The sequence below is a fragment of the Macrotis lagotis genome, chromosome 3 (genome assembly GCF_037893015.1).
Source record: "Macrotis lagotis isolate mMagLag1 chromosome 3, bilby.v1.9.chrom.fasta, whole genome shotgun sequence".
NCBI classification, from domain to species: Eukaryota; Metazoa; Chordata; class Mammalia; order Peramelemorphia; family Peramelidae; genus Macrotis; species Macrotis lagotis.
The window spans coordinates 79,752,536-79,896,714 of record NC_133660.1 but is presented as its reverse complement, the minus strand read 5'-3'; the positions used below and the strand labels follow the sequence as shown (position 1 = coordinate 79,896,714).

The 144,179-nt window shown below is 35.1% G+C and overlaps 1 protein-coding gene across 3 annotated transcripts; it reads left to right on the top strand.

Moving 5' to 3' along the window:
* The first annotated feature begins 34,564 nt into the window (after positions 1-34,564).
* On the top strand, positions 34,565-100,386 carry NEIL3 (nei like DNA glycosylase 3). Of its 3 annotated transcripts, none has more exons than XM_074228919.1 (10): positions 34,565-35,043; positions 59,961-60,088; positions 78,359-78,493; positions 79,475-79,703; positions 83,483-83,557; positions 84,066-84,232; positions 86,679-86,848; positions 89,322-89,787; positions 97,722-97,896; positions 99,201-100,386. In XM_074228919.1, exons 1-10 carry the CDS (start codon positions 34,903-34,905, stop codon positions 99,381-99,383), a joined length of 1,869 nt encoding a protein of 622 aa, XP_074085020.1. In that variant the 5' UTR covers positions 34,565-34,902; the 3' UTR covers positions 99,384-100,386. The 3 variants fall into 3 exon arrangements, with proteins under 3 accessions (XP_074085020.1, XP_074085021.1, XP_074085022.1); XM_074228920.1 differs by having other exon boundaries at positions 79,475-79,688; positions 99,201-100,384; XM_074228921.1 differs by lacking the exons at positions 34,565-35,043; positions 59,961-60,088 and adding an exon at positions 74,395-74,540 and having other exon boundaries at positions 99,201-100,384.
* Positions 100,387-144,179: the final 43,793 nt, after the last annotated feature.

Here is a 144,179-nt window from a genome sequence, read left to right as displayed (position 1 = left end):
ATCTTCATCCCACATTGATTACAGATTGAATACTTAAGACTTTTTCTATCCACCTTAAACTTAAGCTCCATCCTACCCAAAACCCTGCTGTCTACAATCCCACAAATGTTGCACCCAACAGACAAATACAGATTTTTCCAGACTTATTTCCCAGTCTCTTTTATCCAGTTTGCAAATAATCTCAGCTATATATTCATCTAATTTAAAATGTGAAAAACTCTCCCAGAAGAGAGGAAAAGGAACTTGAAATGTAGCTTAAATCTCTCAAAATAGTGAAGTGTTTAAAGGATTGTAGTCCCTAGAGGGGAACACTTTGGCATTTCTAGTCAGCTCTGTCTTTCCTGCCCACCTTATTACTTAGTCTACCTAGGAGTTAAATAGATAGATAGATAGATAGATAGATAGATAGATAGATAGATAGATAGATAGATAGATGATAGATAGATAGATAGATATAGATATTGAATTGAATTTAAATTAATATCAATACCCAAATTCTTCCATTCTCCATGACCCTCCACCATCCTTTCCCTAAAGCTCTCTTTGCAAATATTATTTTAGCAAAAATAAAGTCACCATTAATGGTAACCTTCAAACCTGAATTGAAGACCTAATTTTACTAGTGGCACTGTGACATTGGGCAAATCACTTCCCAAAATGGGTTGGAGTTTTCCCATCTATAATACAAGGACTTAGGACTTAGTTGCACATAAAAGGTTTTTCTCTCCTCCAGTTCTAATAATCTAAGATTATATGAATGGCACACCAAGTCTCTCTATCTTTGAGACTTCAAATAAAAGAAATTCTAATGGATAAAGCCTTCTATAGACGAAAAGAATGAAAGGGTTAAAGTCTCAAAAACAGAAAGTCTTAAATTGGGGCAGGGTATTGCCCTTAAAACAGAGCTTAAGAAACCCTTTTGTGTGTATTATTAATGTTTCTTATAGTTTGATAAAGCCTATATGCCCCTTCTCAGAATAATGTTTAAATTAATTACAAGAAATATTAAATTTCAGTTAGCAAAGTTCATATATCCTCCAAATTTTGTTATCCATGGACCCCAGGCTAAGAACCTCTGACTTAAAGAATTGTGCAAGAGAATGAGTTGGCATTCTTTTCCTTGTAAAACTTGTAACATGAGAAGCTACTTGAATTGCAGTAAGATATATTTAATCAATATAAAAAAAAACTTCCTAATTATAGTACAAAGTATCCCAACCTCTTTGAAGTAGTGTAGGATCATAGGATCAAAAGGCTGAAGGGACCTTAGCAGTTGTGTATTGGAAACCTAAACTAGGTGGATTTTCAATATATTTCACTCATTAGCCTCTTTAAATAACTTTCCCTTTTCCTCATCCTTCCTTGGCTATTGAATCTTAAGTTATGGCATATTTTCTCTGAACCTTTAAAATTTACTCTCTCCAAATCAAGATTGAAGAACAGACTGACTTTCCTCACTATCATAGATTCTCAAATGGAGTGCACACCGAGTGCCCACCTACTACCCCGTGTCTTCCACCTATCCCATTTCTACTTTGTCAACCAATGACTGCCAATTGATGTGTAACAGGACCAACATAATAATTCCTCACCTTGATTATTTTTACCTTATGAATTAAGAGATGATCCCTAGGGCAAAGCAAAGAAGTGTTAGCTGCAATGCTTTAGGCAGAAAAGACAATTTTAATAGCTATACAATTAATTGAACCCATCACTACTGAAGAATCATACTCTTATCCCTTCCTTTGGATCAGTTTCCCAAATTCTTCCTCCATTCTCTCTGTCTGACCTTGATGGCATTATCAGTTCTCTTTTCTGTCTTCACTGATGTTCACCCAAATAATTTTCACCATATCTCTGATTTAAATGACTCTGCAAAGTCACCAGGCTTACTCTTATCTCTGGAGTCTTTTGGTTCTAGTGGCAAGAAAAAAGATCAGGTAGAGATGGTCTGGATTGCAGACCTTGGCCTTTTTGAAGCTAAGGTCTTTTCCAAGTCTCAGCTTCATTGGACAACATTCATTCAGTGAATGGACTCTGTTACCTAGTCAAAAAAAAAATCAGCCTAAGAAGGGGAAGACCCTCAGAGCTTCTGGTTTAAAAAAATGCTATTTACACTTCACTCTGAGCCATCAGAGCCCAAACAATGTCCTAGAGAGGCTAGTAAGTAAGACCTCTCTTTCCTGAAGTGAAAAAAGGACAATTTGTGAGTAGTAGTAGATATCCTACTGGGGACCCAACTGGCCTGTTTAGTTCAGTTGGGCAATGCAATTCATCTCTCTCTTTCCTTCTCTCCATCCTCCTCTCCTTTTCTCCTCTCTCTCTGTGTCCACATAGGGAATCTATATTCTTACCTGGGGTGCTCTGCCCAAAGGAATATAAATTTTGATCACTGAAATCACTGAAAGATATTTTAGGTTTTAAGGCTAGATTTCTTAAACCCAAATCACTATGATTCAATGGCCAATAATAGAATCCAGTCCAAGTCATTATTTGGATTCTGATGCCTCGGAGTAAATGAAAATAACAATTATTTCTGTTTTAGACAGAAACCCTAAGGGTCTTCCAATTGCAGTTTGATTTTTGGTTTTTTGTTTTGCTTTATTTTTGTTTCAGCTTGTTTATTAGGTAAAAGGCTACTGTTGCCTTATTCCTTATCTAGTTTTAATCACTGAATAGGAGTATAATTCATATAAAGATGTTTTGGTGAGTCTTTTCATTGTTTTGACATCATAAACCAAAATTAACCCACAAGTACGCATACATATTTACATACACAAAATAGTTGGATACTTCATTTCCAAATCCTTTAATTTTTTACAGTTGAGGAAAAGGGCTCATAGAGATTAGATGGTTTGCCAAAATTCCCTCAACTACAAAGTGATAAAACTGCTCTAGGGATGGGGAAAGTGTGAGGGAATGAATTGTACACAAATAAGTAATATATACAATATAAACAAAATATATACAAGTATATGCAAGGCAAATTTTCAGGCAGTGAGGGATCTTTGCTTGGAAGTTTCCAGAAAGGTCTCTTGTAGGAGGTAGTACTTGAACTGAATTTAAAGGATCATAGACTTCTAAGAAATGAGTTAAAGATAGAGAGAATTCTAGGCTTAAGGTCTGAAGAAGGGAGATCAAAGGTGCTGTACAGAGATCAGCAAGTAAAGGAAAATGTGTGAGTGCTAGTACTAGATTCTGAAAGTATTTAAATACAATCAAACTTGTATTTTAGAAATTTTAATATATCATTGTAATAGTAGAAACATCAGACAGAAAAAATGTTATGCCAAATGTTATTTCCTTATGTGCTAGCCTTGCACATCCTGTGTCTATATGATTTCCATCCCATTGTTGGGTTGGTACCCCACTGTTGGGCCACCTCAAACCTATACACCACAGCTATCTTACTACAGGGGGAGATTGTGCTCTCAACTAGTATATTTTGATATTCAGATAAAGATACTTAATGTTGGCTCCAAAGTCAAAGGTTTTGCCATCAAAAAGAATGTAGATGAGATGTAAATCCATTGAAATAATAGGAATTAACCCTACTTCTCCCCCTAACTCCTCCCTTCTCCTTTTCCCAACACATAAACCACACCCTGCTCCTCTCTATAAATCTAGACCTTTCCACCTGCTAGCTGCTGCTTGACCCCTAGGATCAGCCCAGGTGCAACTGTTAACTTTTTTCTCTTTATGTTGTTTAGACCCTTCTGGCTGTATCTGATTAGTCCAACTGTAACACTCTTGTAACTGCCCTTACTTTGTCTTGTTAGTTACTTTGTTATATTTCCATTGCTCTTTAATCCCTTTATTTTGTTACTTTATTAGAATAAACCGTTTTTGTCCCTAAATATATCAGTTTTTTATGTGAATGCATTCCCACTTTTGAACCCTAGATTAGACCACCTTAAAACATTTTTGTCAATCAGCATCTGGGAAGAAAATAGATTTAAAAAAAAGAAGAGGAGGTAAGGAGGTAACAATTACAGACTATTGCAATGGTCAAGATAAGAGGTGATAAGGCCTGAAACAAATATTCTGGAGGGGGCTTCTGAGGCAGCTAATTAGATATGGAAATAGGAGTAAGAGTGAAAAGGCCAAGATGTCTAAGATTTATCCCCAAACTATTGGGGACTAATTTCCTCTCCTCTGGAAAATTAAAACTATGAATCCTAAATTCTAGGTCCACACTTGAAAAAGACTTTTACATTTTCCATTCATATGTAAATTTCCTATTAAAGTACAATAGCTTACATGGAGGAAGAGAGGGTACACCATACTAATCTGAAAAGTTGTATGTCCCAGTCTCCTTCATATCAATGAACAAATTGCCTTTATTTCTATTGCTTTATTCAGTGCCATTGGTACTTAATGCATGTTTATTTAAAGACTGTCTAATCAGGTTTGCAAGGGCCTTTAAGAATAGAAGCCTTCAGCCCTGCCAGGGCAGAGAAGGGTAAATACCTTTCTAACTTTGTTACTTCCAGCAAGAGGTATGCAAAAGAGTTTCCTCAAATTTAGACCCTTCCACTGGAAATTTGAGGAAATCTTCATTGATGTCCTCAAATCAATGCATCATCACTTTACATTGACTTTCTAGGTTAAATTAATGTGTTACCAACACTTTGTGCATTTGTATAGACATCTGAGATCTTGAGTTTGGAGGATCTGTCATTGGATTTTCTCACATGTGACTTTCAGAAAAAATATTTACAGGGGATCTTAACCTGTGATCACTTAACTTTAAGGGGAAAAAAGTTATAACTGCATTTCAATATACTTAGTTTCCTTTGGTGGCTTAAGTATTTTATTTCAGGCATTGAAAAATATGAGAAGGGGTCCATAGGCTTCACCAGACTGTCAAAGGGGGTCAATGCCACAAAAGAGGTTAAGAATCCCTGTAGGATAAGTTTGAGGGAGCTGTTACCTCATTGTAAAGTCTCCTCCTAGCTTCAGAGAGTAGATGAAAGATGAATTCCTGATTCAACTTGTTATCATGATGGGTTGAATTGTTAGAAATAAAGAAAAGGTGAGCTTATGTACAGGCAGGCATTATCTCCAAAAGCCTGGGGTTCTTAGTTCATCCCTGTTTAAGGGAGGAAGAGCTTTCAACTTTAACATAGGAAGATTTTGAGAAGATAATCATGCTCTGGTAGAATAAAGAATAGAGATGCTGAGGGGAGATGGAGGAAGCTAAAGCACCCTCAGGAAATGAATGTGCAGTTAGCACCACTCAGAAATAATAATGCATCAGGAGAATGTAGCTGATGAGAATGACTAAGGAAATTGTGAGAGCTCTCAAGTGTAAATGAGAAAGCATGTGTCACCCAAAGGGTCACACTACAAATTGCAAAAGGAACAAAAAAGAGTTAAGAACAAAGGCATACTGTGAGGAAAACTCTGATCTATGATGGGAGACTTACTTCAGAAGGGAACAAATGGAAAGAAAAGCTATAAATATAGAAGTGTAGAAGGGAGGAAAACAAGCTACAATAACCTAGACCTTGTGCAGATTCAGACTCAGGTTACAGGTATGTAGAACAGGTATGTAGATTTCATTAAATAAATGAGTGAAAAATAAGTTGGTTTTGTCATAAGAGGAAAAAGAAAATAACCTGGACAGACCCAGATCATCATTAGGATATTTTAAATGTTAAGGGAATGTGAAGATCTCCAGAATTTGGGGGTGGATATGCTATGAATTATGGGGCAATTTGTATGAGAATCCCAAAGTCTGGGATGTAAATAATCAGGTGTGCAAGGCAGTGAAACTATAAATAGAAAAGAATTCAGTTTTGACCTGTATTCTAGCAGGGAGATAGAACATGTTCAAAGATAAGTAAATGCAGTTTGTAAAGAATTGGACCTATCTTCTCATTGAGATAAGGAAACTTTGGGTATATAAATACCACAAACCAATGCAATTAGACATCTCCACTGAAATGTATCCTTTTGGAGGGTTTAATAGAGAGCCCTCTGAAGATTATAGGATAATGTTGAGAGATTATAGGATAGGTTGGGAGATCAAAGGTTCATAGATGGAGACAAAGGAAAACTTAGAGGTCAACTCCGTCATTTCCATTTATTTTTAAATTAATTTTTAAAAATATAATTTTTTAAGAGAAAGATTTTATTTATTTGTTTTATAATTTTCCCCTATTCTTGCTTCCCTCCCTGCAACCCCCACAGAAGGCAGTCTGTTAGTCAGTCTTTACATTGTTTCCATAGTATACATTAATCTAAATTGAATGCAATGAGAGAAAAATCATATCCTTAAGGAAGAAAAATAAACTATGAGAAATAGCATAATAAGAAAACAGTTTTTTTTTAAATTAAAGGTAATAGTCTTTGGTCTTTGTTCAAACTTCACAATTCTTTCTCTGGGTATAGATAGATGGTATTCTCCATCTCAGAAACCCCAAAATTGTGACTGATTGTTGCACTGTTGGAATGAGCAAGTCCATTAAGGTTGACCCACACCCCCATGTTGCTGTTAGGGTAGACAGTGTTCTTCTGGTTCTGCTCATCTTGCTCAGCATCAGTTCATGCAAATCCTTCCATGCTTCCCTGAATTCATACACTCCTGGTTTCTAATAGAACAATAGTTTTCCATGACATACATATTCCACAGTTTGTTAAGCCATTCCCCAATTAAAGGACATTCACTTAATTTCCAATTCTTTGCCACCACAAACAGGGTTGCTATGAGTATTTTTGTAAAAGTGTTATTTTTACCCTTTTTCATAATCTCTTCAGGGTATAGACCCAGTAGTGAATCAAAGGGTATGCACATTTTTGCTGCCCTTTGGGAGTAATTCCAAATTACTCTCCAGAAAGTTTGGAAGAGCTTACAACTCCACCAACAATGCATTAAGTGTACCAGATTTCCCACATCTATTCCAACATTGATCATTGTCCTTTCTGGTCATATTGGCCAGTCTGAGAGGTGTGAGGAAGTACCTCAGAGATGCTTTAATTTACATTTCTCTAATAAGTAATGATTTGGAGATTTCATATGGATTTCATATGACTGTAGATTACTTTGATTTCCTCATCTGTAAATCGTCTCTGCATATCTTTTGACCATTTGTCAATTGGGGAGTGGCTTGTTTTTTTTTGAAAATTTGACTCAGTTCTCTGTATATTTTAGAAATGAATCCTTTGTCAGAAATACTAGCTGTAAAAATTGTTTCCCAATTTACTGCATTTCTTTTGATCTTGGTTATAGTGGTTTTGTTTCTGCAAATCCTTTTTAATTTAATGTAATCAAAATTGTCTAGTTTATTTTTAATGGTGTTCTCCATCCCTTCCTTGGTCATAAATTGTGTCCCTTTCCATAGATCTTACAGGTATACTACTCCTTGATCTTTTCATTTGTTTATAATAGTTTTTTATGTCTAAATCCCATATCCATTTTGATCTTATCTTGGTATGGGGTGTGAGGTGTTGGTCTCATCCAAGTTTCTTCCATAGTAAATTCCAATTTTCCCAACAGTTTTTATCAAAGAGAAAGTTTTCATCCCAATAGCTGAACTCTTTGGGTTTATCAAACAACAGATTACTATAAACATTTCCTGAGATTGCACCTAGTCTATTCCACTGGTCCACCACTCTATTTCTTAGCCAGTACCAGTTTTGATGACAGATGCTTTATAATACAATTTTAGATCAGGTAGGGCTAAGCCACCTCCTTTTGTACTTTTTTTTTCATTAAATCCCTGAAAATTCTTGACGTTTTATTTCTCCATATGAATTTACTTACAATTTTTTCTAACTCATTAAAGTACTTTTTGAGATTTTGATTGATAGGGCACTAAACAAGAAATTTAGTTTTGGTAGAATTGTCATTTTATAATTGTTTCAAAAAAGTTTCTGAGTCTGCCTTGGCAGGTAGACTCCCAGGTATTTTCTATTGTCTGAAGTTACCTGGAATGGGATTTCTCTTTCTAGCTCTTTCTGCTGTATCTTGCTAGTCATATATAGATATGTTAAGGATTTATGAGGGTTTATTTTATATCCTGTGGCTTTGCTAAAGGTGCTAATTATTTTTTTAGATGATATTTTGGGATTCTCTAGGTATACCATCATGTCATCTGCTAAGAATGAGAGTTTTGCCTCTTCCTTCCAAATTCTAATTCCTTCAATTTCTTTTTCTCCTCATATTGCTGAAGCTAACATTTTTTAATACAATATTGAAAAGTAGTGGTGATAATGGGCATCCTTGTTTCACTCCATTCTTATTGGTAATGCCTCTAACCTATCCCCATTGCATATAATGCTTGTTGATGATTTCAGATAGATACTGCTCATTATTCTAAGGAACAATCCATTTATCCCTACACACTCTCTAGTGTTTTTAGTAGAAGTGGGTGCTGAAAGGGGCAGCTAGGTGGCATAGTATATAAAGCACTGGCCCTGGAGTCAAGAGTATCTGGGTTCAAATCCGGTCTCAGACACTTAATAATTACCTACCTGTGTGGCCTTGGGCAAGCCACTTAACCCCATTTGCCTTGCAAAAACCTAAAAAAAAATGAAGTAGGTACTGGATTTGTCAAATGCTTTTCCAGCATCTATTGATATAATCGTATGATTTCTGCTAGGTTTGTTATTGATATAATTTATTATACTAACAGTTTTCCTAATATTGAACTAATCTTGCATTCCTTGGATAAATCCTACTTGATCATAATGTATTATCCGAGTGATAACTTCTTGTAGTCATTTTGCTAAAATTTTATTTGAGATTTTTGCCTCTATATTCATCAAAGAGATAGGTTTATAATTTTCTTTCTCTGTTTTAACTCTTCTTGGTTTAGGTATCAGCACCATATTGGTGTCATAGAAAGAGTTAGGCAGAGTTCCATCTTCACCTATTTTTCCAAACAGTTTATATAGAAATGAAACCAATTGTTCCTCAAATATTTGATAGAATTCACTTGTGAATCCATCTGGACCTGCAGATATTTTTTTAGGGAGTTCAATAATGGCTTGTTGAATGTCTTTTTTTCTGAGATAGGGTTATTTAAGTACTTAATTTCCTCTTCATTTAATCTGGGCAACTTAGATTTTTGTAAATATTTGTCCATTTCACTGTGATTTTCAAATTCATTGCCATAGAGTTGGGCAAAATAATTCCAAATTATTACTTTAATTTGCTCCTCGTTGGTGGTGAGTTCACCTTTTTCATTTATGATACTAGCAATTTGGTTTTATTCTTTTTTTAAAAATCAAATTGATTAGAGGTTTATCAAATTAATTTTTTTCATAAAACAAATTGTTTTATTAGTTCAATAGTTTTCTTGCTTTCAATTTTATAATTTTTCCTTTAATTTTTAGAATTTATAATTTGGTATTTAATTGGGTGGGTTAATTTGTTCTTTATCTAGTTTTTTTAGTTGCATATTTAGTTCATTGATTTCTTCTTTCTCTAATTTATTCATGTAAGCATTTAAAGATATAATATATCCCTGGACATTTGCCTTGAGTGTGTCCTATAGGTTTTGGTATGTTGTATCATTATTTTCATTATCTATGATGAAATAATTCTTTCTATAATTTGTTGCTAGATCCACTCATTCTTTAAAATGAGGTTATTTAGTTTCCAATTAGTTCTGGGTCTATATCTCCCTGGCCCAATATTGCATATTATTTTTATTGCATTATGATCTGAGAAAGATGTATTCACTACTTCTGTCTTTCTGCAATTGATCATTAGGTGTTTATGGCCTAGTATATGGTCAATTTTTCTGTAAGTGCAATGTATTGCAGAAAAAAGGTATATATATTCCTTTCTATCCCCATTCAATTTCCTCCATAATTCTATAATATCTAGGGTTTTCTAGCAATCTATTTACCTCCTTAATTTTGTTCTTGTTTATTTTATGATTAGATTTATATTAATCTGAGAGCAGGAGTCTGAGATCTCCCATTAGTAGAGTTTTGCTGTCTGTGTCTTCCTGTAACTTCTTCAACTTCTCTAAGAATTTGGATGCTATACTATTGGATACATATAGGAGGATATAGTTTCCTCTCTTATCTCTTTTAATGAAATCTTTTTTTGCATCTCCTTTATCTGAGATAAGGATTGCTACCCCTGCTTTTTTCACTTCAGCTAAAGCAAAATTATTTTGTTCCAACCTCTTACCTTTACTCTATATGTATCTCTCTGCTTCAAATGAGTTTCTTGTAAGCATCATATTGTACGATTCTGGTTTTTAATCTACTCTGCTATTCACTTACATTTTAAGGGAGAGTTCATCCCATTCACATTCAAAGTTATAATTACTAAATCTTTATTGCCCTCCATGCTATCTTCCTTCTGTTTGTATTTCCCCCTTTTTTCCTTTATCCATATTCCCATCTTTTGTTTCTGAATACCACCACCTTCAGTGTACTTTCCCTCCTATATCAAGCCCCCTCCCCTTTCTTTCCCCTTTCCCTTCTTCCTTCTCTTTCTTCTGTTAGTTCCCCTTTTTCTCCCTCTTCCTATCCCCCTTTTAATACTTGAAAGGTAAGATAAGTTTCTTAACTGCCAAGTCTGATGAGACCATCTTCCTTTCTATTACAATAGGTCTTTTGTACCTCTTAATGTAATGAGATTTACCCCATTCAATCTCCTCAATCTTCCCCTCTCCTTACTGTGCACATTTTTAAGGAGGTGTTGTCTTTAATTCATTCTGAGTCACAGTAAAGTCATGAGTGTCCATCATTTCTGGCTAAGTATATTCTCTCTAACAGAGTTACAGTTCTCAAGAGTTATGAGAATCTTTCTCCCAGGTGGGGATAGAGCCAGTTTCATCTTTTTGGATATCAGTTTTTTCCTTTACCCTTTTTTAACCTTTTCATATGTCTCTTGAGCCTCCTCTTTGATGACCAAATTTTCTATTTAGCTCTGATCTTTTCATCAGGAAATATTGGAAGTATCCCATTTCTTTAAATGTCCATCTTTCCCCTGGAAGAGAAGACTCAGCTTTGCTAGATAGTAGATTCTTGGCTGCATGCCAAACTCCTTTGCTCTTCAGAATATCTCATTCCAGGCCCTTCAATCCCTTAATGTTGATGCAGCCAGGTCCTGCATAATCCTTACTGTGGTTCCTTGGTATTTAAATTGTTTCTTTCTGGCTGCTTGCAGGATTTTCTTTTATCTGATAGTTCTGGAATTTGGCCACAACATTCCTTAGTGTTTTCATTTTAGGATCTCTTTCAGGAGGGAATTGATGTATTTTTTCATTAACTATCTTGCCCTCTCATTCCATGATATCAGGGCAATTTTCCATCACTAAATCCTGTAATATTAAATACAGGCTGTTTTTCCTCTTCAATGTTTTCAGGAAGACCTATCATTCTTAGGTTGTCCCTTCTCAAGCTATTTTTGAGTTCAGTGGTTTTGCTGCTGAGGTATTTCATATTTGCTTCTATTTTTTTATCTTTTGGTTTTATTTAACAGCATCTGGTTGTCTCATGAAGTCATTGATTTCCACAGATTCTATTCTTTTTTTTAAGAGAAGAATTTTCTTCACTTCTCTATTGCAGCTCCTTTTCCAGTTGGTCAATTCTATTTTTGAATGAGTTTTCCATTTTCCCAAGTGTAGTTTTGAGAGAATAATTTGCTTTCTGCATTTGCCAATTGAGGATTTGAGAGAACTATTTTCTTTTTGTATTTGCCCAATTGAAGATCTGAGCGAGTTGTTCCCATTTTGTATTTGTCCAATTGTATTTTCCAAGGATTTGTTTTCTTGTTCCAGGTTAATTTTCTCTTGAGTTTCTTTTCCCAATTTTTCCAATTGATTTTTAAACTCCTTCCTGATTTTTTCAAGGAAGTCTTTCTGGGATGAAGACCAATTCATATTCTCCTCAGAAGTGCTAGATCTCTCTGGGTTAGAATCTATTTCTTCTAAGTATTTCTCCATGGGTCCCCCTTCTGCTAGTCTTTCTTTATTTTCCTAGGATCTTGTGTTGGGGGAGTGGCTGGTTCTCAGAGGTTTTCTTTCTGAGGACCCTAGAGGCATTGTTCACTTGGCTTAGTAATTCCAAGGGATGGTCAGTAGGGGGCATTGGTTGTTTTTTCTGGAGTGTTTGAGGACTTCAGCAGCAGGGTCTGAGTTGACCTTGAACAATGGTCTGTGCCCTGGGGGAGGGAGTTAATCTCCTTTTCAACTGAGTGAATTCTGCTGCCCACACCTGAGCCTGGGGGGAGGGAGGGTTATTTACCTTCTTGTGGGAAGAATGCTTCTCAAAAAGTATATAGCTCAAGGCCCTTGCCCAGCTTGTCATTTTCCAGGCATGCTCTGTAACTCTCTGTGTTGGATTTCACCCTTCTATTGACTGGGGCTCACTAGAGCTCCTTTTCCCAGGCCAAAGAGTCAGGGGCTTGAGGTTGTCCTAGGACCTGCCACTCACCAAAGCCTCTGCGGCTAAGGCCTGTCCTCTGGCTTCCCCCCCAGCTGCTGGCCCTGCCCTGACCCTCTGATCTCTGCTCCCAGTTCACCCACAGTACCCAGAGGCTGACTTTGTTGGTAGGTGTTCTTCTCTTAGCTTCTCTTTCTGGGTTTTGTTGATAAAATTTCTGTTATGATGTTTCTTCCATGTTATTTTTGAGGGGGAACCAGTACTCAGAACAGTGCCAATCTCACATTGTCCTTGTTTAAAAATCTGTGTGTGTGTGTGTGTGTGTGTGTGTGTGTGTGTGTGTGTGTATACCTGAGCCCATTTTACAGATGAAGAAACTGAGAACCAGGGAGTTTAAGTGACTTGCTAAAGGTTACACAGTATCAGAGAAAACATTTGATTTCATGTCTCCTCAGTCCAGAGCTAGAAATTTTCTGACATGACATATACAACACTCCCAAATACAGTCCAAACCAGATTAAAAACATAAATGGGAAATATTTAACAAAATAAATGAATACATATTTAAATATAGACAATGTTAATTTGAATATAGACAATGTTCTAAATCAAAATGCATCTGTAGGATCCTTATACATTTAATGGACCCTGTTTCTTTCTGGGTTTGGCATCACCATGTTATACCATTAAGTAAATTCTCCCAAGATCTATGGATAAAAAGTGTTAGAGATAGGACCTGAACCTAGCTCTTCCTGCCTTCAGAGTAGGGTCTCTCTCCCTCATGTTATGTTGCTTCTAAACAGGGTGTATATGTGTGTGTACACACACATGTATAAGCATATTTACACCTATGTTTGTATGTATACATATATGATATATATCTTTACATGTGTATCTACACATTATACATAGATTATATATAATATATCTAGGATGCATATACTATAGAGATTGGGATCATAATTTTATTGCCATATCAGAGAAGATGCTATAATGAAGCACAAATAAAAATTATTTTTGATGCATGTGACATTACTTGTATTGAATTTGACAGATACCTCTGTTTTCCCTTTATGTTCTAGAAAGACTGACAGATTCACATATTCATTCCTAAACATTAAATATCACGAATATCAGAGTTAGGTATAGTTGCTTATAGCAGTAAATAAATTGACTTCTCATAAGAGAGTTTAAGTTTAATTATTTTGACCTCAAGTAGGGGAATTGGGATTTCTACCTTCTATTTCTGATGACTCTGGCAAAGTAGAAGCTCAGCTTCTATAATAAAGAAAAGAACCAACTACTAATAGCCATGTTTAGAAGATTAATTAATAATGAAAACTTAGTGTTGAAGTTCATATTATTACCATTTCAACATACTCCTTCTGGGAATGCCTTTTTAATTTTGACACTGGATAGCTGCAAGAAGTGGGCAGATAAGGTGACAGTGTGAACTAAGACTTCAAAACAATCATTTGGTGGAAATGTTACAGTAAACATGGGCACTCAAAAATATGTAATCTGTGATGATTATGACAATAATGAACAAGATCAGGTCCTGCAATTAGTATCTAGAGCCATTAACTGAAAGACATGTGCTTATTAGAAAGGATGGGGCTATCTCCTTGAAACATGCAAATTTGTGAACTGATTACATACAGGTCAAGGATTTGTCTGGAAGAGCAAGGAACTATTGAAAAGATAAGAGGCTCATTTTGCAAACCAAGTATTTTTAAGTCTCTATTAAGGAATTTTCTTTTACATTTTGTACAAAGGTAGCAATCTATGAGCATGGAACATAGCAGATACTTTCAGATCAAGTTGATGTATTGATTACTTTTCCTAGTTATAGACATATTTTCTCTCTGTTTTTGTGTTTCTGTCTCTGTCTGTCTTTCCCTTTTTATACTTCCTTCCTTTTTTTTCTTTCTTTCCTAAAGACAGATAGATAGATTTACTGATGATTAAAATAGTAATGATAAAATCCTTAGAAGAATTCTAGAGGTATAAGAAACCTCAGTTAATCATCTTATCTAACCTCTTTCTTACATAATAAGAAAAGACTGACTGATGGGGTAGGGAAGGAGATATACTCAGAAATGAAAATGGTATTAAAAACTATATGATTTTAAAATTCCAAGTAACAGATAGAGATTCCCTTCAAAATTGCTTCCAGGAAGGTTTACATAAGAAAGATAATTTTTTTAACTGACCTACTGCAACTTTAGCTAAAATCCAGATTAAAAGATTGAGTGATGGAAGGAACCTTAGAGATAATCTAATACAACTGTGGAATCTGAGGTCCTGAGAAGTTAAATAACTTCATATAATAAATTTTATTTTCCTATAAAACCTGAAGCAAGATCCTCAGCTAAGAGGGTGGAAAGAGGACGAGCCATCAGAGATTTGTAGAGGACTGAAAAGGTTTGGAAGAGCTACTGTGGATTATGATTTAGTGAGTTGATAAGAAAAGTATAGAAGGCCTGTCCATCAGCAGTGAGTCCAGTTGAGTTTGTATAACATAAATTTGTAGTGACCCAGCCAGATTTTTCTTTACTTCTACTCAGCAAGCATGTGTATAGGAAAAGAAGATGGCAGACTGTAGGAGTCATCCAACACTGAGACTTGGCAAGGAGCAATGAGTAATATAAGGGGACATTATAGCATTGGAACTGGTTCACCAAGCATTCATGATAGGGAAACAAAAGGGAGATTACTCAGGAAAGAACTGATATGTAAAGGAATTGGAATGGAATGAAAGAAGGGTAGGGTTATAAGGTAAAGCAGAGGGAAAGATGGAAAGATTATGGTCAGATAAGGAGATTTCAGAATTCTTGAACATGGAAGTGGTGAATTTGTGGGTGTGAGCAAGATAAAGGGTATGACCAACTTTGTGTGTGACCAAAATGGGGTAGAGGAGTAGGTCATGAAAAGGGAATAGGTTAAGGGAATTTGAGGAAAAGTCAATAGGTATATTGAAATCCCCTAGTTTGAGAAGGAAAAGTTTGTGAGCTAGCCACTGAATTCATTAAGACCTAAAAGCCTGTAGACAACAGTTACAAGAATTTTAATTGGGTGGCAGATATGCATATCATGAATCTCAAAGAAAGAGAAATTATTGGATGATGGAGGTAGAGGGACAACTTGGTGGTAGTAATGGAAAGCCAGAAATATGCCTATTCTTCTACTCAAATTAGTAAACTGGAGAATGAGTGAAAGTACAGCCAGTATTGGAAAGGGACCAGGGAGGATATCTTCTGCAGGGAACCAGGTTCTAGTGAAAGTTAGAAGATGGAAAGAGTGAGAGAGGAAAAAGTATTTATGATGAAAGGAAGATTGTTGCCCAAGATCACATGGGCAGCAGATGTAGCATTTTACCTGGGCCCTCTATTATCCTGATCTCTTTCAACTATGTCATATGGCCTATCATGTCTCGGAGATGATCATTTACAAACAAGAAGAAAAGAGAGAAGGAAGGAAAGAAAAAAGGAAGGAAGAAAGTGAAGAAAGAATGAAAGAAGGGTGGGAGAGAGGGAAGAGTAATCACTGGACTATTTTTTTTCCAAAAAAATGATAATTAAGCTGGTTAAATAAAGTGAAAAACTTCCAGGATTAAAATAATCTATAAAAATTCATATGATATGGGATGGCTCTCTGGGAAGGGAAGGGGAGGAAATATAGGAGGAAATTTAATATATATGGAAACAAACTACCAATAAAATTATATTTTAAAGATTAAGCCAGTTTGGCTGGATAAATAAACAAACAGGCAGAAAGCTGATATACTGATGATTAATATGGTAATAATAGAATACTCAGAAGAATCCTAGAGTTATAAGGAATCTCAGATAAACATCTTGAATTGAAGACCAACATTCTCTGGTATATGGTCCTTCAGTCTACTGCTGAAAACCTCTAGCTGTATTATTTTAGACATGTTACTTAACTTTCAGAGTTTCATTTTCCTCATTTATAAATTGGGTCCTATGTACTAGTTACCTTACAGGGTGGTTGTGAGAAATGTGCTTTGTAAAGCACTATGTAAATATAAGTTATTAATACAGCACAGGTTCATTTTTATACTGCTCTAATTAGAAAGTTTTTTCCCTTCTATGAATTCTAAATCTTTATTCCTGTAATTACCCTCATGAACCCTATGATCCAACACCAATATTTTAGAAATGATAGATATGAAAAGTGGTTCTCTGCCTATAGAACAATGTTCTTTCCACTGCACTATGTTGGTTTCAAAGGTGGAAAGGGGCTGAAGGAATCCTGATTTCTTTTCCATATTTTAGAAAATCCTTCCCATCTCTAGGATAAATCATCTCAATTCTTTCAACTATTTTATTTCAGAGTTAGGGTTCCTACCCCATTAAACTAGCAGAAAGAGGTCAATAGGGAAAAAAGACTATAAAAAGACTACAAAGAAGAGAATAAGAGACCCCCAAGTATTCATATTGGTTACAAATAATAAAACTAGCTTTGTAACCATACAGCCTAATTTGTCTTTTCCCTTTGGATAGTATTCTAACAATAAATTCACCCTAGGCATATTGACTGCTTGAAGAATTTGTTATTTCAACTGTGAGAGCTTCTTCCATTCTGGTTGATGACAGTATGACTTAGTAGACAAATTCTAAGAGTTGCTTGAGGCACAGAAGGAATAAGTGATTTGCCCAGGTCAATCAGCTAGTTCATTTTGAGAGGCTGAATTTGGACCAAATTCCTCATTCAACCTTCTATTCACTCTGTCTATTCACTTCTTAATCTGGGATTCTTGATCTTTTTTTTTTAATAATTTGATTAATTAATTCAAAAACCAGTTTCCTTTGTAATCCTGTTTATTTTATCTTACACATTTAAAAACATTATTCTGAAAAAGATTTCATAGATTTTACCAGATTGCCAAGGGTCTATGACACACAAAAAGTCAGGCACTATGGCTATTAAAGAATTGTTTTCTATGATAGGACCAACATCTCCTAGAACCCTTCTGTATAGGTTGGGCAAATTTTTTTCTAGTCTCCTACCCCAAGGTTATATTATTTTTTTCCTTAAAAAGTATTGAAATCAGAGGCAGCTAGGTGGTGCAGTGGATACAGCACCGGCCCTGGAGTCAGGAGGACTTGAGTTCAAATCCAACCTCAGACACTTAACAATTACCTAGCTCTGTGACTTTTGGCAAGTCACTTAACCCCATTGTGATGCAAAAACTTAAAAAAAAGTATTGAAATCATACTGGATATTTACTGGCTCCTTAATTAGCCTAGGAACTACACTTGAATCATGTTAGTAACTCCCTGGTGGTTATAAGTAAGAAGGTCTTTTTAGAAGGAGTTCAAAGTTCCTTTTATTTATGTATGGTAGCCTACATAACAAAAAGGCAGGGAAGCTACTTACTTAAATCAAAGGTGTATTGTCACTGAGTATCTTTTCCATATTATGACCAAGGAAACCTCTTTTTGTTAACTGTTATACAGTCAAAAATCATCTCATTTCATTCTAAACTCAAATCTGAACCACCAGACAGAGCTGAGTCTGACCTGGCCTACCTTATATCCCACATGAATAAGATTCAATTCTTAAATAAATGAGTTTTATAACACATACAAAATAGCAGGGAGATTTTTCAAAAAGAGACAAATGATCCTTTTAACCAGATATATCTACAACCTTTCTAATTCAAGGAGGGCAGTACATTCAATATCCCTAAGTAAACATACTTAGGGACATTACAAACTATTAAAATGACACAACTGTTTGGATTACTTGTATTAGCAGATCTTATTGGTTGGACTGGGGGGGGATGGTTTTAGAAGGCTTACAAAGGATTTTCCCAGGATTACACAGTACAGGATGCAGTTTGCACTACCTAGCACATCCCTCACTTCTCAGCTTTGTCGGCCTTGCTTCTGTATTCATGCTCAATACTATAGTGTCCTCAGCTCCCCAGTAGCTTGTTGAGATGAATTTTATTGAATTGAAGGATGATAAAACTGCAATTGGGATTCTCAAGAGAATCTCCTATTCCCTTGTTGTATTTAAATGAAAAGATTTTCCTTACCTGAAAAAAAATATATAATATAATTCAATTGAATCCTTTCATAGACAATCTACTAGGTAGGTAGGTGATCTAGGTGGGAATTCACAAATGGAAGAGGCCCTGCTTTCACCATTCTTTCTAATAAGGGTAGAGGAGACAAAACATCTGAGCAAATACCCATAATTGGGTGTCATAATTTAGCAATCTCTATAAGAAAGGAGCCCATTTTATTTTGTATTTATTCTCAATGCACACTTATATGTGTATATGTTGTTTCTCCCAATAGAATGCAAATGCCTTGACCCTTGAGACAATGTCTGTCATACATTAGCTGCTTAATAAATACTTAATAATACTTAATAAATGCTTAATAAGGGAGCAGCTAGGTGAATAGAGAACCAGTCCTGGAGTCAGGAGGACTTGAGCTCAAATCTGACCTCAGATACTTGAAAAAAAATTACCTAGTTATGTGACCTTGGGCAACTTACTTAACCCTATTGCCTTACAAAAAAAATGCTTAAGAAATACTGATTAAATGATTGATGGAGGAAATGTCTAGGTTCAGATGAAATAGTACCTAGACTCAACTCTAGGGAGCCTATGGAAAAGAAATCAAAATATTTCTGAGTTATAGTAGTTTTAAGAACAATAAATGTTCAAATAAATTAATAGGTTGGAATAAATATAAGTAATTTAAAATAGTTAATAGGAAATTTAAAGATATTAGTCTAAATTCATAAACCATAGAGATTTTCAATAACAGGATTTGGACCTTTTTATGTTTTTTGTTGGTGGTGATAGTAGTGTTTTGTTTTGGTCCAGACCAGTGATTTCATGGGTTTAAGAAACTGCTGGTTCAGAAATTCTCTCCATAAACACAGGGAAATGAACTAATTTGCCAATATCTCAGTAGTCATAGAAAGCTGTCTGGGAGATCTGATAGGTTAACTAACTTGCCCATGGTCTCACAATTAATGTTTATCAAAGGTAGGATTTGAATACAGTGATTGCTGGATTGAAGCAACCTATCTACTATGCCAGTCTGCTCCATATAGGACCAAAAAAAAAAAAACAACCAACTCCTAGAAGGAAAATTATGAAAATCCCGAAAGAAGACTGAAAATTCTCATGAAGTCTCTATGTTTATTATCTATGTGCTAGGCAGATTAAAAGTAACCAAAATAAATTTAAAAAATTTTTAAATTTAAAATTTAAAAATTTTTTAAAAATTAACAAGCATCTCTTTTTTCCCTCTCATTTCTCTCTTCCTCATAAAAAGATGAAGAAGAAAGAAAGAAAGAAAGAAAGAAAGAAAGAAAAAGAAAGAAAGAAAGAAAGAAAAGGAGGAGGAGGAGGAGGAGGAGGAGGAGGAGGAAACAAAATCCTTGTAACAAATATTCATTGTCAGGCAAAACAAATTCCCTTATTGGTCACGTGAAACAATGTGTGTGTCTCAAACAATTTATAAAGTCGCAGAAAAGTGAAACTGTAGTTTGAAGTTAGTTTGATTCTCTATTCAAAAGGAATTTGCAACTAAGAAAGAACTTTAAAATTCTTTAAAATTGTCGGGCTGAGTAGTTCTGGTTTCCCCAGCCATCAGAACATTTGGAAGGAGACAGCCTGAGTTGGAACTCCTTGTAGTACTTACCTGAAAATGAAACATTAAATTCAGGCTGCATTGTGGAAAATTATTGACTGCCCTTCCTTAAAACAATTCAACTTCCTACCTAGTTTGAAAGGCATTTCTAAGGTGAGGTTTGGGCTAAATTATTTTCATATCTAAAACCTCTACAAATGTGTTTCTATAACTACCATGGCCTTCTCTATCTTGCTGACTGGACTGCTTAACCCTTCTATTTCAGGATTTTTGAATTTCTAGCATGCCAGGCTAATCTCTTTTGTAGGATAGGTCAACCTCAGGGGCAAGTTCCAACATGCACAGGCTCAAGAATTAATGTAAGCTATTTATAATCAAGTTGCCACATAAATGTCGACTAAAGAAAGCTCCTCTATCTAAAAGACACCATAATTCCAGACATAGGACTCTAGCTGCCCCCTTTGAAAGGCAATACATGAACAGAATACATTATTTCTCAACTATTCTGATCTAAATAAGTGTTCCTTAAAGGTGAGTACTTAGCACTGAAGGGTTTTTTAAAAAGTATTATCTCATGGCTTTCTTTATTTTCCCTTATTCTAATTCCTCATACACAAAATGACTAATATATAACATGTTAAACACAAATGTGCATGTACAATGTTTACTAGATTGTCCACCACTAAGGGGAGATGGGGGGGTGGGGGGAAGGGAGGATAGCAGACAAGTATACAACATAAAAATGCAAAACTCTCATATTATATAAATGGAAAAATAAAATAAAATATCAGTTAAAAAGTCAGTATTTTCCATTTATTTCCCAAATGACACAGTTACTGTAAATCCATTAAATAGACATATATCAGGGATATGTGGGTGTCAGTGAACAGAAAGCTCTCCAAGCTTTTAATGGCAGGAAATTCTGTGATTCCTTATACTTTTCACAACTAGGATATGGTTATGGAAGGAAAATTGAGTTGATCAGACCTAAATCTCTAGTTCCATTTCAACCTAGGTCAATAATTATTAGAACATTGTAAAGCTCTCGGAGAAACTCCATAAGACTTTTTCTAATGGTTTTCAAGATTATCTCACATTTCAGGAATCTGTTTTCTACCAGAAATTAGATACTTATCTAGATTGCATTTTAGTAATGAACTCCTTTTAACCTCCTTCTCCTTAAAGAATATGCCTTAACTCCATTTCCAGGATGCACCATGGATGATCACTGATTCATGATAAAGCCTCATATGATGACACAGAGATCTTACTGCGTCACTTCCTGTGGCTCCCTCATTCCAATGGAACAAAATGCATTTTTTGATTTGGTAATTAAAGCTTTTAATTATCTGGTTCCTGTTTACTTTTGGAGATGTACTTCAAATACATTGTATTATGTATTACTCCACCTAAGACATATCGACCTGTTTTCTGTTGCTTGACATCCCATTCCCCTATCTTTTTAACTTTGTACAGTATTTCCCAGGAGTGTATTTAAGTCAAGCCCTGCACTAGTGGTTGAATTTTCAGCATATGCAGTGAGACCTCAGAAATAGACAAATGCTGCAAAATAAAGGTTTAATGTTTTTGTTTTGTTGATTATCTAGTTTTAAGAAAATGATGGATAAAATGTTAATACAGATTAAATGTAAGAGTCTGTCATGGATATAAGTTTTGTTGTTGTTACTATTATTGTTGTTGTTTAAGGAGAGCTGGTTGTTAAATATTTACCCGCAAACCATTGCTATCCTCTATCTCTAGAATATACTCCCTCCTACCCTCTACCTCAAAGAATAAATCCCTGACTTCCTTCAAAATTCTCTTAAGGTGTCAAATACCACAGGAAGTCTACCCTGATCCATTTATGCCCTCAGTTACGAAAGTCCTCCCATGGGAAATTATTTTGTAATGTCTTTTGTATTTATTTTTTCTTTAAACATGTAAATAATAATAGTTGACATTTACTTAATGTTTACTATATGCTAGTCCCCATTCTAAGAACAATATAATTATCTCATTTCATCCTCACAACAATCTATTTTTATCCCTATTTTACAGGTGAGAAAACTGAGGAAAAAAAGAGTGACTTGTTCAAGGTCACACAACTTCAGGTTCTAATTCTTCATGATTCCATTTGGTGTTTTTTTTTTGGTAAAGATGCTGGACTGATGTTCATTTTACAGATTTAGGAAACTGAGGCAAACAGGACTCAGTGATTTGCTCAGTCATATGAGTGTCTGAGGCCAAGTTTGAACTCATGAAGATAAGTCTCTAGGTCTGGCACTCTATATGCTACACACAGCTAACAATTGGATTTGAACTCAGCTTTTCCTGTCCTTCCATCAGTACCACCTAAGCTTTTCCCATGCATTTGCTACTTCTCCCCTGATATATAAGTAAACTCCTTGAAGGCCAAAAGAATTTCATTTTTGTAAAAAAAAATTTGTATACCCATTCCCTAGTCTGAATGCTAATAGACAATTAGTAAAAGTTTGTTGAATTGAATATAGTAGTAGTTTGGTTAAGACATGTATCTGGTGATGTTTTTCTAAATAGTGACGACAGCCATTTTTTTCAGACTCAAAGTGACTACTGTATAAACTATCATTGAGCCTGCATTCCACTTAGAGATGAACTTGGTGATTAAGACATGAGATTTCTATTAGTTTTTGACAACCAAGGAGATTTACATGGACAGAGCTGACAAAGTCTTCTCTCTCAAGTCCAAATGTGATTGAAAAGACTCCTCTGTGAAGAGCAATCCTTACCTAACAGATTTTTATTAGGAATTTGACCTTTGGGTAATGACAAAACCTATTTCCACAGAGCCTGCCACTGTTGGAGTGTCATCATAATTCAGTAGAGTATTTTTGTTCAAACTTTGCTTACCTTTGATTGCTTCATCCTAGCAAAGTCCATCTGTTGCTGTCATTTCACAGCTGATGGTCCTTGGAGTGTAGTGTTGCTTCAAACCACGCTTCATTGAAATCAAAGATAACTTGGAACACCTACAGAGTGCATTTCAAACTAACAATGTGTTGGAAAGTGGGCAGGAATCAGAGGGGAAAACCTGCCCCTGCTTTGTATCTATAACATGTCTTGCTTTTCAGAGCTATTATGAAATACAGGCAAACTGATGTGGTAGCATCATAATTTTTATCATTTTGGTAAACTCCAAGGGCAAAATTTCTTTTATCAAATGCATTTTTATTGCAGAATGGGTTGCTGAGAGGTTAAGTGATTTGCCCAGATACACAGAGGCAGTAGGTGAAAGAGGTTGGACTTGAACCCAGGTTGTCCTAGCTCCAAGGTCAGTTCCATTCTCCCATCTACTTTCTACATCATACTATTTATTCAACTTCAGAAGAAAAGAGAAATTATGATGCATGGATAGATGGCTAAAAAGATGATTTCAGAGAAAAGGATAACAGTTTTAAGTGCAAAAATGATAGGTTTTTCTTTTTCTTTCTCTTCCTTTCCTCCCTCCCTCCCTTCCTCCCTTCTTCCACTTTCCCTTTTTTTAACAGGAGAGAGTACATCTATCAAGGAGAGGAATTAATTTATCATGATTAGGTTTTAATCTATCTTTCAATTTCTTCTTTCCCTCTTAAAGTTTTAGTGATATCTTTTCCTTGACTATCACAGTCATTTACAAAAATAACCCCTCTGACCTCCTCCCCAACAAAGAAAAAAACAAGTTAAACCAACCAACAATTAAGTTAAACCCCAACCCACACCCTCAACACATAATATTTGTATTTCTAGCTCCTGGTACAGTTCCAGAACATAGCAGATGTATAAGGAAATGGTGACTGATTATGAGCCATTTCAGATTGATCTTCAACAAAAGAAGGGAGTTGAATGGGAAGAATATTAACCTAAAGAAATTCAGATCTGATCAAGAAAGCTTTAAACTGAAAAAAATGGTGTAGTTGAGAAGGGAGAAAACTGTCCACAGTAATAGAGAAATTAGGAGGAGAGAGATCCATGTGGAAAAGGATAAGTTCAGTTTTGGACATGTGGAATTTAAAAAGTCTATGGGATATATAGTTCAAGATGTCCATTATGCAGTTGGAGATACAAGATTGGAAACTAGGAGAAAGATTAGGTGAGGAAAAGTAAATTTTAGAATTGTCATCAGAGAGATGGTAATTGAATTTATGTGAGCTAATGAGAGGCAACTAGTACAATAGAGTGCTGGAACTAGAGATTCAGGAAGACTCAGTTTCTTGCATTTAAATCTGGCCTTAGACACTTATAAGAAATGTGACCCTGGGGAAGTCACTGAACCTTGTTTGCTTTAACTTGCCATCTATAAAGTGAGCTAGAGAAGAAATCCTCATTCCATTCTAGTATTTTTGCCAAGGAAAACCCAAATAGGGTCACAAAGAGTTGACACAACTAAACAACAGCAAGAGCTCATGAGATCAGCAAGTGAAATAATACTGAAGAACAAGAGAAGAGGACCAAGAAAAGGGAAAACTGAGCAGAGAAAAATTCTGTCTGTATTCTCTGTGCTGAATCAGAAAGCAGAAAGCCTTGAAAGTCTTTGCCATATAATCCAGCTTTTTCTTAAAAGACAATAAAGTTATCCATAAGATTTGATTGTTCTGAAGCTTGAGCAGGTGATGTCCCTTCCTGGCTGCTCAACATATTAAAATCCTATAAACAAAGTTACAGTTCCTCAGCCTTGATGGGCTCCCCACCTTTGTTTGTCCTTTGTTCTCTAAGAGGACCAACAACTTGTACATGATTTGGATTTAAATGAGGCAGAACTAGGGCCAACAGTCTCACTCTCTTCCAGAATCATTGAAGTCCAGTAGCAAGATAAAAGTTATGGTGACTGCTGATAGTGTGAAATGATTTTGGCCTTTTTCCGTTAAGGTCTTTCCCAGGTCTCAGTTTGACTAAGAGCCAGGTGTGTGACTCTGGGCGAGTCACTTAACCCTCTTTGCCTTAGTACTCCCCACCGTTATGCCAAGTCAATACATTCTCCTAAATGGATGAATCTCCATGGAGCATTGGAAGGTGATGGGAACCATACCCAGATGATCTAGCACCATATCCTTTACTAGATATCCTTTTAATGTTATTGAGTAAGCTAATTTGTTAACCCTTATATCCTTTATAAGCCAGGGTATAATGAAGCTGGCTTGTATTGGCTCCCAAGAGCTGATTGTTAAAATTCCAGTGTGAGCATTTACACTTCAGAAATTGGAAAAAGACTACAAATTAGGCCTTGATTTATTGTTTTATTGATTGTCTAGACTTAAAGAGAATGATGGAGAAAATGTTAACAAGGCAGATGAAGCTTTAAAGTGTGCCAGACACATTTTTTTCCCTTCCCAGAGCTTCATTTGTTAAACTTTTATCTTTTTTTTTCCAATTCTGTGAACAAACCACTCAACTGGGCTGAATGAGACCAGTCCTAAACATAAAGATACATATAAAATCCTATACTTATATTTCAAAATTCAACTGAGGAAAACAGAAGGAATAGTTCATAAGACAAAGATCTGCAGATTTTAATGTATTACAAGTTTAATATCTATCAGCAGGATGACATCTTAGTCAAAAACATCTCATGCCATAAGCTTACATAAGCTTATAAAATTCAGTTCAAGGTAGGCAGATTACATTCTAGTTATACTCTGTCCTCATTAGCCCTTACCCAGAGTTTTGTGTTTAGTTCTGGCCATCACTCTTTACAAAGGACATTGACAAAGAGGCATATTCACAGGAGGACAGTCAAATTGGTGAAAGAGACTTTAACTGATGACAAGTGAGAATTGGAAAAGGGGCTAGAAATATTTATTCTCCACAAGAGAAGACTGAGAAGAAACAAGAGAGAAGAGTATTTAAATATTTGAAAAGTTTGAAATGTTGATAAGGGTTTTGTTTTATTGGGCTTACTCCCAGAAGGAAGAACTAAGAACAATAAATAAAAATTAATATAAGGCAGATCTTTGGCTCCATATAAGGTTGTTAACCTCTGGTCTGTGTGCTTGGTATAAAAAAAATTTGGTAACTGCATTTCAATATAATGAAGAAGGGTCCATAGTCTTTTTAAAACTGCCCAAAGGATCTCTGTGACACACAAAAAAGGTTAAGAAAACATTCTTTTCCCAAAGTAGAATGATCTAATTTATGTTTTGGTGAGTTAGCCTTTCATGGAGCTATGGGATGAATGCTTCTTCCATGTAATATCATGCTTTTGCTTGTGTAGAAACCCTGTTTTAGATGCTGTCAAGACTCAAAATCTGAGTCTGTTTTAACAGACATTGTTAGCACAAATGTTTTAGTTCCAACAGACATTGTTAGCACAAATGTTTTAGTTCCTTGCATTAGACCATAATGTAATTTAAAAAATGCATATTTTTCCCTTTTAATTTCCACCTAGGGCAAATCAACCAAAAGGGATCAAAGAACTTAGGCTCAATAATAGAATGCATGGGTGACCTAGAGCAATCTAATATAGGAAAGAATGCTAGACTTGGTATGGGAATACCAAATTCAAATTGATCCTTAGACATAGCATGAACTAGCAATATCACCTCGAAGAAGTCATTCACACTCTCTGAACCTTCCTTTCCTCATCTGTATAATGGCAATTTCAATGTCTGTAAATTTACTTCTCTTAGTTCTTGCAAGCATCAAATGAGAAAATGTTTGTTAAGCCTTGGCAAATTTTAAATTCGTATAGAAATGTCAGTTATTGGGGCAGTTAAGTGGCACAGTGGATAGAGCACGGACTCTGGAGTCAGGAAGACTTGAGTTCAAATCCATTCTCAGACAATTAATCATTACTTATCTGTGTGACCTTGGGCAAGTCACTTAACCCTATTGCATTGCAAAAAACAAACAAAAAACACCAAAAAAGGAATGTCAGTTATTATCACTGTTATTAATACTATTTTTATTATTACTGAATTATTTATTATGAATAGCATTCTTGGTCCACCTACTACATTCCTACTCTTAATGATTGAATAGGCATTACCTGTGACCTGGGAAAAAGATTACAAATTAAGCCTTGATTTATTGTTTTTAAACCAAGTGCCACCTAGCTTTAAAAAGTCAAGGTCTCCCACTACATTCAGGGTCATTGCCAGTCATTCTGATTCAAAACTGACCACTGGACCCAGAAGACTCTGAAGGAGAAAGTGAGAATAGTGACTTAGCATAGCAATCCCTCTCTCAAATCCTATTTTTGTGCATATCAAGACATCACCTCCCCGATGTCATGGTCTTCTACAGGAGCAAAAGACAAACAACAGTGCCATATACAATTGACTATTCTTAACTTTTCTCCTTCCTTTTTTGTAAAGTCATAAGGTTTATTTTTAATTATAGAGAATTGCAATAAACTCCTGATTTTGCCATATTAACTTCTATCCAATTTTCTTTCTTGAAAAAAGTGCTTGATTATTCTGCTGAAATTATCTCCTCTTGAAGTTTCAGAGACTATACTGCCAACTCATTTTTCACTAAGTTGTTTAAGATACGTAGAATTTAAGAGTTTTCAGTCTATAAATTCAGGAATTGGGATATTTAAAGGCCTCCCTAGTCTTAGTTAGCCTTGCATATACTAATCACAAAGATTATGAAATCTGCCTAGGGAGGGTACATTTAATATTCATTTTTCCTTCTAAATCCAAGAGTGTTCCTTGGACTGCATATTGCACTTTTTTGCAAACCCTTTGGCAAGATTAGCCTTGTATAATTAACTAGCACTGTGGAATTTATGTTGCACTGAGATTATTACCCTTTAGAAAAGCCCTATTCCAATACTTCATCATGACAGAAGTGACCCTGGATTTTTCTAACACCAGCTCTGGCATTTTCTCAGGCTTCATGAACTTGTCCTCTCTGTCATGGGTGACCCCACAAACACTTCCTCCTTAGATACTTTTTCTTGTTCTGTCTCTAGGTTCTTCTCTCTGATCACTTCTTTTAAGTATCTTTTCCTGGATCCCCATCCATCTTTTGCCTTCTTGGGGTATTCTCTACAGTTTTGTTCTGGAGTTTCTTCTCTTTCTAGGCTCCCTTCTCTTTGTAATCTCATCAGCTCCACTGGATTTATGAGAGAACTCTCAAGTTTATGTATCCAGGACTTATCCTGAACTCCTTACATGACTCATTGGCTGACTATTAGATATCTCTCCTTACATGTTCCCTAGGTATGTCAAACTCCAAATTCAAAACCAGGATTCATTCTTCCTATCCCAAGCTTTGGGGAGATATTTTCCCCTTACAAATTCCTGGGAAATCCACTTTATAAATTTATGAAAACAATCTTTCTTATAAAACAGAGAATTGGGTTCATTATTATTTATTTTTATCTTCAGTTTACTTGTTTGTAAAATGAAGATTATAATAGCACTTATCTCATAGGGTTGTTATGAAAATCAAATATGATACCATATAGAAAGAGCTTTTCAAACTTTAAAGCACTATATAAGTCTTAATGCTACTTTTATCATTAACTTTATTGTTATCATCATCATCATCATTATTATAATATTGCTAAAGGCTAATCCTTTTTCTTTAGCAGTAAAGTGGAAATTTCCCAAGTGAAGAGTTAGTATACTTTAGGATCTGTTCTTTTTCTCCCCCCCCAAAAATACTGAAAGGAATATTCAGAAAAGCATAAAAACGGGATATGTGTTTCCTTTCCTAATTTCTCATATTAAGGAGTTCATAATTTTCTGTTTATTTTTGCCTAATGTAAATAATAAAGGTCTTGAAAACACATCCCATGTTTATTTATAGATGAACAAATGAATTTTTGAAATTCAACTTTTTTTTTCCTCAGTGAAAATCTACCTACTTTTCCTCCCGCACTGAGAAAGAAAAATCAAAACCCCTTCTACAGACATATATAGTCAGCCAAAACAAATTCTCTCCCTGGCCATGTGTATCTGTTTGATCGTGTCTGTGTGTATCTGTGTATGATACAGTGAGATTTAGAGAGAAATCTATGTAATATAGATCTATATATCTTTATCTATATTTCTCTCTACATACACAGGCACAAACACACATTCCATTTCTCTTAATTGCCAAATCTGATGACTTTTCTCAGTCTTTATTAGTCTGAATCTCTCTGCAGCATTTGACATTGTTGATCTCTCCACATTCCTAGATTCTTATTTTTTTATTCTCTTTTCAATGCTTTGCTGAAAATAATGTAATTATATCTCCTGTGGAGGGAAGTTATCTCTTCTGTGGAGGGGGGAATTTCCTATATTCCCCAAAATTGGAAATGGAATTTTCTAAGGTATTCAAAATTTTTCCAAATGAATAATTTCAGTGGGTCTTGAACCTATTATTAAAAATTGTAAAAATGTAATTCTTTCCTATCATTTAAAAATAATTGAATGATCTTAGTGTATTTACTAATCAGATTTCAACAAAATCTTTTGCATAAATGGTGAACAGGATTGAAAAATTAGTATCATGACATAAATTACAATGGGCCTCCATTTGGACCTACCAATCTTTGTAAAGGATCTTTTTAAACTGTGACAATGATTAAAACAAATTGAATGTGGATAGATTTTTCTAATCACTATACTAGAAGTGTTGAACCAAGACTTCCAAAACTTAATCACATTATTCTATAAAAGGTTTCCGTATCACTATTGAGCAAAATATTTTAATTCATCTCTAACTCTAACTTTTAAACTTCTTTTTATATAAATGTATTATAAACTTGACAGACTTGTTTTATATTAATTATGTGAAATTTTATGAATTACATTTTTTGTTTAGATGAATTATGTGAAAATTTTTGATTATTGTGAGTGTGCTCAAAATACTTGAAGCTTATTAGTTTAAATTGTTTTAAATAACTTCTCATTCATAGTAAAACATTTTAAATATTCTTTACTTTAAATATTGTTTAAGGTATTGAATAGAGTACAGACGTAGTTAAGAAGTACTGGGAATAAATTCCCTTTCTGATACTAGCTATTTAACAATAAACAAGTCATTTAATCTCCCTGAAATTCAATTTTCTCATTTGTAAAAGTGGAAATAAAAATAACACAATACCACCTCACAGTATTGTAAGATTCAACTGAGATATTTATGTGAAATACTTCCCAAACTTTAAATTGCCATTAAATTAACAATCATTATTATTGATTATACTAGTTTTGAAGCTATTATTTTAATTTCTTGCTCATTCTCTGGAGTTTTCTAAGTACATCATCATGGCATCTGCAGATAGGGATAATTTTTTTCTGTCCTTTTTTGGTGTTTATGCCTTTAATTACTCTCTCCTGTCATGTCAGATCTACTAGTTTTAAAATGATGTTAATAAGGGTTAGAAGGGTATTCATATCTTATCCCTCTTTATAATGGGATGGTGCTATAGATTCAAAGAAGGTTTTGTTCCATAGGAAAATAGCAGGGACAGTATGAAAACTCAAGAGGGAAAATTCTGCCTTGATTTAAACCCAGAAAAGAGCATAGGTAAGCAGTAGACCCTGAGGATAGTTTTGCTTGTAAAACAAAGGCAATTTTGCATTGTAGGTCTTGACAATCTAACATGGCATTGTTAGATTGTACTGATGTTTAGAGGTAAAGTTCTTCCTTTCCTTTTGATGAAGCCCCTGTAACTTGTGAATTTCTAAAATACGTGAAACAAAAATAACCAATTTTAGAACTTCCTACCTTTGGGATTTACTTCCTATTATAAAAGTGTCAAACTTGTATCTGTTACAGAGCATTTATTACATATTGGATAGTCTGATGCTTAAAAGTTTCTCTTAATGTGAAGAAGTGGGAGGCTGTTTAGTAAATACAATGCAAAACACCTGCACATAATGCCCACTAATGATAGTTTCCTATATCCAGAGCTCAAATTGTGGGGAGTTGAGTATGGATGAATGCCATTTCCCCTTGTTAAATTGTCTCAGTTAATTTATATGAGAGAGCAGAAATTAAAGAAATCTCCCCCAGATGACATGTTTGTTACCCCTTCTGGGAATCTGCCCACAGCCCATGTAAGGAGAAGAGTGCAGTTTCATCACCTGTTCCAGATTAAAACCCAGGATACCACATGAAGACAAGGTTTGTTTGTTTTGTTTTGAAATCTTCCTAAGTAGTATGATTCAACATTCACTTTCCTATGAAATCCTAGATAGCTTGAGGTACTGTCCTATTGTTGCTTTAAAATTTTTTTTTTGTGAAAAAATATGTGAGCATGGAAAATAAATACTAAATATTTTGATATTCATTTGATGTCATTCTTTCAATGGCATTCATCTTCAACACTGATGCATTAATAGAGCTTTGAAATTGCAATTTAAAGCAAACCCAACCAAGTTGAAGAACTGTAATTTGCCAATTATTCCTTTGTGATGAAGAGGCAAATAGAAATTCCAAGTTACAGCTGTAGCTTGAAGTATATTTTGTGGATCCAATGGGATTCTGAAAGTTTCATAGAGAAAAAAATATAATGAATATAAAAATATGGGGGGTTGGGGTGAGGGTGGAGAAACATGGGGAACAATATAATTATGAGACAATGTTGAAGGACAAAACTAGGAACACCTGATCTTCTCATGATCGTGGAGTCATTGTTTCCCTCAATCTCTGTCAAAAGCAAATTTCATTACTCCTTTTCCAAAGCTTGTCCCTCTTCCAAACTTTCATATTTTTATTCAGTACAGTACTCCATATCACCCCAGGTGCATATAACATTGGAGTCATTCTTGCCGGTTTCCTTTTTCTCATCCCATATATTTAATCAGAGGCCAAGTACTATCAATTTTATTGCCACAACAGCTCTCATATACCTTCCCTTTCTCTCCATTCACAAGAACACCAGGCCCTCCTAATCTCTGACCAAGACTACTGTAATAGCCCCCTAATTCATCTCCTTGCTTCCAATCTTTTCCTTTTCCAATCTATCCTTCACCCAGCTGCCAAAATAATATTCCTGAAGCATAGCTCTGACCATATCCTTTTCTTACTTAAAAATGTTTAATGGCTCCCTATTATTTATTGCCTCTAGTATAAAATGCAATCTTTACATTCTGGCATTTAAGGCCTTCTACAATCTGGTTCCAACCTACCTTTTCTGTTTTATTCCACATTGCTAATTCTTCATGTAGGATTTAAATCATTTAAAATTTTTTATCCCCAAGGTCCAATATGGAGCTTGGACTAAAAATAGGCATTTACTAATTATTTGATGCATTTTCCATTCCATTTCCAAGAGGAACTACTTTTTCTAAATTGATCATTGGTCCCATCTTCCACCTCTATATACAAACCTTGAAAGGACATCTCCCCCCCCCCAATTTATGCTTCTCAGATTCTATATCTTTTATCCAGGTTCAGCTCATGTTTCATCTTCTTTGTGAAGTCTTTACTAATTTTCTTATTGTTAGTGTACTCTACCTCCTAAGATTTTCTTGTATAAATAGGATGCCTCATATATCTTCATGAAGTTTTGTTATTATTATTAAAGCCCTATTCATTTACCTCATGGAGTTGTGGTGAGGCCCTATTGAAATGATATCTGTAAAGAACTTTGCAGACCTTTACTATACAAAAGTTTAGTTATTATTAGTATAATTATAGTTTCTGCTTTTATTACTCACCTGTGTATACCCCATGGTAGAAATTATGATCTTTGGTGGCAGGGACCAGATTATTTTATTGTATTACATTACATTATATTAGATCCTATCATATCATTATATATCATATTCTGAGCACTGAAAACTACACTCTGCCCTTAATATTAGACACTTATAGAATGATTTGTATTAAATTTATTACAAACCCTGGACCAGCTGACCTTTAAGGTCTCTTTCATTTCTAACATAGTCTTTGATTTAGTACCAGAAGGGATCTTATAGCTCTGTTAGGCCAATCTTCTTATCTAATACATTAGAAACCAAGATCCAGAGTTAAGTGATTTATCCTTTAGATTTGAAGAAAGGATTAAAGGAAGGGAAGTAATGGAGGAGCTTGCACTGACAAAGGGCAGAGTGAGAGAGATCTTAGTGTGGAATCAAATGAATTTTTCCTCTACCATATGGCAAACACATCCTGGAAGAGCAAAGAATAATTAAAATTACTGAAGACTTTAGTTCTGAGCTGAATCCACCCAATTTTTGACTCCTAGTCTTTTACTTCACTATAAAATAAAGCATCAATACTGTTGGTTTTTCAAGTTAAAATTTATCACCCAGAGTTTCTTTGTTCTTGTTTTAGACATACTACAGCAAGCACTGAATCCGAAACATATGTCACACAATGTATATAAATTAATATTATATGATAATGAGCTGTTCACCAATCTTTAGAAAGGTATAATGATTTACAAAACTGCAGGAGTAAGCCATTAAAAATAATGGAATCCTACTACCCATTTCCTGAATTGGCAGTCTATAATGGTTTTAAGAGTTTTGTTAGGGCCCATCTGTTAAAACTACCTGGGGGCGGCTAGGTGGCACAGTGGATGGAGTCAGGAGTACCTGAGTTCAAATCCAGCCTCAGACACTTACTGATTACCTAGCTGTGTGGCCTTGGGCACACCGGTTAATCCCATTTGCCTTCCAAAAATCTAAAAAAAAAAAAGCAAAAACAAAAAACCTACCTGAAAATTCTAAGGCATGCTAGTCTTAGGGATAGAAAAAGACAGCCTAAAGCCTCATTTTATATATATATATATATATATATATATATATATATATATATACACACACATATATATACACACATATGTATACACACATATATTTATATGTATTTAAATTTATTTATTAAATTATTTATATTTTAATAGTTTATATTACATATTTTATTATATATTATTAAAATATACTATTAAAATATATTCTATATTATAAAAATAATTTTAAATTTAATGTTAATATTAAATTTATTTTATATAATTAAATTCAAATATATATGTTTAAAAAGATATCTATTTTAAAATTTTTTGCCATGGTGGAAAGGTCATTCTGCTCTAAATCCTTAATCCCATCATTGAATCTGAATCTGATTTTTCTCATTTGTAAAATGGGAATCATGCCACCAGTAATCGGTAAGCCGGGGATAACACTCATGAAGTGACCCGCTTTGTGAGATAAACTAGAAAAAGCTTTAAAACCCTCTTGCTGCTTTGAAAGGTTTTTCCACAAGACAGATCCTCCTACAGGATCATGTTGTTTTTCGAGGTAGAGGGTAAATTTGGAAAGAAAAGGATATGTTTAATATGACTTGTCCTGATTTTTATTCTCTTGCCCTCGCCAGCAGAGTCCAGGATCCAGAGGGAAAAACAGCACTGGATGCAGGCTTGCGAGTGGCGGCTGTTGGGCTGCCTTTGGGACCCTGAGCAGGTTACTTGAGTTCTGGGGACACAACTTCCCTCGTCTGGCCTGGCACCCATTGTTGGCGCATCAGAGCTGATTCAGACAAATCCTTTATTTTACCGATGTAAAATGTGCCCAGTTACAGCGGCGGTAGGCGTGCAGCGGGGTCCGGGCGGTAAGTGATGCAAGCAGGCCACCCGGCTCTTCCAAAGTGTTGACTCTCACAGACAAGCCCACACCCTTCCGCGGCTCTGCGCAGCCGCACGGCCTCTCTAGCGCCCCTCCCCCAGCCCGAGCTTCTAGGATTCTAGGGCAGACTCCGGGAGACCTCAGCCTATCACCTCTCTAGAAGACTGCCCACCCAGGCCACGCCCACTCCGTCCTCCTCTCCTCCGGGCCAATAGAAGTACCGCCCCGAGGGTGGAGAGGGCGGGGCCTGTGTCTCGGAGCCCGCTGGTTGGGTAGAGCCTCCCTTTGGCCCCGCCTAAAGCGGACTTTGGGGCGGAGCTCGGCGCGCGGGAGATTTGAAGGAAAGGCGCGGGCAGGGTCAGCCGGGCAGTGGGGCCATGGTGGAAGGGCCGGGATGCGCCCTGAATGCGGAGAAAATCCGGGCCCGCGTGCGCGCAGGCCAGGTGGTCACCGGCGTCCGAGGGAGTGCCCGGCGGGCCCCGGCGGCTGGGCCCGGGGCTCCTGCACCGTCCTCCTCGGTAAGCTTTCCCTGCTGCCGTGAGGGGAGAGAGGGAGAAGCGCGGACCCAGGGCCGGGCTGCGCAGCTCCCATTCCCCTTTTCTGCCTAATGTTTCACAGCTTTCTCACCTCATGTGGTTGCACCTGGGAGGCTCAGTTCCGTCTTCCGCTCCTCACAATTCGGCCTTCTAATAAATCTCTCCGGGACTTCTCTTGAGCTCATCCAGGCTTGCTTCCACCCCTCTCTCTTTTTTTTAACATGCATAAACTGAGGCTTTGCCCAAGATCCCCTCGGTAGTAATTGGAAGAAACAACTCAACATCAAACGTTCTTCCCACCAGTAGGTTGGGCCACCCTGGCCCAAAGAGCCCCTTGTAATTGGACTTCCCTGGGTGCTGATTGCCTCCCTTCTTTCCTGGTGCTTGCACGCTAGTCCTGGCAAGCTCGCTACTGTTTCCAGTGGCTACTGCAACCTTGTTATTGTTCCCGAAGCTGTTCCTTCTGTTGACCTTTCAGGCTGGGAAAGCTACTTTATTTAAGAACGCTTCAAGCAAGGTTCTTGAACTTCAGTCTCCTTCCTCTGCTGTAGATCTGCAGTTGGACCCTGGAGTCTAAATGTGACACCATCATAATTTTAGAATGGGGGGCTCTTGGGGGAAAGGGGAGGCATCTGGTTCATCCCTTTCAGTTTACGGTTTAGGAAAATGAAACCACAAAATTTAAGTGCTTGCCATAATCACATAGGTAACAGTATTGAGGCTTTATTTTATAGTGAAGTAAAAGGCTAGGAGTCGAAAATTGGGTGTATTTGGCCCAGGACTAAAGCCGCCTTTCAGGATTGGAATCGAGGTCCTCAGTTGCCAAAACCAGGGTTGTTCCACTGTCCCGGTGTTTCATTTTGTAGATTATTGTTGTTGTTTGTCCTTTATTCTTGACCATGACATCAGAGAGGTGATGTCATGGCAATGACATGGAATTGGATTTGGAGGGGGGGCTGTGTTAAGTCCCCAGCCTCACTTTGTCTTCTAGAGCCATCGGGGTCCAGCAGCCAGATATAAATGAGAATGACTGAAAATGGCCCTGGATGTAAGACCATCAGGGTTAAAGGACTTGCTCAAGGTCACGCAGCTAGTAAGTGGCTATGCCTGAGGCTGAGTTTGAAGGTCCCATCCTCCTGACTCCACTGTTCTAGCCATAACATATAAGCTCCTTGAAACTTCATTTTGTCTTAGGATTCCTAGCACCTAACAGGCATTTCATAATTTTTTTAAGGTTTTTTTTGCAAGGCAAATGGGGTTAAGTGGCTTGCCCAAGGCCTCACAGCTAGGTAATTATTAAGTGTCTGAGACCACATTTGAACCCAGGTACTCCTGACTCCAGGGCCGGTGCTTTATCCACTGCATCACCTAGCTGCCCCCATAGATGTTTTTAAACTGATTGTTCTAATGGGAAATGATGAGTGATAGGACTAGGAATCCTTGTCAAGACTTTTCTTGTAGAATCATAAAGAGGGTAGAAGGATCTTTGAGATTATGTAGGGTTCATTTTGCAGATGAAACTGAGGTAGAAAGAAAATGACTTGGCCAACTTCACACAGCTAATTAGTTTGGTATAATGTAAGGAAAAATAAAACTCTACAAGAACTTCAACTTCATCTATACCATAAGCAGTTTAGATGGTGATCTCTGAAGTTCCCTTCAGCTATAATGGTCTGTAATTCTGTGAAACGGGGCTTGGGAACAGTGGGTTATTTCTCTGCTTTCTTCCTTCCCTTAAGTTGATGGATACACTTACTTTGAAGCTTTCAACTATAATTTTCCTTTTTCTGCCTCTCTTAATGTTTCACAACTCTACAAGATATATACATATATATATATATGTATATATATATATATATATATATATATATATATATATATTTCACACCTAATATGTAACACTTCAAATGCATGCTAGAGGCTTAGTTCAATTTTCCACTCATCACATTTTGCATTCTAATAAATATCTCCTGGGACTTCTATTTCCCTGAAGTGAAGTTAATGTCATATACATATATATATATATATATATATATATGTATATATATATATATATATATATATACATATATATATATATATATATATATTTGCCTTAGCACAACTGTTACTTCTCGTTCTCGCATTCATCAAAGATGAGCCAGTATTCCATTGGTCTGTTCTGAAAAAATTCAGTATGAGCCATCCTGCACAAGAGCCCTGAGGGAGGTGTGGCTCCTTGAATGTTACTGGATGGCTTTCACATTGTATTGATACATTAATTCTGACTGAAAAATTTTCATTTAGTTCCTTGAAAGGAAACTAGCATATACTAAACCCTCCATCCTCCACTCATTCCCCCCCACCTCCATTTAAACAAATATTTTTTGATCAACAAATATGTTTCATGTACTAATTGGAATCTGACCAGGAATCTCAAGAAATCAGACTTCTGGCTTCTCTGGATCCCTTTAAGTTAAAACTAAAAACCCACTTTCTCCAAGAAGCCTTTCCTAATCACCTCCTATAACTAGTGTTTTCTCTCTCTTGACTATCTTAAATTTATCCTGTCTTTAACTTATTTCTACATATTTTGCATCTTATTTCCCGCATTAACTCCTGGAGGCAGGACTGAGTATCTTTTGCCTTGCTTTGCCTCTCCTAGCATTGCATGGTGCTGGCATGTTGACTAGGTACTTAATAAATATTTGATGACTGATTAGTCTTAAAGAAATGGAATAAGTTTTTCCTTTTTTCTGTTTTTGAGAGGGGCTATTACTGTAATATTATGAAATTAACTGAAAAATTATCAGTTAAATCAAGCCTCTACTTTTTTAAAGATGAAAAACCTAGGAGAATATGGGATATGGGATCATGGACTTCAGAGCTAGAAGGAACTTGGAAGATATCTAACTCAAATCTTCATTTTACCTATGTGGAAACTGAGTTCAGAGTATTGAAATGAATTGCCCAAGGTCATATTGGAAAAAAATGACAGAAATTTGGAATTAAGTACAAAGGGCAAAAAAAAATTGCATTCACTTTGATCCAGCAATATCACTACTTGGTCTCTATCCCAAAGAGAGCATGAAAAAGGGTAAATAAAAACCCCACATGTACAAAAATATTCATGGTAGCTCTTTTCATAGTGGCAAAGAATTGGAAATTAAAGGGATGCCTGTCATTTGGGGAATGGGAACACTATTGTTGTATAAGATTAACATCAAGGACAGGACTTTAAAATGGAATTGCATGAACTGATGCTGAGTGAAGTAAACAGAAGCAGAAGAACAATGTACACTCTAATAGCAACATGCGGTGTTGACCAACTATAATGAACTCAATCATTTCTGCAATTCAGTAATTACAGACAATACTAAAAGACTTGTGATGGAAAATACCATCCCTATCCAATGCAGACCAAAGTTTACTATCTTCAGTTTTTTTAAAAAAGTTATCTTATGAATTGTTTTTTTCTAATTTTTTTTTCTTCCATTTGGATGTGATTCTGCTTTTACAAGATGATGCTCTTTGTTTGGCATGGTTATAGATGTAGAACCTATATTACATTGCTTTCTTGTCAGGGGGAGGAGGGAGGGAAGGGACAGAAGATGAAAAATTGTAAAAGGAAGATAGTCTAAAGCTATTTTTACATGGAGTTGGAAAAATAAAGAAATGAGGGAGGAAAAAGAAATTAAATGAAGAGCAAGGTTTGAAACTAGATTTTCTGACTCCAAATCTTGGTTGGTTGGTTCTTGTCCTTTGTTTTCCAAGAAGACCAGAATGATATGACTATGTTTGCGATAAATTACAGTGTGTCAAACTGTGACTGATGAAACCAATATGAGCTAGACATGTGCTACCCTAGATGGGGCACAAATAGCCCTTGTGAACACCTGGAATGGGTATTCCAAATCTTAGTTGAATAATGAAACTCCTAAGTGGCATATTCAGAACTCCCACCCTAGGTTTTTTGACTATAATTAGTGGTAATAGAACAATAGATAGCAATTATGTAGAATTTTAAGATTTACAAAACATTTTAAAAATATTATCTCCTTTTTTTCTACCTTAGTAGGTAATTGCTATTTTCCATTTCACACCTGAGGAAACTAAGGCAGGCAAAGGTAAAATAATTTGCTCAGGATTACATCCTGCTAGTAAACACCTGGGCAGAATTTTTTTTTTTTAGGTTTTTGCAAGGCAAATGGGGTTAAATGGCTTGCCTAAGGCCACACAGCTAGGTAATTATTAAGTGTCAGAGACTGGACTACCCACCTAGCCGCCCCTGGGTAGTTCTTAAGAGCCTAGATTTAAAACTGGAAGACCTTAGAAATCCTCTTGTCCAACTCATTTTTATAGATTGGGAAAGTGAGCCCCAGTGAGCTTCTGTGTATCCCTATTTATAACATAATAAAAAAGAATGTATTAACTGCAAAATATTGATTTTGCATATATTATGTTTTAGGCATTATGCCAAATATGGAATATACAAAGAAAAAAACAGACATAGTCCTTGCCCTCAAGGAATTTAGGAGAGATGATACAAAGACAGACACAGATGAAGAGAGTGAGAGCACACACTGAGTAGATGGAAGGTAACTTTAGAGAGGAAAGCACTAGCTTCTTTGTGGGAACTGACAGATCTCCATGGGAGGCAGGATTGACCTGTCTTATTTTGAATTGAGTTTTGAGAGGGAGAGTGTTAGAGATGGGAGGCAACTAGTCTGAAGTTGCAGAGACAAGATGAAACATGTCTGAGGAACAAGTAGGCCATTAAGGCTGAGCTGAGTAGACTGTAAAAAGGAATGTTAAAAGATTAGAAGATAGGAAGGAGCCATATTTTCAAAGACTTTGGATACCAAATGAAGTTTATATTTGAGACTAGAAGTGATTGGTAACAATTGGAGAATATGGGGGCTAGGGATGGAATCTCAGATGTTGTGTTATGTAGCATCACCCTGGTGGCAATATGGAGAAAGGATTGGAGTGGAAAGAGACTTGAAGCAAGTAGACAAATTATGAGGCCATTGCAGTATTCCAGGTGGGAGGAGATGGGGACTGAATAAGGATGGTAGCTTTAAGAATGTGAGTGAAATATTCCCAATAAAACCTTATGGTTGATATTCCTAGTGAAGTCCTTTCAGGTTTAAGAAACATTAAGACAAGAACAGACTATTATTCTTAGACTACTCCTAGAAAGGCCTTGCATTCTAAGCCACCTATCTTATGATAAATCTATTTTTACTAACTGGGAGGACAGTAAGACTATTCCCATGGAAAAACCTTGCATTCCAAAGAAATTCATAAGCCTCCTCTTGTTTGCTGATAAGTACCCAGTAGGAGGATAGTAGACTTTTCTTAGAAGACCTTGGCATACTCAGACATTATTTCACTTAGAGAAATGAAAACATTCTATTCTTCTCTTTATTACTAGGTAGATTTTTTTGCATAAAGACTGTAATTCTGAAAACTCAACCAATTAAGTTGGATGAGAGGGGTTAGGGAGGGGGAATCGAATTAGGCCATATAATCTTGCTTGACTGTACTTTGGATGCAACTCCTTGACTTTCACTTTGTGAGCCTTGGAGTGTGCCCTTTTCTTGAGAAAAAGCCAAAATAAACTTTTTTTTTTTTTTGCTCAGAGGAGTGTCTATAATTTTTTTAGTGAATTTTTATCCCACACAAATGGAATGAATGTGATATATGTCAGACATTTTACAAAGGAAATATTACAAGGTTAGGTAACTATGATTATATATGCAGGGTACACAAGAGAGTGGAATTAAGAATGACACCAAGGCTATGAATCTGGGTGAGCAGAAGGAAAACAGTATTCTCAAAAGAAAAGGGAAAGTTCAGAAGAATGTAGGACTTTGGTGCAAAAATAATGAGTTCTGTTTTGCACATGATGTGTTTGCATGGTCAATGGAACATCCATTTTGAAATATCTAATAGTTGGTGACATTGGACTGGAATTTAGGAGACAGACTAGGTCTAGATAAATATGTTTTGGAATCATCTCCATTGAGATGATCATTGAACATATATATTTGAATAGAAATTAAATTCCTATTTTTCCCTCCTAAATGGCCCTTCTATGATTTCTAAACAAAGTGAGAACTAATTTTTGAAATCAAAAACTATGGTAATTGCTAGAGAAATAAAAATGAAAATAAAACAGTTGTCTGTCTTAAAGAGTTTATGTCTACTGGAATGAAGGGGAGGAATGTGAAATAAGGATGGAGAAACTGGTTGTGTAGATAGATTATGGTTAAGAGTTTTATTTGTTTGTTTTTCACATTGTTTCCCCTTATAAAAAATGAGCAAGATCCTTTTATTGTATTCTCAAAGCTTAACACAGTGATTCACTCATATAAATACTTGTTGACTGCCTAAGTATATAAGAAATGATTGAATTTGGTTTTTTTTTGGGGGGGGAAGATGGGTTGAAAGTTGTGGATATTCAAAACTTGTTCCTGTGAAGATTACTGTCATCTATGTGAAGACTTTATTAGTGTGGGGAGAGACTAGTGGCATGGAAAACAAAGATATTTTCATGACTATTTTCAAAATTTTTTAAAATTAATTTATTTTTTCATCCATATTCACATTTATATTTTTATTACAAAATTTCCTTACACCCCTTAGCAGCAAATAGGTTAGTATTGTGCATATATATTTTTCTGATAAACATGTTTACAGTTTAGTCATTTTTGGTATGAGGAATTAGGATTAAGGGAAAGAGATACATAAGAGATAATTTTTATAAAGTGTTTATCAGATTCTGAAGTTTCTTTTTTATTTTGTTTTGTTTTTCTTCCTCTGGATGGAGATAATAGTCCATAGCTGATCTAATACAGTTGTCCTAGCTCTCTGAACTGCTGAGAGGAGCTGCTTCCATCAAGGTTGACCATCTCACAATGTTGTTGTTAATGTGTACACTGTGCTCTTGGCTCTGCTCCCTTTGCTCAGCATCAGATACTGCTTCTCTAGAGTCCAACTATTTATGGTTTCTCATAGAATAGTATTCCACAGTATTCATGTACCAACAGTCTAACCATTACCCAATTGAAGGGCATTCCCTCAATTTTCAATTCTTTGCCACCACAAAAAGAGCTGCTGTGAATATTTTGGAATATGTGGGATTTTCCCAATTTTTATGATTCTTCTGGATATGGACCTAGAACATTTTTATTGCTCTTTAGGCATGGTTCCCTATTGTTCTCCAGAATGGTTGGTTTCATTCACAACTCCACCAGCCATGCATCAACATCCCAATCCTTCCACAACCCTCTCCAATATCTATCATTTTCCCTTTTTCTCATCTTGGCCAATCTGTTAGGTATGAGGGGATACCCCATTGTTGTTTTAATTTGTATTTCTCTAATAAATAATTAGAGATTTTTTAAATATGATTATAAATAGCTTTAATTTCTTCATTTGAAAACTATTTGTATCCTTTGACCATTTATTAATTGGAGAATGACTTGTAACCTTACAAATTTGATGTAATTCTCTATCTATTTTAGAAAGGACTCCTAGTTGTGAAGATTGTTTCCCAGCTTTCTGCTTTCCTTATAATTTTGGTAGCATTGATTTTATTAGTGCCAAAAATTGAATTTAATAGTCAAAATCATTCATTTTGCAATTTATAATGTATTCTGTTCTTGTTTAGTCATAAATTTATCCACTTTCCATAAATCTGGTAGAGTATTTCTTGGTCTAATAATTTATCTATGTCTTTATGTCTAAATCCTGGACCCATTTTGATCTTATTTTAGTATAGAGTGTGAGATGTAGGTCTATGCCTAGTTTTTGCCATACTGTTTTCCAATTTTCGCAACAACTTTTGTCAACTAATGAGTTCTTATCCCAAATGCTAATGTCTTTGGGTTTGTCAAACAGTATATTGCTGTAGTCATTTACTGCAGTTTCTTTTAAACCTGTCCTAATCCACTGATTCATTACTCTGTTTCTTAATAAGTACCAGGCAGTTTTGATGACTGCCACTTTATGGTATAGATTTATATCTGGTAGAACTAGGCTATCTTCCTTTACCTTTTTTTTTTTTTTATCAGTTCCCTTGCTACTCTCTGCCTTTTATTACTCCAGATGAATTTTGTTACTATTTTTTCCTAGCTGGATAAAGTTGTTATTTGGTAGTTTGATTGGTATGGCACTGAATAAGTAATTTAATTTGGGTAGAATTATCATTTTTAGATATTAATTTGACCTAACCATGAGCAATTGACATTTTTCCAGTTATTTAGATCTGACTTTATTTGGATGAGAAGTGCTTTATTCATAAATTTTCTGTGTTTGTCTTGGGAGCTAGATTCCCAAGAATTAATGTTGTCTATAGTTACTTTAAATGGAATTTCGCTTTCTATCTCTTGCTCTTGGGCTTTGTTGCTCAAATGTAGAAATGCTGATGATTTATGTGGGTTTATTTATATACAGCTAATTTACTGACTTTGTTCATTGTTTCAAGGAGCTTTTTAAAGATTTTCTCCACTTCTCTAAGTATACCATCCTATCCTCTGCAAAGAGTGAAAGTTTGCTTCCTCAATTCTGATTCTTTCAATTTCCTTTTATTTTCTTATTGCTATGACTAGCATTTCTACTACTCTGTTGAGTACTAATGGTGATAATGGGCATCCTTGTTTCACCCCTGTTTTATTGGGAATGCCCCAAGTTTATTCCCATTACATATAATGTTTGTTGATGGTTTTAGATAGATACTATTTATTATTTTAAGGAAAACTTTCTAATCATTCTAGAATTTTTAATAGGAATGAATATTATATTTTAATCAAAGGCTTTTTCAGCATCTATTGAGATAATCAGATGATTTCCTGTTGGTTTTGATATTGATATTTCATTTATGTTGAATGTTTTCCTATGATTAAACCATCCCTGCCTACCTGGTATAAAACCTACATGATCATTATCCTAGTAATAACTTGCTGTAGTTTCATTGCTAATATTTTATTTAAGATTTTTGCATCAATATTCATTAGGGAGATTGGGCTATAATTTTCTTTCTTTTGGTTCTTCTTGGCTTAGGTATAAGCACCATGTTGGTGTCATAAATGGAGTTTGGCAATATTCTTCCTATTTTTTAATAGTTTATTTAGAATAAGAATTAGATATTCCTTAAACATTTGGTAGAATTCACTTGTAAATCCATCTGGACCTGGAGACTTTTTCTTAGGGAGTTTATTGGTGGTTTCTTCAATTTCTTTTTCTGAAATGGGGTTATTTAAATAATTTATTTCCTCTTCTGTTAATCTGGGTAATTTTTATTTTTGTAAATATTCATCCAATTTATTGGCATACAATTCAGCAAAGTTGTTCCAAATTATCTCTTCAATTTCTTCCTCATTGATGGTTAGTTCACCTTTTCATTTTTGATACTGGTAATTTGATTATTTTCTTTCTTTTAAAAAAATCAGATTAACCAAAGGTTTGTCTATTTTATTGGCTTTTTATAAAACTAACTCTTAATTTTATTTATGAGATCTATGGTTTTTTCCTTTCAATTTTATTAATCTCTCCCTTGATTTTTCAGAATTTCTAGTTTGGTATTTAATTGAGGATCTTTAATTTGTTCTTTTTCCAGCTTTTTTAGTAGTGTTCCCTTCCCAATTAATTGTTCTCTTTCTCTATTTTATTCAAATAGGCATTTAGAGATATAAAGTTTCTCTTCAAAACTGCCTTGGCTATATCCCATAAATTTTGCTATAATGTCTCATTAGTATCATTTTTTTGGATATAATTATTATTTCTATTATTTGCTGTTTGATCCACCCATTTTTAAGATAGTTATTTAATTTCCAATTGGTTCCTAGTTTATCTTTCCATGATACTTTATTACATGTAATTTTTATTGGTCTAAGTGTATATTTATTATTTCTGCTGTTATGCATTTGATTATAAGATTTTTGTGCCCTAGTACATGGTCAGTTTTGTTACAGATGCTATGTGCTGCTGAGAAAAAGGTATATTCTTTTCTATTCCCATTAAGTTTTCTCTAGAGGTTTATCATATCTAAGTTTTCTAACATTTCATTCACCTGCTTAACTTCCTTCTTGTTTGTGGTTAGATTTATCTAATTCTGAGAGAGGGAGATTGAGTTCCCCCATTATTAAAATTTTGCTGTCTATGTCTCCTTGTAATTTTCCTCTAGGAATTTGGATGCTATACCACTAGGTGCATACATGTTTAGTAATGATATAGTTTCATTACCATTGATGCCTTTTTAGAAGATGTAGGTTCTTTCCTTATCCCTTTTAATAAGATTGATTTTTTCCTTTACTTTATCTGAGATCAGGGTCACTACCCCTGATTATTTTACTTTAGCAGAGGCAAAATATATTTTATTCCTGTGTGTATCTCTTTGCTTCAGATGTGTTTCTTGTAAACAATATATTGTAGGGTTCTGGTTTTTAATCTGTGTGGGATAAAAATCTACTTAAAAAATATAGAGACTCTCCTCTGAGCAAAAAAGAAAGTTTATTTTTTACTTTCTCGAGAAAAGGGCATACTCCAAGTCTCACAAAGGTAGTGAAGATCAAGGAACTGCCCAGAGGTGACAGTTAAGAAAGATTATATGGCTTAGCATGATTCCCCCCTTCCTAGCCCACTCTCTTCTAACCTGATTGGTTAAGCTTTTTACGCAAAAAATCTACTCAGCAACAAAGAGAAGAATAAAATGTTTTCATAAAATATTACCTCACCATCCAGATGGTGAGGGTATCAGAAGAAGATTTCTAATGACCTTCTGTTGTCTATCAAAATGAATTAATGTCTTAGTATGCAAGGTCTTCTAAGGAACTCTACTATCTTTTTAGTTCAGTACTTATCATTAAACAAGAGAAGGCAGTCAATGGTTATCCCAGTCTATCATCAAATGGGTGGCTAACTAAGAATGCAAGGTCTCTTCTCTGTAAGTATTCCAGTATTTCCCTCCCTAAAAGAATCAGTGTAAGGTCTTTCTGGAAATAGTCCACTGTTTCACTCCCTAACAGAATCTGGAGGGTATCTGATTGGGAATGCAAGGCCTCTCCCTCTAAGAATAGTCTAAGGGGAATACTGTCTTTGTTTTAATGCTTTTTAACCCTGAGAGGACTTCACCAGGAATATTACCTTTTTTTTTTTTTCGGTTTTTTCAAGGCAAATGGGGTTAAGTGGCTTGCCCAAGGCCACACAGCTAGGTAATTATTAAGTGTCTGAGACCAGATTTGAACACAGGTACTCCTGACTCCAGGGCCGGTGCTCTATCCACTGTGCCACCTAGCCGCCCTGGAATATTAACTCTTAAAAGGGAATATTCCACTCAATCCACTCCATTCTGCTATCCTCTTCTGTTTTATGGGATAGTTCATCCCATTCACATTTACAGTTGATTACTAATTCTGTATTTACCTCCATGCTATCTTTCTCCATTTATATTTTTCTCTTTCCTCTTATTCTTCCTCACCAAAATTTTCCTCCCTTTTCCCTTTGACTTTTCTTTTAATATTTAACTTTAAATTTATTTTTACTTATACCTTCCCTTTCTCTTATCAGTCCCTTCTTCCCTTATCTTTCCCTTTCCCCTCCCCCCACCTTCCCTGTTTATTAGGATAGATTTTTAAAGCCAAGTGGAAATGCATCTTATTCCCTCTCTGGGCCAAATCTATTGAATAGACTTTACTCAGCATTCACATTCTTCCTTCTTGCCTTCTAAAATTATAAATCTTTGTGCCTCTTCCCTGGTGTTATTTATCACTGTAGTATTATTAATGAGACATAATCAATCACAGTTTGATTATTTTCTTGATAAGCGCATCTTGTTATCAAGGTATCATCACAGATTAATTACTTGATAAGCAACAATGTCTCAAATTACATCAAATTACAGTTATAATCATTTTTGGCCTTACCCCCTTTTCAAGTACCCTCCAAATACACACAGTCCTCCTCATGGGCCAAAGTATCATCCAAAGCCAAATCACTTCTTGAACCATTTGTGCCCCTCTTCCCCTCCCCCCATTTTTTCTCAAACTTTACTCCCCCACCCCCACCCCAAGACCTTCCCACCCAGGGTATTAATCTCTTGCTAATTGAAGAACTGATTAAGTCAAACCCTGATCTAATTAGCTACACGTATCTTAAAGGTCTCTAAGTACTGGGAGGTTCTGGAGGTCTCACCTGAGAATTTTACACATGTCTGTAAATTACAGGGACACTGAGTTAGGACTGCCCAGCTCATGATGCCCTCATTAGACAAGGTGCTAAGCTTTTGTCAGAAAAACAGAATTAAAGTTCCTCCATGGATAATGAGAAACTTTAATTTAAAGCTAACACCCCTACTTTTCATCAGGTCTTTTTTGTCTCAAAACTAGTGATATCTTGGAGAGATATCACTTCACTGGAGAGACAAGACCCAGTTATAACCATATTTTTTTTAAAGTCCATTCTCTGCAATGATAGTTGACCCTTTACTTATCTTAAGAGAAGTGAAGTTCTTATGAATTAGAAGTGTTATATCTTCCCTTTTAGGGTTGTATCCAGTTTGATGGTCTTAACCAACATTTGTTTTGTTTTGCTTTTTCCTTCCCCTTTTCATTTACCTTTTTATGCAACTCTTGAGTCATGTATTTGGCAATTGAATTCTCTGTTCAGTTCTGGTCTTTCTGTCAGGAAATTCTGGAAGTCCTCTATTTTGTTAATCATCTTTTCCCCTGACAGTATATGCTGAATTTTTCCAGGGTAGTACATTCTGGGTTGTAATTTCAGTTCTTTGCTCTCTGATAAATGGTATTCCAGGTCTTGTGATCCTTCAATGTTGAGGCTGATAGGTTCTGTGTGGGTCTGATTGTGTTTCCTTTGTATTTGAATTGTTTTCTTTTTGCAGCTTGCCATATTCTCTCTTTTATTTGAAAGTTCTGGAATTTGACTACAATAGCCTTTGGAGTTTTTAACCTGGGTCTCTTTCTGGAGTGGTTCTGTGAATTCTTTCAGTGGTTATATTGTTTTCTTGTGCTAACAAATTTGTTCTCTCTTATAATTTCCTGCATGATGTTTTCCAGGTTCTTTTTTTGATCTAGGCTTTCTAGTAGTTTGATGATGCATAGATTGTCTCTCTCCTGGATCTCTTTTCCAGGTCTGTTTTCCCTAAAAGGTACTTTATATTTTCTTCAATTTTTCAACCTTTTTGTTTGAGGGAATCTTATAGTCTTGTAGATTCATTGGTTTCCTATTATTCAATTTCCTATTATTCAATTCTAATTTTTAGGGTTTTATTTTCTTGTTTCCTTTTGTGTTTCCTTTTTAAAGGTGTAGAATTCTCTGGTCAGTTTTTCATAATTTCATAATTTCCATAATTTTCCTGTAAGGCTGTCATTTCTTTTTCCCATTTTTCTTCTTTTCTTTGGTTTTTAAATTCTTTTTTAAGCTCTTTGATGAACTTTTGAATTTAGTCCAATTTATAGACCGATTTGATACCTCCCTTGTGAGTGGTTTTTCACTAGTTTCTTCTTCAGATGTTCATGGCATTGTTATCTTGTTTGTCTGTGAAGTAATTTTCTATAGCAAGTGCTCTTTTAGCTTTTTTGCTTATCTTTGTTGTTTAGCTCTGTTCCTGGGGTATAGGGAGTATAGATCCAAGCTTTTTTTTTTTTTTTTTTTTTCTGGAGCTGGGGGGGTCTGATCCCTGGCTCATTGTTGGCCAAGATATTGCCTATGCAGTCCAGGCCTTGCCTTTGCAGAGTTTGGTTTCCTCCTTTATGTCCAGGTTCTGACTGGTCTGTTCCCAACCTAGTATTGTGTTTTGTCCTGGTGTTCCCAGGGTTCAGACATTGTTTGAGGTTGGGAATCCTCCCTGCTGGCTTGCTATCTAGCTGCCAGAACCTCTGCTGTTGTCAAGGTGTCGGGACCTGGAGTGCACTGAGGCTAAAAGCTTCACACTGCCTTTCCCGCTCTCCAGTCTCTTGGGCTTTACTTCCCCTTTTCCCCCTAAGAGACATACCTTCACTGAAGATCCTCCATGATGTCTACAGTTGAAAACTTCTTTGAATCTTCTCTTTTTCTTGGTGAGATCTGAATTTGAATGTCAGAATGGAGACTTCATTTATCTTTGGTAGGGAAAAGCTCCAGGAGCATGTTAGGTTCATGCTGCCATCTTGGCTCCACCCTCACATCCCTTAGTCTCATGTGACTTAACATTTTGCATTTCTTCCTTTGAAAATTATCTGCTATGTCCTTTGATGAATTTTCCATTGGGTATATAGAGATGACTATTTCCTTTTAAATTCTAGATGTCAGATCTTAATCTTTCTCAGCTGAAGACCCCTCTTCCTTCCTGGGAACTGAGACCATTCATCATAATTTCCCTCTTCTTCCTTTCTCTTTTCAGAATCCATTTATTCTCTCATTCCTGGAATCTATCCTCCTTTCCCCTAGTCTCTGACAGTGACAAGGCCCTTCTCCATGCAAAGCTCTGCTCTATCTATGTCTTATTTCCTAACACTTTTTTTCTGTCATTCTTTTTCTATTAAAACAATCTATCATCCTTCCCCAATCTTCAACCTCTTTATCTGTTATTTCCTTTCCTACTACCTTAAAAATGTCCAAGTCTTCCCAATGATTAAACAATTTCCACTTGTCTACAACCCTCCTTAAGTTATTGTCTTATATCTCTCTTCTTTTTCACAGATTTCTAAAAGAAATTTCTTGCATTTGATGTCTACACTCACTCATTCTCTTCTAAAGTATCTTTAATTTGGCTTCTGACCTAATCATTCAGCAGAAACGGTTTTCTGTCACATTAACCAGTGATCTTTTACATGTTATATCTAAAGATATTTTATTCAGTCTTCATTCTTCATGGCCTATTTACTGCATTTGACTTTCTTCTTGGACATTGTCTTCTCGGGTTTTCTTAATGCTATTTGTCCTGCTTTTTTTCCCCCTACCTGTCTGATTCTTCTTCCCCAATTTCCATCTTAGTTCATTCTTATCTTAACTGAGGGACAACTAGTACAGTAGATAAAGTGCTGGATTTGAAGTAGGGAAGACTAATCTTCCCTGGCCTCCTTTACTAGCTGTGTGACCCTGGACAAGTCACGTAACTCTGTTTATCTCAGTTTCCTCATCCATAAGAGAGATGGAGAAGAAAATGACAAACCACTTCAATATCTTTGCTAAGAAAATGCCAAATAGTGTCATGAAGAATTAGACAAATCTAAAATGACTGAACAATGCTCCATGGTTTGTTAGTATTCCCAAAACTCTCACCTGGATGTTTTCTCATCTCTCTGCAATTTCTTTCTAAGTTAGCTCAGCAGCTCCTCTATGGAATTAACTGTGATCTCTTTACAGATGATTCACAAGTCTTTATAGCTAGCCCTTTTCTGTCTTCTGAGTACTCATCACCATCAACTTTTGAATCTTTCAAATAGGATACCCTAAAGAATATCAAATGCAACATATTCTAGACTAGACACCCCCCCCCCAAAAAAAAACCCCTCTTATTCTAAATTTCCCTATATTTTTTTATGGCACTACAATTCTTTTCGGTCCCATGTTTTTAACCTTAGAATTATGCTTATATTCCTCAGGCTTTCTCAGCCCATATATCAAATAGTTGCCACAACCTTCCATGTCATATTTGACAGTATCTTTCACATGTTAAATCTTTTCATTACTCACAGTCACCAGGACCTCGCTACCTCTCACTTAACTCCTTGCCTTTGGCTTCTTGCCCCCCACAATGGAATCCATCCTCCATATGCTTAAACCCAGAGTTGACTGTAATTCAGCTACTTTTTAAAAATCAAATTATATTTCTTTCAATTAACAAAACTATCTTCTCATCCTCCTACCTCATATTAAAAAACCCCAACATTTTAACAAATATGCATAATCAAGTAAAGCAAATTCCCCCATTTAGCCATAACCAGAAAATTATGTTTCATTCTGTAGACTTAGTCCATTGCATTACAGCAACTTGCTGCAATTGGGGCATACTTCACTACTTAATAAACTCCAAATGCCTGACTCCCTATTGCCTCTAGGATAACATATAAAGTGTCAAGGATTCTTTCTAAGTGCATATATAATTTTCATGCATATAACCCTTTCTGTACCCGTTCTTTTTAACAAAAGAATGGTGGGGCATTTTCCCATCTTTCTCTGGGGTCAGACCTGAAGACCTGTGCTTTCAGACTATGTATTAGATGATGGATTGGACAGGGAAGAACCTAGAGGTCTGAAAAACATTATTATTAGTGTTTTGAGTATATTTGCTCTTGTGTTTAGTTACAAACTGTCTGCCATCTACTTCCCCTACCAGAGAGATTTTCCATTATTTGAATTGGGAACTCATGAGATGATTATATAAGAGTACATCCTGGTACTCAGGCTTTGATTATTTAGTTATTATCAAGTCATGTATAATGTGATAATAAGATAGCCCAAAGAAGTCAAACTCCACAGACATAAGGGAATAAACCTAAACTGTGTTGGGAGGAACTTAGCTGAGAAAATAAGAAATGATTACTCATTGGAAAAGACAAGAGAAACTAGGATGGATCACTGAAGTTAAAACTGTAAATCTATTTCTTTTTTAAAACTTAGATCTCTTAGAATCTCTGAATTTGCTGTATAGTCTTTTTTTTTTTTTTAGGTTTTTGTGAGGCAATGGGGTTAAGTGGCTTACCCAAGGCCACACAGCTAGATAATTATTAAGTGTCTGAAACCGGATTTGAACTCTGGTACTCCTGACTCCAGGGCCAGTGGTTTATCCACTGCGCCACCTAGCCGTCCCTACTGTGCCACCTAGCCGTCCCTACTGTGCCACCTAGCCGTCCCTACTGTGCCACCTAGCCACCCCCTGTATAGTCTTAATTATTTTTTTCTTTGACTTCATTTTCTGGGCTTTCTGATTTGAAGGATAATCTTGAGTAAAACCCAAGTGGAAGTGGAAAAATGAATTCTGAAACATGGCAAGATCATGTTACCTATCTTGGACCATATGATAAACAGGAAATAATCAACAGGCAGAAGTAACTGGAATTAAGACTTCTTGATATAGAAGATGGGACTTCAGCTAGGTGTTGAAGAAATCCAGGGAGGGAAATCATTCCTTGCTTGGGGAACAGCCTCCACTGAAAATATCTGGAGTCAAGTATTTGATTGAATAGCAAAGAGGTCACTAGATAGAGAATTACTTGGAATAGTCTAAGAGAAGTGCGTGAAGACTAAAAGGGTAGGGGAGGTCAAGTTATGAAGGACCAAGCAGGTTTTTATATTTGATGCTGGAGATAATTAGGGGACCACTGGAGTTTTTGGAGAAGGGCAGTGACTAAGTCAGACTTGTGCTCTAGGAAAATTACTTTTGGTATCTAAATGGAAAATTATTGGAGTGGCCAGAGACTTGTGCAAGGGACACCAATGAGCATACTATTTTAGTAGTCCAGGTGTAAGGTGATGAGGGCCTGCACTAGGTGATGGCAATGTCAGAGAGATGTTAAATTGATGGATCTTATCAACAGATTGAATATGACAGAAGAAAAGAGGAGAGTCACTAAAGAATTGAGAATAATACCTAGGTAGTGAACTTGGGGGACTAGAAGAATGGTGGTACCCTCTACTATAAATAGTAAAGTTTGGAAGGGAAGAAGTTTTTTAGGGGAAAGGATAATGAGTTCAGTTTTGGACATGTTGAGTTTAAGGTGTCCAATTAGTAGTAGTAGCATATGATAACTGGAAGTTAGCAGAGAGGTTGAGGCTGGTTAAGTAGGTTTGAGAATCAGATGAATACTTCAATCCAAGGGATCTGATGAGATCACCAAGTGAAATAGCATAGAGGGAGAAAAGACCCTGGACAGAAACTTGTGGCATGATTAGAAATAATGTGGATGAAGATCCAGCAAAAACACTGTAACAGAGTAGTCAGATAGGTAAAGGGATGACCAAGAGAAAGAAGTAGATAGGGAGAAGAGACTATGTAGAGAAGGGAGTAATCAACAATGTCAAATGCTGTAGAGAGGTCAAGAAGCATGAGACAGATCTCATGTCTTCTAGACCTTTATGAGATGCTAAAAGGTTTGTGCCATGTGTTTGAAATATTTATTATTCCACAGAGCAGCAGTTAAAACAAATTAAAGGAAGCCACAGAATTAATTTGTTCCTCATAGCACTGTATTAAGCACTTGAAGCTTAAATCACAAAAAAGCAGTCTAAGAAACATTTAAGATTAAGGGAAAAAAATACCATGGTTCAAGAAAAGAAATTGAGGGGTGGCTAAGTGGCACAGTGGATAGAGCACTGGCCCTGGAGTCAGGAGTATTTGAGTTCAAATCTGACCCCTGACACTTAATAATTACCTAGCTGTGTGGTCTTGGGCAAGCCATTTAACCCCATTTGCCTTGCAAAAGCCTTAAAAAAAAGAAATTGAGTCATTAGTAATTATCAATAAATTTCAGTTCTTTATTTTCTATATCTTAGTTTTGAATCAATTATATATTTTGATAACTATCAACATAATTGTTTTCTTTATAATAATGTGTATATTCTTTTGTGCAATTAAAAACATCATTCAAGGCAATAAGCATTTAACACGTTTACCCTAGGAATGGGCCTGAAATTTGGAAATATAAATGCAAGGAGAATAGAAAACCATGTTTGCCCTTGAGCTTACATCCTAATGGAGAGAGGCTATACATAAAACAAAGTTGACAAAAATGCAGTCTGGGAAGATGACCAGAGGCTTCACAGAATGCCAAAGGTGTCCATGATTTATAAAAATGTTAAGAATCCTTGATACAGTCCATCTTGCAGGATGTCTTCCTATAAGAACTCAACTTAATTTTTATTACATATCAGTATGAAAACACTCACCATATAAGAAGTATCATAATGAATGGTTAGATATTCTATGACTTTGAAGCTGTAGTACTAATGCATAATTTTATTCAGATAGCAATATTCATACATTTTGTAAAACTGTTGTATATTGCAGAAAACTTATGGCAAGAAACAGTTGTAGAATATCAATTAAACACATCTAATTGATGAACTGTGAAGAGCTATTCTCCCAATTTCATTTAGCGTTATAGAATTTTAACACTGGAAGGGAACCTTAGATATGATTGAGTTCTACCCCATCATTTTGAAACTGTTAATGAGGAACCTGATTTTGCCTTGTCAGAAACACATTCCTTCCATATATCTTTTTAAAAATATAACCAAAAGCAATTAATATACAAGCTCAAAGAGATAATGTAATCTAAGAATCATTGACCTTCAAAAAATAATGAAACAGAGCCTAAAAACATTTTCCAGACCCTAGAAGTATTTTTACCAAAGGGCAAAGTGTAGATAAATTGAATAAAGGAACCAGCCATTGAAATTACTTAGATATTTCACTGGACAGCTAAGTGGTACAGTGAATAGAGCTCTGGGTCTGGATTTGGGAAGATGTGAGTTCAAATCCAGCCTCAAATACTTATTAACTCTGTGACCCTGGGCAAGTCCCTTAACCCAGTTTGCCTCAGTTTCCTCATCTGTAAAATGAGCTGGAGAAGGAAATGTTAAACCACTCCAGTGTCTCTACCAAGAAAACCCCAAATGGAGTCACAGAGAGTCAGACACTGAAAATGACTGAACAAACATTACAAAAGACATGTGATTGCCAAGTTCCAGAGCTTCCAAGGCAAAGTAAAAACTAATGTGAGTCATCTAGGTGATAAATCATATCCTGAGGACCTCCAGTACATAATAAATAAAAGGAGAAATGGGAATATGATATGCCAAAGTGGAAAGCAATTGTACCAAAGGATAATTTGTTTCAAACAGTGTTAATTCTGCAAGGAAAAAAAAAGTTCTTTTAGCAACTGAATATTTCCAAATGTTCCTTGTTGGGAAACTTGATTTTAAAAGTACTATAGACAATGAAACAGAATCAATATTAAATATATATTTGCCGAAGTATAAAATATTTAAATAATTTATTTGAACTTGCATCTTTCAGACTTCAGTAAACATATCCAAGAAGGTAGAGACTATAACATTATGAATAGAATTTTATAAAAGTTAATATGGTAGAACTTTGGAAATTACTGAATTGGAATAAATAAGAATATATCTAAATTTCAACAAGATACAGTACCTTAACAAGGAACTAAAGGTTTATTGACAGTATTTCCCCTTCGGAGACCTATAAAGTGCTTGTGATTTATGTAGCTCTCTGGGTGAGCTTCCACTTAGGGGTACTCCATATCTGTGCCTTTGCTCTCTTTGCACTCTCTGCTTCATGTTGCTTGCCTCCAAGACAATTTTCTATTGCTCTCAACAGGCCTCACTAGTTAGTGTTCCTCGTTCTTTTTCTGCAATATCTCTCATTATTCTGCTATAGATTATCTTCCCCTCTAACACTTCACACAAGGCTGTCACTGACATCCTTGGCAGCTTCTGTTAGTCTATTATCAGCTCTTCTACATTGCCTGGTCAAGTCACAATGGTTCCATTTGCCTTTAGGAAATACTGTGTATCACCTGTTTTTTTGGGTTTTTTTTTTTTTAGGTTTTTTGCAAGGCAATGGGGTTAAGTGGCTTGCCCAAGGCCACACAGCTAGGTAATTATTAAGTGTCTGAGACTGGATTTGAACCCAGGTACTCTGACTCCAGGGCCAGTGCTTTATCCACTGTGCCACCTAGCCACCCCTTCACCTGTGTTTTTGTTGCTCAGCTTATAGATCTCAGCATGGGATCCACCTAGTATGAGACAAAACCCTTAGTGTGTTAAAAAACTAACCACTATTTTATTATAAATATTATATAATGACCATTATTTTTAGCTTACTCTTCTGATTCCCCCAAAACATAGTATTAATTTAAGGATATGAGAAAATGGTGATGGGGGACCCTGCATTCTTGTACTAGAGAAGCAATCCCCTGTTTCTAGTCCTAAAAGATCTAACAAGGTATGGGATGAATCATTGCCACCAACCCCTGTCCCTTAGCTGTGCTTTGCTTCCTGTTAATGTCATCACTTCCTAATAGATCTCAGGGTCTGTGAGAGAATATTCCCTCCTCTTTCCCAAATTGTCTCTTTATCCCCTGTGCCTCCATGTCAGTAGGGCTACTTCTAGAACTTCAAGAAAAAAGGGAACAGATAAATACTAGACTAAATGAAATCTGCATAATTGAAGCACACTTGCATGAAGGGAAACCATATCAGTGACTTCTCTCCCCTTGCCTTGATGCATCCATGACTTATTTTAGTGGAAGTATTCCCTCCTCTGATGCAGATCATGTTCATTCCATGCCTTCTTCAATTCTTGTTGAGCTTTCTTTATTAATCTTTCATAGATGATCAATTATTCAGAAGCCTTTGTTCTTTTTGTTTTAGTATCTCAGCAATTCCATTAGATCATGCAAATTTTCTCCCTCTTTTCTCTCATTGAACCAGCATGATCATTTGGTTTCCTTTACTGGTCATATACATCCTTGATAACACCTTATATCAGTTCCTGTGTACAAGTTTTGGTGGTGACAAGCTACAATCTGCTTATCTCTGTATGCTTCTTTCCATTTCCCTGTTATTTGTTTGGAATTTAAATTCTTCCGATTATAGTCTCATAATTTGCAGTCCTATAGCATCATTAATGGAAGACAGGCATGAAAGAGATGGTCCTTATTGTGGTAGGAAGTTTGAGATCAATGAAAACACTAATTATTTTCTTTTGAAGAAATTTTTATTTAAGACAATGGGATTAAATGACTTGCCTAAGGTCACACAACTAGGTAATTATTAAGTGCCTGAGGCTGGATTTTGACTTGGGTCCTCCTGACTCAAGGGCTGGTGCTATATCCTCTTTGCCACTTCACTGCCCCCTTAAATAATTATTTTCACATAGGTAGTTCGCTATGATGTCCTTCCTCTTCTGTTTCATTTTATTCATCTGGTGCTTCTCATCCAAAATGTGCTTATCTCTCTTTAATGCTTCATTAAAGGATCAATGTAATAAGATACTTCTTTAGTTCAGGCTGCTCATCCAGGTGCATATTGTAATCTGTCATTCATCCACATTGCTTTTTAGTGTGGATGGTTACACTATTCTTTTTTGTATAATTGGGAATTTCTTTGAGAAATTCATTATTCTTAACATTCTCGGGTTCGGTATCATTAATACATCATCTAAGGACAGACAACCTCATCAACAAGAGAAGATTATTTTATTTTGCCCTTGCTATGAAGAAATCTTGCTTGATATCAGCACTCCTGTAGTGATTTCTATATAATGATTTAGTTACATTTTGACCTTCAGAGACCTTTAAAGGCTCCATTTCACATTCCATCTAGTCAGATGCTTGTTTGAAATCAGTATACAGTACATTCAATAGAACCTACACCTCTAAGCCAGTTGTGTGCACATAAATGTGTTCTGCTACAAACAGACATCTGAAAGCATCCCCTTCTCATGTTTTCATCAGTACATTAATAGAAACAAAATATTCATAGAAATCTTATGGTGATGAAAGATCAAACACATTTTTGTAGTTGACTGATTTCTTTGCAACTCTTTTTGGTAATTGAGGCAGACTGGGACAGGAAACAAAACATACAAAACATTTTAAAACATTAATTTTATTTCAGTTAGCAAAACAGTCTGCTTTCTTTCCTTCTCATTCATTCCCAATCTCCATTGAGAAAGCAAACAAATAAACTAACAAAAAAATAATGAAAACATGTATAATCAAGAAAAATGTGTGTGTGTATGTGTGTTTACTTTGAGTCCAACAGCTCTTAATCAGGAGGTGGGTGGCTTATTTTGCCTTAAGGTTGGCCATTGTGTTGATGAGAATTCTAAGTCTGTCAAAGTTGTTTGTTGTTACAGAATCAATGTTCTTGTATAATTTGAACTTCTGGTTCAAAAACAGCATTTTTCATTCTGTTTTTGTTCAATTGTCCCTTCCTTGATATGATTCTGCATTACCTTTATAGTTCTATTTCTCCAACTAATTTTTTTTCCATATGTGAGAAAAAAATAAATGTGACTTATGCTGGACCTGAGATATTTATCTCTAAGAAAAACTTTACTTTGCAATGAAGAAGTCTCTCTTCTCCAGGTTCAACCATGCATAGGCAGGATAAATGGTAATCAGCACAATAAATCATATGTTGTTGCTTCAAAAATGTGTGTGTTTTGAGAATTTCTTATTATTAAGTCATTCTAAAATGTAAAGGAGAACCTCTCTTGATCATAGTTAGGTGTGACAAAGGAGAAGTGTAAATGTCAAGTAATACATTAGCTGCAGAATGGAATTACAGAGTACATCCTGAGAAAATCAAGTGTGCATTGTCTAATTGTTTACAGCTGGAGCTAAGATAAGTTTTCAGCAGCTAATTCTTAATTTTTTTTCTGGTTAGTTATGAGTTTCATTAAAAAATATGATCATATTTCATATAGAAATTTTAAGCAATAGTACCTTCTCAATCATTAATTGATGACAAAAATCATAAACATTAGAAGAAAATAGCTCTTAGAGATCGCAGATCTTTAATTGAAATGAATCTCAGAGATCTTCTTGGTCAGCCCCTTCATTTTGCAAATGAGGAAACTGAGGGAGGTCCAGGGAATATGCCTGACTTATATCTATGGAAGTCTGCTTAAAATTTTTGTGGTTGAGGCATTACTTCAAATTTGGTTAATTTGGAACTTGCAATTTGATATAGTGAAAAGAAGAATGGAAGGGATGGTGTGGAGACCTGGGCTTTAGTCTCAGCCCCACTTTTATTTTAATTTCTTAGACCTCAGTTATCTATATAAAACAAAGGACTTGCAGTTTATGATCTTGATAATTTATTTTAGGTAATTCTAAGTTATTAAATGAAACTAGTCTTAAATTTATCTTTGGATTAGCTATTTTAAAAAATAATAAATACATATTCTTTCTTAATTTTTTCCAATTACATGCAAAGATAGTCTTCAACATTCATCTTTTTGCAAGTTTTCTAGTTCCATATTTTTCTACCACCTTCCCTTCCCATGGCAGCAAACAATCTTATATAGGTTGTCCATGTATAATCCTGTTTAATCCAATATAAATACATATTCTGTACATTATCGCAAACTCATCCAAGGTTATATATTCTCCATCCTAGAATTGTGTATCAATCAGCTGCTCTGAACTACTTTTTAAAGTGAATTGGTAAGAAATGTGGGAGTAGGGAAAGAATGAGTGATGTGAGGTATGGAGGTTTATGAGAGATCTCTTGGGTGTCATAGGTTGGAAAACTTTTGAGAACCGCTGCAATCTTATGACCTATATCACCTTGGTAGCAGGAGAGGGAGGGAAAAAGTCCAGTTTTTCATTTAGACATTGATACCACCCAATAGCTTCAGATCTAATAGCACCAGTCTCCACAAGGCCCTTAAATCTTAAGATCCACTGAGAATTCTTGGCTTCACTAGGAGAAATACAGCTCTAGAGGGATATGAATTGGAAGGCATATTTTTATAGTATGCCTTAAGAGAGAGAGTGTATGTGTGTACATGAGTGTGCATGTTGGTGTATACAGGCACAGAATTTTCACATTGCTTTCAACTTCATTTCAACAAAAAAAAAATTCATGCTTAGAATTGTGACCCTGAAAGAATGAATTATATGACAAAAATTTTTTAGTTTATTCTTCCTCCTGTATGTTAACTATTTCACCTCTATTTCTTCCATCTTTGTTTTTAAATAATTGCATAACAATTTTGCAGGATCTCCTCTTTTTGTGAATGACTGATTATATTTGACTTTTTGGAGATCTCACCTCATTTAAATGTACCTGTACATGCAGTAACATAAATTTGTTTAAGAATTGAATTATAATTTTGTTTGTTATGTGTGTATGTGTGTTTGTGTGTTTCCTACCAGACTGCTCTAGTGAACAATAATAAAGATTCCTGTTGGAATTTCTTGGGAATGCTTAACGGATGTGTTTACAGTGGTGTGGAAACTTTGGGGAAGGAACTTTTTATGTTCTTTGGGCCAAAAGCTTTAAGGTAAGATAAATATGTATCAGCATGTCTATATTTTTTAAGAAGTGTTTCTTGTAGAATTCTTCTTGTTGTTATATGTCCTAGTAAACCATGACTAATAAAATTTCAACTAAGTAAATGTGATATTATTATAAGTAGTGAGCCAATTCAGATTGTGATGTCATAATAAATGGAAATATTTGGGGGAGGAGCTCATAAAACACTCTATGAGAGATCACAAAATGTGTTTAATGATGTCTCCATTGTTTACTTCTAAAATTTTGGTTTTTATTAAATTACAATTTTTAACAATGATGATACCAAAAACATTTTCTTTTTACATTTAATAAACACCCTCCCACCTTTCCCCAATTGACAAAAAAGAAAAAGAAAACCATCTTTGCAAATATAGTCAAGCAAAGCAATTTCTGCAAAATAAATATATACAAATATTTTATATGAAACTATATTATATAGATAGTAGCTCTGTGACCATTCCTTTTCCTCTCTGTATTTGAAGCAACTCTTAATACTCTAAATTTTGATGAGTTGCTTACCTGTGTTAGTGGAAGAAGTTTCTACATGGCAAAGTTTTTACACAAATGTATACAAAAAGCAGACCAATAAAAAACCAAACTCCTACTTACCTCTCAGGATAAATATGAAGAAAAAGCTTTGTAGAATTTAAAGCACATTGTAAAAGAGTTATTATTACTTCTAGAAATACCAATTTATTTTATATCTATACTTTTCTATATGTAGTAGATATACATATATACACACATGAAAAAAATCGAGTTACAATTTTGATTCAACTTGATTTTTGGGCTGTGATAATTTATATTTGCAAAGTCTAATACTATTTTAAAAGTTACAATTCTATTTTAAGGTATACTAAAATAAATAAAGCAAAAAATGAACAGATTGAAAATCTGTGAACTTTAAAAAAAGAAAAGAAAAAATTTTAATGGGTCCTCTGCTCCTAAACAGAGGATGAGTAGTGCAGGTTACATTTTTGTAGTAGGAGATGGATGTGATATTGTAGGAGATGGATGTGATAGAGGTGTGTGCGGGGTGAAATTTGGCTGTGAGCAGTAAAATTTGCACTGAGATCTGTGCTGGAAATGTTTAAACATTGATATATTATCGATGAGCAGGATGGATTTATTTCTGTGGAATGAGAGGGAGGTTTTTTATTTGAATTTTAATTTTTTTTTTTCATCAGTTGTCTTCCACTAGGCTAATAAAGAGGAAAAACCCAACAATAACACTTCTAAATCCAGGGATATTGGTTGTCTCTTACATAGTACTAAAATAAGAACACTCTTTGACTTCTAGAAACATTCTGTCTCTTCCCTGGGGAATATGTAGTTCAACATCAAGATGGAGAAAACTCTTAAAGATTGCCTTTTTTTGTACTCTTTACCTACCAAAAGGAAATACAGATGTAGCATTTTTTAAGACTGGTAGAAAGCAGTTATTTGAAAAAGAACCTAGGGACCAAAAATCAACTGTATTTTCTATAACAACCTGATATCGTGTTCTGAATACAGTAGACACTTGGTTTACATACTATATACAGACTCCTGTTAGAGATGGAAGGCATTTTAGAGCTAAATTTCAATTAAATAATTTAATAAGACTGGTAAAATGACTTTATTTCTTTCACCAAGATAGTAACAAAGTCAAAACTAGAACATGACATTCATCCTAGAGTACTCAGGTTTTCTTTTACTTTATTCATTCTTTTCTTCCATTTTTAAATTTTTTTCCTTTTAAAATGTGTCATTGATTCTTCTCTTTTTTTTTTTTGGAACCATTCATACTTCCCAATGATTTTTCCATCTCCCTTATGCTCGCCTAAATATAACCCTCTATTGTAAATAATAATAATAATTATCATCACAGTTAAACAAAACTACAACAAATTGATCATGTCTGAAAATGGTCCATTCCACACATCCTCTAAGAGGTAATGATTATTTCTGTTTTTTATCATCTTTACTAATTTAGTAAGTGTGAGAATTCCTGAGATGTTTGATTTCCTCCTTTTTTTATTGATTTGAAACAATATTTCATTTTTAATTAATTTTCATTTTGTCTTTTGAAAATGCAATGTTGATATCTTTTAATCACTTATTCATTGGAGAGAGAGGCTCTTGTTCTTATATGTGTCTATCACCTTCCAAAGATCTTGAATATGAATTGTTTCTTTCAAGTATGTTTGCTGCAAAGATTTTTTCCAACTAATTATATATCTTCTAATTCTATTTGCAATGACTTTGCTTATTCAAAAGCTTTTAAATTTTATATAATTGAATCAGTCTAATCTTTTGTGTTTGTCTTTATCTTATAATCTTAAATCTTTATCTTATACGCTTTAATAATTCTTCTCCTAGGGGCAGCTAGGTAGCGCAGTGGATAGAGGGTCCTGGAGTCAGGAGTACCTGAGTTCAAATCTGGCCTCAGACACTTAATAATTACCTAGCTGTGTGGCCTTGGAAGAGCCACTTAACCCCATTTGCCTTGCAGAAACCTAAAAAAAAGAATTCTTCTAGCCCCAATTCTGTAAAATATGTTTCATTCTTTTCTAAATTCTTTTTAATTATGTGAAATTTTATATTTAAACCATGGTGGATGTAAGCAGGCTACAACATATAACCAATGAAGAAAAATAGTAACTAAAGATATAATCATCAAGGAATTGTTTGCCAGAATGAAAATATGACCAAATCATGTGTCAAATGAGGAACAGCAGGTATGATGCTTCCATATCTTTGCAATGTTAGAAGAAAGTGAGAATGTTGAAATTCCTTGTGTCTAATGTACTGGAGGACATGGGCAAGAGTAGACAGGTATTATTGGATTTTAATTTCTTTTCTTGGAAGGAAAGTTACAAATCGAGGTGATCACAGAGCCTTAAATACTACCATCTTCATAAGATTGTTGGGAAGAAAGAGCTTTGTATATATTCAATAGTTATGTAATCATAACCTGAAAGAACAAGCAAGCACAGTATATATACCTAATCCATAGAAAAAAAAAATCAAGTATATGCAGTGCTTTATTCCTGTGAACTTTCCACATCCACCAAAGAGTGAAAAGTGTCTTCTAACGTTAACAAGACTAAACTTAGCTACTCTGTATCATTTTGCAGTATTTTCTTTAAATTCTTTGATATTTTTGTTCTTTCCTTATAAATACTATATGGGTAGTTTTATTGATTGTGCTTATTCAGTAGTGTAATTTCAATGGGGAGAGTGCTAATAATTGGGTGAGGGATAGAAATAGATCAGGAAAAGCCTCCCCTAAGAGATTGAACCTATTTGTGAAGAAATTGAAAGATTCTCTGAGAAAAGAGGTAAGGAAGAAGTACTCTCTCTGGACATGAGAGAACTTAGGGCAAACACACAGTAGGAAAAGATAGCATGGTTTACAAGCCAGTTCTTGGGGAGAAGGGCATAATATAAAATAAAACTGGGTTGATATGCAGAAATCTGATTATAAAGGGCTTTGATACTACTTAACATTTTTCACTTCTGAACCCTCTCCTACTTACTCCTATTAGCATGTGTTTCTAGTCCAGATGAACATAGTTAACTTCTCATTAAAGTATTTGTTGGAAAATATTATCATCAATAAAAGTCTTTTCAAAAGATTTTTGAGCTTTCTGGTTTGTGATTTATCTAACTTTCTTATTGTTTTGAAAATTCAGATAGAAATAAGATCCAGAAAGTATACCTAAAATATTTTGCAGCATATGTCATTTTAGAGACTCTTACCATGGAGTCACTTGTATGATGTCTCAGTATTAAGTGATATAAGATGTGTATCTCTTAGCAGAGCTGTGGAAGATAATATAGCAATGCTTTTTAGCAGGCTAAAAGATCCCTATGGAATCCACTAAGTGCTACTTTGCAAAAGTTTTTACTGCCTAAACCATCTTCATAGACTTTCACTTATCATGGTAAGAGAAGCTAATAATGAATGAAGGATTTCAAATAAAAAAAAAAAGAGGATTTGGAAAATAAGCAAATCACTTTTAGTTTAAGAAATGAGGATCCTTTTTTTTTCTCTTTTTAAGGCTCAGGATTGCTTATCCATCATGGGGGACACCTTTCTTATCTGTCCTCTTCTCCATATTGTCTTTGTCATCTAAGACAGTTAGATGGACAGAGCACTAAATCTTTGATCAGGAAGACCAGAGTTCAGATCTAACCTTGGATGCTTACTAACTGTATGATCCTGGGAAAATTACTTTGTCTCTTTCTGCCTCAGTTTCTTCATGGAGATATAATTGTACACACCTTGCAGAATTGTTGTTAGGATCAAATGAGGTAATGTTCATAGAGGATTTAGCCTATGCTGGGTACCTCTTAATAAAACCTTCCTCCCTCCCATCCCCAAATGCCATTACTATGAGATGTTGAACCACCAGTAGATGCTACCCCAACCCTCTTGGGGCATGTTAGTATCTGCCTGTTTACATGGACTAGTCCTCAAATCTTGAATGTACTTCCTCCTCACTTATATCTCTTAGAATTCCTTGTTCTAAGCTCAAATGCCACCTTATTCAAGAAACTAAGTCCTACTCCCCTCCTTTCCAATATTGTACTTACTTTGTAACTAAATATAAATATCTCTCAACACACATTTATATATGGATGTGTACATATAATGCTGCATATAGTATGCATGATTATTTGTATACGTGTATATGTATAGGTGTGGTTTTTATCATATATGTATATACTTATTACTCTGTATATATGTGTGTGTGTGTGTGTGTGTGTGTGTGTGTGTGTGTGTGTATACTTTCCTTGAAAGATTGGCATCTTCTTGAGGCCAAGAACTATTTCATTATTGTTGTTTAGGCAACATTTTAGTCCCCTTTAACATATTTTTTTCTGAATTGTTTTCTAGTGAACAAAATTCAGTTTTTCTCCTTCTTATCAACTCTTCCATTACCAAAGAAAAGAAATGCTTGTAACAAACATGCTTAGTAAAACAAAGCAAATACCCATATTACTATGTCCAAAAGTTTTTCTACCCTTATTTTTTTTTACTTCACTATCAAGAGAAGGGTAGCATGCATTACCATTAGTCCTCTGGAATTATTGTGGGTTGTTCCAATGATGAAAATTTCTAATTCTTTCAGAGTTGTTTGCCTTATAAATTATTTTCTTGGTTCTAATCATTTCACCCTGTATCAGATCATATAAATCATCCCTCTACAATATTTTTTAGAGTGAAATACTATTCCATTACATTTACATAGTATAACTTGTTATGCCATTCCCTAATCGAAGGGCAACCCCACTTTTTTCTTATTCATTGTCAGCACAAAGAAGGGGAGTTGGAATAATTGATATGTAATAATATATAGTTGCATATTATATATTACTTATAATATAAAATGAATTATAATTTAATTTAATGCCTGCTACTTGTCAGGCACTGTGTTATATACATGCAAATATTCCTTTCAAAAAAGAGTTGCCATAAATATGATTGTACATGTTAGTCCTTTTCTCCTTTCTTTGAAATCTTTGGGGGGGGATAGACCTCATAGAATCATTTGGTCAAAGAATGTGCTCAATTTGGTAACTTTTTAAAAAATTAATTCAATTTAGTAACTTTTGAGATTACCAAATTACTTTACAGAATGGATATTCTCAGCTCTTCCAACAGTACATCACTGTTCTATTTTTCCTTGACCTCCTGCAGTATTTATCATTACCCCTTTTTTTGTCAACATGCCAATATAATGTTTTAGTGGAAACTTCAGAGATTATAGCATTTCTCTAATTTCTCTAATTATATTTTTCATTTGGTTCTGGATAGCTTGGATATCTTCCTTAGAAAATTACTTGTTCGTGTCTTTTGATTATTTGTCAGTTGGAAATTGCTATTATTGTTATAAATTTAAACCATTTTCTCATAAATATAGCTTGGAAATGAAACTCTTGTTAGAAAAACTTACTGTAAAGGTGTTTTCCCAGTTACCTCTTTCTCTTCTAATTTTAACTATCGATTTTATTTGCACATAACCTTTTAAATTTTATTTAATCAAAATAGTTCATTTTATCTAATGTGAGTTTCTATTTCCCTTGCTTAGGCATGAATTGTTTCCCTATCCATAGATTTGAAATTTAGTTTTGAAAAAATAATTTCTTACATGTTCTTTCATTGTCTTATGATGTCACTCATTATGGTTAAATCATTTAAAGCTTATTTTGGTTATGTTGTAAATATTGGTTTATTTTCTTGGTTCAGTTTCTGTCAGACTGTTTTTTTTTTCAGTTTCCCAGCTGTTTTGTTTCCAATAATGAGTTTTTACCTATCTGTCAAATAATAGGCCATTGTGTCCATTTGCTTCTGTGTGTTGATTATCTAATCTATTCCATTGACTAATCCCTTTATTAACCAGTGCCAAATTGTTCTGATGAGTTGTAGTTTGTAGTATAGTTTGATATTTGGTACTTTTAGGCCCTTTTCCTTTTCACTTTTCTTTTCATTCTTAGAAATGCTAATTGATTGATATGAGTCCAACCTTGGATTATAGGTTCATACAGCTAAAGTCCAAAGGGCATCTCAGAAGTCATAGTGAAATGAGGTGTATTTTACAGGTGAAGAAACTGAGGTGTAGAGATGTTAAATAATTTCCCCAAGTTTGTGAAAGTGGTAAGCTTAAGAGTTAGGATTTGAACTTAGACCCTCTGAATTCATTTGCTTTTTTCCCAAGTATTGTCTTATCTCTGACTTGCCCTGGATTTCATTCCTGAATTATGCAAGGAAGAAGTAAATGACATCATATAAATTCTTTCCTTTTAGATTTTTAGAGTTTCTTCTTCATTATATTAAAATTGAAACTTATTCTGGTCCTCTTCTAATCAATATAGTACGTTTTATAGGTATACAATATAATGAATGGAGCAATAGTACAAAATTAGTTTGCAAAGGGGAGCCTGAAAGTCACATGTATAAACTTTCCAAAAGATCAAAGGAGCATCATTTAAAAACTGTATCACATATTAACCAAAATTCTATTTTAGTAATATGTGATGAGTTAACTTGACACTGCTTGTCAAGGTTTCTGGTTTTATGCTATTTAAATTCCAGACAAATTCCAGATCTCCAAAGTGCTAGATCAAAAGAATATCCAAAAGGTATGGATATTTTTGAAATGTAACTTTTACCAACCACTTTGACATGCTTTGAATATGTTAATGAATTAAGCTTAAGGTGATACAGATAGGAGTTGTCTTCCATCTCTAGCAGGTCTTATGCTTCTTAGTGCTCCCAACTCAAATTCGTAGTTCTGTGAATAGCCTCTCTCCTTACCATCTTCTTCTCTGTGCAGTTTGGCTTACTTCACCATTCCATCTTCCTCTGTACCCTTGTCCCTGCTTATTTCTGTACTTTCTGTGGTTATTAAAATGTGCTTGCTGCCCCATTTTCTGCTGCCAGTTGTGGTTTTTCCTGGCAAGTACTCAAAGAGCAGGTGTGTCTGCCCCCATTTTATAATTTTCAAATTAATTATCAGTTCATCTATCCTTCTGTTTCCTAATATCCCCAGATGCCAGTGCCCTACCCCTGAAATTACTTTGTATTTAGTTTGTATACATATAATATTTACTTACATGTGTATGTATTCTTTCCCTAAATGGAATTTAAAAGTTCATTGAGAATGGGAGCTGTTTCACTTTTGTCTTTCTGGCCCAAATACTTAATATAGTTCTTGATGGATGAACATAAAATAAATGCTTGTTGATTGTTCTTATTCATCTATCTTTTATCCCTCATACAGTTAAAACCACATCTCCTTACAAATGTTTCTTATAATTTCTCAGAATGAATCCTACTTGTACAGGCCACTATTCAGTTACTAATTTATGGCTCATTTCTCACCCTTAGGTAATGTTAAGCTCTTGGTAATTTCCATGAGAAACTACCCCGTTTGCCATAATGCATTTCCCATTGACAGTAATGAGAAACCAAGTATTGATTCATTCAGACCCACGGATGCTCAAAATGCACTTCTCCTAATAGTAATATCACAGAGAAGAGTTTCCTTTGAAATTCTCTCTTATTTATGTTTAAAAATCAGATCTTAACCAAAATGCTAACCTATTACTTTAGGGAACCTTTTTTGTTAAGTGGAATTTTCTATTCTTTTATTTGCAAATAACTTTCTAAAATAGATGGATCAGTTTTCTCATCTGTAAAATGATGGGCTGCACTCCAACTTTAAATATATGAGTCTTTAATCCCAGTGAAAGTTTTTGCATATATCATTGTCATGATAGATTGTCATGATGTTCTCCCCCCCCCTTTAATTTTTGGTTAAAAAATTAACCTAACTCTTGGTCTGAAAAATTACAAAATCAAAATGACTCTTATAATAATTACACAGGTAATTATTGAACACTCACAAATACAAAGGCATTTAAATTCTTTTTATAGTAAATGGGGTGGTGACAATATTAGTAGAGTTGCTATTGGTACTGTATTAATAGAATCTCAGAGTTTGAAAGGGACTAAAGACCCTCTAATACTAGTGCAACCCATATGTGAAGAGGGGGTCCTTTCTACAAGTGGAGAAAAGTTACAGTGAAAGGGATACTTAGCTACTTTTTGAGTATACCATCCACTTTTGTATAATTTTAATTGTTAGGAAGATTTATTCTGAGATGAAACCAACATATTGGGATAATGGTAAGGACTCACTTGAGTTTTCCCCCAATCCCTTCAAACACCTTTAAATAGTGACTCTAAACAAATTCTAGTGAGGCAGAATCTATGAAAATACAGAATGAAACAATTTTCCAATTCAAAACAACTTAGGAAGTCAGCAAGAAAGACTTGTTGAAAAAGTGAACACAGTCCAGTGCAGACTAAGTCAACCCTAGCAAACCAGGAGCAGGCTTCATGGCAACTGCATCAGAGGCAGCAGTTCCTGTTTCCATATCTCTCAACCCACAGAGAGTAAGAGGATCAGACAATGGGTCAGAAGGAGGTTTAACTCGAGTCCCATAGCTAGCACTAGGGGCAGGACTATATTTCACTTCCTCTACTTGAATCAGAGACCCAGTCCTAAGTCTTAGTCCCAATATGAGGAGATATACTAGCAGGGTTTGTGGCCACAGGGAAGCAGGGTTTCTGACCACAGTTCCAGGATTGAAAGGAATGGTTGTGGTTTCTTACAAACAGGTGCATAGTATAGGATAGTATACCACTTAGATAGTATACCACTTAGAAGAAAAAAAAGCTTACTGGTCCCCCATATTACCTGTGAAAAACAGCTACACAGAAAACCTGGAGCTTGGAATAGTGTCCCCTCCACTTAGGAAGCAGAGCCTCCCTTTAGCATAGAGTTAAAAGTCAAGAAGTAGACAGGAAAATGAGCAAACAACAGAAAAAAATTCTGATCATAAAAACTTACTATGATGATAAGGAAGATTAAAATGCAGAAAGTCAATTCCTGTATCCAAAGCCTCAAAAAATATTAATTGGTCTCAGGCTATGGAAAAGTTCCAAAAGGATTTTTAAAATTAAATAAGAGAGGTAGAGCTAAAAATAGGAAGAGAAATGAGTGATGCAAAAAAGCATGAAAAAGTCAGCAAACTGACAAAAATAATACCTTAAAAAACAAAATATACCAGATACTAAAAGAGGCACAAAATTCTAGTGAAAAGAAAAATGCCTTGAAAATCAGAATTGACCAAATGAAAAAAGATAGTCAAAAACTCAGTGAACAGAAAAGCTCCTTAAAGAGTAGAATTGTCCAAATTGAAAAGGAGATTAAAAAAAAACTCACTGAAGAAAATTCCTTTGAAGTTAGAATCAGACAAGTGAAAAACAATGACTTTATAGACCATCAAGAAACAATAAAACAAAATCAAAAGAATGAAAAAACAAAAGAAAATATTAGCTATTTCATTGGAAGAGCAACTGACCTAGAAAATAAATTCAGTAAAGGTAATTTAAGAACTATTAGACAAACTGAAATCCATGATCAAAAAGAGCCTTGACATTATCTTTCAAGAAAAATACGAAGAAGAACTGCCGAGATATTCTAGAAGCAGAGGATGAAATAGAAATTTAAAGATCTACTGATAAACTCCAGAAAGAGATCTGAAAATGAAAACTCCCAGGAACAATATAGCAAAATTCCAGACCTCCCATATCAAGGAGAAAAGACTTCAACCAGCCAAAAAGAAACAATTCAAATATCAATGGAACTACATTCTGGATAACAGTAATAATAAGATTTAGCAACTTCTATATGAAAGGATTGGTGGGCTTAGAATATGATATTCTGGAATGCAAAAAGATCTAGGATTACAAGGAAACACCCAGCAAAACTGAGTATAATCCTTCAGGGGAAAAGTTGGATTTTTCAATGAAATTGACAACTTTCAAGCATTCCTGATGAAAAGACTAGAAATGAATAAGAAATTTTACTTTCAAATAACAAGATACAAAAAAAAAACGCTAATCAGGAAAGAGAAATTAAGAAGGATTTTTATGGTTAAACAGGTTGGTTATATTTCTACATGGGAAAGTGTTATAATTCCTAAAAACTTTCTCATTATCAAAGCAGTTAGGAGTACACATAGGCAGGAAGTAGAGTTGTGGATTGAATGTGATAGTATAATTATCTAAAAAAATATATACTTAAGGGATGAGGAAGAAGAATGCACTGTGAAAAAAGAAGGGGAGAGGTAGAACAGGATAAAAGGATACCTGAAAGATATTTTACAGGGGAGGGAGAAATGGAGGGATGGGAGAGGAAAGCACATGAACCTTACTCTCCTTGGAATTGGCTCAAAGAGGATGTAATATACACATTCAATTGGTTATAGAAATCTGTTTTACCACATAGAAAATTAGGAAGGGAAGGGGATAAGAAAAGTGTGTGAGGCAGTGGTGGGGGGTGAGAGCAAGTGTTGCTGGTAGAGGGGAGGGCAGGGGAGGCAAAAGTCAGAAGCTTCTCACATTTGAGAATAGACAGCATAAAAGGAGAATGTAGAAAAATGAGTAAAATAGGATAGATGTAAATATATAGCTGCTAATCATTGTGAAAAAATTTTTAAGTTTCTCTGATAAAGACTTTGTTTTACAAACATAGAACACTGAGACAAACATAGATATGAGCCATTCCTTAATTGATAAATGGTAAAAAAAAAAAGATATGAACAGGCAGTTTTCAGACAAGGTTATCAAACTTATCTATAGTTATGTTTTTTAAAAAATGCTCTAAATCACTATTGATGAGAAAAATGCAAATTAAAACAGCTCTGACCTACAGTTTTACCAATGTGACAGGAAAGGAAAATAACAAATGGTGGAGGGGATCCATAGGGAAAATTAAGACACTAGTTAGTATTGGTGAAGGTGTGGGCTGTAAGAAAAATATGCAAAGACTTACCTGAACTGATACAAAGTGAAATGAGCAGAACCAGGAGAAAAATGTACAAAGTAACAATATTGTGTGATGAGCTACATTGAATATCTTAGCTATTTTCTGCAATATAATGATCCAAGACAATTTTGTGGGACTATGATGAAAGGTGCTATCTATTTCCAGAGAAAGAATTGCTAGAGTTAGAGTGCACATCAAAGATACTCATATTTACTTTATTCTTCTTAGGGTTTTTTGGGGGGAGGTTTCTTTCATACAATGACTTACATGGAAATGTGTTTTGCATCACTATACATATATAACATCAAATTGCTTGCCTTCTCAGTGAAGGAGATGGGGTGAAGGTGTGGGGTGGGGAGAGAAGAGAGAATTTCGAACTCAAAATATTAAAAGAAGAATGTTAAAATTGCTTTTACATTTATCTGAGAAAAAGGAAACATTAAAATAAGATTACAAAAAGATTTATTGTATCTCTGCAGCTTCCACCCATTTCTAGTTCTGATGTCCGAAAATAGGAAAATCAAGTTTAATTCACTGGGTAAACTAACTTCAGAGTAAGTGAAATAGCAATTGATCTACAGTTGAAGGTTTGGCAACTGATCATTTGAATACTTTTAAATTGTTAAACATTCTCTTATTTCTTTTATAATTATAAAGCATTTATTTTTCTATTTATGTTCTTTTAATGAGGAATCCTTTGAAAAAGAGAATGTAATACTAATATGAGAAGCAGCTTGGCAAAATAGATAACTATCTGTCCTTGGAGTACAGAAAACCTGGATTCAGGATCTCTTTCTCTCTGACACATACCTTCTGCGTGACCATTGAAAAGGCACTTAACACTTAGACAATTCTCAAAAATTATAAATTTTCTAAAACTTACAGATCAGCACAGGTAAGAGGCATTTTCCAAACCAGGAATTTCCTATGATAACGAAATCATAGGTACAGATCAACAAATGAGATTTTAGGGTAATGAGACCCGTGTCACAGTGTTCAACAGTTGAAAAAAGAGCTTATTCATAAATTTGACTTTATATCATAAGTTCATGTGTCTAAAAGCTGAAAGAGACATTAGAGATCATCTAATTCACAGATGTCAGATACTTACATACAAGTTTGACCATGTCCCTCCCCTATTCAGATGTGATTCTCTACTTCCTGTAATTTATCATGCAAACTGCTCTTTCTTTTTTCTGATGTTTTTCGTAATCCCACATCAAAATCTCTTTTAAAATGGTTATCATTTCTTTCCCTATGTATGCTTTCCATGATAATTACCTTTCTTGAATTTAGTTTATTATATTTATATTATGATTTGTTTATGTTGCATTTGCATTTGTAGAAATCCTTTTTTTTATTTAACATCAATTTCTTTTCATTAGTGATTTGGTTCAAGATTGCCGAATGCATTAGTTTTGTACAGAAGTTTGCTCTCTTTTGATTTTCAGAATGCTTTTCCATTCTTCCCAGTGATTTCTTATTGCTTAGGAATAATCTTGTATTTTTCAGATTCCCTTTTTTTATGTTTGAAGATCCTTCTCTTGGCTTTCTCCAGAATTATTGTTTGTCATTGACATCAAAAAATTTACCCACCATCTATCTTCAAGTTTGATGGACTAGATTTTTTTTCTTGAGGCAATTTGTGAATTCTCTCAATTTATGCCCAGAAATTCTGCATACTTTTCTTGGATATGTCTTGTTTTACCTAAGTTATCTCTACACATCCTATCTTCACAGTCAATTATTTTAGTTTGCATAGAGTTCATTTGTTCTTTTTTAAAATTATTGTCTTTTTGTTTTTAAACTAGAGATTTTTCTTCACCTCAGTATTTTTGTGTTGCAAAATTTTAATCTCTCACCTATTTAGAGAAGTTTTCATTGTGGATTCAATTTTCTCCATTCTCCTCACTGACTAAAATTTTTCATTGAGAACTTTTACATTTTGATCTTTATCATTTCTTTCATGTTTTCCATTTGACTTTTGAATCATTGTCAAATTTCTTGTCATTCTACTTTCTCTTTGGAGTGCAAGGAATCTATCAGGCATAGGTTCACTTTCCTTTATTTTATAACATTTTTTAAAAGAGTTTTGAAGATTTAGTGTGTATCCTTTCTTCTGACCTTAGACCCCTTAGTGCCAAGTCTTCCTTCCTGGATGTTTGTTTATTTGTTTGTTTGTTTGTTTGTTTTGATAATTTTCCTTCTTGAAATCTTTGGAGTTTCAATTTAAAAAAATATTCTCTTATGATTCATTTTTTGATGTTCCTCCCCACTACCATCCATATGCTTTTCCAACTGGTACATAAAGGCACTCAGTCTCCTCAGACACTAGGGGATTTAGACTGCATCAGCCTACATCACTACCCTGAGTAACTTTAAAAAAGAACAAACAGGTCTCTATCTTGGTTCAAATCCCTTTTCTTAAAAGTCAACACAGATTCATGCTGACTCTTCTGTTTTCTTTATTGTCCTTCCCTTTTTTGTGTGAGCTAAATGAATGTTTCGAAAATTAAGTAAACTTTTTGTACATGAAAAAAGGAGGAAGATGAGTATTCCAGGGAGAGTCCCTAACCTAATTCTGAGCCTAAGAAATTAATACTCTTTTTTTTGTCTCTTCCTCCACATGTCTGGGTCTTGTAAGTATCTGCTGTTTGCTGTGGGGTGAGGAGCAGGCAGAAGATGGGGCATTCTGGCAGGTTGCCATGCAGAGAATCCCACCACACTGATGAAAAGGGAACCAATTGAAGAGATTTTAAAATGAAGTTTAAAATATCTTTTTGAAAAATTGTTTTGGGGTGATCTAGTTTTGGGTTTGGATGTAAAGAATTCTTAAAAGTACTGACTCACATATATTTAGGGTCAAAAGGATTTATTTAAGTATTGTTGTACTTAACAGAGGCTAAGGGAGAAAAAGAATAAAGGGATTTGGAAGCACATCAGCAGCCATGAGAGGATAAGCAGAAAAGAAAGATATAGGCACAGGAGAGATTACCTGGAGGATCACTTTCCCCACTAAGTAAGGCAAGCAACTCAACTGAGTAGAAGGTGAGCTTTTGGGGTTTTTTTTTAGTTTTTTTGTAAGGCAGTGGGGTTAAGTGACTTGTCCAAGCTGTGTGACTTGCACACAGCTAGGTAATTATTAAGTTTCTGAGGCCAGATTTGAACTCCAGGGCCTGTTCTCTACCCACTGCACCACCCAACTGACCCAGAAGGTGAGCTTTTAAAGGAGTAAGTTGGAAAATGAAAATGTATACAAGTAGATATACATAGGTCAGAGGGTAGGTAATTCAGAGAATAGAAATGAGGTAATGAGGGATATGATGATGAAGGGCTGTAGCTCAAAGACTTAATCTTTTCAGGATAAGGTATGGATTCATTGTTTTGCTGATAGGGACTTGTCCTTGCCAGGGAGGGTCAAGGTACCTTATTAAAAGTTCATTGACCTCATCTTGATAGCTTGGACAATGGGATGGGGTATGGGCTCATACTGTCTTGAGTAATGTTAAGTGTAAGATACATGATCAATGAAGAGGGAGAAGATTACTTAGAAAACATATTTCTCTGTCCAATATTTCCTCTACTTATATGATCTTATATGATCTGGGCACAAACCTACAGTTTAGTTTGTGTATTCCATCTGACTATGGAAGACTTAAGTTCTCCAGTGTTCATTCATAAAGGTCTTTTTTATCTTTTTTTATGATTCTCAACTTTGTCCTGTGAATTTAATTATAATCACTCTACATCTGTAACATAAACCCTCTTTTTAGGAGGGCTATAAAATAAAAGAGCTCTGTAAAAAAGTGATTATCTACCTTGTGTCATAACAGCCTATTTTCAAAGCCCATAATAACCTGATACCAACCCATCTTTCCAGCCTCATATACTACTTTTCCTCCTTCTAACTCAATGGTCTCTCAAAATTGGTCTTCATAATCTTAAAAATACAAAACTAGTCTGATGATGAGACAATGTACCAAAATTTCTAGAATGTAACTAAAGAGTTCCTCAAAAGAAAAATTATCAGGGTAGCTAGTGGATAGAGCACTGGCCCTGGAGTCAGGAGGATTTGAGTTCAAATTTGACCTCAAACACTTAATTGCCTAGCTGTGTGACCTTGGGCAAGTCACTTAACCCTATTGCCTTAAATAAAATTTTTAAACAAAAAAAATTATCTTTCTATAAAAATTAACAAAATAGAAGATGAATAATTAATAAACTAAATAAAATAATTTTTAAAAATTAGCCAAGGAAGAAGAAAGGTCACCAGTACTAAGTGCCATAGAGTAGAAAGGGAGAATGTGGTCAGAGAAAAGGAGACTGGATTTGGAAAAAAGAACAGTCTCAGAGAGCAATAGAGAACCAAGGCTGGTCTCATGGATTATGGAGGAATGAATGATGAAGTAAGAAAACTAAATTTATTGACTTTTCATTTAACCCCTCTTGATGTAGGTCCTTATGTGGTATAGAAAAAATAGACCTGGTATTCAAAGGCTATTTAGGAAGGACTTCAGATGTTATCTAAGCCCAACCCAGTTATTGTACAGAAAGGGAATTGAGGTTAAATTAAAAGGGCCCAAAGGCAGTAGTTAACCTAAATCTTCTCAGACCCAATCCAGTATTTTTCTCACTCCTTAAGTGGAAAGTATTAGTTTTGAGTTTTTAATATTATACATGAAAATATATACTGAGAGGCTAATGTGTTAAAAATATTATTAATTTTGAAATCCCTAAGATATAGTGATGATAACATATTTATATATAATACTTCCCAGAATAATGTTTTAAGGTAAATAATATAAATATTACTACCTCATTTTATGACTTTATGACTATATATAACTATGCTTTTATCAAACCAGTGGCAATTTTCAGAGCTAAGCTTCAAATCCAATTGAATCTATTGATGGCAAGTATAACTTGTATGCTGCAACCACACTTCAGCTCAAGTAACTAACAACATGGTGGATCACCTAAATGTGATTCATCCAATGGTGTTTGCATATAATAACTAAATATATTATATATATATATATATATATATATATATATATATATATGCACACATACACAAATGTTTGTATGTATTGCCTAGTAGCTTCTGCTTTAGAAAAATTAAATTAGAGGAGATGGGTTGGAACTATTTCTTCCTAAATAAACTAGAAAAACTGAAGGATATTAAATGTTGTCACTGTGGGTAGGATCATTATGTCAATTTTTCCCCCCCTCTTCTAAAAGCCTTAGTCATCTGTCTTCATCAGTGACTGAGGCCAAAAATCTATCATCTTCTGCTGAACTTCTTTGTGAGCCTTCCCAAAGTTAACTAAACTGGTCCTTGGATGAAAGACAAATAGTTCTTGCCAAGCCTATTCTTGAAGCATTTCTAGCTTGATAGCGCCTGTCAAAGCTTGTGCCCAATTGGCATGGCCTTGGAGGACTCAGGGTCACCTCCACCCTGTAATAAACCAGATGAGGAATTTCCTGGAGGCCAGATGAAGAGATGACATAAAAATCATGTTGTTTTTTTTAAAAAGACTAATTTATTTTCAGGTACTTCTCAGTTTTAATCCTGGTAGGACTGGTGGCTTTCTAGCTGAGCCCTCTAACCCAGAGGAAGTTTCATTATAGAAGATGATGGAGGAGTTATTTTATGAGCCATGCAACTGAAAAGACTTTGAATATGATGACTTCTGGGCATGACAGTTGTGCACCTTTCCCAGGGAGTGAACGTCCATGGAGTAAATTATAGAGTACTTATAGGCACCCATTTCCTTTCAGAATCCATGGGGCATGTTAAATGTACTTATGATGGATAGCAGGGCATACAGAGTTTAAAACCCACATTTTTAGAGTGAGCCTGCTTAACCTTGTACGGTACTTTAACATGGCACTTTTGAATTAGAAGCACACAGCAGTAACATTTGTTGCCAACCTAGCTCTGTTTATTAACTCAGCAGAGCTAGGAGGAGGAGTGTTTGAAAGCCAAGATCTGGTTCTTCATCTCAAAAATCATTTTTGATCTTTCTCATCTGAGGTCTTACAATAAGCACTGTTTAAAAAAATGGACATGCTAATAATCAATCCTATACAAACTGAAAGCTTATGAATTTTTTATAGCGACATTGTAGCTTTAAAGCTAACCGTAAATATTTATAAAGCTTTTCCTTCCAATACTTCTTAAAAGGAGATCAGTGTCTGACGTGGCTAGGAGATAATGGTGTTTTACCTGATTTTCCTTTGAAATGTAGAAAAGTCTTCAAATTTTCTCACATTATTCTTTCTAGTGTATACTACAAAGGGCAAATATTATGACTTATGGTTAGGATAAACCTTGAGATGGTAAATATTATTGAAAGTAAATTTTCCCCATTAGAGTGAATAGAAATAAGATATGTTAAGGGATTTAAAGTATTTTCTTAAACATATATTACAGATAATTCAGTCTAGTATTTTTTTCTTTTATAATTTTTGCTCATAATTAAGAAAAGGCTAGGCTGTCCATAGATTAGTGTTTTGAACAAAAGGCAATTTTTTCTTCCAATTAAAAATGATCCAACTATAAAGGAAAAAGTGGGGCTATGTTTACTTAGACTTACTATTGTATCCTTTAGAAAAGAATAATGTTTCTCTAGGGAGGTCAGTCTTCCTTTGGTTAAAGCAGTTCATCTGCAATTTTAATTTCAAATAGAACAAAAAAAAACCTCAGAGGTTGAAGACAAAGTGAATAACTATGGTACCAAAGTATTTACTTGCTGCTGAAAGCCATTGTTTCAAGAAATGAGGCAGTGGAGAGTGAATACTTGTATCCCTGTTGCTGGCAAGCTTGGACTTTGGCATCTCTCAGAATTGTATTTGTTTTTCAGAATTCATTTTGGAATGAATGGCGCTGTCCTGATTAATCCACTCAAGAATAAAGATCAAACTAGAGCACCTCCTGTTTTTGAAGTACAACTCACCAAAGATTTGATTTGTTTCTATGATTCAAGTATAGAATTCAGGTGAGATAAAATCCTTTCCAAAAGCAAAACAAAGCATCAATGTCTTGCATTTAGTTAGAGGCCAGGACTATAGATGAAAATAGTGTTTATATCAAAGAGAAACACTGGTGAGCTTCATATCCTAGAATGAGTGCTTTCTCCAGCTTCCTTCTTTATTGTAAGAGGGTTTTAAAAAATGTTTATTGGTACTCTTTGCCTTTTTTTTGCACCAATCACATCCCAATGATTCTCTTCTACTTCTTTTGTATTATTCTCCAACAGATTAAAATATATGGTTATATTTTACATTAATATTATATATTCTTTCATTATATAGTAGTATTAAAAATTATATTAATTGTATTCTTTCTCAAATATAAGTATGACTGAACAAAACAATTCAACACAATGATCATAATTACAAAATATTCTCCATTCTACCTCTATAATTCACGATCTCTATTGAGATAAGGAGTCATACTTCAACAATTCATTAACAAAAAAAGTAAAAAAGTAAAAAAATTTACCAAAATCATTGCATTGATTAAGGTTCTGATATCTTTTTCATTACTGTTTGCTTTTCACAAAAGAGAACTTTATGATCATCTCAAAATTTTCACAGTATCATACCTAGAGAAAAATAGAAAGGGACCTTATAGATCATCAAATCCAACTGGCCTCATTTTTATAGATGAGGGAACTGAAGCCCAGAGAGGTTAAGTGACTTGCCCAAGGTCATATAGTGAGTGAGTGTATGAATCTTGACTTGGATTTAGGACTTTCTGACTTCAAGACTAGCTTTATATTCTCTATGCCACCAAGCTGCTTCAGTACGGGGAACAAATTTTCTAAATATAATGTCAGTATGTCATATAAATGATTGTGTACCCAGGTAGTCATGATTTTTCAGTATTTATGACAAAAATCCATAAAGTGTACTTTCTTTTCTTAATCAACAAAGTTGTGAATTTATGCAATAGTAATATATTTTCTCTTTTGCAGGAATTCTCTGGAAAGCAAACAGAGGATAAGAATGATGGAAGATTTAGATGTCTGCTCACCTAAATTTAACTTCTCAAGGGCAGAAAGTGAAGTGAAAAAGCAAAAGAATCGGATGTTATGTGATGTCTTATTGGATCAGAATGTATTACCTGGGGTTGGAAACATCATCAAAAATGAAGCCCTCTTTGATAGTGGACTTCATCCAGCAGTTAAAGTATGTTTTAAAGAGGTTTTTTTTTTAATTTTTCATATTTCTCAATTTCTAAAGAGAGTAAGACTCCTTTATGCTTTTGAGGGAATGGAACTTTCATCTCACATACTGTACCATGTTGTCCTTCAGTCATTTTCCAGTTGTGTCTGACTCTTCATGACCATTTTTGGGATTTTCTTGACAAAAATACAGGAGCAGTTTGCTATATTCTTCTATACAATACCATGTCAACTTTTAAAAATCAATGATTTCACTTGTTTTTACATCATCTTTGTTCTGATATATATATATATATACTAACCACCCATTCAATGAGCTTTCCCTTGTAAAAAGGAAAAAAAAATCAGACCAGTAAAACCAACCATAATAGAATTCATTGTTAATACAATAATTATAATATAGTAAATATGATATTCCATATTCCATATCTATCACTCCCACTTTTGCCAAGAAGGGAAGAAGGTATGGGTGTGGTGGTCTATGGAATGAATATTACCAGAGTGTCCAAGTCCTTTTTAATACACAAAATAAATTCAAAGCAATGTGATTTTTTTTCTTTTTCTGTGTGTTGGACAAATACATGCCTCCCACAAAGGCATTTCCAATATCCATTGTTTCATCTGAGGTGGACCCTCCTTCTACTCCAACCCTGTCCTGCCATAGTGAATGGCTTCATAAGCAGAAACAGACAAAAAGAGAGGAGATAAACAAGAGAGCTAGAGGCAGATAAGAGAGACAGATGAGAGAAGAAAGACAAGAGAAACAGGCAAACCAGAGAGGCAGATGAGAGAAACAGAGATAGACAAAATAAGAGGGATACAGAGAGAATATGATGCCCACTGATCAATCTTTTTATGATATGTAATGACCAAAGCTATATTTGTAGTTTACACAACCTGATAGAGGTCCTACAAGAGCTTACCCTTTACTAGCTTAGGCTTTGAGTATCTTTGTGATGAAGAAATAGTAGAATAGCACTATATTGAGAGTGATGTATTTAAATTGATGATAGAATTGTTTGGGAAGAAGGGGAAAAAAAACCAAGACATATGATATATTTTTTTGATTTGTGTTTCTTTGGTTTGTTTTAGCTTGAAATATATTCCTTGAAATCTGTTAAACAGAGTTACCTAATAATAAAATTGACTGTCATGTCCAGTCAGTGACAACTTATAAATACATGTTATATGTGATTACTGTATTAGTAGACCATGAGTTCTTAACTGTTTTGTATCATGAACTCTTCCAGAAGTCTGGTAAATCTTGTGGAAGTTTTGCTGTTATCCTTTTTTTTTAAATTTATAATTGAAGGAAATGTTAAATTTCACTTAGATTTTAGGGAAAATAAGAATTAGTTTTCTGCCTTTCAGATTATTGGATCTTTTCAAATCTATCCACAGACCCCATGGTTCATGCATCCCAGGTTCAGAATCAGTCCCAACAGCTAGATATTTTTTTCTGGGTCTGACAAGTATGCCTTCCTCTTTATGATCTCTATATGAACCAACTTCTGTTTATCACATGTTATCACTATAGATTTCCATATGAACCTAACTAGTAGTGACATTTGATCTAAAAGACTTAACAGACAGGAAAGCAAATTTGTACTAGTAAGGAAAAGTTCAGCATGACAGTGAATACCCTACTAATAGAAAGTAGACACATCTGGTTTTTGTTGGTGTTGGTATTTTTTTCTTCTTTTAACCCAGTCGCCATAAGACTGGGGAGTGAACTATTTTTGTTAATAATAGGCAGGTAGCAAATTATTTATTGCAATAAGGAGAGAAACAAGAATGTTACTTAGGACTATTAAATTATCTAAATTCAGATTGTATTATTTTAAACCAATTAAAAATCTCATTTTTGCTTATTTTATTTTTTTATTGGTTTGAAAGATGTTAGTCTGGACTCCTAATGAAAAAAATGCTTTAATATCTTTCAGACTATTATAATCAGTATTCACACTGTTTCCAGTTGACTGCAAAGCTATGTGAAAGTAAATCTTAACAGATATTTTAATAAACACACTTTTGTCCCCTTTGAATTTTCTTTATTCTTGTGTCCACTCAGAACCTCTTATGAGACTTTCTTGGCTCATTACCAAAGTTTTGCTTTTGTTAATTCTTTCTCTAGAGTTGGGGGGGGGAAGGGGAGAGAGAGAGAGAGAGAGAGAGAGAGAGAGAGAGAGAGAGAGAGAGAGAGAGAGAGAGAAAAGGGAGCAACAAGGTAGCAACTTCAATTAATATATCATTTCCCCTTCTCCTTTTCAAAGAAAATACCCCAATAAAGGGGATAGGGAAAAGCTATCAAAAATATTCTATGAACAGCCAGAGAGGCCAAAGGAGCCTTTGTGTCATTTGAAACTTTAGACTGAAGGAAAGAGGGTATTGCCATCTTGAACTTTCCAAGGTCCTAGGCAGCACAAAACAGAAGAAACTGGATCTACTACCCCTACAACTATTTACCCCAGTTATTGATCAGATACAGATTAGGTGAGGATGAATAAAGGAAGGGCTAGTAAGTGAAATTTAAAACCAGGGTAAACTGAGACAATTATCTAAGCAAAATATCATTTATTAATGGGATATGCAATCTGATAATAAAGGATAACTGACTTTGTCTCTGGTCAAAAGACCTTGAATTTTTATAAGTAGAACAAAGAACAGAACAAAAATCATGTAATTGGACAGATGAATGTTGAAAACTATCTTTGCTTGTAACTGGAAAAAATAAAATAAAATAATATAAAAAAAAAAACAAGGACAAACATTAGTTAAGAAAAACCTGAGAGGCAGCTAGGTGGCGCAGTAGATAGAGCACTGTCCCTGGAGTCAGGAGTACCTGAGTTCAAATATGGCCTCAGACACTTAATAATTACCTAGCTGTGTGACCTTGGGAAAGCCACTTGACCCCATTTGCCTTGCAAAAAAAAGAAAAAGAAAAGAAAAACCTGGACTTACATGAACTGATGCAAAGTGAGGTGAATAAGACCAGAATGTTGTTCACAACAACAGCAAGTGTTCTGTGCAAACCTGTGAATTGATTGATCCAAGACAATCACAAAAAACTAAGGATGAAACATGTTATCCACCTCCAGAGAAAGAACTGATATTATTTGAATATAGATTGAAATATGCTTCTTTTCACTTTCTTTTATTATAGTCTTCTTATACAAAATGTCTAATATGAAAATGTTTTTATGTGATTGCACATGTATAACCTTTATCAAATTGCTGTCTTGGGGAGGCCAGATGGGAGGGGGTGGGATAGAACTTGAATCAACTTTTTTAAATGCTAAAATATTGTTTTAACATGTAATTGTAGAAAATAAAATATTCTAAATCATAGTATAAAAAGAAAAACATTCTATTTAGTACTGATGTTTCAGAATACAATGTTTTTTAAATTAATATATAACACCAGTCAAGGAGTATTGGAACTCAGCTATCTATTTGTCTGTATATTTTTATATACTCATCTGCATGTGCATTATCATTTTATTGATGTACTTTAAATTTTTTAGAATTTTAATTTTCTCACTTTCCTCCCTCCTCTGTGCCACCCTGAAAATGGGGGGAAAAAGCTTTGTGGAAAACATTCATAATTAAGTAAAACAAATTTCCATATTATCCATATGCAAAAATGTTTATCTTATTCATCATATTAATCCATCACCTCTCTGTCAGGAAGTGAATAGCAACCTTCATTGTTCATCCTATTGATATGTGTTTAATTAAAATTTCAAAATAATGAACTAATGATCAAAATATCCTTAGTCATTTTTTTTTCATTTTAAGGTTTTTCAGCTAAAAGATGAACAGACACATCACCTTGTGAAAATGATACGTGACTTCACAATCCTCTTTTATAGGGTAAGTAGTGGAACCAGAACTCAAACCTAGGTCTTCTGAATCCAAATCTAATGTCCTTTTTGCTGTAACATAAAGGTTAATGTTTTAAAACAGATCTAGGCAGGAAACTGGACTAAAACTGCCCATGAGAGGAAGATGTCTTCTGGGTTATTGAAATTTGACTTGAGAGGGATTAGATTTTTCAAAAAGTGACCAGGCATGGAATTTTCTTGATCCCACTTCATTGCACTTGAAGTAAAACCCAGACAGTTCTTATATCCCATCATAGATAATAAGATGACTCTAAGCAAAGTAAGCAAGGTATAAGGTTATAAAGTGATTATGTCAAATGATAGGTGTTTAAGAATCTTGCAAACATCTTTTTCTGAAGATTAAAAAAAAGCAGTTCTCTTCAAATTCTCTTTAGGATGTCATATTTGTGGATAACTTTGAAGATTATAAATTTGAATCTTTAGCAATACAACTGCTGTGATAGTATCATATGGCCTCATAATTGTTTTGTTTTCAGTGCTGCAGAACAGGGTCAGCTCTTTGTAGACACTACAAGGTGTACAAACGATCTGACTGTGGTCAGTGCAGTGGCAAAATAACTGTATGTCGTCTGGGGGAGAATGATAGAATGACATATTTCTGTCCTCGATGTCAAAAGGAAAATCCTCAGTCTATTGATATAAGGTAAGATAATTCACCTTTTTTTTAGTTTAGTTTTTTGCAAGGCAGTGGGGTTAAGTGGCTTGCCCAAGGCCACACAGCTAGGTAATTATTAAGTGTCTGAGGCCGGATTTGAACCCAGGTACTCCTGACTCCGGGGCTGGTGCTTTATCCACTGCTCTACCTAGCCTCCATGATAATTCACTTTCAAGGATCTTCAGCAATAGTTGTCTTTAGAAAGAGAAAACAACCCTAATAAAGTCAGAAGAACATTTCTTCTGGAGGTTTTATGGTCCAAATTCCTGTTCTCAGGTAGCTTAATGCCTGTAAAGGTGGAGGAGCTTGGTTATTGGGTTAATTTCTAATCCTCAGCTAAATTATATCTGTCTCATGAAATAAGTAACAAGAGATCTAGCAATGCCATTTTGGAATCTCTGTGGAGGATAGATTGGAAAGGGGAGAGATTGGCTATGGGAGAGAATTATACAAGTTTATGAAAGCCTGTAAAGAGGACATGAACAAATCACATTAAAGGGATGGATATAAGAGATGCTACAGAGAAGAAAATGACAAGACTTCAGAAAGTGAAGAATGAGTTGTGAACTTAAAAGTGCCTGGAAAATTGGTGGCACCTATGATAGAAATTGTGAAGTTAGGAAGAAGACTGAATTTAGAGGAAAGGCAATGAGTTTTGTTGGGGATTTTTAATTTGAGACTTCCAAGCAGAGATTTAGAGATATGAATCTGGAGGTTAAGAGAGATGAGGTATAGATATGTTTGGAAGTTACCTAAATGGAGATAATAGTTGTTTCCAGAAATGATGATTAAATAAATTAGTCAATAAGCATTTTTTAAGCATTACATATCACCAAAATAGTGAGAAAAGAATACTATGCATAAGGGACAGGATACAAGTGATGATCCTACAATGGAAACTAGGAAGAGTTAGTCTAACAAGTAAAAAGATAAATCACAACAGAGCGTATCATGAATAGGAGAAAGTATCTAGCAGGAAGGGATATTTGATACTATTAACCATTGGAAAAGGCTATTTGACTTACTTATTGGATTGCTGACCTTGGGAAATAATTTATATCTAGTTACAGAAACAAAAACAGATTGCTAGGCATTAAGAAATGAATGGGCAGTGAGAAAGTAGACTTGCATCCTGCTCTTTTCTAGGTTTTTGGCTGTTAAAGGAAGGAAAAGACACTAACTTGAGGAGATGGAGGGAACCAACTAAAGGATTTTTATAGGCAGGGTAGATTTAGACATGTTTTTAGGCAGAAGGGAAAGGGTAGGTGGGAAAAAAGATTACTGAAAAATCATTTCTTTCTTTTTTTGGGGGGGGTAAGGCAATGGGGTTAAGTGACACAGCTAGGTAATTATTATTAAATGTCTGAGGCTGGATTTGAACACAAGTCTTCCTGACTCCTGGGCTAGTGTTCTATCTATCCACTATGCCTTCTAGCTACTCCTTAGTGAATGAAAATCAGAGGAAGAATAGATGTAGTTATAGAACCAACTTCTTGGAGACAAAAAAGAAGAAATAAAGAGCACAAGAAAGAAAATGAGTTGATGAATTGTCAAGAAGGGCTCCCTCATCCTTCTCCAAAGGAGGAGAGAATTGGTGATGATGTCAAGGTGATTTGAATTCTAGAACTAGGGAGGAGAGAAAGCTTGCCATGGATTCATTTTTTTCATTGAGGTATGAGGTGAAGACTTTTGTTGTTAGGGATGAGAGAGAAGGGTGGTATGGGGGCTTGAGAAGGGAAGGCTTAGAGCAACCCCTGTGAGGAGTGAATAGAGAACTGATTAAAGTAAGAAGAGTAACTCAACTGTGAGGGTCTAGTTGAAACTGGGGAGCACAAATTTCTAGGGAACTCAATTAGCTCAGGAATAGCTGGCAAGAGCAAAGAAGACAAATGGAAAGAGCAATCCGATATTTGTATTTGGAAAGAGATAAACAGACTGGAAATGAATGAATTTAGGAGAGTTGAGCTTGAAGGACAGGTTGATATGGACAGAAAAGGAATTTCAGAGTTATGGGTCACAAAGATAGAAATCTTGTGGGTTATGACATAGTTTAAATCATTGTCATACTGGGTATAATGCTGAGTGTTGATCATTAGAGCTGAGAGTGATGAACTGGAAAGCAAGGTTATTTGAAGGGACATTAGTATGTCACTTGGAAATCCTCAAGTTTGTGAACGAGGCTGGATAGAGTGATGTATGCGAATTGAGTGAATTTCTGAAAGAAGAGAGTTTCTGAGTAAAGGTGGTTGGGGGAGGGTCTGGAAATTGTGATGAGGAGCAAGAAACATGATTTTACAGAGATATCCAATTATAGAGGTACATAATAAAGGAGTTTTCTCTTGTTCTTGTCTCTGAAATATCCAAAACCTATGGACAAATTAATTTATAGTAGATCTGCTTATATTGTTGATTTTTAAAATGTATCATCTTACAGCAAGCTGCCCACAAGAAATAGTCTAATTGGCTGGGCTTATAGCAGGGGGCAATATCCTAATGAACATGTTGCTCAGAAAGCTGAAGAGGAATGGACATGTGCTGTCTGCACCCTAATAAACAAGCCTTCTGCCAAGGAATGTGATGCTTGTATGACTTCAAGGCCCAATGGTAAGACTGAGTCTGGATTTCTTTGATCACTCTATCTGCAAGACTGTTAATTATACAAAGTCAAGTATCTATTTTACTCTTTCCTGCTGTTTCATAATCATAATATAAGAATAATACTTTTTTCCTGAAAGCTCAAAGGAATTATCCTTAATTTGAGCAAGTCTCCATCATACAAGTATTTATTCACTACAATATATGTATTTCTGCATGTAAACTATCTCCATAGAGATCTGTAAGCACCTGTTTCCCCCCCTCTCTTTTTATTTGAGGGGGAGGAAAAACATGCTTGTGCTAAAACAGTAAGTTCTTTTGTATCTCAAAAATTGAGATTATCACATCTGTTCTCCTCTCCTGTTTCTAATGAATTATTCAATAAAGCTTTGTTTTATGCAGATTTCAGCAACTTTCTAGTTTATTATTCAGTTCAAGTGTTATAAATTGAAAGGGAGGTTTTCTGAAAGAATGTGTTTGCAGGTGGAATGGAAAAATTCCTCCTCTCTTCTTTATCCTCCCCACCCCTTGTTATTAAAAGCTTTACATAGACAATTGTACTGATTTCATTGAAATCCTTCAAAATAACTCTTTGCAACTTGCAATCTTGTGTGTTCAGAGAAATGTAATGCCCTCCATGGAAACCTGTGATTAAGATCCATCTCATTGATGTTGATTCTATTGTGTTCTCAATGTGTTATTTTCCCCCCCTCAATTAGAACTGAACAAGTTCATTCTTGACTTATGTTCTCCCACATTTTTTTAGGCTGGAATGCTGCATCTTATTGTTTGGTCCAAGGAAGCAGGCCTTTACGAAAATTGAGCTTCACGACTTTTAGCAGAAGCTGCCTTAGTGGTTCTTACCCTCTTGTTCCAATATTACAAAGCTTTTAGAGTCCTAAGATAAGAGCAACCTTGGGTTTCTAAATTTACTTCTCCATTCAGAACATTCTCACTATCTACTAATAATCTTTCTTCCCATTTTCTTTGGTAGCCTATATAGCAAAGATATAGATAAGAATAGCATCCTGATAGAAAATGTTCTTAACACTGTTCCTTAGTTCTTAGATACAAAGAATTATGGTGCAGTCTCTAATTTTTCAGTTCAGTGACATTTAATAAATGTGAATATCCCTTTTCAATTATCTATAGTCATATTAGACTTTCATTGTAAATCAAGGTCCCCATAGAAACAAGACTTATAATGCCATTCAGATTCTCTTCCTTTATGAACCATAATAACTTAAATACCTGTACTGGTTTCAGATGTAGTTCCTTCAGAAAGAGTTTTATAAAGCCCTACATCACTATTACTATTTCTCTAGTCTCTCCAGTTCTTAGAAACTGATATCTCAATGTTACATTCTTAGAACATAATGGGAGGCAATGGAAAACTTGTAAATCCCATCTCAGGTACCATGAAAAATACTGTGGAAATCATTAAACTCAAATTATAGGATGGTACAAGGAATAAAATATTTGGCTTGGAGTTGGGAAAAGTGTGAATTCTAATCTTGCCTGTGATACTCACCAGATGGGTGATCTTGGACAAATCTCAATCATTCTTGGCCTCAATTTTTTTTGTTTTTTTATCTGTAAAATAACATAATAATAATTACTCATATTTTACAAGGTTTTGTGAGGATCAAACAAATTTAGTAAGGCTTAAAGCATGCACTGTTTGTTCAGTCATTCAGTTGTGTCTCACTCTTGATGATCCTATGGACCATTTTCGTAATCCTATTCATCATAACATGAGACTCTTCTGATCCAAGGAGCTTATCTTCCAATGCCATGTCTTTTAGCATTTTTTAAAATACCATCCATGAGGGTTTTTTTTTTGTCAAGAAGTGCTTTACCATTTCTTTCTCTGCTTTATGTAGTTAGAGGTCAAATGACTTACCTGAAGTCAGCCGAGGTCACATTTGAACTCTGATCTTTCTGTTTTTGGCCCGGTGCTCTATCTACTGTGCCACAAAAGTGATACACACACACACACACACACACACACACACACACACACATATATATATATGCATATATATATATATACATATAAATACTAGCTATTACTATTTATTGAAAGTGCCAAAATGTGAAGTATATTGACTAAACCTTGTGCTCTTATATAAAATTGATTTTTTTTATTATTTTAAATTATTTTTTCTAAAAATAACTAGCAAAACATTATATGAAATATAATAGCTAATGTGTTTGTAACACTTTAAGATTTCTTAAGTGCTTTACAAATGTTTATTCATTTTATCTTTACTAATGACTCTAGGAGAGGATATTATTTTTAACCCATTTACAGGTGAGGAAACGGAGACTGGTAGAGATTAAGTGGCTTGCCTAGGGTCACACAACTGGAAAGTGTCTTCTGCATTTGAACTCAAATCTTCATAACTCCAGATATGGGACTCTCTCTATTGTTCTATACACCTAGCTGCTTCAATGTAACTCCTTTTCTTTTCATTTCAAGATGCAAAAGCAGAGGAGGAGGAGGATGCTGATAATTCTGTGGCCTGTGACAGTAGTTTGATGAAGTATCCTTGTAATAGTTTTGTCAAACGCCATCCAGAAGTGAAGATCAATCGGAAAACTGCATTTGGGACAACAACTCTGGTTTTGACAGATCTAAGCAATAAATACAGTTCATTAGAAAGTATCAGAAATCAAAACATGAAGCCCAGTGGAGATTTTCAAAACTCTCCTTTTGCTAACATTTGTTTCAGTGATGCCCAGCCTCCCTCCATGGAGAAAGACAAATATCTGACTCTACCATTGGATAAAGTCAATGGATCACTGGTATTTGACTCTCAATCTAGTTTATTAAGCCCAGAAAACAAAAAATTAAAGACTAACCATCCATTTCCTGAGCTCAGAAGTGGCAGCCCTGGCTTTTCAAGCTTGTGTAATGCTTCCAGCCCTGGCCCTCCTTCTTTCAGGTATTGTTAAAGATATAATAGGGTGATGATGTAAAGGATCATGTAAGGTGTAAAGGGTGGTGTTTAAAGTATAATAGGGTGATAATGTAAGGGATTATGAAAGGTGTAAAGGGAGGGTAGTAAATCGAATATTAATTGCTGAGTTAGCTGCAATTGATTATAGGTAGTTTAAGCCAGCCTTTGAAGGATTGCTGTAATATTAACCAGTCTTTCTCTTTATTTTCTCTTTTGATACTGCTAACCACTAGAAAAGGTCTTGGGATTTCACAGTAAAGAAATCCTCATTGACCCTGGGAGGAGGTAGTTTCCATATATTCAAGGAGACAAAAGTCAGGCCTTAAGTAGTGTAGTTTAGGATTCTCAGGATTATGACATCAGGAAGGTGATGCCATGACTTGCAAATGAATTGGATTTAAGTGAAGCGGGCTGACCAAAGCTTCTCCAGAGCCATCTGGATCCAGTGACAAGATACAAATCAAGCTATCAAAGCTTTAAACTATACTCAGGCTTTTGTGACACTCTATATATGCTACTTGACCTTTGGAAATTACATAAGAGGATTATTCTTCGAGTTTATCATAAAAGTCATATATGTATTTCTCAAGTGCTCAGCTACTGGTTGAACTGTGAGACATCTTGAATGTCATAGTCACTAAAAATCTATGTAGAAGAAAGCTTCATGCAGGGCCTTGGTCACTTCCTAACTATGGAACTTGTAGGCAAGACATTTAATTCTTCTGTGCCATAGTTCCCTCATTCATGAAATTAATGAATTAGGTTTGTTTGCCTGGAAGAGCTCTTCCAAGTCTAAATTGACAATCCTATGAACCAGTCTTTAAAAGAAAAAAATTTTCTTATTGTGAATTTAGGAAATATGAACATTTCTGCCTACAAAGCGTAGGAAAACAATTGTGGGTGTTACTTTGAACTTAATTATACAAGTTTATATTTTTTTGGTATAGGGAAAGTATATATTAAATATAGTACTAACAAAGCTGACTGAAGGAAAAGGGAATGACAGAGAATGAGATGAAGAGAGAAACATGTCATGAAAGCAACAAGCATGAGTTTAGACAGATTTTGAGAGAATGGAGAATAGAAGAGCTTGGCATGCTAGAATCTATAGGGTCAAGAAGAATTAGACACAACTGAAAGACTCAGCAACAACAACAATAAAACATTTCTGCTTCTCTGTGGTCCTTTTCAAACTTTCTACTCTCCTATATTTTTTAAAATAGTTCATTGATTTTCTTTTCTTTTTTTTTTAAGTATTATTTCTCTCCCTCTCTAATTCCCTCCTCATCAATGGAAGGCTTATACTCTGAAAAATAAGAATGAATTCCATCCTTTTTTAAAATGAAGACTTCACTCCCAAAGAGTATACTCTACTTTTTGATTCTGTAGTGAAAAATGTGAAAGTATAGTACTTAACATGCTACATTTTATTAGTTATGTACACTAGTGACAGCAAACTCAATTAGAAATGTGGATCATTAGAGCATGCATTAGGATTTTTGTCGATTTGCATATTGAAGAGAAAAAACCCCATTAACATTAAATATATTTCATCATATTTTATTTATTATTGATTAATTTTTAATATTTCCCAATGATATTTTAATCTGGTTCAAGCCACACTCTGGAGTGCTGTTGGCTGAACAGGGCTCATGTTTGGTACCCTTGGTACCAATTTTATTCTAAAATATAATGATCAAATTTTAAAAAGAAAGTTCACAGACAGCCAGGTTAAGAATCCCTGGTTTACATTATTGTGGCCATTGTGTAATTTGTTCCCCTGGTTCTGTTTATTTTGCCCTAAATCTGTTCCTACAGGTCTTAATACATTTCTGAATTCTTAGTATCCATTATTCTTATGGTACATATGAGTATTCCATTATATTCATGTAGTTCAATTTGTTTAGCAAAATAGCATTTTTTCATTTTTTATGGATTTGCTAATGTAATTGTTTTTCTGACTAGTCAGATCAGCTACTTTCCAACAGCTCAATAAACCTGCTAAAGTTAGATTGACTTCTAGGGATCATTAAAGCTTAATTCTTAACTAAGGACAGTTGTACTAAAGCTTATTGGCTTATTTCAAGTTACAATTTCCCAATCTGCTTGATATCACTTTTACCAGCTTAAACAGCAAGTCTAGGACTAGACATAGGAGACTATTTAGTATCCCTGACTTATTCACTATTTGCCAGAATCACACATGATGTGTTCTCTTCTGTTAATCAACATTTATTTAGCACCCACTTTTTACCAGACCCTGGGCTAAGTGGATAAAGAGATAAAGACAGTCCCTGGTCTCAAGGAACTCATAATCTAATATGGAGACAACATGCAAACAAATATATATATATATATATATATATAATGTGCTATCTACAGGGTAAATAGGATGTAATTAAATGAAGGAAGGCAAAGGAATTAAGAGAGGATGGGGAAGGCTTCTTGTAGAAGGTGGGATTTTAGGTTTACAGGACGTTTTTGACAGTGTGATAACTTTCATTGTCACCTCTAAGTCAAGTTATTCTTTGAATAAAGAAAAGGTTGGAGGTGGGACTTTCAGGTGACATGATGAATACATGCAGGTTTTTTATAGGATTATTTGAAGCTAGAAAGGATCTTATAAGCTATCTACTTCAACCCCCTTGTCTTTGAGATGAGTAAATGAAAGCTCCAAGAAGTTCACTGACTTGTCCAGGCCCCATAGCTAGTAGGAATCACAAGCAGGATTTCAACCTTGAATCCTTGATTCTATCCATTCTATCCTGCTATGCTGCCTCCCTTGCCCTTGACTCTAATTAGCATCCTCCTGGTAATCTTTTATAAAAAAGCAAGGGAAACAGCTAGAAAGCTGTCCTTAAAGCTAGGAAGAGTTGGTTTTAAGTCTTGTCTCATAGCTATGTTATCCTTGGACAACCTCTATTACTTTCTAAGTAGCAGAGAATTTATCATTATGTAATGGTGCAAGAATTTTCACTTGGAAGTTCTCGATAATACTAAGAAGAATAGTAAATATTTATAAAGAATTTTAAGGTTTGCAAAGCCCTTTAGTAAACTAAGTCATTTTATCCCCCATCACAATTCTCAGAGTAAGGTGCTAAAATAGTTCTCATTTTACAGATGAGGAAATAGAGGGTAGGCAGAAGCTAAATAACATGTGAGGGATTACATAGCTAGTTGGTATCTGACTGACTTTTAACTCCTGTTTTCCTGACACTAACCCTAGTGCTCTATTATTGAGCTATCTATCCTACAGTATACAATCAAATCCGATTTAGAAAAGTGGGAAATACACAAAAGTAATCTCTGAACATTCTACTTGGTTCCATAATTTGCAGAAAAGAGAAATAGTGATTATTTTTAAATATACCAAAATTATGTAAAATTATTAAATTTGGGGGTAAAGTAGATAGAGCACTGACCTTAGAATCAGGAGGACCTGAGTTCAAATCCAGCCTCAGACAATAATTGCCTAGTGTGATTTTGGGCAAGTCACTTAATCACATTGCCTTGCAAAAAAGACATAAAAAAGAAATTATTAAATTTCCCTATTTTTATTAACTTACCAAATCTTGACCAATTAATTGAGGCTTAAAATCAATAATTTAAAAATCATTTATTTGTGAGCCATTGGCAGCCAAACTATATGATTACATATGGCATAACATACTCCTTAGAAATACTGGTACTTTGTATACATGTTGACTATAGCTGAGCCATGATTGGTTAGCTACAATCTTTCATAGTCAACTAGTAGGAATATATGTCAAAAGAGCCAGAAACCCTTGGATATGCAGCTACTTTACAAGGAGTGAGTCAGTCATTTGTTTAATTTTTTTTCTTTATCTGGCATGGTGTCCTTTATTTGGACAAGATTCCCAGCAGAAGTTCATAGAGTCCTACTTACTCTAGGAGTAGGTGGCCAAGTCACAGACTTTGTTACCAGTCCATTACCATTTTCTTATTAAATAAATAAGCCATTTTCTATTGTGGTCTTTAAAAAATAAGTTTAGCAATATAAAGACTAATAGACTGCCTTCTGTGGGGGGGGTGGGAGGAGGGAAGCAAGAATAGGAGAAAAATTGTAAAACTCAAAATAAATAAAATCTTTCTTTAAAAAAACAAGTTTAGAATTTCATAAAACAATTAAAAATCACTTGTTCCAACTATTTTAATAGTTAAGAATGGTGAGATGTCTTAACAAGCATTTTAATAACTAGAAATAAAACACAGTATTGTTATATTAAATTTTACTTTTTTCTTTTATAGAAGAAGCATTGCACTGAATTAATCAAAGGTTCATCACTTTAGAACAAGAGCTCTTAACCTGGGGTTTATGAACTTTGGTAGTGAGTTTTTTTAAAATATTCTAAATAATTCTTTTAATATTTGGTTTACTTTGTAATCCTATGTATTTTATGCACTTAGGAACTTTTTGAGAACAGGTCCAAAACAAAAAAAAAATGGTTAAAAAAAACTTCTGCTCTGATACTTGAAAGAAATTCAGAGTTTAAATCTAATTCTATTTCATTTTATAGATAAATAAACTGACACCCACGACAGATATTTAACCTAAGGGGGTGAAAAGACTTTCAAAAAACCCACAAAAGTGACCTTTGTATTCAGTTACCTTTAAGGTGATGTTCAAATGGTCTTATTTAAATCCCTAACTCAGTGTCCAGTACTTGGCTTTTACCTGTCTTTGGTGCTTTTCTGTTCTGAGAATTTATATTTAGCCTTTCCCTTCCTGAACCTCAGAGTTTCATCCCTTTTAACATGAAGATGCTGGACCAGGCATGCATCCGGCTCTAAGATGCTATGATTTATTTTGTGCATGAGCATTTAAGATCTGAAGACAGTATTTCAGTTTCGAGCAAAGTTTTTCTTAAGCCTACTTCCTCCACACTTTCTTCCATGTTTTGTCTGTATGTTCTTCTCATCCATACCAATTAAGCAAAATGACAAAACTCCTAATTGCTCATATCAACTTGTTTTGTTAGGTTTCTCTCTAATCTTGTGTTTGTATTTCAAAGTTCCTATCCAGCTTTGGTCTTTTCATTAGAAATGCTTTAAAGTCATTTGTTTCTTTCATATGGTTATCCTTAGGCTGTGAGCTAAGTTATCTCTCCCTTTTGACTTTTGAAATAATATATTACAAGATCTCTTCACCAAAGTTGTCACCTCTGATATGATCCTGACTATTGTTCCTTTGTACTTGAACTTGCTAGATAATCATTTTTTTTTCTTGGCCATGGAAGTTCATGATTTTGGCTATAACATGCCAGGGACTTTTTCCATTCTGGGTTTCTTTCAGAAGGTAATTATTTAGTTCTTTCCATCTACACTTTGCCCTCTGGTACTATTGAATTTGGGTGACTTATGACTTGTTGAAATAGAATGTCCAGGCTTTTAAAAAAAAATGGATTTCAGTCCAGTGATTTTCCAACTATCTTTTCTTGACCTGTTTTACAGATAAGTGTATTTTTTATTGTCATATCTTTCTCTTCTATTTTTTCAACAATTTTTTTTTATTTTGCTCTAATATTTTCTATCTGAGCCACAAATTTCTGTTTGGTCTGTTCCAGTTATCAGGGAATTTATTTGTTGGATAAGAGTTATCACTTTGTTTTCTAAGTTACTTATTCGCATTTCAATTGTTTTAAATATCAATGTGTTTATTTCATTTTTTTAATTTCTTGATTCATTTTTCTAGTTATTCTAGTAATTCTGGTGAAAAAAATCCATTTTTCTTTGAGTCTTAGGTGCTGTATATTTACTCTCTCCCTTTGAGGGAATTCTCCAAATTTGCACTAATTTTTATACTGATTAGTATTTTCTTTGATTTAATCATATCTCTCACTTAAGTTCTAGAACTGGGGTTTTGCACCAGGACCAGGCCTTTGATGTATTTTGGTCCTTCTTGGTCATATCCTAGATTCTTGTTGGATTCATTGTCTTAACGGACCTCCACCTGCAAAGGTTAAACTCCCTGGATCGTTGAGATGGATCTTCAGTGCCTTCTGTGGTATTAGGAAAGTGTTAGTGCACTTGAGAGTTCTTGGTCCTACACTGACTGGCTCTCAGCCCTGTGGTCTGAGTATTGCAGGGCTACCCTGGGTCTTTCTGAGGGAATTTCTCCTCTCTTGCTTCTTACAAGCTATATGTACTTCTTCATTGGACATTCTACACTTGTTTTACTAGTCCAAAGACTTTTGATTAACTTTTTCTTCATTTCTATAGTGGAAAAAAATAACTTCAGTTTCTCAGCGAATTTCTTGATTATTATTCAATCTGAAATTAACTTGAGAATTTTGCAGTGGCTTTTGGATGATGACTTGGCAATCTGTTCTTGTTCAGTCAGCCAATTCAGCAGGAAGTTCCACTGTCCATGTCTATTGATTGTTAAGTTCACAATAAAAAAGGATCATTTTGGAAATGAGAACATTGAATTAGATACTCTATCAGGTTCCTTTCTGTTCTTAGAAAAGACTAGCAAACAATAGCATCCATCTCATTAATAGTAGATTTTGAGAAATGGGCTTTTAACAATAAGCCCTAAATTTAGAATTAGTAGGTTCATTTATTTGAAAGAACTTGTGAGCTCATCAATACAGTCTCTTTAGTGATACAGGTTGCAGCTCATCCATGCCTGCTCATTTTTTGTGACATTAAGCTATAATCTAAAAATATTCTGCAACATGGCTTATGCAGAAATTTTGTTAGAATGAAAGTGTTCTCACTTTAAAAGTCTTGGGATCCACTTAGATGTTATTCTGCTCATAGTACCATTCTAAGAGAGAGTAAAGTACAATTTAGTTTTAGATGCAAAAGATATTAAGTCCATTAGGGTATTTACTATTTTTAAAAATGTAGCAATTCCTGAGAAAAGTCTCTATGGACATTATAGATAAAAATTCATATTATTATTATTATTATTATCATTTTTATTGCTTACTTTATTTTAAAAGGATACCTCCATTTGTATTTTTTTTAACCTTTGGCTTTAATAACTGAGAAGCATTACTTTCTTCTGACTGATTCCATAAAAGGCTAAGTAAGCTATTAAAACAGCATTATGAAAAGATATAAAAAAATTTAAAAATAAAGAATCATTATCACAATGAAAGTATCCATTTCAAAGCAAGTAATCTGCAAAGTGACATAAGAAAGAGCTATTTGGGGCTTTTCTTTTGTTCCCTGTATATACATCTGATTTCCAGATAGCTTAGTCATAATGGAAAAGAAAATAAAATTCCTCTAGCATCTTTATAAAATACCTATCTCTGCTCTGCTAGCCAGACTGTGTTTTTTGCTAAAATACGATTGACACCATTATAGTGGCCTTGTTCAAGGAGAAGTGTGGAAAATCATCCTTAATTTGACTGTAAAGAGCATGTTCTCTATGGTTAGTAAGAACTGTTTGTTACAGGTTACTATTTATTACAAGAAAGATAGAAGGTCTTCTTCTTGTGGGATGTCAGGGAAACAAGAAAGAGAAAAATTACTTGATAATTGTACAAAAATAAAATGCAGTCTAAAAAGAGCTATGGGAGAGAAAGAAATTGAGAATATTTAAAGGTGATAAAGTGGCAATACTTCAGTGTAGGGCAGGGGGGCAAAAAGGAACATAAGAAAATGTAACTATTCTTGTGTCTTAGATGAAAATGTTGGTATCGCCTTGTTCTTCAGAATGCTCCTTGTCCTTTAGACATAGAAACATCTTGAAGATCATGAAAATCATTTTCAAAACAGCATAGGAAAGATTTATGCCATTTATATTCCTGTCTGTAGTTGACCAGATGTTCATTCCCGACCATCATTTTATTAGGAGTTGACTTCTTGTTGGTAGGGGCAGTGGTTGTGTTAATGATCCCCTTAGAGTGATTAAGCTGGAGTTATTTTGTAACCTGTCATTTCAGTGAACTTCAAGTTAACATGACAGATAGTGCCTGTTCAAAAACCATTGAAGGTCCTCGCTGCAATAAACACAACCGCCTCTGTGTTCTCCGAGTTGTGAGGAAGGATGGAGAAAACAAGGGCAGGCAGTTTTATGCTTGTCCTTTACCTAGAGGAAGCCAGTGTGGATTTTTTAAAGTATGTATACAGTTCATTGAACATTACTTAATAAACATCAGAAAAAATAACCTTTATTTAAAAAGTTCGCATATATTGACTACTGGGTTGTAGGTAACAATTTTCCTTCAAGCACTTTCATTTCAAGTATTTTTAAGAGCCGCTATTGCTATCTATACTTTCTGATTTCTGAAGACCAGATAATGAATAACTTAAAAAATCAATGAGATTCAGCAGAAAGTTTATTAAAAATATAGTTAATAAGACTTATTACATCCCTCCTCCACAAAGTTTTTTAAACATTAATATGTCCCCATGAGAAAAGAATTATTATCTTTAGCTTATGTATAAAGAATAGGATTAAGTGATTTACCCATAAAGCAAATCTGAGATAAGAATGTTACAGTCCTGACTTCCTATGCTACCCCCAAACTTGTGTGTGTGTGTGTGTGTGTGTGTGTGTGTGTGTGTGTGTAATATAGGATGGGATAGAAAATATGTTAAGCTACCAGTGGTTTTACTCCCCAGGAAACTTTTACAGATATGAGACATTTAATCAATGCTAGTGATTGACAATATTAATAAACTGGAATCTCACTGAAACTGCAGTGTAAAATTCAGCAAAAGTTATGTCTACCTCAACCACTATCTCCTCCCTCTCCCCCTTTTGGATAAAGGGAATTTAATATTGGATTATGTACTCACAACTCAACTTTAACATAATTTCGTTCCAGAATAGACTATTTTTGGATCATTAAGACTGGGTTCAAATTCTGCCTGTAGCACTGACCAGTTGTGTGACTACAGGTGAAATTCTTAACCTCTCTGAGTCACTATCTCCTTATAAATAGAGTTACATAAAAGAATTAACAAGACAACTCCTAAGATCACTTCTGACTAAAGATATAGCCTATTTATCTTTATATGTTTATCATAGCTATTAAATATTAAACATTTGTTAAGCATCTATTATGTACTAGATGCTGGGAAAATTATCTTAGAAATTACATCTTGTGGCATGATTGCCGAGATCTGCATTGCATTCAGTATAGTTATAGTATAGTTTTCACTAATATCTTTATTGAAGTGGAAGAAAACCAAAAAGAATTATTTTTAGAAAAAACTAATCAAAATTGGGAATTAATTAAGTTAGATGGGAAATTTTAGCTGATTGAGAAAGGAACTAACTTTTTTAAGCAATGAGCTCCTTGGGGTAAGAACTCATGTCTCTCTAAACCTATCATTGTATAACTGCTCCCAGCCATTATATTATCATTATTTCATCTTTTTAAGCTTTATAATATCTCTTTCTTTTCTTTTTCCAGTGGGCTGATTTATCTTTTCCATTCTGCAACCATGGAAAACGTTCGATTATGAGGACTGTATTGAAAGTTGGTCCTAATAATGGAAGAAACTTTTTTGTATGTCCCCTCAGGAAGGATAAACAGTGTGATTTCTTTAAGTGGGCACAAAATGGACCAGGAATAAAGATTATTCCAGGATGCTAATTGTTTTTGACTTGTACAGCCTATCTGGTATTAGTTACTTTTTAATTTAATTTTGGAGTTAAATAATGGCTGCAGTTTACTGGGAGTGTCAGCATGATGCTTTGAAAATTATTGTTCATATTCCAGGGCTTTTAATAGAATTCAATCCAGCCTTCTCTGTATATATGTAATTTTTCCATACTCCTCTGTATTACTTTTTCCTTATGCGGACACTGTTTTGTGTCAAATACATTAATATCTCCTGTATAATGAATGTATTTAATGACAAAAATAAAATTTTTAGCATAATAATAATAATAATAATTACTTCTAATGTGTTCAGGGAAACCGGGACTATGGCTGGAAAGGGGATACATAACTGATATTTTTTTCAGCTTTGTTTGGTATCTGTCCTTCACTAAAGGGACAAAGCAGAGAGTGATGGTGAAGCAAACAATAACAGATGAATTTGTATTCCAGCTGTGTGACTGATTACTGGTATAATCTTGGGCAAGTCATTTCACAATCTCTAAGCCCTAGTTTCCCTATTTGTAAAAGGAGGCAGTTGGGCTTGATGACTGACCTCTTAGGGTGGTCTCAAGGTGGTGTGTATGCATAAACTAATTAGAAAGATAGAGAACTAGCTTTAGGAGATGACCATCACTGTTCCTGTCAAACTTTTTGCCTAAGACTCCCATTCTCTCTCTCTCTGTCCTTCCCCCAAGTCCCTCTCCTCAAGCCCTGTGTGTGAGTTTCCAAATTCTGACTGGACATTTCTTCCTGGTAGTTTCTTCCCTCCAGATTTCCTTTACTGCAATACCCCACAGCTAATCCAGTACTAAGAAGTGACTGCCTGGGTTTCCAGCTTTAGTGAAAGTAATTTTTCAGTATTGAAATTCACTTCCTCAGCTAGCTGCATTGTTAAATAGCTAGCAATTATTTACAATTTCACTCTATTCCCCCAGGGACATAAACAGAAATTTTTCAGAAATAATAAAACATTTAATCATATTACTCTCATTAAAATTGTTATTGAGAATAGAATTTTTATTACTAAATTATTTTTATTATTGTTTATTTCATCTTTACCTCATTCTTTTAATATTTTTATTTCATTATATTTCATAAGAGGACTACAAACAGAAGAAAAATGAAAAAGACTTGCTGAAATCATTATGCAAATTTTTTTCTCCACCAAGAATAGTGGAAACACTACACCTGGACCTAAACATTAGAAATAGAAATAGCTGTGAAAAGAAAGAAGCAAAAAGTATACTGACTGGATCAAGAATATAAATAAAGGAGATTGGTTTTCAAGACATCACAGTTATGAAGGTATTGAGGAACTGATTTACAAAGTATCTAAAGCAAGGGAAGATATCAAAGGCATTAAAAATTTGGACTTTACTGATTAAAAGAAAAAGTTAACTGAGAAAAGATCAATTAATGACTTCATTCTCTATTCTCCCATCTATACAAAATCTTTCCTAGAGTCAGCTATCTGACCTGTGGACCTCTTCAGTGACAAGTATTAGAAGGGAATTAGCAGAATTTCCTGAATGATATTCAAACACAAGATAAATCTTTACCATCTCACACTGACTGATCAATGATCTTGATAGAAATTTGGAAGAATATTGTAAGAGCCTATAAGACTGATTAGTTCCACTGAATAGAATGCCTTTTCATTTATCAGCAGATAAGAAGAACAGGATCAAGATCATTCAAGATGTTTTGGAATATGTAATAACAGGGACCTACTGATAAGAAAAATTGGGTAAGGTTTAAAGCAAAGAGATGTAAGTTCATGGAAAGTATTGGCTATAGTGATGAATGAAATCTAGCAGAGTCTAGGTTGAAGGAGGATTCCCTGTCTATTGTATCAAGCCTCAAAACATTGTAGTCTCTTGAAAGAGATCTATTGTCACCTAGAGCTTAGTGCAGTGTCTGTTGCTATATATATATGCTTCACAAATGTTTGTTGATTTACTGACGTGAAGGAGTTTGACCTATTCATTCACAGAAAACCAAAGAAATGCCCAGATTTTGACAAATGTCTGAATTATACATGGTCCCAGAGTTGAAAGGGAGGAAGAAAGAAGATTGGATTGTCTTAGGAGTTTACAAAGTACTATTACTGACCCTTGAATTTCCCTTCCCTTAGTAGCAAAGGTCTATCTTTACAATGGGAACATTTTACCAATGTTGCCATATGGCATCAAAATCTAGAATACCACTGTATTTGAAGAGCTAAAAATGGGCATCACACAAAAGGCAATGGAAAGTCACATGGTACATTTGAGCAACTTAGATAACTAAGTAGGGATTCAGAAGACCAAGAATAAAAGATGTTAAAGAATTATATGGAAAAAAAAGAAGTTTATAGTCTATAAATACTTGAGTTGGCCTGTGACTTTTGGTTTGATAGTTTTGAAATCAGGAAGACTTAAATTATGCATCTCACTCGTAATTTAAAAAAAAGCATGAAGACCTAAATTATGTATTTCACTTGTAATTTACAAAATAAAAACCTAACCATGGGCAAATCATTTAATCTCCCAACATTTTAGGTAACTTTCTAAGACTGGGTTGCAAAGAAGTATTGTAGGGGAAAGCTTCCTCACCTAGTAATTCTCTAATCGATGTCATATCACATGTCCAATTATCTTTAAGTGTGTATGTATATGCATATATACACATATACATGTTGTTTCCCCCAATAAAATGAAAGCTCCATGAGAGAAGAGACTTTCATTTCTGTCTTTATTGCTTAGCTCCATGTCTGATACAAAACAGATAGTTAATGCTTGATTGAGGATGAAAGTCTTCTCTGACTCATACTGGTTGTGAAAGCCTAGGCATATTCCTTAACCTCTTAGTATCTCAGGGTAACTTTCTTTTTTCTTTCAAGAAATATTTATTTTGAGTTTTACAATTTTTCCTCTAATCTTGCTTCCCACCCCCCACAGAAGGCAGTCTGATAGTCTTTACATTGTTTCCATGGTATACATTGATCTAAGTTGAATGTGATGAGAGAGAAATCATATTCAGGGTAACTTTCTACGATTATTAGTTGTCTATCTGAATGGCTAGCTGTCAGTGCACTGGGAATTCCTTAACTAAATGGATAAAATCACAGGTCTAGACACTCCTCCCCTCTCTCTATTCTATAATATTTTTCTAGTTTTCACAGAACTGAAAGAAAAAGATTATACAAAGCTGTTCATCTTAACTTTAAGTAAAAAACTCATAAAGTATCTTATTTCCTAAATTACTTTTATTTATAAGGATAAAATGTTTATTTCAAATAAAAGCTTCAGTTTTGGGAAAGGTTAAGATGGACATTTTCTCTTGGGTACACCCTTTTTGGATTTTCCTAGGAAAGATTTCAGGTCTGCTTTAAGTTCCCATTCTTTCCATGGGCTGAATTTTGTGTCACTGTATACATATGTTAGGATTGCTGTGAAGTTCAATGGGTGTAGGACCTGAAATAAAAATATGTTCCAATCTGAATCCCTGTAGATTTTTAACACAATCTGTCAGTTGCTATTACATGTTTTTTAACCTTGCTAACACTCTTCAAACATAAATTCCACTTAAATGTCATCTAAAAAGTGTATTTCAAGTTTATTACAAATGGGGAAAAATCTGCAGTGATTAAAGGTTGCTGAATCTTTCTAGTAATTTAAATGACAGTGTTCACAATTGTCATTTTCTTGAGCAATTTTAGAGAAATGAGCTTACAAGGAGATAGACCCAAACTAATCAGATTAAAGGGTATATATTCACAGAAAAGGAAGAAAAGATAAAAATAACTCCACTTTAATGCTTCATTGTATTGGATCACAGAAAGAAACTGAATAGATGTTAATTATTACTCACGATGCCCATGATTTGCATGTGATGGAGTAGCAAGTACCCTGTATTTGGGGAGATGTGGTATTGGGTCCTGGCTTTGACACTTACTTGCTGTGTGACCAGAGACAAGCTAGTTAGCCTCTCCATGCTTCAGTTTCCTCATTAGGATAATTAAAATGATACTAGCTCAGCCTTCACATAGTTATATTGCAAGGGAGGTTATTTAAAAGGCTTGATCACAGAGTTAAGGACCTGAAAATGACCTCAGAGGCCAAGAATATCTTTTCCATCCTTTCTATCCCTAGCTCCTGTTACATATTTCCTCTTAATGGTTGGTTCTGGTCCTTTGCTAACAAAGAAGACCATAATGACATCACTATGTTAGAGATGAGTTACAGTGTTCTTTGCTTGTGCTTAGGATTCTCTACCACAGGTTGGGCAAAAATAGTCCATGAGAACACCTGGGGTGGGTACTTTAAACTTATGTATCTCACATTTCCTTTGAACTGTTTCAAACCTGCCTTCATCATGGAGCACAGCCCCCTCTCTGATGAGGGCATGCCATGCTGGGCAATCCTGTGCCAGTATCTCCCAAATTGTACAATCAATTCTAAAGTTCTTATGAGAGACCTTCAGGCTGTCCCCAAATCACTTTCTGATCCTTTGTGAATATTTGCCCTCTGAGTTGTCTATAGAATGATCTTTTTAGCAACCTTACTTCTGACATTCAAACAACATATTCAGCTTATCTTACTTGCACTCTCTATGTTGGAATGTTAGGCAGTTTAGATCAAGAAAGGACCTCAGTGTTTGGTATCTTCCACGTGATCTTCAGAATCTTCCTAAGACAATTTAAATGGAAACAATTCAGTTTCCTGACATGGCGCTGGTAGACTGTCCAGGTTTCACAAGGATAAAGCAATGGAGTCAGCACAGTGGGTCTGTAGACTTCAGTTTGATGGTCAGTCTAATACCTCTTCTCTCCCACACTTTCAAATACTTCCAAATTCTGACAATGCCTATGTCAACCTCATTGTTGATGTGTACCTTCCTGCAATATCCACATTACTCAAAACTCCATTTGCTGTAATCAATGGTTCTGCATATAGATGCTGTGGTGTTGGCTGATGGAACACTTGGGTTTTCTTGGTGTTAATTGTCAGGCCAAAATGAGCATAAGCAACAGAGCATCGATCCATACTTTGTTGCATCTCAGCTTCAGAGGCTGCATTGAGTGCACAGTCATCTGCAAAGAGAAGATCCTGCATCAACACTTCCTCCACTGTGGTCTTGGATTATAATCTTTTCAAGTTGAAGAATTTACCATCAGTAGAGTCGCTAACCTTGATGCTGTGTTCAGTCTCAGTGAAGAAGGTGTTTGATAACTTGGCTGAAAACATACTAAAAAGCATGGGAGCAAGGACACAACCTTGTTTTACTTCAAAGGTGACTGGGAAAGCATTTGTCTTTTTTACATCTGACAATCTAATGAATATAAGATGAAATTTTCAAGTGCTTGAATTTATATTTCTCCAGTTAATTGTCTATATCATTTGAATTTTTTTTATCAATTGAGGAATGGTACTTGTTCTGAGTAATTTGAATCCACTTATCTATCCATAAATTGAAACTGAGGTATTTTTAAAATTTTTACTCAACTGAAAGCACAAATGAGGAACATGAGCCCAAAAAAGAAAATGGAGTATGAATCTCCATTTCATCCAGCTTAATTTTTTTAAGTACACAATAAAATCTACACATTGCTTTCAAAATTCTTCTAAATTTCTCTTCTATATATTTTAAAAACTTCGTTTTTCTTTTTTTCTTCACTATTGATATCTCATACATATTCCCCTTCCCCCATTAAGAAACAAGAAGAAAAACACCTTGTAGTAAATAAGCGGAGCCAAGGAAAACATCCATGTGGTGACCATATCCAAAATTTTGCCTCATTCTGCATCTTAAACTCCTCACCTCTTCCTCAAGAGATTGAGACTGGATGTGTGCTTCATCGTTAGTTCTGTGGAAAAATTCTTGGTCATTGTTTTTATCAGACTTCTCAAGGATTTCACTTGTTTTCCTTTATATGTGTTGTTTCCCTGTGTGAATTATTTTTGAGTTCTGCTTACCTCACCCTGAATCGGTTAATATAACCTAATTTTCTGAAATTAATTTTTTCTTGACTTCTCATAGTACAATATTCCATTAATTTGTATGTCACAAGCAAAGAACTACTGTCTGAAGCCATTCCCCAATATGATGAACACTATCTTAAGTATTCTAGTCCTTTGGTGTTTTTTTTCCCTTATATTAATTACCTCTCTTAGAATCAAGTTTCTGCTCAGGTCAGTTTCCTCATCTATAAAATTATCTGGAGAAGTAAATGGCAAACCACTCAAGTATCTTTGCCAAGGAAATCCTAAATGGGGACAAAGAGAAACTGAAACAACTGAAAACTGAACAAGAATCTGAAACCTTCGTTTTAGTAAAGGAATTTAAAACCAAGAAGATAGAATCATTTGTCTGAGGTCACATCGTCAGATTGTGTCAGAGCTAGGAGTAGAAACCATTTGCACCAATATGGACTGAGGACCTACTTTACCATTTTCTGTAATTAGTGGTAAAACAAAAAATAAAAGATTGTAATGCTCCATTTCACCAATTGTACCTTATATTGACTATCATGAGATAGTGTGATATGAGGCTGATAAGAATGACAATTTTTTTTATTTTAAACAAATACAAAATAAAACATGTATATAGCAAAACATATGAGAGGACAACATAAAGCAATAAATTGCCATGTCAAGAAAGCTTATATAATAATTATTTCATATTGTGTTCAGAGGTTTCCGTCTGTTCTTTGATAAGCGCTGTTTATTTCCCCCCTCTCCTACCTTCATCCAGTATGGCTATAATTTACCATGGATATAGACATAGACCTTCATCTAATTTCTTTGTATCAATTCTTCCTCTCACACATCAAGACAGTACTCTCTTTTTAAAAAATCTTTTCCTAGATGATTTTACTTTTAAGAATCCCATCCTATTTGATTTTTAAAGTCTTTTTTGAATACCTCTTTGAATTCTTTTTTAGCAGGTAGGCATTTGATATAAATCTTTGGGGTAGGAGTAGGGTTTTTTTTTTCTTTTTGCTTCAGCATCTTCCTCTGAAGACAAATCCCAGTTTTCTCATAGTAACTGTCTATGGTTGGGTTCTTCTTTGTCTGTTCATGAAAGAAAAATAGCAGCTTATTCTCAGATTCATCTTTAATGCTACTGTGTAGGGGATGATGTCCCTAATCTTTGAGCTGAGCCCAACCTCTGCACTCCTTTTCCCCTCAAGCCACATTTGTAACCCCTTAGCACCCCATTCTGAAAATGGCCTTACTTTCTGAGAACCCTCCAGTGACTCTAATATTCAGTTCTCCCCTCTGATCTGGACCAATACCAAGAACTCAATTCTTTTTTTTTTTTTTTTTTGCAAGGCAGTGGTGGGGTTAAGTGGCTTGCCCAAGGCCACATGGCTAGGTAATTATTAAGCATCTGAGGCTGAATTTGAACTCATTCCTGCCTCCGAGGCCAGTGCTCTATCCACTGCGCCACCCGCCCCCAAGAACTCAATTCTACTGTATGTGTCCACAACTACCAGTGTCCCTGGGTGGAAGGAGTATAGCTTGAGGCTTATTAGATATAACCCTGAGGATTCAGACTGATGGCTGGCTGGGAGGGGAGGAGAAAGACTTTCAACTTGTAAATAAGACTGAATGAACATTGTTCCAATTTGGGGTTCCCCCTGGGGAAATAGCCTTTTTTCTACAGAAAAATTAATAAAAGCTATTTAATCACTTCAGACTAGGTTCTTATAAATACGAGCCATTTCTAACACTGGGTCATTGCTTCTCCATTCACTGGGCTTGTGCTGGTTCCTTCTTTCCCAGGGCTGTGACTTTACTAGCACAGCTGGACCTGGTTCAGAGGTTCTCAGATGTACTCTACACTCCACAAACTATGGGAGATGAAAATTCCTGTGTCCTAGGCAGAGGCTAGCTCCCAACCCAGCTGCCCAAGGGATTGATTATCTCTTGCTCTTTCAGGGAGCTAGCCTGGAGATGTTTGCACTTTGCAAACTGAACCCTGGTCTCCGAATCTTCTCCAGTTATCCTGGGAGGAACACTGTTCTGCCACAACTTTTAATTTGACTGCTCTACTTTCATCCTGAGATATGTTTTTTGACTAGTTAGTAAAGGAAATCTGGAGAGTTTGGAATTTTCTAACCTATTCCACCATCTCAGAATCCTTTGACAATTTTTATTGAAAATTTAAAAACCTTATTAGTTGGGACTGTACAAAAACAGGTGATAGGTGACCCCTGAAATATAGGATTAACCAGAATTTGCTGCTAAAAGGCAGGATCCTAGTTGCTCAAACTTAGTTTTGCAAAGTATTTCATATATATAATATATATACATATATATGTATATATCTTTTGATCCTCACAAAAACTTTGTGAGATGGTTTCTTTTGATGCTTTTGTACATCAGAGGAGATGTCATGATAAGCACATGAACTGGATTTGAGGGAGGAGGGCTGTACTAGGTGACCAACCTCACTTTCTCCTCCAGATTCATCTGGGTCCAGTGGCCAGATATAGATGAGGACACTGGAGATGGTTCAGGAGGCAAGGCAGTCAGGGTTAAGGGACTTTTCCAGGGTCACATAGCCAATAAATGTCAACTGTCTAAGGTGGGATAAGTTAGAACACTTAACAACTGTGTGACCCAGGCCAAATCCCTTAACCCTGATTGTCTCCCATCCAGTCATCTTCCAGTCATCCTGATCCATATTCGGCCACTAGACCCAGATGAACCTGGAGGAGAAAGAGGCTCACAGCACTCCCCTCACTCAAATCCAATTCATGCACTTGTTATGGCATCACCTCCCTGATGTCAAGGTCTTCTTCAGAATGAAGGACAAAGCATTGTAACCTTGCTAGTAAAGTCTCATTGTCTCCATCTATACATCTGAAGAAATGGAGTCTCTGAGAGGTGAGACACAGTATCTATGGTCTTAGAGGCAGGATGTTAACCTAGCCGTGCTTCTACATGCCAGTGCTATGCTCACCCTTTCCCAGGGCTCTAATAAACCTCTTCTATTTCTTCCTTTTTCTTTAATGTTTCCTTACACTGAAAATAGAGGACAAAATTTGGACAAAATTTGAATATGTGCAAGTGATCCTTCCCTTTCTTTTTACTCCTTATGGAGAAAGAACTGATCTAGATAAATGATCTAGAAAAGAAGTTTTCTCTTCATGCATTTGAAACCGAGAGAGGGATTCAAAGCACTTGAATAATTCTGGCATCTATTAAAATTCAACAACAAAAAAAGGGTTATTATCCTTGTGTCTTGGCCAGCAATGGCACAAAGAACTTGAGGTAAACTTGAGAGATTTTACTTCTTAGATTCACCCAAGATAGTAAGAAAAAACCTGTTGATGGCATTCCCCTTAGTGAATTGAGACCAGGGGTAGGGAACATCCAAATTAAGTACCTTTTAAGCTCTCCTCACCAAATCATTTGTTCAGGTGCTTCCAAAGTAACCTCAATTCAATAAATCTAGGAACTTTATTAATTTTTAAATTAATAATTTTGTTTGACCCATGAATGTTTTAAATATCCAAATGACCTTTATCAGAAAAAAGTTTCCCTAGCCTGTCTTATTGCTAGCACAGAGTTCACAGCATTTCTAAAGAAAACAATGTTTAACAAAGGAGAAAAACCACAAAAAATGACCATTTGAGTAATCTTTAGTCTCAGTAGTCTACATCATGGATTCTTATCCAGAGGTCTGTGGAGTCCCAAAGGGTCTGTGAATAGATTTTAGAGAATCTGTGAGTTAAGTTGAAAGAAAAATTTATTAGTGGAAATAAACCGCTAACCTTTGTGTTCCTTTGTAATCCAATGTAAAGATATATTTTTTCCCTTGTTAAATTTTAACATATACCAGAATTATTCTCATCCAATTGATAAATGCAGGGTCTACTCCACAGGATAATCAATGATTTCTGACCTGAACCTGTTTACTATTTAGGTAACCTTGTTTTTGGCTCTCCACCCCCCCCCCCCAGGAGTTTACCACATTGATACCAGATTTGGGGCAGACAGCTTAATCAGATTAGCCCAAAATTTAAGGATTCACTAGCTTTTGCTTTCCCTAGAAGCAGTTAACTCCATGTACATGTAACTCCAAGCCCAGCATTGTATGTATTTTATGCATTTAAAAATATTATTATGAGAAAGGCTCTGTACATTTCTCCAGGTTATTGTAGGGATTTGTTACACATAACTGGTTAATAATCCCCTTCTACATGAATGCTTAGAATCACTTCATCTCACACCTAAGGTTTCTTGTGACAAATGTTCCCTCAACCTCCAGTTCCTGTTGGCCTGCTGCTCTATGGTGGTTAAAGTGGAGTAGGGGGATATTTTTTCTCCCTTCAACTCTACTGTTCCTTATTGGCTCCACCCGAACTCAGCCTCAGTGGTTTCTCAAGCTAGTAAAGACAAGGCAAGCATGGGTTTGAGTCTGTACAGCATGAAGGCAGAAGCTCCTGAGTTCTCTCTCTCAAAAAACCAACAACTCCATACATGGGGGCAACTCCAATCTACCCACTCACTGACAGAAAGGTCTTGGACTAACTGCACAATAAGTCACACTTTTTTTTGGACATTTCCAGTATGGGAATTTGTTTTGCTTGTCTATGCACATTTATTACAAGAATTTTCATTTTTTTCCCCCAATGGCAGGTGGAGAGTAGGTAGGAAGGAGAGTAAAGGCTTGTTAAATAAAAGAACAAGCAAATTTGATCTGAAAGACTTTAAAAATAGAGGGGGGAAGGTAAACTACCAGCATAGATTTACCAAAACTGTCATCACAGAGGGTAGAAGATAAAACAAAGGAAAAATAGCAAGAAAGAGGACCAATAACTTACTGGAGATATAGCAATAATATCCATGTCCATTTAAAAATAGAATATAATTAATAGTGAACTAGAGATCTTAATGCAAGGAGGCTTTTTTTTACCATAAATAGTATTCAGCTAATGTCAACAAATTAATTAAATTTATTTTTTCATTTTAATTCCATTCCTTATCCCTTCCCTGCCTTTATTCTTCATTCCCTCAAAAGCTCCTAAATGGGTACAGAGAAGAATGTAAGCTAGGTCACACCTTTTCTAGAACATTGAGTAAAAATTAAAAATGGAAAAATTCAAGCTATGTATCTCTTGATAAAAATGTTTATTTCTCCTAAATATGGAGAGGAATTGGAGAAGAGACCTTGGGAACCAAAGACTAGAGGGAGAAGTATTCAATCAAGAAAAATTTATTCAGCTAGGCAATGTGCTAAGCACAAGAGGTTACAAACACAATCATTCTGACAGTTTACATTCTAATGGGAAGATAAAAATATAAATACTATGTAATCTCTGTCCTCAAAAAGTTTATTATCAAGAAATGCATAGAAAGGATACATTTCATTATTTTTTAGCATTTGGAACTGCAATAGATAGTTTAATTAGGGATAGGGAAAGAAAAATAAATTCCATAGTTTTAATATAGATTTATAAACTAGATACTCATAAAAATGGATAAACTGCTAAAGAAATCAGGTGTCCCTAGGCAACATTTCTATATCTCTCTACTAGATGATGAACATACATGCAACTCCAAATCTCCATCATAGGTATCTCAGTTTATATTTTAATAAATACTTGCCTGCTTTTCATATGTATTTATTTGTCTCATTATTCCACTACACATAGTTTGTTTGGCAGCGTTTTAAAAAATTATTTTGTTATCAATGAAAGAAAGCAATTTAGGAAACTGAACAGTGCAGAAAAATGTTTCATCTAAGTATTTGAGTGGGTTATTGACTCATTAGTTTAATAACTCATTTTCTCCAAACTTGAATAATTTAAATGCATTAGAAATGATACAGCACTAAAAAGTGCATTCTTAAACTGGTAAACACTGGATCTTGGATCTGAGCTTGTGGTTATAACTTATTTAAAATAAACAAGCAAATTCCATTGAGATATGGTCTCATTTCCAGGAACAGTCTATTAGCAGGCAGCAGTGAGTGCAACAATTAACCATATCAGCACATTAAAGCCTAATGTGTAAACTCAAACATAGCAACAAACACACATCCTACCATGGCCTATTAAGTAATCAGAAATGATTGCAGATAATTAGCTTGTGAACAGCTGCATAAACTCAAGTATTCCATTTTTTATCAGTCATGGAGACTTGAAATGGAAGGGAGGTTTATCAAGTGTGGCTTATATCAGGACTGTCAAAACAAAGCAGATGGGCAACAAATTCAGACTTTGGCCAAATACTCAATCTCCTTTATTTGCTGAATTCCCTCAAATGAAATTTCTAATATTTTCCTACTGTAGATGTGAGAGAAGATAACATTGAGAAGAGGGGTACATCAATAAATGATTTTAAATTATTGCAAAGCATGGTTGATGCAGAGCAAGGTGCTAAAAGATAGACTCAAAATGGTATCTGGAACAGGAATGACCTTTAAAGAGGATTTTAAAGAGACCATTCATTCTCATATGTATCATTTCTTGTGTTTTTTAAGTTTAAATTTGCTTCTTCTGACACCTCTGAATGGGATTGTTTACAGACCTCCAGGTTTTGAACATTTAGTTATATTTGAAGTGACAAGAAACATAATTCAAGACAAGCTTTTTAACTTTGATAGTGATTCTTCTTTTAGCCTAGAAAAGAGGCTTAGGATAAGCATGAGAACTGAATATTGGATATGGGGAGTAAAAAAGAATCTTGGAGGTGAAACCATTAGTTGGTCTTCCAACTCTGTAAAATGGGGTTAGACCCAGAAGACTGGAAAGGTTTAGAGCTGTGTGTTTATGAGTTTAGATTTGGGTTTGAGTCCAAGGCCTACTGCTTACTATTTACGCTACCCCTCTATTACATAGTATCTGCTTTTTGAAAATTTCTGTGTATCTCTTTTTCAACTTGTGATCCTGTAGACTTCTGATACTTGCTGTATGAGTCATTTAACCTCTGTGTATATGCATCATGCTCTAATGACATCATTGCTCTTCAGTAGAACAAGTTTAAGATGTATGCAAACTTAGATAGATATGATCACATGGATTGTGACCTTCACAGACAGTACAAATTGATGTCTCTAGAATTTGGACCACCACTTTCTAAAGGAGACTATAATTGCCACATTGAGGAGAGCAGAAGAATAATGGCTTCCTGTTCCTGTCACCTATATCCAAAAGTATTTAATATATATATTATATATATTCATATATATGCACAATATTTGTGCATATCTAGACATACATATCTCTAGATATCTAGATATACATTTACACATGAGTGTGTGTGTATGTGTGTGTGTGTGTGTGTGTGTGTGTGTGTGTCTATTGATGCTCCAGAAGTGTGTCTGATTAAAAACAAAAGCATTTCCTTGGATACAATTCATTAACTTTACACTTGGCAATATTTTATCCAAATGACTGTCACACAAAAGACCATCCTAAATAGAGAATAGGAGCAGGCCTATTTATCCAAGAAAATAGGAAATAGAAATTGAAGAAGTTAGACACACTATAATGTACCTGACAATAATAAGATTAAATGAGCTTTTTTTTCTGAGAGCAAGATGAGATCTCATCTCAACCAAGCAATGAACCTCAATTTCACCAAAGGGGAAAATCTACCAAGTCTCTAGGGAAGCAGGCTGGAAATCATGACTGTTTTAAGAAGTTGGTTTCTCTTACATGCCTACAGCTTCCAAAGCTTTCCTCCCCAACTCTCCAGGTCTGTCCTGGAGAGTACTTGGCATCTTTTCCTACACTTATGCAGGTACACAATATCACATCAAGCTCAGTATTTCTCCACTAATCTGGAGTTTCACCTTCTATGTAAGTAGAAACATTTGAAATGCTCAGGTTTCCGCAAAAGTTCAGCTACACAAGCATTAGTAAAATAAAAAAAAAAATCAACTCAAAAAATGGCTACCAGGCTTCCCTCTCATCTCTGCAGAGCCTCTTCTCTTTGCTCATGAGCCCCATTTGCATTTTTGTTCTGAAAGCTTGCTAAATCCTTTTTTTTTAACTTGACTTTGATTCATTACAAACCACTCATCCTTTCCCTTCCAAACTTAAACCACTGGAGGTGGGGCTGAATTGTCCTGCCTATTTTCTTTAGCCCTATGCTATCAACTCTTCTGAAATCCAGGGATTCTGCTATATTTAGACAAATACTAGGGTGATAATTAGGCGTCCCTGATGGATTAGCAACTAACTTTTAAAAAAGTGGACTCTTTTGAAGTGCAGTGGACTGCTTTAACACCAGCTGTTTAGCATAATTAAATCAAATGCTGTGTCTTTTGACATTTCCTTGATCTTCCAAACTTCTGTCACATAATTTAAAAGTCTCCAGCCTCTGTTTCCATTAGACCCCACAGATTCTTTCTGGTCTTTTAGCCTGCTGGTTTTTTTATTCCTTATTGCCATTTTGTTTTCCCTCAACACTCCACATCGTCCTCTTTCTACTTTCTTGTTTTTAGGACTGGTCTTCACTTTTTTTTCCTGAATTATTTCAATTTCAGTGATCCTCGGTTTACTAAAAGGGACTACATCCTCCATCTTGCAGATTGCTATCCCTCTATTATATAGTATCTGCTCTTTGAAAATTTCTAAACCACTTAAACTGGGAAGGAATAAAGCTTGGAAGAGGTTTTTAGCTGGGAGTATATAGAAAAAAAATCACATCTTTTTTTTTAATAACTTCCAACTGAAATTTAGCATTTCTTATAATTATGAGTTCAGGCAACAAATATCTAAGAAGAAGTTCACAGATTTCACCAGATTGTCAAAGGAGTCAATAATACAAAAATGTAAAGAAACCCTGGTGTAGAGAAAAGAACCAGAAGATCTAAGTTCAAATTCTACTTCTGCTTCTTCCAACTTGTGTGACCTTGGGTAAGTCACCATCTTTCCCTGGTCTCAGCTGTAAATGAAGGAGTTGGGATAGCAGTTCTAAATCTGTAGAGCTGATGAAATATTCCCCAGGTGGTCAATTCCGCAACTGGTCTCTACACATTTAGGTTAGCTAAAAGTATTTCTGGCTTGATAGAACCTGTTATACATTTTGTTCCATGGGCATAGCCTCCTTTAAGAATCCTGGTGCACCTACAGGCAAAACTGTGACATTAACAGAGGACTTTCATTGAGGTCTTGAATTATTCAACAAATTGCTGCCAGTTCTCAACCTTTTAATATACACTTAACTCCCATTCTGAGACTCACAATGTGCTATTAGACAAAAAGCCCTCATAGTCAAAAGTATAGTGATTCTTACAAGCAGTGTGAACACCATTAATATGGATGCTAATTCAACAAATTACAGGGAACAAGAGCTCAAGGAAAACAAAACAAAATATTCACCAGATTAACCACATAATAAGTAGGAGAGGCAATATGATCATGGGACATGCAGTTAAAAGACCTGGGTTTAAAATTCCAACCCCAGGGAGTCAAAATGGCAGAATAAAGGCAGGGACTTCCACCGGCTCTCCCTCAGACCACTCCAAATACCTTTAAATAATGACTTTAACCAAATTCTAGAGTGGCAAAAAGACTGAGTGAAGCAATTTTCTAGTCTAAGACAACTTGAATGATTCACTGGAAGGGTCTGTTAGAAAGGACTTGCAGCTTAACCTGGGCTGCTCTGGAGCAAACTGACTCCAGTCATCCAGGATCAGACTGTAGGATACCTGAGGTCCATGGACGACATGACAGTTTCCAGACCTCTCAGTCCAGGACTGCCAAGGACAATTGGGAGGTAAAAGTCATGCTGCACCAGAGTGAGAGCAGAGCCCAGTTCAACTCAGGTCTCAGTGCAGGCCTGAATGAAGACCCAGGCTCAGGGGACCAGGAACAAGGCTGGGGAGCCATCTGGAAGGGAGCAACTTCTTCCAGAGCTCTCAGACCACTGATGATAATGGGGTCTGGAGTGAGGGCAGAGGTTTCTTTGCTAGCTCTGAGACAAGACTCTATTGCTTTGCCCACACTCAGATCCAGGTTGCAGTCTGGGGGGTCCCAGTCTAAGGAAAAGCCTGCAGCAGAAAAAGGACCCTCCTCAAGGCTGAAAGGAGTGCTTATAGTTATCCACAGACCAGAGCACAGGCCAGAAGAGCAATTAGAGCCTCATGAGACCTTGGAGGAAGTGAGAACTTGCAGGTCCCTGGGGAGGAGAGGGTCCCTGAAAACAGTTGCAAAAACCCTCAAAAACTCAAGGCAGTTTGTCCTCCATCCTAGAAGCAAAGCTCTACTTTAACAAAGAGTTACAATCAAGTCATAGACTGCAGAAATAAGCAAACAACAGAAGAAAAAAAATCTGAATTTAGACAATTACTTTGGTCCTATAAAGGATCACAATACATAACAAAGTCAAAGCTTCTGAATTTAAAGCCTCCAAGAAAAATATGAATTGGCCTCAGGTTATGAGATAGAGCTCAAAAAAGATTTCAAAAATCAAATAAGGGATGTAAGAGGAAGACAAATGGGAATGATGCTAGAAAATCATGAAAACAAGTCAGGAGCTTGGTGAAATATTAAAAATACCAAAAAGTAGTGAAGAAAATAACATCTTAAAAATCAGTTTGGATCAAATGAAAAAAAAAAAGTCCTAAAGGCCAGTGAGGAGGAGAAAACCTTAAAAAGCAGAATAGGCCAAAGGAAAAGGAAATACAAAAGCTCTGAAGAAAATAATTCCTTCAAATGTAGAAGAGAGCTAGGGGAAACTGATAACTGTGAGAAATCAAGAAACAATAAAACAAAACCAAAAGAATGAAAAAGGAAAAGGTGAAACATCTCATTGGAAAAACTACTGACATGGAAAACAAATCCAGGAGAGATAATTTAAAAATTATTCGAATACTTGAAAGCCATGAATTAAAAAAAAGTCTACATCATTTTTCAAGAAATTATTCAGGAAAACTACCCTGATATCCTAGAAACAGAGGATGAAATAGAAATGGAAAGAATCCACCAATCACCTCTGAAAGATTCCAAAATGAAAACTGCCAGGAATATTATAGTCAAATTTCAGAACTCCCATGTCAAGGGGAAAATTTTATAAGCAATCAGAGAGAAACAATTCAAATATCATGGACAAGATAACACAAGATTTAGTAGCTTCTACATTGAGTTCATGAAGCTTGGAATATGATATCGCAGGAGACAAAAGAACTTGGATCACAACCAAGAATCAACTACCCAACAAACTTGAATATGCTCTTTCAGGGAAAAAAAGGTGAACCCACAGTAAAAATCAGGAACTTTCAGACTTTCTAGATGAAATGACCAGAACTGAACAAAAACTTTGATCTTCAAGTACAAGACTCAGGTGAAGCATGGAGAGAGAGGATGGGAAGGAAAAATTATAAGGGATTTAATGATGTTGAATAGTGTGTATTTCTGCATGCGAAGTTGATATTGTTAACTCATATGAACCTTTTCATTTATTAGGGCATTAGAAGGAGCATATATAAACAAGGCACAGGAGGGAGTTGAATTTAAAGGTGTAATATATTTTTACAATGGAGTTAATGGGGGAGAAAGGAAGAGGAGAGATAAAATTCTGTAAGTTATTTCATGTAAGAAAGGAAAGAAAAAGCTTTTGCAGTGGAATGTAAGAAGGGGAAGGGGAAGGGGAAGGAAGTGAGTGGGCCTTACTCTCATTAGAAGTGGCTCAGAGAGGGAATAACATGTATATTAAATTTGGTCTAGAAATCTATGGGATGAGAGAAAGGGGACAGGGAAGGAATGTGGGTATAGATGATAGAAGAGAAAGGAGATCATGGAAGAGGATAGTCAAATACAACATATTTTTGAGGAGAGACAGAGTCAAAGGAGAGAGAGAATAGAATAAATTGGGGGGTGATAAAATAGAATAAAGGAAAATATAGTGAGCAATAGCAATCGTGGGGGAAAAAAGATTGAAGCAATTTCTCTGATGTACTTGTAAAGAATGCCATCCAATCCCCCCAACACCCCCAAAAAATCCCAGTCCTAGCACTTATTAGTTGTCATATCACATAGGGATGCTGAGCATCACTTTTTCCCTATGTAAAATACTATTAGTCTTTAGAAAATCTAATTTACATGGTTGTCTTTGTGTGTGTGTGTGTGTGTGTGTGTGTGTGTGTGTGAGAGAGAGAGAGAGAGAGAGAGAGAGAGAGAGAGAGAGAGAGAGAAGATTTCTTTATTTTTTTAATTACTTTTTTGCAAGGCAATGGGGTTAAGTGGCTTGCCCAAGGCCACACAGCTAGGTAATTATTAAATGTCTGAGGCTGGATTTGAACTCAGGTACTCCTGACTCCAAGGCCGGTGCTCCATCCACTGTGCCACCTAGCCACCCCCTCTTTATTTTTTTCAAAAAATATAAAGATAATTTTCAACATACATTTTTATAAGATTTTGAATTCTTTCCTCCCCACCTTCCCTCTTCTTCTAGAATGCAAGCAATCCTAAAAAGGCTATACATGTACAACTATCACATTATCGTTTAGAGATGATCACCTTAGAGTGAATGAAAAAAAATTATAAGCTAGGATTTGTATAAGGTTCTCAGCATATAGCTAAAGAGTCCCTTCCCTCAAGGTGCTTATATTCTAATAAGGGAGAAATATAGAGATTGTATATATGTGTATATTTGCATACATGTGTATTTGTATTATATAGGCATGAATGCTTATAGCCAGGGAAAGCTACTTTTGCTGGGAAATCATGTGAATAAGTAATGAAATAATAGGGTTATGTTCCATTACATTTATATAGATTTATATACAATCCCATAATTGATAGGTGACCTCTTAGTTTCTAGTTATTTACTTCTACAAAGAGAACAGGTTAAATATATTTATACATATAGGTTCTCTTTCTTTTCTTTTGGGATGGTCATAGTAGTATCACTGGATCAAAGGATATGAGCCATTTAATAATTTGGGGGATAGTTACAAATTGTTCTTCAGAATGAAGAAGGTAATTCACAGCTCTACCATCAATGTATTAAAGTTCCTATTTTCCAGCCTTCTAGCATTTATCATTTTCCATCTTTTATCTACTTTATAACCTGATTAGTGTGTCTTTAATTTGCATTTCTCTAATTATTAGTGATTTGGAGCACTTTATTTAAAATATGGCTATTGATAGCATGGGCAGCTGGGTGCTACAGTGGAAAGAGTGGTGGGCCTAGAGTTATAAAGATGATCATCCTGAATTCAAATCTAGTTTCAATACTAGCTGTATGATTCTGGGCAAATCACTTAGCCCTGTTTGCCTCAGTTTTGTCATCTGTAAAATAAGCTGGAGAAGGAAATGGCAAATCACTCTATCTTTGTCAAGACCGTTCCCCCCCCAAAAAAAGGGGATCACAAAGAGTTGTACATGACTAAAACAACTAAATAACAACAAAACTTGGCCTTAGCCAGTCATTTTGTTTGTTTTCTTTTGAGCTTGCAGTCATCTCCCCCTTCATTACTTTGAGAAATTTCATGTATTTGATTCTGACATCTTCCACTTTTATTCCTGGTCTCCGTTATTCTTTTTTTATCACACCACTAAAATAGAAATGTCCCTGCTTTCCTCATGTTTCCCTCAGTATTCTCTTTTATTCTGGTTTTCCACTCTTGAATGCAGCTCTGCTCCTACTTAAGTACCCCTGAGAATCTGTCCTATGCATTGTGCATGGTTGATCTACAAATTTACAATAACTCCATTGTGTTTCCAAAAGCAAATAATAGGAGAAGATGGTCAAATAAAGCATCACTTTTCAACTTTCTCCTCAATATCCTTTTTTTGCCTCCAAATTGGTTTAATGCTCAGTTGATTTGCTTTTACTTTACAGAGGATCTTTAACATAATATGGTTGTGTTCTTTGTTGTTGTTGATATTTCCATTTAATTTCAGAAGAGAACATGAGATATATCTGACAAATATAATCAAGATTTTTGGGTAAATTTACCATTTGGTGTGTTGAGTGAGAACACCATTTTCTATACTTTCTTACACAAGACAACCTCCTTAGGCTTCAGTTTCTTGGGTTCTCAGGCTCTTTAATGCTTTTACTCTATGATCCATGGCATGATATTATCCCAGCATAATAACCTTAGATAGTCTCTATGTTTATCTCAATATTTTGCTGAAATATTTAAGTCCATCTAATTATAAAAAAAGACAGAAAGTAATAAAGGCTACAGAACTAGCTAGAGTCAGGAAGACCTGAATTCAAGGTCTGCCTCTGACAAATGCTGTCCCTCTGATTCTGGACAAAACCATTGAACTTTTCAATGTTGTAGACAGCTCTCTAAGACTGTAAGCCACAGAGAAGGTACTGACCTATATTGGATTAGTTTCCTTGCTGATCAATCCCTGTGTTAATGAAATCACTGGACCAGTCCCTATCTAGTCATATATTTCATCTCCATGGACAACCTGATTTTGCTTTGCTTTTTCAACTTGTTTTCCTCCTGTTTGGCCTCCAAGCCCTCTACTTTAATATGCTGTAGATTATTCAGAGGAAACTGAGCCATCCCACTACTTTATTAAATCCTTTATTACATCCTTCCTCCCAACTCTTTAGCTGTTTCTCATGTTCCTTCTCCTCCCTCTCCCGCCCCAAACCTTTTCAGAAAATGAAAACTCATCTGAAAGGATCAATCAAGATGTCAACCCTTTTTCCTTCTAAGCTGACATTGCCACCAAGAGCAACCACTTTCCCCAATTATTCTTGGGGTGTTGCTAGACAACCCACACTTTAAACTTTCTAAACAGGGTTTTGGATGACATTGTACTTTCCCTCCTACTCAGGCAAGCATTTTATGTTTTTGTTCATAGGTCCTTCTGCCCTTCCCCTTATCCCTGCCCCCAATTTTAGAGAATAACCTAGGTATAGGTGTTCCATAGATAATGTTTGTTTTTATTCTAGCAAATGCATTAGGCTATATGTGATGAGATGTATTTTAAAAATTTAATCTTCATGATGTTTACACTTTGAACCCCCAAGGCGCCTGATATGAACTTTTCTTATGGCACTTATTTTACCCTGTACTAAAGCAATTTGTAAATTGTCTTTCATCCCTCTTTCTTCCCAGACTCTCCCAAATACTCTGTCTCTGTCTCTGTCTCTGTCTCTGTCTCTGTCTCTCTCTCTCTCTCTCTCTCTCTCTCTCTCTCTCTCTCTCTCTCTCTCACACACACACACACACACACACACACACACACACACACACACATACACATCACCCCTCCATTTTCTGATCATAGGGGATTATGCCTTATTCATCTTTGCATTCTTCTCAGTGACTTGTACATAATAAATATTTGCTTATTGAAATGAATTTATGTTATGATCTCTCACTTAAATGGCACTGAAATTAAAACTGAGCAAATTCAGTTCAAGATTTATTGAGCTTCTGTGTACTGATTCTATGCTAGGACCAGGGGGAAGACACAAAGTTTTGATAATATATTGTCCCTGCCCTGATGGAGTTTATAGTAGGATGGGAAATAACATATTTGTGCAAAAGAAGGTATCATGTGAAGTCAGGGGGGCATTTGAGAGGAGTTTTACCAATTGAGAAATGGAGAACTTTGCGGAGAAGGAGGTATCCGAATTGACTTTAGATGGGTAAAAAATTCAGCATTTAAATGAGGGAAGAGGAGACATTCCAGACATGATAAATATTGTGAATGAATGAATGAATAAGTGAGTGAGATCAGTTCATGTGAGGGAGGGAAGAATAGAGTAGTCTCCTTCAGCTGGAACATACAGAACACATGGAGGAGAGTCAGTCATTAAGTATTTAATACACACTTGCTATGTATCCATAGTTGAGAATAAATGGTACAGTCCAAGATGAGTCTAAAATGAAGCATTGGGCCCAATAACTGTGAACCAAAGAAAACTGAAGTTTTAGGCAACTACTACAGTGTTTTTCTTTTTTACCAAAGGAGTAAAATGGCCAGGACTAGGAATAAGGAAGATGTGTCAAGTGGAAGAATGACTGGGGGATAGGGGAGATAAAGAAGGGGATGAAAGACCTGAAAGAAGACTGACAGTAACACAGGAGAATGATAGCATTGTCAGAAGTCCATTTAATACTGAAAAAATGAAAGGAAGTAATATATTTAATAAGTTCTTTTATTTTTTTAATATCTCAAGGGCTTCACAAGTTAGGAGACAAAAGACAACTAGCCAAGCTGTTTACTTGTTATGTTGTTTATCTTTTAAATATCTCAAGGACTTGAAAGGACAGAATTCCTCCTCTCTTTTATTTTCTTTATGTGTCTACTGAGGAAAACCGTTGGACCTGAAGGATTTTTTGTTTGTTTGTTTTTGTTTTATATAGTATGATCAGAGGGTTAATAAAAGGTAGGATCTCCCTTCTGATTTTTGTTGTTGTTCTCAGGGCTTCAGAATGTAAACTAGTAGCCTTTAGGATATGAATTTATCTACCTGTCATTTAAAGTCCTTCACAATCTGGCTCCTACCTACCTTTCCAATCTTACTTACTTCATTCTCTGTTCTAATCATATCAGTCTGCTGTTTACTCCTTACATACTAAGTTCCAATCCCCATTTTAGTGCTTTGCTTTTGTGGTTTTTTCACCACCTAAAGCTGGAATCGCTCTTCATAATCTTAGCTTAGGATCCCATTTCTTTCAAAGTACATCTTGGATACTACCTCCTATATGAGTCTTATCTTGATAGGAGATAGGCAAAGAGTTATGCTATCATCCTCTTGAGATTTGTTTTTATTAGTCATTTTTACTTGTGACCAGCTCTTCTGTGACCCCATTTGGGATTTTATTGGCAAAGGCTTCAGAATAGTTTGCCATTTCCTTCTTCAGCTCATTTTACAGATGAAGAAACTTGAAGCAAACAGAGTGACTTGCCCAGTCATACAGTGAGTATTTAAGACTGGATTTGAACTCACTAAGGGGAGCCTTCCTAGGACTAGCCCTCTAACAATGCCACATAGCTGCTTCTTGAGATTATATTTATAATTGTATATATATATATAAATACATATATATATATATATATATAGTACATATACATTGTATTTACTTTTCTGTGTATATACTGTTTCAATAAGTAGAATGTAATCTCTTTGAGGGTAGAGATTGTTTCATATTTTTGTCTTTACATCCAATAACAAAGTGCCTTGAGTATTTTAAGTTCATAATAGACATTTTGAATTTTCTATATTGCTCTTCTAAAAAGCTTTTCTCCATTAGTGTACAGTGACTTTCATGGTGAATCTTAATTAGTCACAGAAATTATTTTACTCCATGAAGGCTGATTGTTTCAGTGTTAAATTATTAGCATGCTGTTAATTAATTTTGAGGTTGAGAAGACTGGGAACTATTTTTTTTTCTATGCTTCTTCCACTCAGTGACACCCCTACTTCTTCAGGGTTGCTAACTGCTTCCAAAAGAAAAGTAGTTTAGATGCAGAAAGACCAAATGAAGTAAATCAGAACCATTATTCCCTTTTCATCCCCCCCACAATTTCATGGCAGGCAGCCTAAAGAACACAAATAGTGAATAGAATATTGAGCTTGGAATTAGGAGACTTGGATGGAATCCTGACTCAGAAGCCTGAATAGTATACACCATAGGCAATGACATTGGTGTGGACAATTCAACAAATTTTTATTAATCACCCAATGTACTAGATATTCTAGGCCATGAGAATTCAAAGAACACAAAAATGAGTAGGTTTCTATTTTACTAGTAAGTTACTTAAACTCTCAGTCTATTTCTTCCTGTTGAACATGGAGTTTAATTTCTGTACTATCTTTCTCAAAAGATTGTAGAAATGGAGCACCCCACAAATATATAAATGTGTAGTAGTAGTAGTAGTAGTAGTAGTAGTAGTAGTAGTAGTAGTAGTAGTAGTAGTAGTAGTAGTAGTAGTAGTAGTTGTAGTAGTAGTAGTAGTAGTAGTAGTAGTAGTAGTAGTAGTAGTAGTAGTAGTAGTAGTAGTAATAGTTGTAGTAGTAATAGTAATAGTGGCAGTGGTGGTGGTAGTGGTTCTAGTGATGCTAGTGGTAGTAGTGGCAGTGATAGTAACCATAGCAAAAGTGGTAATAGTAGCATTAGAAGTAGTAGTAATGAATATCATAACATAACCGTAAAACCAAAATTAATGGCACACTAACACCAAGGGCTTAAACAGCTTTGCAGTGTCATCTAACCTTATGGAGACTTTCACTGCCTTAAATTTGTAAACTTCCTCCTGAATTGGAGTAGTGTTTATATCATGATATACTTCAGAAGTTTGTTAGTGGCTTCAATGAAATCTGAATATCATGGCTTACTTTTTTACATATTCACATTGGTTTGCTTGACAGAAATCTCAGTTAACCAGAGCACAGCTAGCCAGAGGAAAAGTTAAAAAAAAAAAACTCATAGTTTTTACTTATGAAAGTCTTCAGACCCTTATCAGACTCTATTTACTCTTAATTTGCACCTAATAACTCTAACAGACTTCCAAATCCATGGAGTCTTGGTGGAATCAAATTAGAAATAGGAAGATGACAGACATCATAACTCACAAACAACAATAATAATATTAGCAAACATTCATAAAGTTAGCAAAGTATTTTACTTATATTATCTCATTTTATTTTCAAAACAACCTTGTTCATTAGGTGCTGATTCCTTCTATTTTGCAGATGAGAAAAACAGAGGCTGAAAATAGTAAAGTGACTTGCCTATTGTCACAAAAAAGGTTGAGTCAGGATTAATCCTAATTCCAAGTCTACTGTGCTATCTATCATATCATCTAGCTACCTACAAGGAGAGAGGAGACAAGAAAAAAACAAATAAAAATCAGACATAAGAACTCAAAACCCTCAGCAATTTAGGGCCTTCAAATTTTAGTGGACCCATCATGGTAGTATGCATATTTCTTGGACTCATTTCAATCAAAAATGGTCATCATGGTATAAAAATGGTTAAAATGTATCTTAATGATTATAAAATTTAGTGGTTAAAATGATGGATAAAGAGATAAACTCTCAGGTTTCCTGAAAACTAAGCTAAGCAGAATGTTCTATTCTTGGAGAGTCAAAAATTTTGCATAATATTAACATTCACCTCCACTTAATTTCTTTTAAAAATTGCTTTTCAGTTAATAAGTATTCATGTCCTTCCCCTCCCATCTTTCCTATACATGCTCTGAAAAAGAAAACAAAATTTACATGACAGCTATTCATGGCAAGCAAAACATGTCTTCATTGAACATGTGCCAAAATGTATGTCTCATATTGAGCCCCTCATCTCTGTCAGGAGATAGAACATATGCTTTATCATTGATCCCCTTCACTGACGCTCTCTTATTGCCTTATCAAAGCAGGAGGGTGATTCTGAACTCCTGAAGCCAATGCCAGCAGAGAAGTCCCATCTCCTACCAAATTGGAGAAGCTTTGAAGATCAGTCTTATAGTAGATTCTAAATCTGTTATCTGGGATCAAGCATAGCTCTTTCAATGATCTTATTATGGTAATATTGATCACTAGGTTATTGTCCTCCTACTCTTTATATGTCTGCTAAGGCTCAGAAGGGTGATCTGTTTTAGTGGAGGGAACACTTGAAAGAAACCATTTGTTCTTGAAATGTTGAAATAAATGGTCTATCATAACTCTCCCTGTATTGTCTTTTTATAAATTTTCTTTTTTAAAAAATCAAGAACTTAAGAAATATACATAGGCATAAATCAAACAAGAATTTATATATATAAAGTAGAACAGAAAAAAGAGGCACTTAGATGACAAAGTAGATAAAAAGCTGGACTTGTATTTAGGAATACAAGAATTCCAATCCTGTTTTACCTAGGCAAGGAAGGCACTTAATCTTTTTTTTTTTTTTTGGTTTTTGCATGGCAATGAGGTTAAGTGACTTGCCCAAGGATACACAGTTCAGTAATTATTAAGTGTCTGAGGTTAGATTTTAACTCAGGTCCTCCTGAGTCCAGGGCTCTGGACTCTATGCACTGTGCCACCTAGCTGCCCTAGCACTTAATCTTTTTCTCCATTTCTTGATCTAAAAAATTGGGATAATTGTACCTACTAATACGGCCTTGTGAGGATAAAATTAGATAACATTTGTAAAGTTCTTTGCATACTTTAAAGTATTATAAAATGCCAGTTGATGATGATGATGCTGATGCTGATAAACTTCAAAATTATTTTAAATTTCGTATACGTTTCCTTTATTCATTGTTGCTCTTCCGTTTTCATCATGAATGCAAATAAGATATATATTTCAAAATCTCCTGAGGCAAATCCAGTCACATCTACTTTCTCTATAACTTAGGGTTGCTTTGATCACCAAAGATAGAATTAAAGTATCTTTGGACCAATAGATTTAGGATAATAAGTTTTATATAAGAAACAAAAATATTTTTAAGTCAGTTACTATGACAACAAACCACACCAAAAAACAGAAACCAAAAATGTTTTTTGTAGTATGATTTTTAAAAATAAGATCCAAGAATAGGATAAGGAAAAGTTTAAAATTAAATTGATACTGGAAAGATAAGTAGGCTAGAGGTAAATGTAGGGATATCTCAAATGATAGAAAAACTCTCCTCTCAAATGAAAATAAAACTTAACTATGAAAAATAAGACAAAGATAAAGAAAAAATTGGAGAAATGTTATGAAAATGATAAAAAATGTGAGGTTTGAATAATTTTGGGGGGTTGAGGGATAGGAAAAGGAGGGATAGAGTCATCTAGCTATATAATTCCAGTTTTGAAATTCAGAGATTAAAGATTTTAAAAATCTATTTAAAAATGAAGAGGCAAGTAACTGGCAAGAAAGACATAAATAAAGGTCTCAATAAAAGCAGAATTAGGGAAATGACACTTTTTGTCAGTTCTGGGAAGTGGTTGGCAGACTATTGGGGTGACAAAGGCATAGGAGATAATAGGAAGTTCAAAGTCAAGGACACTTAAATATTTTTTGACCTTAGGAACAAAAAGGAAAAAAATGACAAAACTTGGCAGGAAAAAATCAAGACCAAAAGACTTTCCAATGTGCCTAGAAGCTAGATGTTACTCTTTGAAGACTGAAAAATGACTTGTTTTAAAAGTGGAAAGTAGTACCAGAAGCAGAACAGGAAAAAAAAATAGTATGAGAATGAACACCTAGAATATGAAGGAGAAAAGAGTAGGCTTTACTGTAGTTAGAATTAGAGATATAAATTTTGATTATTTTGAAAATGTAAATTGGTTTGTTTTGTCTTTGTTTTACAGTAGCAATTCATGAAAGTCAGGTGTGGAATATGTATATATGTGTGTAGATATATGACTACATATACACATATACATATGTACATACAAATACTTATACCTTTATATTATATGCAAATGTTATTATATTGTTTATTCTCAGTGCCTTATAGAGTATCTACAGATAATATGTGCTTATTAATGCTCATTTCTTTGGGGGAAACATTTTTTTAAAATTAAACATGTAAATTATTCACGTACATGAATGCTAAATATTAATCTCAAAGAATTATTTTGAGAGTTAAAATCAACTGAATTAAGGAAGTGCTGCCCTGTTGAATCAATTAGATTCATATCAGCAAACATTTAAGTGCCTACTATATGCCAGACGCTGTGTTAGGCTCTGGAAATACAAGAATACCTGCCCTCAAGGACTTTCTACACTGTGGAGGAAACAACAAGCCCATGAAAAATGGATGCAAAATATATACAGAATACTTTGAACGAGAAGAAAGTCCTAATTATTGTGGGACTAAGGAAGAAAGTTAAGAAAGTGGTTGTTAATGGGATGAGCCTTCTAGGCATGAGACACAAACTGCTCAAAGACACCAGAGAGAACTACATGCCACTCTGGTTCTCCTTAGAGTATGTACCAACAAATTAACAAATTCACTTTTCAGATTGCTCTCCCATCTCTCTCTCTCTCTCTCTCTCTCTCTCTCTCTCACACACACACACACACACACACACACACACACCCTCTGCTAATTACCCAATGATCATAAAAAGGAGGAAGCTGCCAAACTTTGGTGGGTATCATGTATATCATGTATGCACTGATAAAATTGGATAATATTCTTTGTTTTCATCTATTCAACTTATTTATACTGATTTTTCATTAATTACAGAAATAAAGATGATTGTGCATAGTATTTTATAATACATATTCAAGCATGAGAGACTTGCAATTGAAGTGATCTATTATTGCAGCATTATTCCTCCAAATTGTAACCTGCAAAGTTAATTATTTGGAGTGGAATTTTTAAGGTAATAAAAAGGTATCTTTGCATTTCTAGAAACCAAAGAGAACTTGTAATCGCAAAGGTCTGAACAGCAAAAATATAACTTCCTTTGGAACAAAACTGGAAAACAACCTTTTAGCATATTCTCTTATGTGAAAGGATTTTTAACATCTAAGAAACAAGAAGAGAACCATATTGGAAACCAATAGCTTATTGGACCATTTCCAGAGACTTAAAGAAACATAAATTTGGTCTTTTCCCCATTACTGAGTCTGTTGTAATAATAGGAGTATGCACATTTGCTATGCATGAGGGAGTATTCTAAGAAGAAAAACAAAGGTAGCAGGACTACTCACAATTTCAAGATGAAAATTTTGGAATATAACTTTTATGCCATGATTAAATGAATAGGCAAACTTCTATCTGTTCCAATACTTTATAACAAACAACATTACAGTTATTTCTTGGTAATGCTAATGAGAAAATATCATGGCATGGATAATCCAAAATATATCCAGAAACTTTTCCTATTTGTGTACAGATGTAGTTCATGTTCTACGACTTCACAGCACTTTAAAGAAAATAATGGAGGCACACTCTGAAGACTCAATTTAGGAATAGCTGGAAAATTTCCCTGAGGGGCTCCCTGCTCAATTCTTTCCTTCACTACTCTCATGATCCAGTTATTCAGCCAGTTTCGAATCCACATAACTGTATTATCAATCCAACTGGGATTTCTATATCTTTTCTACAAAGTCTGTCTTGAGATGCAATGGTATAAAGTGGAAATAACCCTGGCTTTCAAGTTGGAGACCTTCCCTTTAAATATCTCCTCTGATACTTTTCACCTGAGAGACCTTGGGCAAATAACCTACCTGGGCTTCAGTTAATTCTTCTATAAAATAAAAAGCTTAGACTTGACAGCATTTAACATATCTTGCAGCCTCTAAGTCAGTGACCTTAGACTATGACTTAATTAAAAATCTTACTAAATTCAGAATCATTCTTTGTAGACACTTTTTTGTGATGCAAATATTCCCTTTCCCTGTATAGCTGAGACTGATCAAAGTGCTTTCCTGGGCAGAATTGTTCATTCTAGGTTAGGAGGAAGGAAATCAATGGGAGATAATTAACTGGAGTTTGTTTGTATAAGATGTACGAATGAGTAAAGCATTTATTAAACCCTTACTATGTCACAAGATCTGGGAATACAAGTGGAAAGGTGCTCTTGGGGAAGACAACACTTATGGAAGGTTTCAGCTGCAAGTCAGTCAGAAAAATCCCATGGTCCTCAAAATGAAGAAGTAAAGCAAATGCTAATTCCTTTACTTGAATGTCATCCTTACTGATAAAATCATATCACTTTCTATTTTACAGATAAAGATTTCAAAGTGTCTTCTACTGTTGATCAGTGGGATTAACTACAATTATTAGAAAATACCTAAGGAGAGTAGCATCTTTGAAGGTAATGATAATCAACAGTCATTCCAGACACTATCAGCAGATTAGTAATGTTATTGCTGATGACCTTCAGTTATAGTCATGCCTCTTTTAATGACTACTTTGGTGATGAGAATCAATCAGTGCTTCCTGCTGGCTTAGCCTGCTTGCTGATGTAGAATTTGCTGATGAGGAACTTGTCAGGGTAATTTTTATTGAATAAGAGGCACAAGGTTTTGATAAAAAATGAGAAATGGTAACCGTGTCTTTATTCTCATTTCACTCACACTACATGGAATACATTTTGCAATATCTTTTCTTAAGTGCTCAGTGAAAGTGATACTAAATATGAAGTTTCATGTGAGTAAGTCCATAGTAGGATGGCTAAAACAGCAATTTAAAAAAATTATTGATATCTTTTATGCATGTTTTATATCACAGTCTTTTCACAATAATCCTCCCGTAAATTCATACACACACACACACACATACACACACTTTGAACTCTCTTTTGTGTAACCTGGACCTGTTTGGACATGCCAAGTTTAACTAATATGGCCCTGTATCCTTTCTAACATTGACTCTATACATTTTGTGAACCCTAAAACTATAAATCCTTAAAATATAGGATTTTGAAATGAAAGAAAATATTGTTTAGACATTTGAAGTTTTATTCTTTAAAGTCTTATCTCTAATCTATAGATGGAGGCCATTAAGATGATGACCAGGTGTGACTAGGTGGCGCAGTGGATAGAACACTGGTCCTGGAGTCAGGAGTACCTGAGTTCAAATCCGGCCTCTTAATAAGACACTTAATAATTACCTAGCTCTGTGGCCTTGGGCAAGCCACTTAACCCCACTGCCTTGCAAAAAAAAAAAAAAGATGATGACCACACTTGAACTGAGAGAGAGGGGAAATATTTATGCACAAAGAATAGGGAAAATATTAACCTCCTTTGTGATCTGGCAGTGAAGGCTGCACAAGATCAAGTTGCCCAAATGACTCCTCAAAGACTATCATCCTTGTACAATACTATCTGATGAATTGTTTCTGCAAGTCTTCTAGCATCCTGATTATTGTCTTCCTGAGTTTGTTTTTAACCTAGGGAGAGATACCCAGGGGTCTTGTCTTCTTACACACAGTGACAAAGTGACTGATATGTGAAGGCTGAGTGCTCTCTAAAAAAATCAATCTTTTTACCAGAAATATCATTTTGAGCAACTTTTTATACTTTTACAATCCTTTAATGTTGGAAGACTGAGAGAGTCCAGGCCATTCTGCTAAGCTCTTTTCAGCAAATCTTGGTTGCTGCATCCTAAAAAAGATCTCTGTTTACCTACAGCATGGGCATGTTGACTTGACTAAGAGGGGAAGAGCTTTTCTTCCCTTGCTCCCTCTCTTTTATCCCAAGTAATGGGCCTGAGGATAATTGTTTCTCTTCAGTGTGGTTCATCTTCCTCAGTTTCAAGGGCAGGAGCTGATCCTTGTGGGACAGAGTGGACTTTGACCCATGCTGATCTTGGAGCCAGGATGGCAGGCAGGATAGTAGGGGTCAGCCAGGCCAACATGGAAGCCCTGAGAAGCCAAGGTGCCTGGGGTTCAAACCCAAGTTGGATTTTGGATTTGGAACTGAGAGTGAGCTCCATGAAATATCCTGAACTATGCTATGAATCTAATTCCCCTCTCCTCCATAGAGATTGAATTAGTGAAGAGGGCAAGGATTAAACCTCCCATAGCTGGGGAAAATAAATTTGCATATTTATGATCATACTTTCTAAAGAAAATATTTTTTTAGGTTTTTTTTTTTTTTTGCAAGGCAAATGGGGTTAAGTGGCTTGCCCAAGGCCACACAGCTAGGTAATTATTAAGTGTCTGAGACCAGATTTGAACCCAGGTACTCTGGACTCCAGGGCCAGTGCTTTATCCACTATGCCACCTAGCCACCCCAAGAAAATATTTTTAGTTAAAAGCTAATCCTACTATTAGTGAATAATGGAACCAGAGTGCAGACCCCTCCCTCCCCCGCCCCCCACACACAATACAATTAGTGAGGACTGGAGCTATTTGCAGAAAGCCTAGATAATCAATCACTCAATCCCCTTAACAGCTTCCAAAGAACTTCTGAAGGAGAGGTTTCTAACTACCCAGCCTTCAGGTGGTGAGGGACACATATGGCCTCTGTTACACTTGTAATAAAGAAAAACAAGTAATGACACTTGACCAACAAGGTAAACACACCTCACAATGTATACAGGTCTAGATTTAGAGCAAAAGACACACTCAAAGCCATCTAGTCTAATCCCCTTCATTATACAGATGGAGAAAGTAAGATCTCAAGACAGATCTCACCTAAATCTACACAAGTAGAAAGTGAGAAGCAGAATTTGAACCCAGCTCCTTTGATTCCCAAGCTGATGCTCTTTATGGGCCCATGATGTTGAAATCCTTCATGAAATCTCACTCACTGGCACTTAGCTAATTTGAAAAATAGGATAATTCAGTCTCTGGGCTTCAATTTCTCTTTGCATTGTTTATGAAAAAATAAAAATAAATGGATAGAGTAAATGATGTTGTAAGTAAAATGTTTACCTAAAGAAGAGAACTATTATCAAGTTCTTTTGAAGCGTTTATTTTCATACAAGCAGCATAATTGCAATGTAAACAGAGGCTAGCTCTGCTTAGCTGCCTGCTTTGGTATGCTAATTACCAATCATTTTTATCTACTCATTAAAGCAGGGCTACCTCTACCAAGCAATACCATATTAGCTCTGCCCCCCATTACTGTAGGAATTTGAAAGTAATAAAACTGAATTTCGTTAAAAAACAAATTCTATGATTTTGACTTTTTATCTGTTCACACTGGCCTTTCTCCCAATTAGTTTTGGTTAATGAGGTTTCCCTTAGTTTCTGTTTCTCTTTTTTCTAGACAGAATACTTTGCCTCAAGATGATATTTTGAAAATAAGAATTCTAGTCTAATTTGACAGAGGACAATTGCTAGTGATCAAATTTAGTTTTGTCCAAGGGTGAGCATGGGGGCAACTGCTTCCCAAGAAGAAAGAGACTAAGATTCCTTCCATATCCCTTTCAAAGTCCTCAGCCCAGAAGAGATAGTTACCATCTCTTCCCTAGGAAAAAAAATGAAGGAACTCTATAGTCAACTAACCTTGTTTTCTCATTATCTTGACAATGATCAAGAAGGATTTTGTTCTGAATAAACAGAGGAGGAAAATCATTATATTGTTTTACACTTTTATCATGTCCCATAAATCTAGGCTTATCCTATAGTTCAGTTTCTTCTTCTATAAAATGAGGGGGTGGGACTGCTTGCTTTCTAAGGTCTCTTCTAGCCCCCAATTTTTTGTTGGTACCATCTTGGCTATAAATGAAAAGGTGGAGATTAAGTTACAATGGAATGTTGATATTCTCCAACATTTCACTACAAGTTTTTAAAAATATGTTTTTTCAGCAAGGTATTAAGACATTCTCTTGAAGCGTATATACATACATGACCATACATACATTCATATACACACTTACATTCATACACATATACACACACATCTATGTATCTTTATGGTCTGATTAAATTGCTTTTTATAAATCCATTAGGTAATATCAATAGTTTAAGGAATTATGAAGTACCAGTGCAAATAGGTATATGCTTTGCAATTTATAGTCTCATAGAGTAGCCTGGGGTGGGGGGTGGGAGGCTGCTTAGAAGTAATAGGACTTGCTCAGGGTCAGTATGTACCCAGAAGTGGGACTTGATTACAAGTCTTCCTTCTCCAAAGCCAACTCTCTATACATTACTTCAAATGATGTCTCTTTCAAGCATTCTCCCTTCCAAAAATCACCTGACTTTCTCAATAGTATCAGGGCTAACCTGAAGCCTGTTCCCCTTAAACAGGGCCAAGACAAGCCTAAGTCAACCAATTTATGTCATGTGAGAGATTTCCTAAGGTCTGACATTTTATTTCTATTTCCTTGGAAATTGTGTGTCTGTACTTTCTCTGTAGCCGTTGCGGATGGCAGCCTGTTCACATTTGATCATATCACTGAGTGGTTACTCTGTCTGAGTCCGATGGGCAGCAGAGCAGCTAGAAGTAAAGTTACAGATGGGTAGTTTGGGGACAGAAATGATAGTTCAGAGACGAAAGCAACTGCACAATAGGGAACTTTTATATTATTCCTGGAGATGGTTGAGTTTGCTGGCTGAATACAGAAGAATTTAGTTAAGGAGAGAGGACTTTTTTTTTCTTTTTCATATTATGCCTCCTCCTAACAGACTCATTTATTTTCAGAAGTAGTCTATGATAACTTACTTTGGTATTCTCTCCATGAGAACAAACCTCCAGGAGCAATACCAAGCTGGTTGCTTATTGCTCTGCTGTGAAATGGTATACCCTGACCAATCTATTTCAAAGGACAATACTCCAGGCATGACATGGGATGCAAATGTGATGGAACTGTTTGATTTTCAAGTAGCAGTTGTGGCCAAGCCAGAGCTGCAGGCTACGGTCACCACATAGAAATAAATGTCTTCCCACAGATTTTCACATTGAACACTCTTAACTTCCCTAAAATAATCATTGAACTTGCTTTTTGGAGTGGGGCAAGCTTGGAAGAGTCAGGTCAGTCCATCTCTCCGTTTGTCTTCCCCTCAAAAATAGACATGGAATATTGATAACTCTATTTACTAAAATACAAGATGTAAAAAAAAGATTGTTTTCTTTGATTAAGAACTGCTCTAAGAAAAGAAAATATAGAATAATATTTAATATTTTCCATCAAAATTCTCTAACACTACTTCAAAATCTGTCTATTTCAGGTCACTTGCTCAGATGTAAAATCTCAAGGTCAATTTTGACTCCTTACTTATATCATATGCAAATAATTACAAGACCCTGCTTCATTTCCTCTATGACAATTCTAATAGCTATACTTTCTTATACATGGTCAAATATTTGGCCCAAGTCTTTGTCATCTCATGCCAGGGTTCCTGCAATTTTCCTACTCCACTTAGTTCAAACTGCCACTGTGAAAAACTGTCTCTCTAGGCTGTCAGTTCATATTGGCCATGTCACTTAGCTCCTCCATCTCTCCCTGGTTTCCCCTTAGCTCAACATATCAAACTCAATTTAATCTCTCTAGGTTTCAGTCTGCCACTTTGTCCACAGCTTCATACATTCAATCATCATACTGTATTTTCTCACCTTCTGCTACCTGACCATAGAACTGGCTTTCAGGTCCTACTTTGGTCATTGATGAGCTGTGTGATCCTAAGCAAGTCACTTTGCTTTTCTTAATAATGTGTTTGTTTAGCTGTAAATTTGTGTTTGCTCATCTGTTGAATAGTGTGTGAATTGTGAGTACAAGCATATTGTGAGCAAACCTCAAAGTCTATATGAATAACAAATTGGTTTGCTTGATGATCCTCACACACTAATGTTCTATCTCTTGTCCTTGTATCTTTCATGAGGGTTGTCCCTCCCTCATGCCTGAATTATACTCTCTCCTCATTTCTGCCACTTGGAAATCCTTAGAATCTCTTGACTTTTTCAATGCACAGCTCAAGGACCTTATCCTACATGGGCTATACCTCTTTTTCCAAGTGATAGTCTCCTATGATTTTAAAATAGTCAACATTTATATCTATATATCTATATTTATCTATCTATATATAACTATTGATATAATTAATATTTGTTTTGCATGTATTTTATAGATACTGATATGCATACATGTTTGCTCTGATAAAATAAAAGCTCCTGGAGGGCAGGAGTTACTTTATTTTTGTCTTTATATCCTTAATGCTTAAGCAAAGCACCTACAACACTGAAGGTTAATAAATTATTGTAAGTAAAATACTTTGTAAACCTTAAGAGAGTTATTGTTATTATTATTATTATTATTGGTCTAGTCAATCAAATCTACTCTGAAAAGATTTTTTTCCCCCATGCTATCTAATAAACTTGGAATAGACTCCCATTTACCAGAACATTGATGTGAATTCATCCAAATCCCATCCTCTTTATAAACTCTGTCCCAGGTTTTAAGGGCTGAAGAAAGTTACAGCAATTCTGATTAACTGATAACCAACTAGCTAGAACTGTAGTCCAATTGTAGGACAAAGAGGCAAATAACAGAAAACAAAATTCCTATCTGAAATTTAAAGTAAAAAAAAGCCATAAAAATTTTCTGAAGTCAGGACATTTTCCAGTTCAATCTCCTACAACTCTATAATAGACTGATCTGTTCAGAGTAATTATCCTGCAACCTCTAAAAGTCCTGAATTATAACAATGCTATCAGTTTATACTTACATAGCACTTGGAGATTTAAAAATGCTTCAAATTTTTAATAAACATGTGACTCAACATTAAGTTACTGAGGAGTTACAGGGATAAAATCCAAAATAATTATTCAATCCCTGCTTATTAGGAGTTTGCAATCTAGCAGGGAATGAGATACAATAATATTTTCTGTAAAACTTTAGCACTGAGCTAGGCAGTGCAAGTACTTGTTTTCCTATTTTATAAAGGAGAAAGTTGAGGCTAAAAGGGGTTAATTGATCTGTTTAAGGTCAAAATGATTATCTTGCAACATCATAGATGCCTGAGCCCTCACTAGAATGCTTTAAATGAACACTTAGCCAGGAGACCCAATTAAGTTTTAGCATTTATTTACTAAGACAAACTAGAAAGAACAGTTGGAGCAAAATGTTCTCCTCATGCTTCCTTCATCAAAGTCTAGAGGATACTCTTCCATAATACACTCAGGTACATAGAAAGAGTGGCCTCAAACTTAGAATACAGTTATTGTGAGAATACAGATCAGGGAAGCACATAGCAAATGGATAACTTACAGTTCCAGGTTCTAGAAGTTCTCTTTACTTTTGTAGTAACCTTAGAAGGTTAGGCACTTTTTCTGCAGAGGGAGCTTCTTATTGAGTTCTCAGGATATAATCCTTTTTTGTTTGTCTTGAATCTATAACTGATATTTTTCCTCTATCATCAGACATAATCCTATCTAAAGTTGCTTCCTTCTTTGTCTTTCCACATCTCTGCCTGCCCTTGGTATGTCTCACCATTCCTTTACATAGCAACTTCTGCCAATAGCTAACATGGCTTGAGGAATACACTGTGGCTACTATTTCCCAAGTCTTCAAGGACATTGAAATTTTTGGAGCCCATAAGAGTACTGCTAATGGTGGACATGTCATCTGTGAGATATTTGCTTGGATAAGGTCAGGAGAGGAAAAACACAAAACATAGAAGCTGCCATCTACTCATAGTCATATGAAGGTCAATTAAGCAACAGAGCAACCACCTTTTCCCATTCATATTCATCTCTCAGGATTAGTTTGAAATAATTCCCACACTTCATAGTTGGAAAGAAGCAGAATTCAGTAGTTTTTCTTTTAAGAATTCCTATGTCATCAGTTCTTTTAGTTCGGCAAACAATTAGGAGACATTTTTGCTATCATAAACAGTATAAGCCCCTCAGTAATGCACAGCAGAAGTAGGATCTTCCCAAATTTCCATATGGTGAATTGGAATCGACCCAGTAGGAATATCAATGTATATTTCAGGGAATTGCCAGTTCAAACATCAAAACATGCATTTTGTACAAACATACACACATATGAATATAGACATAAATATAATATAGCATGTCTCTATGTGTGTATCCATGTATACAAGTATGCCTACACATACTAACACATGCATATATCAATTACTCATTATTATATTTAGGTCATTTACTTCATGTTCTATATTTATATGTTTTGTATATGCATATATGTACCATATTCATATTTGCATAAGATCTATCCCTCTAGACAAGTTCATCTGTTTTTAAATATTTAAATTTGAATTATATATGGAAGTTTGGAAAGGGGGAAATTGGGGAAAGTCTAATATAATTCACTCTTCTTTGAATATCACAACCCATTCATTCCAGCTCTTCCTATGCAACTCACTCTTGTCCCATACTAAATGAAAAGATGAGAAAGGTGATTCTTATATGCTGGGCTGGACCTGAGAGACCACCTTCTCAGGCAGTACTTGTCATAGTCATAAGATGGTGTCAAGGTATCTAGAATTTTATAACTGCCACAAGGGGCCTATGCTTTATTCAGAAGAGGTAACAGGGAAATTTTGGGATGTAAAAGTAGGTGTTGTATTAGAAATATGCACCACACTTGGCTATTGTAGAAAGATGAGCAGTAATCCATCTCCCTACCCTCTGGTTTATCATATACCCCTTGAGATAAGGCTATGGCTTCCACTTTAGAGACTACTAACTTAGTGTATAAAGCATTAAACAGTAATGTTTGAATCTTGCCTCTCACATTTAATAGCAGTGTGACCATGCATTATTGTGAGGTTCAAATGAGATAATATCTACTAGGTACTTTGCAAACTTTAAAGTCCTGGATGTATCATCTTTTACTATAATATATGATTCCATGCAGTGCTCCTAATTTCCCCAAATGCTTTTGTCACCACAATGCTAAATTAATTCATGTAAATATTTTTATTATTCCCATTTTATAGATAAGGAAAATGAGCCTCAGGGGAAGGGGTTAGGTAATTTGTTCTGAATTATATGACTGTCTAATACTAGGACTCCAACCAAGTCTTCCAGTGCTAGGGACAGTTTACTTCCCTTCACATCAAAAAAAGAGAAAAAAAAGGGGGGAGGGAACTTTACTAGAAGTAACCAAATGATCTCTCTATGAATTGGCTGGGTGTTTTGTCATGCTAAGATTTACCAGTGTTTCCCCATAATGTGAACTCATGTTTCCACCCCTTTCGTCACTTGATTTAGTCCCACTTCTTTCCACATATGAGTTAGTTCCACTCCTCCCCTTTCCAAGAAAAATTAGTTTTCCTCTCAAAGGGGGCCCCTCGGACCAATTTAGCTCTTGTCTCCCTTCACACAACTTTCCAGTTACCTAAGAGCATAAAAAAACCCCTACATATGTAGAGGTCATATCTTTCAGACTTGGTGGATGCCTAAAATCTATAGAATTGCCACACCTAGTCCTCTTGCGAAAGGAGGGAGGTAAGAGAGGCCAACCAAAGCTGAAGCTAAGTATTACTGTGGTATATTTTCTATATTTAACTAAGTTTTTATTAACTGGAACCCCTTTTATTAACTGGAACAAGGAATTAACTAGAACATTTACCCTGAATTAACAGGGTTAGAGAGACCCACTTAACCATAAAATTTAAACATTGTAGGTACACTAACAGGCAATAATTGCATAGGTGTAATACTTTACAAAGTTCTTTCACAAATGTTTGAACTACACGATAACCAATTTAGGGAACAGGATTTAGCTTATCATACCCATTTTATATGTAAAGAAAGTGAAGGCTTAGAGACACTAAATGACTCCTCTACAGTCACAGAGCAAGCAAGAGGCTGGATTTGAACCCAAGTCATCTAACAGCCCATACTTATTCTACAAGCTACAAAAGTGTGTGAGCAAGTGATAAGGACTGAATGGTGTAAAAACAGATACATAGAGTAATTACAGCAATAATTCTTTTTTCTATATATGACATCTTCCTTCTGAAAAATTTAAACCAATTTTAAAAGATAATCTAATTCATTTTCATGCTGTCCCTCCCAGGCTAGTGGCAAGCTTTATTATCTTCTATTTAAAAATAAGCTGGGGGTGATAGATTACCTAGGACATCCACAAGAAGGCTTGGTTGAAAAATTCCCATCTCCTAGGCATTATTGACTTCCCCATAAGGACTATTTTTTAAGTTAGGTATCAGTTATTAAGAAAGTATTATCTGGAAAAATGAATTGACTCACTGAATGTAAGGTAGAAATGACAAAAATAATTCATATTTCTCCTCTCTAAAATGTGTCTGAATTGAAGTTCTGATCTACTATCTTCTGTTATTCCAACAGAAGACCAAAGCATCATTATATTCAAGGCTCGATAGTGAAGAAAGGTGATGAAAGAGTAATGATTTATCAAGATCGGAGGAAGAGATCAATGGAAAGAAAAAGTATTTCAGGCAAGAATGGAAATGACTAGAAAAAAAATCCTTGAGCTTTCTTGGGTCTTCTAAAGTTATGTTTTAGAGCTGCTAGAGGGAACAAATTCATAGCTTCATTGACCACACAACTGTTAAAATTTCTAAGATCTGCCAAGGTATCTCTAATATATGCTTTTGACCAAATAGTAAAAGGTCATGTCTATTGTTTCAATGTGTCTCTCTGAAATCTCTTAGTGTATTGATTTCCTAATATGTATTTTCTTCTTTATTTCATTCCACAATGTTTTATCAGAATATCAAAAATTTAATTAATATGAACACAATAGTAAATGGGTATAATCCTAAAAACCCTCCCTGCTAATTCCATTCTTTGAACCCCAGTACAGAACAGTTTTTTAGATTTAAGGTCAATTCTAGTTTTTATGCTTTTGTAGGGCTTCTGGATAGACACCTTTGAGAGCTATGGGTCTGACTTCTTTGCAATGATGCATTTATATTAGCAACAATGAAAAAAAGGTAACTTAGGAGTCTCCTGGAAAAAGTTTTTTCTCTACAGAAATTCATATTATCGTTACCTTTTCACCTTTGCAAATGGATAAAGACTCATTTTAGTTGTGTGGTGATTCAGTTTCTGTTTCAGTCATTTTTCTCAATTTCATTTTCCATCTATTTTCTTATTAGCTAAGTGACTTTATCACTCAGTTAATAGACTTCACTTTATAGTATAAATCTCCTGTTGCAATCTTCTGTGCTTACTTAGAGTCAGCTGAGTGGGGTAATGCATGGAGTCTTGGATTTGGATTCTGGAACATTTGTTCAAATTTTGCCTCAGATATTTACTAGTTCTGTGACAATGGGGAAATCATGTAATCTCTCTAAGACTTGTTTTCCTTTTTCTCTAAATAGAAAAAACAATAGAACATATCTCACAGGTTCTTGTGAGGATCAAATAAAGTGCTTTGTGTTAATAGAGGAAATTTCCTTTTTCTTTTACTTGTCATGTTACAGTTTCCCTCCTTTAAAGCACTCTAAGATGTCAGTGTGGATTGTGAAAGTATATGATAGGATGGAAACTCTTGATTATTATTATTATTATTAATTATATTAATATTAATTAGTTTAATTGATTAATATTATTATAATTATTATAGGATTTGGATCCAGAGGTCTAACTGTTCTTTATGTTAAAGCATTAACATCTCTCTGAGTAATGATTTCATATAAATTTAACCCATAATGAAAAGGAATTTCCTTTTATGTCTCCCAAACTAAATGTTTCAAGTTTCAAGGTGTGCCTTTTAGTAGTGTTCTGGAATTTGCTGAATAAGATTGTTCACTGAATTCAATTCAATAAAAGTGTGTCATGTGCCTACTGTGATCAGAGCACTTTGGGAGTGGAGTAGAAAAAAAGTTTAGATCAGCTAAAACTTGGAATTCCAGGGTCACTTCTGTGATCCTGAGTAAGTGATTTAACTTCTCTTGGACTCTGTTCTAATCTGCAAATTTAAGGACTTAGCAGACTCTTAACTTTCCTTCCATCTTTTAAATCTAAAACCATTGAATTTTATGTCAATAGCACATAAGGTTTGACAGTCATCATCAAGCTAGAAGGTCTTCAAGTTAAGGCTAAAATCTTAGGATCAGGTTATCATTTCAGAGAAACACAACACCAGAATTTTAACCACTATTTAGTGAATTTTATTTTATATTTTGACCTTAGCAATTCCAAAAGACTGTCTATTAAGACATGGAATGTTGCCAGTTTGCAATCTTTTGGAGTATTGAATTACTAAAGAAGCAAGGGGATTTTATGGAAAAAGAGAAAGACTTTGTACCTCCTATCTAAGAGCAAATAAAATTGCCCTGGCCTCTGTCAGACCAAAAGTCTATCTATAATAGTTCATTTCTGACAGTGACATCAAGAGACATCTAATGGGAAAGTATGATTGTTCTCCATGATCTTTTTGTTTCATGAACAAGATGCCTCATCTCTTGGCTCTGGGAACTTCCTTTGGCAATCTTCCATTCCTGGAATAATCTCCCTTGTTATCTTCAAGTCTTAACAAAAATCCCATCTTCTACAGGAAGCCTTTCCAAACTGCTCTTAATTCTAGTTCCTTCCTTGTATTATTATTTTCTTTTTATTCTGCATATAGAATGTTTGTACATATTTGTCTGCTTGTTGTCTCCCCCAATAGATTGTGATCTTTTTGATTTTCTTTGTATCCCTAGTGCATAGCACCCACAGCCCCCATCATAAGAACTGTTTATTGACTGATTATCTCAAAAGGACAAAGATGTACTTCAAACATCTCTTTCCCTGAACAATCAGTTATCAATAAATACTCATTCTACATATTGAACCCATCAAGAAGTGACCAGCTTATTTCATCATCTGTCCTCTGCAATCATGGTTGGTCATTGCATTGATCAGAAATGTTAAATCTTTCAAAGCTGCTTCTCTCAACAAAGCTATTGTTATCTAAATTATTTTCCTGGTTCAGTCTGCTCTTTCCTCCTGATTCAATTCATGCAAGTCTTTCCAGATTTTTTTAAACATCTATTTTTTTTTTCCTTTTGTATGGTATGGTAGTACTCTATTACCTTTAGATATCACGATTTATTTAATCATTATCCAATTAAAAGGAACCTCTCCTTAGCCTCCATTTCCTTGTTACAACAAACAGAAGGTCTATAAATATTTTATACATTTATAATATATCTCTTTCTTTGATCTTTTTAATGTCTAGAGATAATAGTGATATTGCTGAATCAAAGAATAGAGTTGACATTTTGGACAGAGTTACAAACTCCTTTCCAGAGTGGTTAAACAATTCATAGTCAGGGCGGCTAGGTGGCGTAGTGGATAAAGCACCGGCCTTGGAGTCAGGAGTACCTGGGTTCAAATCCGGTCTCAGAGACACTTAATAATTACCTAGCTGTGTGGCCTTGGGCAAGCCACTTAACCCCATTTGCCTTGCAAAAACCTAAAAAAACCCCACAATTCATAGTCAGTAAATTAGTCATAACAGTAAATTCACGTTTGTTTTCCTAAATTAATGTGCCTGGTTCCAACGTGAATTTCTCTAACCATTCTTTGTTATGTTAAAACATTATCACCTCTCTGAGTAATGATTTCCCATAAATTTAACCCATAATGAAAAGGAATATCCTTTTATGTCTCCCAAACTAAATGTTTCAAGTTTCAAGGTGTGCCTTTTAGTAGTAGTGTTCTGGAATTTGCTGAATAAGATTGTTCACTGAATTCAATTCAGTAAACATGTATCATGTACCTACTGTGATCAGAGCACTTTGGGACTGGAGGAGAAGGAAAGTTTAGATCAGATAAAACCTTCGCTGTCATATAGGGTATAGTAAAAAATAAGATATAAATATGCAAATGATTGCAATACAAAATTATACATAATATATTCATCATAGAATTACAGGTGTAACAATATTCCAGGAGGCTGGGACTACCCATTCCCATTCAGAGATCTAGTTTCAGCAGTAGGGGAGTTTGGCCTTCAAAGCGAATTATTAGAAAACTTGAAAAATGAGCAATTTTAAATCCTCAACTAAGAAACAAAATAGAAATTTTGAAATTTAAAGAGGAGATTAATAAAACTGGAAGCAGAATGGTTATCTGTTTTTTCATGAAAAAAGAAATTAATTGGGTCCAAGACTGGGACCAGTGCTGGGCCCCATCCCACTAATTGTCATGCAGGCTCCTTGATATGTCCAGTGCAGAGCAAGCTGAACGTCCACTGGCTCTCAGCCCACTTTTGCAACACCGAGTACAAGTTGGCTCAGCCTTGGAGAAGAAGGTGTCCACTAAGATACATCTTTAAGCTGAAGAACTCCACAAAGTTCCTGAGGCAGTATCCACCATCATTACCATAGAATCAATATTTCACAAGGGAATGTATTATCAAATTAGAGATGTTTCTGTAGTTGATGAACAAGATGGGAAAATGTATGATGTCCAGATAAAGGGCTTCATCCAGAACCCAGGACTCTTAGAATGAGCTCAGCACTAATATGGCCCATCCTCACAATGGCCAATCCCAAAGATCAGTTTGATTGAGCATCTTAAATTGAAGGACCAGAAGAAGCTCTTCCAAGGAAGATGGAATATTTGGAATTTGTTTGTCATGCACCTTCAGAATATTTCAAGTCTAGATCCTCACTAGTCCCCACTGTTTCCACTAAATAAGAAAAAGAAGTGTATATGGGGATTGACTCCTGCAATAACCATTATAAGGAAACAGTTGCCAACACCTCAATTTTGCTTTGTTCTGCCTGCAAACTATTACAAGATGCCCTGCAATTTACTTACTGAAATTGCTGGCTAGCTGAAGAAATAACTTAAAAAAAACTTTTATTATTACCAAATAGGCATATAGTAACTTCTTGGACATAGTTTTTTCTTTCCTTATTTTTAATCATTTCTTTAGAATTATTCTGAAGAGCTACTTCCTTAGAATAGGGAAATTTAGAATAGGTGTCTCCTTTGCTGAGCTAGGATCTCTTGCAGCAGAGGAGGCTTCTGATGGAGGTAGCCCCTGCTCTTCACAGGTATATTTGTGCCATCAGTGTAATGATGCAGGGGCTAGCTTTGCTTTCTATTTCAAAGTATTACTTATTTGGTGTTCAATCCTTGGATTCTAGTCATAGACTTAGTTTGACCAAAATGTCCTTAAAACAATATAAAACTATAAACATTGTTATATTTGAAATAGTGACTATACTATGCCCTTGTGAAATGGACATATATTAATACATATTAAATAGGAAATTCCACAGTGACATATATTGAGGTTGTATTACTGAACTGTAACTATGACCTGAAACTAATATGGTAACTAGAATCACAATAGAAGGACTTTGGGTAGTAGTCTGGGCACACTAAAATTTTTTATAAAAGCTTTCAAGCAACATCTCTAGCCTTTTTTTATCTATTCCTTAAAGTGCCACAGGACTGGCTAATTTGACTAGTTGCTGATGGTAGTTTCTTTCTTTTATTTATTTATTTATTTTTTGCTTTTGGGGCGGTTATTTGTTTTATATTATTACAATCTTGTTGTGAGAGTAAATATAAACCCCC

Coding starts and splice junctions, on each gene's coding strand:
- NEIL3 (XM_074228919.1), top strand. CDS start 34,903: ATGGTGGAAGGGCCGGGATGCGCCCTGAATGCGGAGAAAATCCGGGCC. Junction 78,494..79,474: donor GATTCAAGTATAGAATTCAG/GTGAGATAAAAT, acceptor TCTCTTTTGCAG/GAATTCTCTGGAAAGCAAAC. Junction 97,897..99,200: donor GCCAGTGTGGATTTTTTAAA/GTATGTATACAG, acceptor TTCTTTTTCCAG/TGGGCTGATTTATCTTTTCC.